The following is a 144179-nucleotide window of genomic DNA, read 5'->3' on the forward strand; positions in this document are numbered from 1 at the left end:
CTTTAGTTCAATGTATATAGCTGGCTGATGTTGGGTCAGTCCCATTCCCCCAGTTTCTGCCCATGCTTGGGGAAACTCTTGCAACCAGTGGTCAGTGTTGGTCATTGGTGCTGGGGGCATTTGGTGAAGATGATATTCATCCTCAAGGTTCAAGACAAGCACCTGGATTGGGTGCCCCTCTTTATCCAGCACCTTTGCCCCTTTAGGGTGGAAACTAATTTTGGCTCCCATCTTGGTGAGTAGGTCTCGGCCTAACAAGGGGTATGGGCATTCAGGGATGACCATGAAGGAGTGGAATACCTGGCCCACTCCGAGATCCACTATTCTTCAGGTAGTCCATGAATATTGTTTAGTGCCCATGGCCCCCTGTACCCATGAGGTCTTATTTGTCAACTTCACTTGAGGTCGTAGCAAAACAGAGTGTTGTGCCCCGGTGTCTACTAGGAATTTAATTGGCTGCCCCTCCACTTTAAGGGTTACCCTGGGCTCGGGGAGGGGTGCCAAACCCCGACTCCACAATCATCAAATCTTCAACCTCCAAGATAGTAGTGGAGGCCTTTGGTTTTCTGTTGGGGCACTCCTTTACCCAGTGGCCTTTTTCCTTGCAATAAGCACACTGGTTTTTATTAGGGCAATCCTTCACCCAGTGGCCTTTTTCCTTGCAAAAAACACGCTGGTTCATATTCAGTTTGGGGTGTCTTCGATGGGGCCATCCTCCTTACCTGCTCCTGAAGTCAACTTCTTGAGATGTCTTTGTTTTTCGTGTGGGTCATCATGGTTGCAGCCAGTAGGATCTTAGCCAGGTTCTGGGTCTGATGGTCACTAATCTTAGCCTGTTGTTCCTCCTGAGTCTCTCTGTTATTGTAGACTCTTTCTGTTACCACTATCAGATCCTGTAGGCTTTTTTCTCCCAGTCTTTCTACCCTCTGCAGTTTTCTTTTAGTGTCTGAAGTGGCTTAACAAAGGTCATAACAATGGCAGCTTGGGTTTCTGGGCCCCTGGATTCATAGGGGTGTATTGTCTGAACGCCTCTATGATCCTTTCTAGAAATGCCACCGGACTCTCATCTTAACCCTGTCTTACATCATATACCTTGGCCAGACTGGTAGGCTTGTATGCTGCAGCCTTGAGATCTGCCATTAGAGTCTGGCGGTAGACCTGGAGCTTCTCCTTACCTTCTGCCGAGTTGTAGTCCCAAGCGGGGTGAGACAAGGGGAAAGCTGCATTTATGAGGTCGGGGTTCTGGGTTGGCTGTCTGTCGTTACCCAGGACGGACTTTCGGGCTCCAACCTGGATTCGCTCTCTTTCCTCAGTGGTAAATAGAACCCGGAAGAGCTGCTGACAGTCATCCCAGGTGGGCTGATGGGTGAAAAGAACAGTATCCAAAAGATTGATAAGATCTTTTGGGTTATTGGAGAACTTTGTGTTTTGGGTTTTCCAGTTGTATAAATCACTGGTAGAAAATGGCCAATATAACATTGGCTGTCCCCCTGTTTCTTTGAGGGAGTCCCATGGCATGGAGGGGAAGGACAGTAGAATCAGCCAGTCCCAGGTTTGGGGCTGGGGTTGCACGATGGGTCCGTCCATGTGTCCCTGCTGCTGGCCCATGCATGGGGACCCCTCCATCTGGTGCACTCCCTCGGCAGCTCCTGATGCTTCTGCTGGGAGGGCAGATGGTGGGGAAAGGGGGACCTACTGGTAGGGTGGTGGAAAAATCAGGTCCTCCGTGGAGGTGTCCTGAAGGACAGGGTAAAGTGGAGTCTTTGGTTAGAACTCCATCATTTTGTCAGACTTCGGAGTTGGGTTCCGCAGGGCTAGAGCCTTGGATGTGGGTCCTGCTTTGGGAGGAAGAAAAGGTTTAAGCCAGGAGGGAGGATTTTCGATCATGTCTTGCCAGACCAGGATGTAAGGTATTTGGTCAGGGTAGCTGTGTGGTTTTTCTCTGAAGATGATGGCCTTAACCTGTAAGATAATAGGTAGTTGAAAAGTTCCCTCCGGGGGCCATCCAACATTAAGGGATGGCCATTCAGACATGCAGAAAGTCTGAAACTTTCCCTTTCATACGTCAGTGCTCAGGTTATGAGCTCTTTCCCTGACCTCCGAGAAGTGGGCAATCATCAGAGACAGAGGGGTCATCTGCGTCTGTCCCATCACTTCCTCAGTCCACAACAAGACAAATACACTTACGACAATTAACAAGAACACACGCACAAAGACAAACGATCCGGTGCAGCCGCGAAGACAAAACTGAAAGGAAGTTAAGGGAGAATCCGGCCGCAATGGCAGCCGGCTCTCTTCACAGATGAGGACCTCATCCTCCGGGCTCGACCGCGACAGCGGCCGACCCTCCAGACAGGAGCAAAGGGACGTCTCCCAAGACCCCGCCCCGCCCCCCTCGTCGACGGCCCGCCACATGTCCACTTGAGCCAATGTTGACTCCAGATACTCAGACTGGAATTCCTACAGGTAAAAAAAATGCAGAGTGGAGCTCCCAAAGTATGTGCACAAATAGATAATATAAAAAAACAAAAAACAAAAAACAAAAACAAAAAGTGAGTGTGCTCACCAGCTGGTGCAAGACCCTCTGGGTTGGGGTCCTGGGAGTCTCCCAGATCTCAGTGGAACCTCCAAATGTTGTTCCCGAGTTTTCACGTCCTAGAGTCTACCAAGGAGCCAACACTAATGCAATCGCACAAGGGTTTATTTGGTAAGCTTAAGCTTGGGCCCAAGTGTACCCGACACAGCGGAGAAGGGACTTGGACCCCAAACCGGATTACAGTCAGAGTTTTTAAAGGCAGAGTGGGGGTGGACTCTGCAGTAGATAATTGGGCCACAACTGCTGGCTCAGCAGTAGGTGAGGATAAAGGGGATGTTCAGAAGGGCTATCAGGGTAAAAAAGACTGTCAGGATGTTGGAGGCCTGGTTATTTTCAAGTCAAGGCCATTTCTCCCTCTGATGAGGCACTAACATGACGACAATTTGGAGTTTCCTGGTGGAATGTCACATTTCTCCTATCAAGCGTTCTTGTTAGTGAGTTTTAGGTTTAACTTTGTTTCCATTTTCTTCCACCTCAGCCTCCTTCAGGTTTATGGAGGGGAAGGTGATGTTAGGGCTAGACTCGAGGTGGGTCCAGCCTTGTTTTTCTTGGCCTCCATGCCAAAACATGCTCTTCTGAAAAGTCAACTTTAAATAAGATTGCAAAATACCATGATAGCCCTATCTAGACTATGATACAAATAACTGAAATTAAAATTGAAGATGTTGACAAAAACATACATCGTATGAAAGCATTAAGTTTACCATAAGAATAAATGAGGGGATGTAATCTATTTGCTGAGTTTCTAAGAATCCTCACCTAGATTAACCCACATTTCTTTAAAAAGAGCTGTAAAAGTGAACAGATACTAATTCATTCACGGTCAGTGAATATATAATATATATTAATATAATATGAATATATAATGTAAGTTATTTTAAATTATAAATAATCCTGTATTAATAAAATTACAGAAAATCTATATGGGAGGATTTTTATCTTTTTTTTTTTTTTAAGGCAAAAAGGGTTTGATGAAAACTTAATGGAAGTATTGCTATCCAACACTGTCATTTAGAAATTACTTTTCAGGGTGCCTGGGTGGCTCAGTGGGTTGAGCCGCTGCCTTCGGCTCAGGTCATGATCCCGGGGTCCTGGGATCGAGTCCTGCATCGGGCTCTCTGCTCAGCAGGGAGCCTGCTTCCCTCTCTCTCTCTCTCTGCCTGCCTCTCTGTCTACTTGTGATCTCTGTCTGTCAAATAAACAAATAAAATCTTTAAAAAAAGAGAAATTACTTTTCAAAGAGAGAAAATTCAATTGTATTGCTACATAAATATCTCCCTTCTAATAATAAAATTCTAATCGTTGGTGACTGTGAAAACTGCAAATTTTCTCTTATACACTTTGCTGGTGAAAAAGAATAAGATAAAAACAAAATAATATTTTTTTCAGATTTTATTTATTTATTTGAGAGCCAGAGCAAGAGAAAGTGAGAGAAAATGCGCATGGTGCAGAGAGGAGCAGAGACAGAGAATCTCAAGCAGACTCTGCACCGAGGGTGGGTGTTGGGGGCTTGATGTCACAACCCTGAGATCATGACCTGAGCTGAAACCAAGAGTTGTCACTTAACTGACCGAGCCACTCAGTCGCCCCAAGATTCTTTTTTTAAATTAGAGGTTTTAATTTATTATTTTTGGCATGGATTTTTCCTCTTCCTCCTCAGTTCCCAATTGCTGGCCCTCAAATCCCAAACCTTACTCACGCCTATCTCAAATATTAGTCCCCATAAGAAGCCTATTTTCGTTTGTTTTTGTTTTTCTGTTTTGATACTACTTCTTATTATCTGTTCCCATCTCACACACTCCGTCTTCTTAACTCATACTGCATTGTGCTGCTTATAGGCTGCTAGGTCCTCTGGGGCAGGGATTGTACCTTCTTCCTTTTTGTATCACCTGTGGGACCAAGCACAGAACTATGAGCAGTGGGCCCTAAATAAACGAATTAAAAATACTAAGTACATACGGTTTTCCTAGTCCCTTAAACAATAATTTGGGTTTGCTGTTGATCCAAACTTCTCTTCACTTACGTAGGGCTGTAAATCCCTTCAGAACAAAGCCCAGCCTGCGGCATGACTCAGCAGTGCTGGGTCTGTGCGTTCCTTGCTCTGGTAGCTTCCACAGAATGAAAGGAAGATTCTTTGAGCCACACCAGAGGGCAGTGTGACACACGTCGGCATGGCCATCCAGGCAGGTAAGAGAGGAAAAACAATGCAGTGATTCTGCAAAGAAAACATTTAGAACATAATTTACTACAAAAGGGATAAATGAACTTAATTTTATGTACTTTAATCAGTCATCCCAAGTCTGCCTGATTTGTATCACAGCTGCTGACAGTGATTTATTATTTGTGCTGTCAACAGGTAGAAATAGGTGTCTATCTGGGCAGACAAGGGTCAATCTTTACATTTATATAAAGAAATAAGTGATCATATTGAAAGTTAATGTTATTTTGTAAATATGAGAACAGCTATAAAAGGCACAATTATTATTTATAATTCAAATGGTCAGAGCATTTTTTTTTTTTTTTTTTTTTTTTTTACAGGGGAAAGTGCGAACGCAGTCCCCCACTACCACAAATTATGCAGTCGAGTTTCCCACATTTGGGGAAATCGCAGGGGTCAGCACATCCGGAGTGCAATGGATAAGCCTCGCCCTGGGAAAACCACCTTCGTGATCATGGTATCTCCCCTGCCAGGTAAGTATTGGTCAGAGCATCTTAACCTATCAACTAAGAGCTTAATCTCCTTCTCAATATGTAGTATTTTTTGAGTTACAAAATGGAGCAAGTGAATGATTTGCGCAAATTTTTCTCCATGCCTACAAATATCATTATTGCCTCCAAGTTGGGATTCTAGCTCTCCAGCTGAAGTCCCACTGAATTTGAGATATGATGAAATAAGGCACAGTTGCATAATTCTGGTTCTGTATTCTTCTATGAAGTGGCATACTGTGTAGTACTTGCCAGGTGTCATCACTTCTATATTCCAGTTGATGAGTATTTATTAAACTGTAAAATAGAGGAAGCAGTCACTAACAGAGGGAAATTTCTCCTTGAGGGCTTATTGTAGACATTTGTTATCGTGGGCATTCCTGATCACCCAGCACCCTTTGAACACTCTCCTAATGTTTGCAAACATCCTGTTTTATGAGGCTGCCTTCCTCAGGTTGAAGCTGAAAGCTGGCTTTCCCAGATTCCCTTGCAGTGAGGGTACAGGCGAGTGGTCTGGATTCCATCAATCAGATGCAATTGCCTGTGACTTTGATTGGAAGGTGAGCAATGGGAGGAAAGAGGCATACAGAATGTGTTATTTGGCAAGGGTGGCAACAAAAGCGGTGGGCTCTTTAGGAGCATTACTGCCAGAGTTTCTGGCATCCACTCCTGTGCATCACGCAGCATGAGCTGGGCCCCATCTGTGCAAGTGATGGTGGTAGGGCTGACCAGTGACAGCAGCTGCGTTTGAGCTGTAGTGGCTCCTGCGGGGTACTGGACATTTTTCCTGGCTGCTCAGCGTCCAAGCCTGGTCACAAGCCCTCTCGGCTTCTGTGAATTACTCACTAGCCTTTAATTAATTCTTTTTCCTCTTAACCTAGCCAATGTAGATTTTGTTGTTCGCCAGTTAATTGATAGAAACAAGGAATGAGAAGACATACATATATATTTTTTAGACATAAATTTTGGGATAACTTATAAAAATTGTATTGTGTTGTGAATCTAGGGAAATTTTCTTATGAAAATAAGAAAGGAGAAATGAAAGAGTACAATATAATACTTGTAACCTGGACCTGATAAAAGATCCCATAAATGAGATAAAGCAACTACAACTCAGTAAAAATAAAGTCATTTTAATATTTATATCTATAAGAAGCATGCTTTCTATAAATAAGGGAGATATCATTTTAATGTTCAGAACTAAGGATTTGAATGTCATATCAGGAAACACTTAAATTTTCATAACAAAGTGTAATTTAGCAAAGTACCAATCTTTTAAAAAAGCCAAATAGGAAACCGTTGTTTTTGTCTGATTAGTACCCCATTTACCTTCAATTTATAGACTCCCACTTTATTTTTGGGAGCCCTTGGGAGGTTAAATACATCGTTGAGAAAGGTAGACCAGCAGGATATAACATGATAAAAAGTTTTACATCTTATCCCCGAAGTGAGCAGACTCTCACCAGTTACTGAACTGACCAACACTTTAATCTTGGATGTCCAGCCTCCAGAACGGTGAGAAATAAATGTTTACTGTTTAAGTACTCTAGTCTATGGTGTTTTTGTTGTAGTATTCCCAACAAATTAAACATTGCTGAGCCCTCACCTCAACAAAACATTGGTCTGATATTTTTTAATTATTGTAGATGACTTTCAACTTAATTTGGAAATTAAAATAAGTGGAATCATAGAGTATGCACCTTGACCCTGGCCACTTTCACCCAGGGGAATATTTGTGAAATTGATCCATGATATATTTTTTTAAAGATTTTTTATTTATTTATCTGACAGAGAGAGAGAGAGATCACAAGTAGGCAGAGAGGCAGACAGAGAGAGGGGGGAAGCTGGCTCCCCGCTGAGCACACAGCTGGATGTGTGCTTAATCCCAGGACCCTGAGATCACAGCCTGAGCCAAAGGCAGAGGCTTAACCCACTGAGCCACCCAGGCGCCCCCATCCATGATATTTTTGTTTTTCAGTATAATTTGTTCCTTTTTCTACTGAGTGCCATTGCATTGTGTAAAGGTACAATGTTTGTTCACCTGTGGGTGGACATTTGGGATCTTTCCAGTTTGGGCTGTTATTATTGTTCATATATATCTTTTTATGGACATGTGTTTTCATTCTCTTGGGTAAATACCTAAGACTATATTTGCTGCTGTGCATTAACTGTTTTTACATACTGTTGGCTTTGATTTGCTAATATTTTATTTAGGGCTTTCCTGTCTATATTCATAGGCCAAGAAGTCACCATGACTATCATTCAAGGAGGGGAACATTTAATCCTTTACTGGGAGGTAGAGGCAATACTAAGCCTTTAGCTCTTGACCTGTGTGAGAGCCATCATAGTAACAGTCCGTTATCCTAAGCAATGGTCAGTGAAACTAGAATACATATAAACGGGAGGGAATCATGCAGTGGAATAATCCATCTGTGGATGGAACCACAGAAAGAAAGGTACAATAAATGGCCATGGTAATGAGGAGTCATGCTGAAATTCAGAGACCACAAGACTCCATCCTCATAACTAAGTCAGCTTGCTCTACATTCCTTCCAATCTCTGCTTTTAGGGGGGTCAATATACATATGTCCTTAGGCAACCAAGCTGTAAATCAATGATCTTCTGATGGAAAGACAGTCAGAAACTCCCTGGAGGAAAACTGTACATTTTTGGAAGGCTACTGATATAATTTAAAATGTCAAAAAATGCCACGTCATCATGAGGCACACTGTTTTCAGTTGTGGTATGACCACTGTACCACTGTATCCAAAGGTGGTTTGAGAGAAAGTGCAGCTGCTCTGAATCCATGGAGTTACCGCTATCAACACTGGATGAAATGTCCTCTTTTCTTTTCTTTTTTTAAAGATTTTATTTATTTGAGAGAGAGAAAATGAGCAGGGGGCAGAGGGAGAAGGAGGTGCAGACTCTGCTGGCCAGGGAGCCTGATGCAGGACTTGATCCTAGGACCCTGGGATCATGACGTGAGCTGAAGGCAGATGCTTAACTGACTGAGTCACCCAGGTGCCCCAGATGTCCTCTTTCTTAAGTGTGAAGTGTTGTGGGAGTGTTACTGCTTTGAAAATTGTTTGATTCCCAAAAAGTAAAATTACTTATTCCATAGTAAATAATTCTCTTTACAAGTTAAGATTTATAACAAATTTAATGCAACTTCTCTTTCCTGTATACTTCTTAAATACTTGACTGAATCTTTGGCATGTCCTGAAGCAATTGGTAGACTTTTAAGAAAGTAATCAATATTCGAAGATGTCTCATCACAAAATTAGGAATTACGTAAAGATAACGGAGGTAAAAGATGAAGAACACATTGTTCTCTTGACTCATTTCACTTCCACCCTGGCAATGAATATTCATGAGCTGCTTGGACTACTAAGGTAAATTGATATTTTAAAGTCTGTGATTATTTGTGTCAGGAATACAATACTTGTAGGCTTTTGTTTTTGTACTTATATTTAATACTGAATATCTATGACCAATTGTAAGTAAAATACCTTCTGTTCTTAAATTGCTCAATTAGTGTCATATTTGCCAAACATCACTTGAATAAATACTTAGTATACATGAAACACAAGTGCTTTATAACTTGCCTTTAAAATACTTAATTAAGAAATGGAGGAGCACAATATAAATAGCTTCTGTGACTTTGTGAGGAAGGATCTATTAGAGTAATTTTTCTGAGCGCCTTCAAGAGCTGCCTTTTTCCTTTTAACCAAGTGAAGGATATTCTTTCAAAATATATTGCTTGATTTCCTGCCATCTTAAGCAGAACAAATAGAATATAATCTACACCTTGTGCAGGTTGATAATTACGCATGTGCAGTTCACCAAGGGATGTTGCCCTTCAGGCTTATTAAAGTGCACAGACCAAAAGAAGAGATCAGAAAATGAAGCAGCACAGCAGTTTGGGACCATATAGTAAGTGATGGGGCCATCTATTAAATGCTTCCTCTCTCCTCCCATTCCCCTCTTTCATACCCATTGACTTCTAATCTATTTGTTTAAACTCAGGAAGATTGAGGGTTGAGACAAGGTGCCAGATAAACTTAGTTTATCTGACTTTATTTTATATTCTTTCACATTGTTTTGGGAGGGCGAGGGTGACTCTAAATGCAGGTATCAAGTGCATAAATTTATAGACCCTTTCCTCTCATTTTTGTGCCATAGGTCTTCTAGTTTAATAGACTTAGCTAAAGAGTGACTGCTGGAGACATGGCACTTTACTGGACTAGGGTCTGTGTTCTTTACAAGCTTTCAGTTTGTAAGGTAAATATGTATGTTCTGGGGATCTAATGTACAGTGTGGTGACTGTAGCTACTAATACTGTTTTATATATTTGAAATTTGCTGCAAGAATAGATATTAAGTGTTCCCAACACACACACACACACACACACACACACACACACACGGTGACTATGAGGTGATGGACATATTAACCACCTTGATTGGTAATCCTTTCACAACTATATATATATATATATAAATATATATATATATATAATTACAATCTATATATATTATAATGCATATTAAATCATCACATTGTATATTTTAAATACAACTCTTATTTGTCAATTATATCTCAGTAAATCTGGCGGGGAGAGTCCTGTGTACTAAAGTGTAAGAAAAGTATGGATGACCCTCTTAAGACATGGCTTTTAAAGTTTTTTGTGTGTGTGTCTTTTCTTAGAAGCAGGTCCTGGGACACAGATTCAGTAAGAGTAATTCATTTGGCTGGGGAAGGACACATGGGTAGTGAAGCATGCGGAGTGCTAACTATGCAGACAGCCACCAGTGCAGGCACCGGCACCTGGAGTGTGGGCGGGCTGTGCGCGGGGCAGACAGTGGAGCGCACGCGCAGTCACCACAATCACCTTCCGGGTCCAAGTGCGGCGTTCGCGTCTCCACGCTCTGCGCGTGCCTGCGTGGGGGGCTTAGGCGGCCACAGAGAGCCCTCAGGTGAGGGAATGCAGTTCCAGGTGGAGTGGAAGTAAGACCTGGTAAGAGATAAACTGACACATGGTAGACAGTTTAAGACTGAGCAGAAATCAACAGGAAACCGGCAGTGCCGAATGAAAAGTAGTCAGGGGCACTTTGCCACAGACAAAAGCTGAGGAGAGACTTTCATAGAGAAAAGGCAGAAGCAAGGTAAGGAATGATTGATCAACTCTAGCTGAAAGCCTAGTTGGCTGTTTGTGATTGGTTGAACTTAGGTTTTAATTTTGTAACCTTCAGGCATTTACAAACTTAGATTTTGGTTTGCTTAGGAAGTCGGCCACAACTTTGAAGCTGCCTATTGCGTGGCTTCCTTGTGTAATTAATTTAACAAGTTTCTTGCCCTGAAGTGGCCATGGGGAGGGGGTAAAGGGGCGCCACCATCCGTGTCCACTCTAGCTGGAGGCCTTGACATGTGAGTGGCCTCTGTGATTTGTAGATTTGAATTTTGAGAACAAATTGGCAACCTAAAGAAAGAGGTAAACTGAGGAAAACTCAAATTACCCGAAATTGAGTTTGTTCTGGAACAGCAGAGGAATTGCAATTTGGGAAGCAGGAATTGTAACCAGCTATAGGTGAATCCCTTGAGGGTTTGCAGGGATTTTTTTATCTATGGGCAAGAAGTGTAAAGAAGGGGGAGTCCAGCCAGTAAGCTCATTGGCTTGAAGATAGGGAGTGTTGGTGGTTGTTGTTGTTGTTGTTTTTAAGATTTTATTTATTTATTTGACACAAAGGGAGAGAAACCTCAAGCAGGGGGAGTGACACAGAGGGAGAGGGAGAAGCAGGCTCCCCACTGAGCACAGAGCGCAATGCGGGGCTCCATTCCAGGCCCCAGAGCCAAAGGCAGGCACTTAACCACTTAACTGACTGAGGCACCCAGGTGCTCTGGGATCGGGAGAGATTCTTGATGGATGTTCAGTGAGATCTATAGATCTCATGGGAGGTACATTTGAGTCTTTTGTAAATCAGGCATTTATGGGGAAATAAGTCTCTCAGTTCTTCAGCTTTTGTTTTCCCAATGGTACATGCATGAGACTCTCCAATTCATATCCTCTAGCTCCATCTGAGTTTGAAATCCTTTCACAAAATCAAGAGATGGTTGTGAGTTTCCTTTAACTATATACCAATGTCTGAAAACATTAGTCTGTAATGTTTCTGGAGGAAAAACTCAATTCCTATTAAGTAGATCTACATTGCCTATCTTTACTGGTTGACTTCCCAACTAAGTTATCCAACAAATTGTCTAACTCAGCTTTCTAATTTTATAATAATTTAATTATTGCCAATTTGAATGTCTTCTGTTTTTTGAATAGTCAGCCTTGGTCAGAGGAGGGAGAGGTGATTGATTTTCTAGTGTCAGTTTACTCCACTGCCTGAGCTCAGACAGTTTTTAAAAATTACAAAGTAATGATTCTGAAAAATATTATGTCAAGCACTGCTAATTTATGAAAACTTTATACTGTCTTTGTAAGATGCTCAGCTGTGGGAGCAGTGAGTACAGATAAACAGCGATTCTGTAGGTTGTAGCAGAGAGCTCTTTTTATTGGCTAGCATCTTTTTTGTATGTGGTTCAGTTTCTCCTCAAATCCATTTCGCCCTCGAGGTATTTCTCTAATGGGGTCTCACACGTCCACATACCATTATGGGGTTGGCATATATATTAGTTTTATGTGTCGTCTTGACTGAGTCAAGGGATGCTGAGATTAAACATTACTTCTAAGTGTGTCTGTGAGGGTATTTCTGGATGAGATTAGCATTTGAAGCAATACATCCAAGTGAAGTAGACTGCCCTCCCCAACATGGGTGGGCTTCATCCAATCCTTTAAGGGCCTGAATGGACCAAAAATCAGAAGAAAGGAGGTTTCATTCTTGTCTTGCATTCTTGCTTGAGCCAGGACATTGGTTTTCTGGCTCCTGGACTGAGATTTACACTATCAACTCCTGTGGTTCTTAGGTCTGTGAAGTTGGACTGAAACAACATATATGAATCTATATAGTATAATACATATAATATATAATATATATTATATATAATATTCTAGTGGTTAAAATATATTATATATATAATATCCTATATATATATTATAATACATAATATATATATATAATATCCTAGTGGTTCTCTTTCTCTGGAGAACCTTGACTGAGGCAGCATGTGACCAGTGCTGGGCCAATCTTAGTACACTATTTGGTTTAGCACACAGAAGTGGAAACATGATCCAGTCATGGTCAACCTGTGTGTGCATGTGTGTGAGTTTGTGTGTGAGAAAGAGAGAGAGAGAGAAAGAAAGAGAGAGAGGTGGGGGAGAGGAAATGGGAGAGAGAGAGGGAGGGAGGGAAGACGAAAGATTGATTATGGATATGGGGAGAATGAAATTCTCTTTCTGCCTCATTTGCTAATCTGATAATAAAAGATGAGGTGTGATGTGGTCACTGTCTTGACTCCCTTAAGTAGAAAGAGATTCTATGCAGAATGCAGCCAAGTAGAGACAAGTCGTGAAGACAGAAAGTCCTGAAGACTCTAGTCCCTAGATATAGCTGTGATTGAGTTTAACATCAAGGGTCTCTTGGGGTGCCTGGGTTGCTCAGTGGATTAAGCCGCTGCCTTTGGCTCGGGTCATGATCTCAGTGTCCTGGGATCAAGCCCCACATCGGGCTCTCTGCTCAGCGGGGAGCCTGCTTCCCCTTCTCTCTCTGCCTGACTCTCTGCCTACTTCTGATCTCTCTCTCTGTCAAATAAATAAATAAAATCTTAAAAAAAAAAAAATCAAGGGCCTCTTTTTCTGTTAGCTAATTCCTCTTCAGTTTAGTTTAACTTAAATTTCTAGATTTCTGGCACCTGCAGTAGAAAAAGTTCCAATTAAAACACTACTCAGAACTGGTAAGAAATTGAAGATAAAAATGAGAAAATGTATCAGGAAACATTTTTGGGAAATTTTCTTGATGGTTAAAAATCTCCTTAAATATAATCATACTGATTTAATATCAACTAACAAGATGTGTTTTTAAACCAGAATATGTGTGAAGTTTTGACAGAAGTTTTCAATGGCTCTTGCATTACAGCATCTCTAAGAAAAAAAGATAGATAATATTTGTTTACTTACAGAAAATTACTCCTGAATATTTTTATCTCCTGGCATCCTGTTCCAATGAGTTTGTGAAAGCTGGTAAGTAAATATATAGATATTTATAAGTCATATTAAAAATTATGTATTTTAGATATATTATATATTATATGTAATATAGTTATATATTTAGTTATATTTAGTTAATATGTATTAATAGATATTAAAAGTTATTTAATTAATATAATTATATTAATATAATAATATTATAATATAATATATTAATTAAATAATGCAATTGGTTAATATATATTTAAAGTTATATATGTTAAAATTATATATATGTATATGTACATATGCATATACATATGTATATATACTTTTATATTTTTTGTTCCTATATGCAGCTTTATTTTCAGGGTTAGGGGATTAGGGTGTGAAGTAACTCCCAAACACAAAAAGCATTTCTCAATGTGCAGTATTTACACTCTCCAGTAAATCAAATAGTACTTGTAATTCCTTTGAGAAAGGAATTCCTTTCCTTGTAATTCCTTTGTCAGAAAGCCTTGAGGTTTCAGTTGATGTCTGGCTTTGGAAACCTTAAAGATTCCTTATAGGATGGTCAATCTTGTGGCAAATCCCTATTCTTTCCTAAGCACCAAGACCTCACACTGCTGCCAAGCAATGTTCTCAGCTGTAGTTGCCTTACCTTAAAAGAAACCCAGTTGTACAGCAAAAATGAATAAGAGGCTGAAGTCTCTTAGTGCCTAAGTTCAGAGTTGTGTGAGTTCTGCCATTAACATATCCATGAAAACACCTAGGTTGTAAAAAAGCAAGGGGGATCACACAATGATTGTGACAAATCATCTGTTCTCAAACTTTGTTTTCAGGATCACTTATACTCTTAAAAATAATGGAAAAACTCAAAAAGCTTTTTTCATTTGTATTCATAGTATTAGAAGTTAGATTTAAAAAAAATGTAAGTATTGGGAGGCTTACAAGCACATGGTACAGGATATGAGTTTCCAGTATCTTAAGTTATATTGAAAGATTGGAGTTTGTAATTGGCAGCACTTACTGTGTTCTTTTCCTTAAAGTAACTAGAATGTGAAGTGAAAATGTCCACCAAGACACAAATCCAAATAACCATAGTTTGCCTCTGTTTTTTCAGGACAACATGGTGTTCTATCAAGAAAATGTCTATGAGGGACGCCTGGGTGGCTCAGTTGGTTAAGCAGCTGCCAGGTTAAGCAGCGGCTCAGGTCATGATCCCAGCGTCCTGGGATCAAGTCCCACATCGGGCTCCTTGCTCGGCAGGGAGCCTGCTTCTCCCTCTGTCTCTGCCTGCCACTCTGTCTGCCTGTGCTCACTCTCGCTCCCTCTCTCTCTCTGACAAATAAATAAAATCTTAAAAAAAAAAAAAAAAAGAAAATGTCTATGAGACATTCAACAATAGAGAACAAACAGGGTAGATGGAGGGAGCTAGTTGGAGGATGGTCTAAATGGGTGATGGGTGGGTAATTGTTAGGATAAGCACAAGGGGTTAGAGGTAAGTGAAGAGACTAAATTCTACTGAAACAAATATTACACTCAATGTTAACTAATTAGAATTTAAATAAAAATCTAAATAAACAACAAAAAAGAAAAAAGTATCTAGGTTAGTTCACAACTTAAATACACAGGTTGTTTTTCTTGAACCAGCCATTGTGCTTTGTTATAGAGCAGATGTGCTTTATGAGAACTTCTCATTTCCTAACAGAATAGTAAAATGGAGCGTACTCAAGGGTTGAGAACTAACAACTTGTGGTGTTTTATCAAGGGCATTCTCACATGAAACTGGCTTTTTTTTCTTAATTGCAAGCACATGGCAATGAAGAATAATACAATGACTACTAGAATAGTTTGTTGCCACTGCTTTAATGGGTGCTAAGATGCCAGCAGTTTTCCCCATTGAGTATGAATGTTTGCTGCAGGTTTTTCATATATGGCCTTTATTATGTTGAAGTGTGTTCCATCTAATCCTAATTTGTTGAGGGCTTTTATCATGAATGGGTGTTGTACTTGGTCAAATGCTTTTTCTGCATGTATGAAATGATCATATGGTTTCTATCTTTATTGATGTGATGTATCACATTGATTGATTTGCAAACATTGAATTACCGTTGCAAGCCAGGAATAAATTCCTCCTGATCACAGTGAATGATTTTTAAAAAATGTATTGTTGGATTTGGCTTACTAGTATTTTGCTGAGGATTTTTACATCTATCCTTAGAGATATTGGCCCGTAGTTCTCTTTTTTGTGTGTGTGTGTTGTCTTTATCCTGTTTTGATATCAGGATGATACTGGCCTCATGCAATGAATTTGGAAGTTTTCCTTTGAAGCAAAGTCTTAAAGGAGTCAGGGAGTTAGCCATGTCATTATCTGGTAGAGGAGCATTTCAAACAAGGGAACAGCTGTGTAAAGGTGGGAGTATGCCTGACATGGTCAAAATAGAACAAGGAAGCCAGTAAAGAGGGAGTGGAGGTGTTGAATGGTAAAGTTTGAGGTATATGGTCAGAGAAGGGAGGGAGGGAGCAGATCATGTCATGTAAAGAAATGACAACTACTGGAGAAGTTGTAGCAGAAGAGGGACATGATTTCTCTTGTGCTTTAAAAAGATCATTTTTCTGGGGCGCCTGGGTGGCTCAGTGGGTTGAGCTGCTGCCTTTGGCTCGGGTCATGATCTCAGGGTCCTGGGATTGAGTCCTGCATTGGGCTCTCTGCTCAGCAGGGAGCCTGCTTCCCTCTCTCTCTCTCTCTGCCTACTTGTGATCTCTCTCTGTCAAATAAATAAAATCTTTAAAAAAAAAAAGATCATTTTTCTTATTGTACTAAGGATAGACTATACAGGACAAGGAAAGAAAATGGAGATTAATTCAGAGACTTGTACCATCAACTGATGAAAGATAACAGTGTTGGGCCAGGTGTGGAATAGGCAAGAAGGGGGAGTCAGTAGAACTTGGTTTTGATATGTAGTATAAGAGAGACATCAAAGGTAACTGCAAAATTTTTGGTTTGAGTAACTGAAAACATAGTATATCTCATATACAAAAATTAACCAAAATTTACCATAGATCCATGTATAAAATTACAAAGCTTTTAGGAAAAAACACAAAAGAAAATCCCTTCATGACCCCTGGATAGGTAAAAATTTCTTAAACGTGACATCAAAAACATGATTCATAAAATAAAAGTTCTATACATTGGACTTCATCAGAATTAAAAATTTTGTTCTATAAAAGGCAACATTCAGAAAATGAAAATAGGGATCCCTGGGTGGCTCAGTTGGTTAAGTGTCTACCTTCAGCTCAAGTCATGATCCCAGGGTTCCGGGATGGAGCCCTGCATCTGGCTCCCTGCTCAGAGGGAAGCCTGCTTCTCCCTCTGCCTGCCACTCCCTGCTCGTGTTCTCTCTCTCTCTTTGTGTGTCAAATAAATAAATAAAATCATTTTTATAAAATGAAAACAAAGTGACAGTATGTGGTAAATTATTTGCTAATTACATATCCCAAAAGGATACATACACACATACACACTCTTTAAACTCAACAGGAAGAAAACAAACAAGTTTGAAAATGCGAAAAAGATTTGAAGAGATACTCCCACAAAAAATGCCCAATAAGCACATGGAAGGATGCTAAACGTCATTAGCCATTAGGGAAATGCAAATTAAAGCTGCTATGAGATGCTACAGTATATTATTAGAAGGCCTAAAATTAAAAATATAGGCAATATCAAGTGCTCATAAGGATATGAAGAACTGAGTCTCATACATCGTTGGCAGGAATGGAAAATGGCATGGCTACTCTGGAAAAAATTTGGCAGTTTCTTTCATTCTTTTTTTTGGTTTTTATTTAAATTCAATTAATAAATATATAGTGTTTTATTAATATCAGAGGTAGAGGTCAGTGATTCATCAGTCATATGTAACACCTAGGGATCACTACATCACATGCCTTCTGTAATGTCCATCACCCAGTTACCCCATTCCCCCAACCCACCTCCCCTCCAGCAATCCTCAGGTTATTTCCTATAATCAAAAGTCTCTTTTGGTTTGTTTCCTTCTCTGATTTTGTGTTACTTTATTTTTCCCCCCTTTCCCTATGATCCTGTTTTGATGTTTAAATCCACATATGAGTGAAATCATATGATAATTGTCTTTCTCTGATTGACTTATTTTGCTTAGCATAATACCCTCTAACTCCATCCATGTCATTGCAAATGGTAAGATTTCATTTGGCAATAGCTGAGTAGTATTCCATTATATGGGTATGTGTGTATATATATACATATATACATACATTCATACCACATCTTCTTAATCCATTCATTTGTTGGTGAACATCTGGGGTCTTTCCATAGTTTGGCTATTGTGGACATTGCCATGCACACACACACACACACACACACACACTGTGCAGGTAACAGTTTGGTAGTTTCTTATAAAGTTAATTATCCACTTACCATATAACCTAGTAATCCCACACCTAGATATTTATCCTAGAGAAGTGAAAATTTATATTTAATGAAAACCTGTATATGAATATCCATAATTTTATTTGTAATAGGCAAAAATTGGAAATAATCCAAGTGTTCTTCAACAAGTGAGTGGATAAACAAGCTATAATATTTCTAAAAAAATGAGTATTGCTCAGCAAAAAGGAAAAAAGAAGAGAACTAAATACAATAACTTGGATGAATGATGTCAAGGATATTATAGTAAGTTAAGTGAAAATAGCCCATCTCAAAAGGTTACATACCATAGGATTCTAGTTATGTAACATTCTTGATATGGTAAAATTATAGCAATGGGGAACAAATCTATGGTTTCTAGGGGTTAGGCCTGGAGTAAGGAGGATATGACTATTAATGGGTAGCAAAAGGGAATTTTTCTGCTGTAATGGAAAAACTCTGTATACATTGTATCTATTGCTGGTTACAAAAATCTAAACATGTGATAACATTTCACAAAACTATATACCAAAGTCAAAAAAGAGCACATGTACAGGCACCTGGGTGGCTCAGTTGGTTAAGTGATCGACTCTTGGTTTTGGTTCAGGTCATGATCTTGGGGTCATGGGATTGAACCGCATTCCAGGCTCTGTGCTCAGAGAAGTCGGCTTGAAATACTCTCTCTCCCTCTGCCCCCCCCACCCCAAATAAATACATGAATAGATCTTTTTTAAAAAGTGCCATGTTAAACCTAATGAAATCCAAGTAAGGTCTGTATTTAGTTAATAGTATTGCACGATCCTAATTCCCTGATTGTTATAATTGTACTATGTTTATGCAAGAGTTTCTTTTGTGGGAAAAGCTGGGAAAGGGTTCTCAGAAACTCTACACTATTTTTGCAAATTCTCTGTGAGCCTAAAATTACTTCAAAATGAAAAGAAAAAAGATAGCATTTCCATTAACTGGAATGAAAGAGGCTGTATTTAGAGCAGAATTTAGAGGAGATGAGTTCAGTTTTGGATATCCTAAATTGAAGATGTCTATTTTATATGCTTATGTACAAGTCTAGAATTTGGGAGAGGAATCTGAATGAAATATACCTTTGGGAAATGATATTTAAGGCTGGGAGATTGGATAAGCTCATCTAGGGCAGGAATATAAATCAAGAAGAAAAGCAGAGTCAGGATGGAGCCTTGGGATACTCCACTATCAGACGACTTGAGAAGATAGAACTCCAAGAAGGTCATAGTTTCAAGTGTAGTATTTCCTCTTTATTGAAAGCTCTTCAGTGTGCATGCTTGTGTGCATGTGTGCGTGTGCTTGTGTGCTTGTGTGTGTGAGTGTGTGTGTTTCTGGCCTGACAGAGTTCTGTTCCAACCAGTAGATAGTTTTACCAATAGATTTGAACCTCTTTCAGTTGTTATGGTCTTGTTTCTCTGTTCCTCTGTAGTTTGTCAATTGCAATAAAATTTTAGAGTATATCAGTAGGAATTCCCTTCTCTTTCTGTCACATGTTGAACTCTGGTCAATGATTTTACAACCTGTTCTCCTAATGCCTGCTACCTCAGGAATAATATATGGTATAATCTCAATGTTTTGGGAGAAACTAGCATTAGTTCCATTAAAAGAGATGGAGCATCTGTTGTAAGACTACTTTCCTTAATGAGGAAATAAACACAAAATCTGATTCACATTTAGGAGAAATTTTCTCATTATCTTCTTATTTTGTTTTCCTGAAATCATGGCTCATTTATGATCAGTCTCTGCTCTTGTCATTTTTGTCTTCGACCAAATGTTTTCTCTCTTTTGCCACTATCTTCTCATTATCATTGCTATTAAAAAATTAATTCACTTAGTTAATTGACTTCAGTTTCATATTTAGGCAGATCATTGTAATTATAAGTTTAGGAATGCAGTCTTGCTTAGACGGAAATTATAATCTCTAATGCTTTGTTAGGAAACAAGGAGGGGTGAAAATCAATGATCTAAATATCCATCTCAGGAAGTTAGAAGAATGGCAAACTATACTTAAAAAAAGAAAAAGGTAAGATAGAATAAAGTTAAAGGCAGAAATTAATGGAATAGAACAAACACATAGTAGAAGGGATCAACATAAGCAAAAGTTAGTTCTGTGCCAGAAAGATTGGCCAAAAAAAGAGAGAAGTTGCAAATTACCAATATCAGGAATTAAAAATGGGACATCACTTTAGATTCTATAGACATTAAAATATGTAAGAAGTGTTATAAAAATTATTCAAGTGAATTAAAAAATAAGTGAAATAATTTAATTCCTAGTAAACACAACTTACCAAACTGACATCTGTTTTTAACATAAGTAGATTAGAAAATCTGAACAATTATTTCGCAAATTGTCTATTTATACTCTGTCCATGTTTCTGTTGAGATTTTTGTCTTTTTAAAAGATCGGTTATTGGGGCATCTTTAAATACAAATACATTAACCATTTGTCATATACAGTGCAGATATTTCCCCCAGTGTTTTTAGTCTCACATTTTATTATAAAATATGGAAATTTGTGTTGTAAGTTAAATTTATTGAATTTTTTCATTGTAATTTCTTTTGCTTTTATGCTCAGTCTATCCCTATATGGTTTCTTCTAGTTTATGATGTTGATGTGTGTGTATTTTTCAATTACTTCTTTAAAACTTGTGGAAATTAGTTTGATGTGTGACATGAAGCAAAGGATCATTTTTTTCTCCTAAACTAGTCAAGTTTCTCAGCATCATTTAAAATTTAATCATTGATTTTTTTCCACTGGTTTGTGATGCTTCCTTGACCAAATATTAAAAATTTGTTTGTATTAGGGTCTGTTTCTTCTGAAAATTTTCTATTAATTCTTCTGTGGCATTACTCTTTGAAATTTTTGTCTTTCCCTTCACACCTTCTTTCAGAAGAAATGTATAATAATTTTATATTAAATATTCCATGCGATTTATGTAGGTACTTTGTTAAAGCTAAATGCTTTAGAGGTGAAACCTAAACATTTTAATAGATATAATGTATCAAAGTGGTTAAAGTACATATTTTATAATCTGACTTACATTATCTGTAAAATGGGGATAGCAATACTTGATAGATTGGTTAGAAAGATGCAATAAAATGAAAATAGGATATAAAACACCTTCAGCAATTCTTGGCAAATAGTAGGTGCTCATTAATTAAAATAACTAAAAATTAATTCCCATTCTATGCCTCTTACTAAATGATGCCTTTTATTATCATTAGTGGTATTTGGTGTTTCCATTGTTATATGTTGAATGTATCTTATGTAAATCTTTTATACTTTTCACCAAAATTCCTATTTTTTCCTATCATTCACACTTTTGTTGGTTAGTTTTATTCTTAGCTATTTTATGGTTTTTATTGTTGTCTTGTACAACTTGTTTTTCTCCAGTTACATCTTTTTAGTATTGATGCTGTATAGACAAGACTTTCAAAGTGTATATTCACTTTATTTAAATTTGATTTTTTAACAAAATTTTTTAAAAAGTTAGGAGCTTTTCAGTTGATTCTCATATAAGCTACAAATAATGGCATTTCTGTGTCCTTATTTCTAGTAGGTAAAGTGTTACTTCTGATTTCAATTTCCTTTGTTTTTGATTGAGTTCAACAGAAGAATGACAGTAGTAGATTTGCTTGTTTTGATCTTTATTTCAAACGAGAATGCCTTACTTTTTCACTGTAAGTTATTTGTTGACTGTTAGTTTAGAATAGGTACTTCCTATGTTGAGAAAGCACCCTCTTCCTAGTGCACCCAAGTATGACTTTCAGGCCACAAACTCACATGTGCAGGAAAAGTAACTGAGCTAAATTTGTATTTTGGGGCTTCATTCTGCCAGATGGCAAGACCTTAATCTCAGTTAACTTATGTCACTCCTTTCCTTTCCTAAAGGGTTTACATTGTGCCAGGGTGGTGAGGGGTGGAACATGGCAGGGATGAGGGCAGTGGGGGCGGCAAGTTACCTCATCCCTATGCCTCTTTCTTTGGTCTCTTCCTCTGTTTCTCTGTCCTCCCACAGTCAGCTTTGAGGCCAGGGTACTAGGGGCTAGGCCATGAGGAGCAGCAAATGTTGCGGATTCTTTCCGTTTTCTATCTCAGACTGTGCTGGAATGTGGTAAAAAGCAAGAGATGTTCAGGGAGGTTTTGCTTGCCTGGAGCTTCCTGGTCTTTCCTTGACAGCTTGTCCTTCTAGTATAACTCCCACAAATGAGTAGCTGTGAAGTCAAAAGTGAGACATGGAGGGATGCCTGGGGGGCTCATTCAGTTAAGTGTCTGCCTTCGGCTGGCTCAGGTCTTGATCCCAGACTCCTGGGATGAAGTTATACATGAGGCTCCTTGCTCTGTGGGAAGCCTGCTTCTCCCTCTGCTGCTGCTCCCCCTCCTTGTGTTCTCTCTTTTTCTCTCTCTGACAAATAAATAAATAAATAAAATCTTTAAAAAAAAAAAAAGTGAGGCATGGAATGTGGAGTGGTAGGAATGAGAAGGCAATGGGGAGCATAGGAACAAAGGGAGAGGGGAGGTTGGAACGAAGAAAAGTTCTAGTAGTAATAGGTCTCGGTCAGCAAAAGTTGGCTGCTCTTACATATAAGCAAATTTGCCAGCTCCTTCTAGTGAAGGACTTCCATATTTCAATTAGAAATAATTAAAAAGAAAGTAGGCATAACCCAAAGAACTTCCATTTTGCAATATTTTGAAGTACAAATAACATGTGTTTTAGATTTTGTATTTATATGTAAAGCTTTCACAAAGGACAGAAAAGTGCAGCAATAAAAAATGAAAATGCAAGAACAAGATTTTGACCTATAGCTCTGATTTTGATACAACATAGCTTGGGAAATCAGAGATTGTGTGTATGTGTGTCTGTGTATTTAAACAAGAGAATGCTTTGATTTCCTTGGGAAGAGAAGTTTACATTCTTTCCCATCTTTGAAGAAGGCAGCAGATAGGACAGCTAGCTCTCAGGTAACTGATCAGTCGTGCAGCCTTTCTCCAGATCACGGGTTGCCAATATTCTGTAAACTGCCATTTTCTGCTGTTATTTTTTACTCTGTTTCTGGTTCATTCTGAGTCACGGGTAGCACGCTCTTACTGCAATGAGGTGCACTGCAGAGAGGGCTGGCCTGCTTGTTCTGCACCATTAAATGCCTGCTTGATTCTTTGTATCAGAAATGGTTGGGAGAGTTCCAGCACAGGGAAAAGAAAATGGGAGTGCTAGGGTTCTGCCTGGGAGGACTTGAATTAAGAGAAATGGGCAGAACAGAGAACGTGCTGGGTTTTTCCTAGGAAAAAAATAATGGACTAATGTGCTTGATGGGCATCTCTATCTATGTGTGTCATGATTCTCAAGCAAGCAAGGTACCATACTGATAATAGCATTTTCTCCTGATGGAATATTCCATCTGAACATGTCTGGTTCCGTTGGAGGCCGAGGTGGGGAGATTACCTCAGTGGCAGAACAGCATTAGCCAGTATCAAGTCTCCTTGGTCATTAGTCTTCCCCAGATATATTTACTTGTAATCTCTCAGTAGAGAATTGAAAGATATCATCCCAGCCACACTGAAGAGATGTGATTTTCTGGGACGTGAGAGGCTTCTGTTTATTAAGAATATGCTGAAGCTGAGCATAGCTTGAAAAATTTAATCTGCACAGAAGTGGCCCTGTACTCAATGAGAACTTCTGCCAAGGAGAAAGGACAAAGGCATTATTCCTTGAGGATATTAAAAGCTATAGTAGAATGCCACCCTGGTACATTTCTCTCCTTTCCTCCTTTCTGCCCTTGATGCAATTATTGTTATGTTACATTTAAAAGATAAAGACAATGAATCAAAACTTCACTCTTTGACCTCTCTTCTGACTCAAAACATGAAAATGCTTTTGATCTCCTGGAGCAGTAATACTTCCATTCACCAGAGACAAGACTATAACACCAGGAAAATGATAGAAAAATGCAATTTGTTGCATTAGTGGCAAGCAATTGGAGCAAAATGTATTAGTAGTTTAAAAAACATTCTGTGCGTGATTATCTGTGTGCTTGGTATTAAGAAGAAATACTCAGAATGGAAGGACATGGGAGATAATCTTTTCATTGGCATGAGAACTTTTACTTGAGAGTCCTATAGTTATGTTCTAAAAAAGCAAATTTGCCTCTGAACCAGCATAGCTTGCAGTGAAATTCATTTTCAGTACTTCTGAATTCAGCTCACATAGCCATCTTGTAGGCTGTAAGGAGGTTCAAGCTGTTCTAAAACAGTCATCACGATCCATTACACTTTGTTCCCTGTAGCTTTTGTTCCCAGTTGCATGTGATGTAGCTCCAAAAGAAAATTTAAAATACATGCTGACTTTACATACAGAAGGATTATAGTTTTGCTTGTTCAAAGCATTCTCACCTATATCATCTAGAATCTAGTATGAACAACTCAGCGTAAAGATAACATTTTGAAAGAGGGTATCGAGTGAATATTCCTTTTATGTTAAAAGAAATATCTTAAGAGAAAAAAATACTTCTCGAGTGTTTGGCTTGGTTTACATATGGGAAACAGAAATTTCAAGCCAGTAATTTAAGCCCCAAAGGTTTACTGCAAATACCTACATCACTGAAGCAAAAGCATTTGCCTTTTGAGAAGTTTTTAAAAATAAAAGTTATCCCTCACTAGAGATTATATTGATTTATTGATTCCATTTCTAATTAATGCTGAAAGTGTCCTATAATATTTTAAATTATGTTTGAATGCAGTTATTCTCTTTTCGGATATTGTAGATGATAGAGAAAGGCCTTTTTTTTTTTTTTTTTTTTTTTTAAGTTTTAGAAAAAAGTTTTTTTTTTTTTTTTTTTTTTTTTAAAGGATTAGAAAGCAATGAAGAGAAAACGCTAACTTTCATGCTACTTTATCCCTTCAAACTTTAGGAAAAACTCAACATTTTCTCCCAAGAACCAACATCCTGTTCAACTCCTGCTCATTATTTCTTTATGTTTTCTAGTCATTCAGTCTTCTTTGAGACCCTTTTCTTTTCTTCTCTGTGTAGTTGCTAAGTCCCACCAACTGTTCTCTTATAAAGCTGCTCTCCATTGCATATCAGAATTTTATGTCTTTGGAGGAGGATCCTGGTGGGGAGGGACAAAGGGAGGGGGCAAACAGGCTCCCCAACACGGAGCTCAATCCTAGGACCGCAGGGTCATGATCTGAGCCACCCAAGTGCCCCTGATACTTGCATTGTTACAGTATGGTCTTAGTAGTTTTGAATTCTCCTGTTTTAGTTTCCCATTTCCATAAGCTATTTTGTGTTCTTTGTATCTTTCCTTTGTGCCACAACCTCCTGTAGCTCTCCATTACCTATAAAATCAAGCCTCAGGGGTGCCTGGGTGGCTCAGTTGGTTAAGGGACTGCCTTTGGCTCAGGTCATGATCCTGGAGTTCCAGGATCAAGTCCCGCATTGGGCTCCCAGCTCCATGGGGAGTCCGCTTCTCCCTCTGACCTTCTCCCTTCTCAGGCTCTTTCACTCTCCCTCTCTCTCTCAAATAAATAAAATCTTTAATTAAAAAAAAAATCAAGTCTCAGTCTTTGTGGGTTCACTTCAGGCTCTTTATAATCTGAGCTTTTGCTTATACTGTTCCCCAGTTCAGAGCCTCTCTGGCACCCTGGTTGGCTTCTTTTCTGATCCCTGAATTACCTCCTCCTCTTTCCTTATCCTCTTTCCTCTACCTGGAATGCTGGTTTTCATCTATGCTGTCCTTCAAGGCAAGATACTTGAAATCTCTTCTGACTATACCAGTTCAGTTTCCCCTTTTGTCTTTTCAAGGACTGTATTCTGTAACACTTTATTTGCCTTTTAAATATAACGTGGGTAAGAATATATATTGTTTCATCCGTAAAAAAGTTAGTTCTCCCAGGACGGAGAGTATAGCTTATTTTGTACATAATACTGGCACCATACTGTGTGACAACCAGCTATATTTTGTGAGTGAATTAAATTGGGCTAGGGTAATCAAAAACTGTGCTCTTGATCCTCAGGAGTCCTCTGCAACATTTTACATGAAGCTGATGGTGGTTACTCCAGTTGACTCTTAACCATTTTCTTTCCCACCGGAAAAAACTGGATTTAAGATTTTCTGTTTGGTCACCTTCTGTAACTGTACCATCAGCTTAATCATCAAACAGTTCTAATTGAATATAAACAAGATGTCAATGATAATTATGTAAATGTTCTATTGCAAATATTTATCTCTGTAAGTTTTCAGTATATGCCTTTAAACTTATGTAGTATAATGAATATAATTCCTTTTCAAATTAGTAAGTGTCACACGAAAGCCATATTTGCTCTTCTCTATAATATGTCTCTCATATCCAGATTACAGACTGAGGCAGAACTTCATGCCTTATCTAACCATATACCTACAACTGGAATGCAGATGGCGGGGTTATTTGAAATGAAAAATGGAGTTAGAATTCTCTTTGATTATTGGTTTGACAGTGAGGGATCATTTTGCTAACTAGGTTATATGGTGTGTTTTCTTCAATATACTTTTGTTAATACCTTTTTTAAAAAGCATGCAAGTTACAGATTTGACTCAACTTATTGAAAGCATATTAATAATACTGAATATCTTAGTTTTCCCAACCTGTTGTGAGTATATTAGGCTAACAAAGATGCCTCTAGATGAAAGAATAAGACATATAATTAATAGTTATTTGATCAATCCTGGCAAAGTCTTTTTGATATATTCCCAGAAATTGAGAAATTGATATCTCTAATGATGGGTAACAAGTCTCTTCACAATTCAGGATGATTTCCATTCCTTTGCTTTCAACAAAATTGAGGAAGATCTAATTGAGTTGTCAGCTGGTGGATCACAAAAATAGTATTTGAAGATATGCCATTGTGTGGTTTTGGCATGTAAAGTGGGAGAAGTTCAAAGAGTTGAATGACATTTTATAGCAAATTTTGCTCTAATACCATCTATTTATATGTATGAAAAAAGATTCTCAGAGCTCCCAATAAGCATATTGGAATGGGTACTGAACCCAGTCTCATTATAACAATTAATAATCATCCACCAAAATATGAAATGAAGACTCCTCATTCATTCCATTATAACAGAAGAATTTCCAATTTTAAACATATGTTTAAAATTTATAATATATCTATATTGCTTTTCATGAAGCACATATTAATTTTAGTAATAACTTAATCCAGAAAGAAAATTTTACCCTGAGGATGAAATGACATCAGTAAGAATTTTCAAGTATAAAAATATTTTACATGAAAATATTCTTTGGGGAAGGTGGAATGGAAAAATTACTTCATGGAGAAAAAAGAATGATATAAGGTTTCTAAGGGTTGAAGATCAGCTTGTTCACGTGTGTGTGTGTGTATTTTTTTTTCAATGAATGGTATTGGGTAGCAATAGCTTTGGTATTTTCTTGGAACAGTATTCCATTATTTTAAGATGTCAATATTTGTAATATACCAGAAATCAAATCCTTTGTATCTGTTTAAATTTAAATTAAAAGAATTTAGATGTGAATTAACAGTGTGTGAATGGGTACATAGTTTCCCAAATTATTTTACAGGCATACATAAGCAGAATCTTGGGAACTCTTTTGGCCAAGAGGTATGTGCTTATAGCAGTATCTGGTGCCTGCACTCTTTTGCTCTCTGCTTCTAACATATGCTGATCCCCATTCAGTTATCTGAATGATCCCAATTGCTTCCTGACTGGGGCCTTTCCCCCCATCCCTGTCTACTCAGTGGCAACAATCTGTCCCTATTACTAGCTCAAGCACCCTTTCCAGATGATGTTCACTTGTTCCTTCTGAACCAAGCTTCAGTGATAGGTCCTAGGGAAGTGTTCTCTAAGATTACCAAAGTTAGGTTCCCTAGAATCTTTCCTAACCCCATAACACCTGGATCTTTTTCTCTGTATCTCTTTCTACAGTTGTGATTTTAAGATCAATGTGAATCCCGTAAGAGCAGGGAATGGCTCTGTCTTACTCACTGCTGTATCCCCAGGAGAATCCAGCATAGAAATGGTGTTAAAGAAAAAATTATTCATAACCCTTGTTAAAGATGACCAGGCAGACTAGATAGGTATAGAGACCGCTTTGACAGAATTTTGCAGTGGGGGAGAGAGATTGGATTCAACTTTGAATACCCCATAAGCAAGTGGGAATTTATAGCTGAGGAGTAGTGTGGGAGTCAGTGGATGGAAAATTATTTAGAGGAAACATCAGGGATTGGGGTATTTTGACTAAACCAATCTACCAATATTCTTACTGAAGACAGGCCAGGGTGATGGGACATGCTCAGGTGTTGAGGGTGGGATGTTCTGGTTAAACTGACTAAGCAGGGTGTTTGCTAAGACTGGATTTTACAAGGAAGCGCTCAGATGGATCTAGGAGAAAGTTCAGGAGCCTGACTCAACATTTGGTTAAGCAAAGAATCTTTGTCATTGGGTTCACAGAAGTGACTCAGTATTTGTTGAATAGATGAATAAACAATACAGTTTTTATGCTTAATAGCTGTGTGTGGCCACAGATAATTTTGTAGATTATTATTTATTAATTTAAAAAGGAAGGATTTCTTTGCTCATGAAAGATCTCAAGGACACCTTACAAAGAGTTCCATGGATCAAATAAGATTATATACAAGAAAGGGCTTTGGAGGAGTTAAAGTTAATACCCAGTGTGGACTATTTCATGTAAACTCTCTGCATCAGGTGGGTTCTCTGGGAAAGTCACCAAGATGCACTGAGACATGCAGGAGATTTGTTGAGGAAAATGCCTGTGAAAGATAAAGGAGAGCGTGACCGGAGGGAGATGAGGAGAGCCGCAGCCTTTGAAATAAGTCTGTTGCCTGTGAAGGAGAGGGGGAAGGAAGGAGGATTTGGCAGGAAGTCTCAGACTGCAGTGCAGTTCTAAGAATGTGTCTCCTGTTCAACAGAGAGTTCTCTGACCCAAGTCAGCTATTTCTGGGTCTCACAGCCATACGATGGACTGCACTAGTACCCTTGCCATGCACGGTCAAGTCTTGGGCCAGTCTAAGGGAAGCATGGCCATGGTGCAGACACAGTGATGGATCCAGAAGGCTGCAGCAGGGGCTGTTGGTCCATTCCACTCCTGCCAGCAGCAGATCTGAGTGGTGCGTTCTCATGACCACTACACGCAGAAATTTGGAGAAATATCATCTGCAGTATCATATTCTAATTTACCTTTCAGGTCATTCTACACAGAGCTGGGGACAGGGCTGACATGCCCTGATTTCCAATTTCTAATTCATGGACGTATTTTCTCTGACTAGTGCTGAACTCACTCAGTGAATGCCACCATGTTTTCTACCTAACAGCTATTTGGCCTCACTTCATTGCATACTGCAGACAGCATGGATCTCACTTCTTTGGGGCCACCAGTCCATTTGCCACCTGGAACTGACAGGCTGGTCCTTGGTTTTTCCAGTATAGGGTTAGGCAACAGTAAAACACTAATGAGGAGTCAAGGCGGGCCTTTAGCAAACAGTCTTTCATTGTTGTAAAAGTTCTCAGTATTAAACACTTCCTGATTTTATAACCACGGGGATTCAAACGAACAGAAATATAGAAACATTTAACTGGAAAAGTGCCTCCAGGAGCTGATAACTGTTACCTGTCATGAATTCCTCTTTGGAGAAGTGTGGAGACAGAGGGCATCATATCTTAGCATGCAGAAAAGGCCGGAGAAGACCAGCACCTGTCTTCTTAGGGATTCATCTGTCCTCAGTTGTTATAACTGAACCATCAGTTCCATTTGTCTTTAGAGGAATTTTGTTAATGGCTCTGCTACAATCTTATCAAATCATCCTTGGAGTAAGTTTCAAGTATGATCACCATGGTGATGGCACATGGGTCAGTTAGCACTCTTGCATGACCCAGACTTCATAGACCTTGATATTAGGCTGAGCCTCTGTAGTCACTTTTGGAGATAGTAATTATAAAGCTTATAAAGCGGTCATATAGAGCACTAATACTAATCCTGTGAAGGCCTAATATTAAAGTACTATTGAGGGCTAAAAAGCTTTCCAATTTGTGCTGTCTCTTTTATCTAACATGCCCTCCTTTAGGGCAGCCTGGTTTTGAGTGGCTACATAATTGCATGTGTTTTTCTGGGTGTTCTTTCTTTCCTCTGTCCCAATTTTTTACATCAAACTATTTGAAGGCCCTTCTGAAGTAGAATATTGGTTAGGAAAAGCAAAACATACATATTTTTCCATATATGGTGACCACCTATTTTCATTATCAAAGGAATAAAAGGTCTCTGATCAGGACAGGGTCAGAGAAATGGGTGAAGGGGTTCAAAAGGAAAAAAATAACAATTCATACACACATGCATATATAAATCCCTATAATGCCTTGTATATGCTATGTGCTTAAAAAAACAACACAAATCAGAAACCTCTCCTGATTCCTCTTCTGTTTTATGGATTGCTGTGGTGATAGGATGGGGAGAGAATTAGGAGAGAACTAGAACTAACAATAATATTTGAAGCTTATAAAAATCCATGTGAATGTTTATTTCACTTGGACATTGACTGATCCCTTTTATGTAAAGGATACCATCTTTCTAAAAATGTCTCCTTCTAGCACCCACCCTGTCCTCCTACGGCATCAGAGATGGTGGTTGATGGAGAATAAGTTTTTGTGTCTGTAACCCTTTTTGGTTTCACCCATACCATATTTGGCGTGAAGAATAAAAACTATAATATCTGGGGCTATCTGAGGGTGTTTAATGGTGTCAGGTAGGAATTGGAGAAGCTCAAGTAGAAGGACCCTTTTCAGCTGCTTATTCAGCATGCAGAAAGAACCTGTGCTCCAAAGAGAGAGAGAGAGAGAGAGAGAGAGAGAGAGAGATGGAGAGGTGGGGGGAGGGAACAAACTCAAATCATCATAGCCGCATTAATACCGCAGAGCTGACCAAAAGAAGCAAAACCTTTCATGCTCATCAGTGGTGATGATTTAATCCTCAATGGTTATGCATCAACAAGTGCATGGACCAAGAGTGAGGGCTGACTGTGACCAGAGACAAGGGGCTTTGAGGAAAGGAGACATCACAGCACAGTGGAGATAGAAGGAAGAGGGACAGAGACAATGGGACTCAGTATCCTAGATAATGCTTCCTAGTCACTGGTGAAGACAGCTTCCTGAACTCTGCTCTACAGAACACCAGTTCTGGCAGGTGTTGAGACAGGACACACCAAAAAGAGGAGTCCGTGGTCAAATAAATTAGGGAATTGCTACCTACTATATTCTCTGAGGTAGAGATGTATAATATACATTAGTTATATGAAGTAAAGAAAACATTCTGATTTTATTTAAATGCAATGTTTCTTAAACCTATTTGAATATAGAACCTTATTTTTGTTTGTTCATTTGGATATTTATTATTAGCATTTGAGGGAAGTGTGTCCTGTTGAATACAGTATGGAAATGTCATGTTAATAGTTATTAATTCAAGTGTGGAACAGTGAGAATTGGATATCAGACCCCAGTAAATGACTTTTCTTTTCTTTTTTTTTTTTTAAGATTTTATTTATTTATTTGTCAGAGAGAGAGCGAGAGCGAGCACAGGCAGACAGAGTGGAAGGCAGAGTCAGAGGGAGAAGCAGGCTCCCTGTGGAGCAAGGAGCCCGATGTGGGACTCAATCCCAGGATGCTGGGATCATGACCTGAGCCGAAGGCAGCTGCTTAACCCACTGAGCCACCCAGGCGTCCCAGTAAATGACTTTTCAAGTTCTTGCATATGTACCTAGGTTATGCATCAGGATTGTCTGGTGGAATTTGGAAAAAAATGCCCATTCTGGATTTCACCCCATATCTAAGAAATCTGAATCCAGGTGACAGGGCTTTAGAGTTTGTATTTTAAAAATGTTTTCTGGGTAATTCTTATGACTTGGCCTAGCAGTGTTCTGTGGATCAGCATTTAGAAACCATTACATTATAGAATTTGGGTTCAGTTGTTCCAATAAAGCTTTTGTTGCCCCTGTCAAATTCAGGCTAAATAATCTATGTATGTAATGTCTTTTAAACCAAATAGAGCCTACCTGTGGTATTAGAGTCAAAATTCGGGGGCCCAAAGTGAGCAAAACGAGGTAATTTTTTACCTTTTAGAATTCTACCTCAACAAAACTAATGTTTGTCTAAATGTGTTGTCATTTATTTTTAACTTGAAAAGAAGTGTTATTGGAAGGAATTGGATGAAGGGCTGATGAAGACAGGATAGCATACAAAATAACCTTCTATATCTTCAATATGGAAGGATTTCATTTAGGAAAATATAGGCCAGCCTGCCCTTTTAGTATTTCAATAGGAACAACTATTGAACTTGGTATGGCATGTAAGTGCAGAGAAATCCTTTATAGGGGAATCTACTCATGCAGTCTGTTCCTCAGCATCCTCTATGAAGCCTGCATTGTTCTTGCAGTTTGGTATGACCATTTACTTGAAGGTAGTGAAGCATGAGTGCTGACGGTTCTAATAGACTCCTTATGGTAAGCTAAGGTACAGTTCCATGGTCAGAAGCAACTGTGTCTAGTTACTGTGATGTTGCCAGTCATCGTTCAGAGCAGTGATAGATATAGTAGAGTAGACAGGATTGGTACTTCAAGAAAAATTCTACCAAATAAAAACTCTAGAATGTTTCTATAGCATGAACTTGTTTTATCATCAAAATAAAGTATTTAAAATATGATAATATATAATTTGTGTCTAATACATTGGAGCATAATGCACATTTACTAGGCTATTCAGAGTAACCTCAAATGTGATGTTTTTTCTTATGGTTTTTTACATATGAGAATTAATTCCAAGATAACAAACCTAGAGGAGAAGACCCTGGATCCTATTAGATGATAATTTTGTTTCTGAAGGAGAAAATGCCAGGCAGAAAAGGAATGTGATACTTGAAAGTAGTGCTTCTGAAAACTTTAATGTATGCATTAGTTACCTGGAGTTTTATTAAAATTTAGATTCTGGCTGAGGACAAGAGATGTGGGCCCCAAGATTCTGCATTTCTAGCAAGCTCCTGGGTGATCTGTTGCTTTATGGAACACAGTGGTTTTCGGAAAGCTTTTCTCTTCAGGGGCATATTTTATGATTTGGCTATTAGATTGGTAATCCTTGGTCTGAATTGGTGATAATGTACTGTTAATCAGTTTATCATGTGTAGAGACAGTGTCAACACAGGAATTATTAAATTTATGTTGAGTTATTATACATTGAATTAATTTTATTGATGGTATAAAGAAAATTAGTCCTATCTCAAACACGTTCCGGTTTTTTTTTTTTTTTTCACAGTTTGCCTTTTTTCTTTGATTTTATTTAATGTCTTTATCTAGATAAATTTTTATTTTATTTTTTTATTGTGTTATATTAGTCACCATACAGTACATCATTAATTTTTGATGTAGTGTTCCAAGATTGATTGTTTACGTATAACACTCAGTGCTCCATGCAATTCGTGCCCTCCTTAATATCTACCACCTGGTTCACCTATCCCCCGACCCCCTTCTCCTCCAAAACCTTAAGTTTATTTCTCAGAGTCTACAATCTCTCATGATTCGCTTACCCCTCCGATTTTCCTCCCTTCACTTTTCCTTTTCTTCTCCTAATATCCTCCATGTTATTCCTTATGTTCCATAAGTAAGTGAAACCATATACTTGACTTTCTCTGCTTGACTTATTTCACTCACCATAATCTCCTCCAGTCCCATCCATGTTGTTGCAAAAGCTGGGTATTCATCCTTTCTGATGGCTGAGTAATATTCCATTGTGTGTATGGATCACATCTTCTTTATCCATTCGTAGATATACGTTTTAAATTTGTATCTAGGTTCTACGTCATGTTTGGAAGGGCTTTCAATCCAAAATTCTAAAAATACTCACCCATATTTTCTTTCAGGATTTCTGTGGTTTTTGGTACTTCTATTTTATTACAATTAAAAATTTAGCAGCTTTATTAATGTATAATGTGTGTACCACCAAGTTCACTCATTGTAGGTGTACAATTCAACAACTTTTAGTGAATTCAGAGTTATGCAGCCATCCTCATGGTCTGATTTGAGAACATTTCCATCACCCCAAAACATTCCTTGTGCCATTTTAGTTACTGCATGATTATTTTTTTATTTATCTGATGTTTATTTGCATAGAGAGAGGGATAGAAATCTAATCATTTTTTTTTTCAAATGGCTTGCCTGTCGCTCCAATATCTCACAGAGTTGCCACCTTTTATCATAAATTATTGCATATACTTGTGTTTAGGTCTATTTTATATCATATAGACCATTAACTGTTGTTTATTAATTTGGAATGATCATATTTTATAAATGAATGAAATATTATGATGTTTTAGTTGTGGACATGCTAATTTCAATTGTTACTCTTTTTTTCACAGATTTTCCTCAAATATCTTGTATGTCTGTTTTTAGTCAAGTTTGTCAAGTTTCCCCATTTTCCCACAAATATAATTTTTTTGGTATTTTTTTTAACTGCCATTACATTGAATTTATAAATTCAGTGAGGGGAATTGACCTCTTTACAAGTATGAATTCCTATCTGTCTTTTTATTTAAACAGTCTTCTTTTTTTTGTCTCTGAGTTGAGTTGAAAAATTCATTCAGGACTTTAGCATAGTTTTTGCTATTACTCCAAGGCATTTATTTTTTATATTCAAACTGGAATTAGTATTTATAAAGCTCTTATGATTATAAAAAATAAATAAAATATTATTTATACCTATCCACCCTATTGATCCTCTGTTTCTAATGCTTTCTTTTTTCAGTTAGTTCTCCTGGGTTTTCAAAATATATAATGATACATTTTTTTTGATTAACATATAATGTATTATTTGCCCTACGGTTATAGGTCTGTGAATCGCAATGATACAATCTTTAAGTAATAATAATGATGGCCCGGGGTGCCTGGGTGGCTCAGTTGGTTGGGCGACTGCCTTTGGCTCAGGTCATGATCTGGAGTTCCAAGATCGTCCCACATCAGGCTCCCAGCTCCATGGGGAGTCTGCTTCTCCCTCTGACCTTTTCCTCTCTCATGTTTTGTCTCACTCTCTCTCTTTCTCAAATAAATAAATAAAATCTTTAAAAAAAATAATAATGATGATGGCTCTCTTGGGCATCTTTATGTTATTCTTGAATTTACTGGGAAGTTTTCTAGTCTTTTACCATTAAGCATGAAGCTGAATGTTGGTGGTTTATATTAATATCTGTTTCACTAAGGATTTGTTTCTTTTTTTTTTTTTTTAATCAGCAAGAAACACTGAGCTTTATGAAAGACTTGCCTTCCTCTTTAACATGAATATCATTCTATTCCTTTTAGGAAAGTCTTCTTTGATCTGTTTGTTAGTATGTTTTGCAGAGTGCTAGTTCCTTAATTTTTTCCTCTGTTTCAATGACATCAAGCTAATTGTTGGTTCATCTTTTTTGTTCCTTATACCTATTGTCCTTACATCACTTTTGTCTGTATTTTGTCTCTTCATTATGTGATTTTTCCCAAGCTTTCTTTCAGATCACTAACTTGATTCTTTCCTATTTTGATGATGTTTCTTTCTGCATTAGCTTATTGCAAGATCCTTAATATTTTTCCCGAGATGTACAATTTTACTTAAAAAGTTAAATTTTACTATCTTTATTTACTTTAATTTAATTTAATTTAATTTTAATCAGGTGTGGAATCTATCTTTAAGGACAGGAAAAATGTGTTGTCTTGGAGCACCTGGGTGGCTCAGTTGGTTAAGCATCTGCCTTCGGCTCAGGGTCCTGGGATTGAGCCCCACATCAGGCTCTCTCTTCAGTGGGAGCCTGCTTCTCCCTCTGACAGCTCTTCCCCCTGCTTGTACTCTCTCTCTCTCTGTCAAATAGATAAATAAAATCTTAAAAAAAAAAAAAAAGATTTGTTGTCCTGAAATTTGTTGAGTCTTGTGGTATGTCTTCTCTCTAAACAGATTATATGTCTACTATTATGCTATATTTAGTGTCATTCTTCCTTCTTTTTTCTTCTTGTTTTATTTACTATTATGAATACTTAATAGTAGGTATTTGTAAGTCATGTAAGGAAAATAAAAATAGAGATCTCAGCCATCCCTTGTATCAGGTAGGAATTTGTGTATTATTTCATCTAAATGAACTGGACTACATTTGGCCTAAACAGATAAGGACTTGACTAAACCTAGCAAGAAGTCTAGGAGTAGGCAGTCTGGGAAGGTAAGTAATGCTTCCTCCAATGCCTTCGTAGCTGCAGGTGGTGCAATTTTTTTTTTTTTTAGACTTCAAGGTTGCCTCCGGATTGTAGGATGACTGCCTCTATTTAAGTACCACTTTGGAATTCCTGGTATAAGTAAGGAGAAGGGCAAAAGATGTTGCTGGCTGAGTGACTCCCTTTGTAGTGTGTTCCTGAGAGCTGTGCACAGTGCCTTATACTTTCTTCTCATTGGCCAGAACTCTGTCACCTAGACACTTCTGGCTTTGAGGAAGACTGGGGAATGTAGTTTAACAGTGTGGTGCACTGCCATCCCATTTAAAATAAGGATTTTGTTGCTAAGAAAGAAGAATGGATATCAACTTCTGCTCACTTTCCTGTTTTTAGATGTCTGCTTACAACGAGGAGACCAGAAGCATCTCCTTCTCATCTTGCTCAGTGTAATATCAATGTACATTCGCAATCTTCAATTCACATCACCATCCATTTTGGTAAGGACCAATTCATACACAAATGTGTGAGCTGAAGCTTAGGACCCTCCCAATAAAAATCAAAGTATCTATTGTCTTTTTGTGTGAACAATATTTGGGGAACATTAAGCTTCTTTTATTCTTTTCATTTTACCCAGTGGCATTCAAAGCATATGTCTGTCGTTCTATTTAATGTGCATGAGTTGGAGATTGTAAATCTGATAGAAATGAGAAAGGAGCAGAGGAAATAGGAATAATAAAAGTTTATCTGGGATGCATACCTTAAGTACCGTAAGCAACACCAGTCAGAACTTTACTATATAATGCTTTGACCATAAGATATGGTTGAAGAATAAAATAAATGTATACATGACGTTAAAGCAGAAATGTTAATAGCTGTGTTGCCAATACTGCACTCATATTTGGGAAAATGCTATGTTATTTTCCTGCATAGCCACCCCCTGGGAACATAGGCTTTTCTCACTGCAAGGATTTCTGTCTTGAAGGACACTCTAGTAGAGAATCACTTTAGACTTTTAGTGTTGTAATAATGCTATTTTTCGCATTTTAAAAAGATATTTTCAAAGGATGACTCTCATAGGTTGGTTTAGGTTTTTATAGGGCCTGAAGATTAATAAAATTCTTAGGCCTTCTTTAAGAAAATAATATAAAACAGGTACAGATATGAAAATTTATGTGAAATGAGAGAAGATAATCCAAATAAATTATAAATTTAAAAAGCTGACAAGTAGGGGCTCCTGGGTGGCCTAGTTGGTTGAGCTTCTGGCTCTTGATTTGCGCTTAGATCATGATCTCATCAAGACCTGTGTCAGGCTCCTGAGCAGAGTCTGCTTGTCTCTCTCTCCCTCTGCTCCTCCTCTAACCCCCACTTTCTCTAGCTCTAAAAAGAAAAAAAGAAAAAGCTGACAAATACATAAGTATCAAAAAAATCCAGAAAAGTAACATAATATTAATTGGAATAATAATTTTCTCTAGTGTACTTTTTAATTCCAACTTTTTTTTTTTCTTCTTTTGGCTCTGTAGTCTTTGATCATACTCTTCATGTGGAATGATTTTGTAATATATGCTATAGAGAGAATAGAAAGATAATTTAATCTTTCCTCTCTCATAATTAATCAACATTTATTTCATCATAGTTTAGAAAAGTTTTAGTTTTACTACTTATTCGTAATGTCATGTAATACTTAGGATTCTTATTGAAATATGGAAAATCTCTGTTAAGATTCTTTGATATATGAGCAATTAAATTTCAGGACATTTTAAGTTTTCTTATGCAGTAGCTATTGTTAAGTCCTTTTTGAAACGATAACACTCATTTACCAGCACATCATGGGTTGTCCTCATTGTCCTGGCACATTATGAGTTTGTTATGTGGCAGGAGAGAAATTCTATTTTGACTAGGCATTTATGAGAGTCAGATTTTTTTACCTTTTATATGTCTGATGTTGAAAGTATTTTCTGTAAACTAGCTTCTGGCTCCTTACATATCACACTGTTCTACCCCTACCCACAAAATTCCAATGCTGAGCACCATAGGATACATTCACATCTCAATATGACATTGACCCTTGCACTATTATGTCCTGACACTGAGTTGATGCAGTGGAGTATTCCTAAACTCTTCCCACAGTAGGATAGCTGTCCATAACTTGCCTATGCAGGAAGTGTCTCTGTGAATCACATAAAAGTAGTCTACCAACTTAGATGAAATATATCCCCCAAGTGTACTTATACTTAACTGGATCTCCAGCTGCCCATAGCCACTCCAGTACCACATGATAAGATCGGAAGTTGTGATGAAAAGAGTTAGTAGCCTTAACCAACTGCAGTGAAAATATCTTACTTTGGCAAATTTTACAGAATTGCTGAAAGAAAGAGTAGCTATAAGATTCCTTCCCTGGAAAGTATACTCTGAGAAGCTGTTTAGCACATACGGTGTTTATTAGCAAGTTCCCTTAGGTTCGGTACCCACGACGAAAATGGAAGAAAGCAGGATTGAGCAGAAAGAGCAGTTGAGTTGCCTCTGCTGACTGTGGACTCTGGAGCTAGAATGGCCTTTCCAAGATGTCCAGTTTTTCATTTTATTATTTTTGAATAGGCAAGGTATTCACATGGAAAAAAATCAAAATATTCAGAAAGAGCAGCCAGAGAAAGTCCAATCTTCTACCCTTGACCCTCAGCCTCCAGGTACTTTCTCCATAATTAACCTATGCTACTAGTTCTGTGTATGTACCTCCAGAGATATTCTAACCATATCAAATCACATTCACATTTCTATTTCTTTTCTCTTCCTTTTATACAAATGGCAGCATACCATACATGATGTTCTTGGTTTTTTTTTAAACTTTTTAATTTTAGATTTAACAGAAGTGTTGCAAAAAATAGTACAGAGAGTTCCCATACACCTTTCACCCAGCTTCCCTTATGTTAACGTTTTATATAACAGAATAATTATTAGAACTTGCTACATTTCTAAGTACACTTGTCACACTTATTAGTATTGAAAAGAAGGAACAGTTGGATCAGTGGGCTCCCGGAGTGCAGGAGGAACAATAGAAATGACCGGAGGCTCTGGAGGCTCCGGGAGTGCAGGAAGAGCAATGGAAATGACCACCACAGGATCTAGCCACCAGACCCCCGCGGGGTCTCGCCGCTGTCTTCCAGCCTACCCCCCCCCCTTAACCCTTGACTCTCCCACCAAAAGGATATATGCCCAGGTCAAGTCTCCATAGGTAACCCAATACCTATGCAGGAAACAGATAAAAGACGCCCGCCAGAAAAACTTTACACAACAAGGCTTAGGGTAGAAAGATATAATTAAGTAAAGCATCTAAGAAAAAGATATCTGATATTCCCAGACATTCCCATTCCATCAAGTCTGTTTTAAAAAATGGAGGCAGAGTTAACCTTACTGATGAAGGTTAGTTTTTATGTGAGCAACTGTACATTTGAATATGACACATATTTTGTCATGATTTTTGCACTGCTACTGTTAAAAAAAACAAAACTACATAAATTTGAAAATCAAAGTGGCTTTATTCAATGATTCATTAATTGGGCAGCATCCCATCTAGCAAATAGAAAAGAGCTCCAAGGATCTGCTCAAAATAGAAGACATTTATAGGCAAGAAGAGGGGTTAAGACAAGAAAAGAGTTCCTTGTTTCAGGTAAGGTTGCTTGCCTTAGGGAAAGGTGTGGGTCTAGATCAAATTATCTCACTAGTGCTAACCAGTGTGATTCCCGGATGCCTACACTTTAACTCTGTGTTTGATATTTATATTCCAAATATTCTCAGTCCTTGTGTCTGGAACGTTCTTAAAAGATATCTCACCTCTGTCCCCTATCATCATCAGAACTTTACCAGCCCATCTCATCTCTTTCACCTTCCTCTCTTTGCAAAGATGGTTATTTGCTCTTTAATGGTCTTGGGTCATTAACTTCCAGTGCTTTTGGTTCTCAGCTGACATATTACTCCCTCACCAAAGACTATTTCATTCAACCAGCATCTAGCATAGTACTCGAAATGTAGTAGACATTTAATTTATTTTATTCCTATTTTTGCTGCTAACTAAATATTTCAGCCAATATCACATATCTCCATCCACATTTTAGCTCATTTCCTCAGGATACATACCTAAACATAACTAACTGGATTTAAAAGGTATGTGTATTAAGACTCTAAATATATATATATATATATATATATATATATATATATATATATATAAAATATATATATACTGCAAAAACAATGTATATATTGCATAATTGCTTCTAGAAATTGGAACAATTTCTATTCATATTTTTGATGTGGTTTTTTTGTATCCTGACAAGGAAGCAATTAAATTTGGGGAGCACTGCTTTCATGTATCCTAAATTCTACACCTTTCTTTTGAATTGACTGAAAATGTATTTTCATCCCTTTTTTATTTTCCTCTGTTGCTGGCTTATTTAAAAAAATCTCATTTCAGTGAGCAGGCATTTTATTGTCAGACAATTATTTATTATCTTACAGTTTTCTTATTCGGTATCACATGATCTCTGTTCTGAAAGGCAATATATTATTTTTTGCCAAAACCACAAAAGATTCCCTAAAGGTTTTTTTAACTCCTCAAATTGAGCTGTCATCTAGTTCACTGATCCAACAAAAGAGTGATAATACATTTTATATAAATAATTTAGAAGGATTCCTTCTGCCAAAACAGAAAGTGCCTTTAAAAATAAACCAATATTAACAGTAATAACTCAGAAAAAATATTACAGCAAATCCACAAATGACATTTCACATTTATTTTAGGCTTTATGTGTGAAAGCCGTACCATATATTGCAAGAAATAAACTTTATTTTAATATCAGGTTCTTAATTCACAATATTATGTAGGAGTTGAGGGGACTGAGTAAGAGAATAAATGTTCTTTCACAGAAAATAAGGCAAAAACCAATCACCAAACAGGTAAATGACGTTTTCCTCAACTGGCTAACATATGAATGATATTGTAGTTTGAATATGCTAATGTCTTATATTAACCCCCACATACTTGAAAGCCTATGTCCGGGGTTGACAAACTTACTCTGTAAAGGGCCATAGCAAATATTGTAAGCTCTGTGGAGCCATTGGGCCTCTGTTGAAACTACTCAACCTTCACATTATAGTGCAAAAGCAACTCTAAGCAATGAGTAAGCAATGGTGTAGCAGTGAACCATGAAAACTTCATCATAACAGGAGGGCAGGAGTGCTGGAATTTGCTGACCTCTGGCCTATGTGCCAGAAGTGACAGGCATAGGAAGTATTACTCCAGGATGTCCCTGAGAGTTCAAAAATGATTGCCAGGAAATATAGGAACATTTATAAGAACGCGTTACAAAAAGCATGAAGAAACCACACATGAAACATGGCAAATAAAAAAACAGACCCCAGGGACGCCTGGGTGGCTCAGTTGGTTAAGCAGCTGCCTTCGGCTCAGGTCATGATCCCAGCGTCCTGGGATCGAGTCCCACATCGGGCTCCTTGCTCCACAGGGAGCCTGCTTCTCCCTCTGACTCTTCCTTCCACTCTGTCTACCTGTGCTCGCTCTCACTCACTCTCTCTCTGACAAATAAATAAATAAAATCTTTAAAAAAAAAAAAACAAAACAGACCCCATACATAGATAAAGTCTGAAATAATGTTGTAAAAATTTTCAAAGCTGATAGAAAGAGATGAGAAAAGACTGAGTAAGATCTAATAGAGCAGCCTCTCTCCCGTTAAGGCAAGAGGGAGAATAATCCAGAGGGTTCAGGTGGTGGGTGGGTCTGAGGGCATTTACGGAAGCTTGGACTGCAGACTGGTCTTAATGTCACAACTCACAGGAGAAAGAACCTTGTTCCCTTAGTTACCTCAGTTGGAATGAACTGCTGAGCTGGACTTAGCTTGGAGTGTAGTGAGTAGTTTCCACTTGGTCTCACCCTGCTCTTAGCATCAGTGCTGATCTTGAGGGTCAGCAAAGAAACTAGATTACCCAAATTATGATGACTCAAGACCCTCTAGCTCTATTTATGCCCCTGAAGTATACTCAGATATGTAGGAGAGGTCCTGAGATGCCTTCTGGGTGGTGAGCCCTATTTCCTCACTCCTTTGCCCTCCATTTTCACTGTCACTCCTTCATAGTGGTGCCTCTCTGGCTGATGGCTCTCTAGCATTGCATGGCACAGCTGCCTCAGGAGAAAAGATATGTTTTTTTCTCCTTGTAGAGGTGGCATTCAGCTCTGACCAAACTGTAGTGGCTTAAATGGATACAGATCTGTTTTTGTCACAAGGCAAATTCAGAGGTATGTAAGCCTTGACTCCTTTTGCACCACTATTTTTACCCTGTGATTTTATCCTCGTGGTTCAAATGGCTTCTTGCACCCCCCGATCATGTCCACATTCTGGGTAGGAACAAGGCAGGTGGGGAAGAGTTGGCATTAGCTAACTATTACTTGTATAATTTTGGCCAGGCTTTGTCAAATGGCCATATTTGGTGGATATTGAATCTGAGGAATTTATATATATTTATGTTATATATGTAAATGATTGTTCAGTTATCCAAACTGTACTCAGTTATCAGCTCTTTACCTGTTTTATTCCATGAGCAGGACTGACCTTTCCTCTAAGTTCCCCCAAAATATGGTAGGCTATGACTTGAAAAATAGCTCTTTAAATGTGCCTTGGTGTCTCAGTTGATTATGCGTCTGACTTCAGCTCAGGTCAGCATCCCAGAGTCCTGGGATGGAGCCCCCCTCCCCCCCTGCATTGGAATCCTTACTCAGCGGGGAGTCTGCTTCTCTTTCTCCTTCTGCTTGCCACTCCCCCTACTTATGCTCCTTCTCTCGGTCTCTCTGTCAAATATGTAAGTAAAATATTAAAGAAAAAGAAAGAAAAACAGCTCTTTATTTCACATAGTTTAAGATTCCAAAGAAGCTGCAAAAAATTGTAATATAGTTACTATATTTTATCCAGCTTCCTGAAATGATAGTATCTTATATAAGCATAACACATCGTGATAACCGGGAATTTGATGTTGGTATAATACCATTATCTCAGGTACAGACCATATTTGAATTTTACCACTTTTATATGCACTTTTTTCTTTTTGCTATATAGTTCTGTGATAGTTTATTGCTTGTCTAGATTTGAATCACCATCACCACAATAGGGATACAGGACTGTTCCATCACCACAAAGAAATTCCATTGTGTCATCTCTGAGGAGTCACTCTTCCCAACCCCTTAACAGCTATTCCCATGTTCTCTATCACTATAAGTTTTTCCCTTAGAGAATGTTTTGTAAATGAAATAATAGAATATGTTGGCCTTTGAGATTGCATTCTTTTTATGTAACATATAGTCCTTGAGAGCCATCCAAATTTTGATTGTAACAAAAGTTGACAAGATGATAAGGAAGAGGCCAAATTCTCACTGTTGAGTGTTGATTCTAATGAGTGATTCTGGATGAAGCCTTTTACCTTTTTGATACCATGGTCTTTTCATCAATAAAACACAAATTTAAAGACTGTCTGTCACAGTATCTTTTTTCATTAAGCCAGCACTGGGTCTCTGAATGCCTCTCAATACGCAGCTCCTGGTGGCTACTGCTAAATGAGAAACATGGCTCAAGGAGTTTTCTGTCCTAGTCCTAAGGGTGTGCTAGGCCTGAGAACATTCTAAGCATACTGTATTTTTCCCACCAGACTGAGGACCCAAGTGACCTGATACGATTTATAAACGTTTCTTTCCTTTTAAAAAATATTCCTTAAGAACCTCTTCTATGAATCATGAATAGCATCCATGGAAAATCATCTCAATTATGAGACAGCTCCAACTGTGAGGACTCATTAGTTGTTCTGAACTCATCAGAGTAAGAGGTGTTATAGGGATAAAAAAAAAAAAGATTTTTTTTAGCTGTTTTCCTTTTAAAGTTAGAAATTCTTTAATATCTGTTCTCTTTGTTGGTTAGTTTTTGCATGTTGGATTTCAAATATTGCATGCTGCTCTGTCTTCAGCACTTCACTCACCCTCAGGTGACATCATTTTCCAGTCTGGTTTTTACTTAAGGTTTCCAGGGTCCTGCTTGGAACTCTGGATGGTCTGGAGCTCGGTTTTGCCTTTTCCATCTGGTTGTGTCACTATTGTCGTTGACTTTTGCGGCAATAGAATATTCATTACCTCTTCTCAGTTCCCAGGAGCCCAGTGAACAAACTCTTTGGGTCTCTGATTGTCCTGAGCCACACCCTCTTCTTGGGATTTGAGTTTGGCAAAAGTAGTATTTGTTCATTAGTGGGAAAGAAAGTTTATGTGCTTGGCCTCCACCATATAGTCCAGCTGAGAGGCCATAGTTTTCATGTCTTGGTAAATTCAAGGGTAACTGAATATCTCATCAGTCTATCCACTTCATAAATTTTTGGGGGGTGGTTCATAAGCCAGTTAAACATAAGTGTCTTTTGTAATGAGCTATGAAAATGAGATGGAAATCTGAAAATATGAGCATGCTTTATAAATTTGGAATTGATTCAGTACAAGTGGTATACTACTAGAGGTCACCAGTGGTGCTCCCTTTCTTGGGCAGTTTTTTCCTGTGTCTACTATTTGTACCCTCATAGTTACTATTCCAGAAAGCTATTTAGAGTAATCCTAAGAACTGTAGTGATCAGATAATGCTCTCTACAGAAAAGAGAAGCTGAAATCCCAGTTATAAAAGGAGGAATTTCTCAACACAGTGACCACTAGTGCTGAGGCCCCTTTATTATTTTCCTTAAAGACCCACATTTTAGGTTGGCAGGAAGAGTGCACACACATAGTTCTGGTGGAAATGCACAACACAGAATGGCCATGAGTAAGTTTGCTGGAAATATCTCTGAATGTTTTGCTCTTGTTTTTGTTTTCGTTTTTTGAGAGAGAGGGAAAGAGAGAGTGTGTGTATGTGTGTGTGTGTGAGAGGGAGAGAGAGAGAGCATGGGGTGTGGTGTGGAAGAGAGAGAGAAAGAAAGAATCTTAAGCAGGCTCTACAACCAGTGTGAACCCCAAAATGGGGCTTGATCTCATGACATCAAGATCATGACCTGAGCCAAAATCTCTGAATTTTTCTGAAGGAATTATCAACTGTTCTGCATATTCATGTATACAAACTATCTATATATCCTGTAAATTGCTAAATGAAAGCAGCTCACTTTTCTCAGTAAGAAAAGAGAATCACAGGATGCTGGGTGGCTCAGTGGGTTAAGCCTCTGCCTTCGGCTCAGGTCATGATCTCAGGGTCCTGGGATCAAATCCTGCATTGGGGTCTCTGCTCAGCAGGGAGCCCCCTACGCCCCCCCCCCCCATCTCTCTGCCTACTTGTGATCTCTCTCTCTCTCTCTGTCAAATAAATAAATAAAATCTTAAAAAGAAAAAAAAGAGAATCACTTAATTCTGATACTTAGTAACACAATTTCCTTTCTATATTGTCTAGTTGTACTCATTTGCCATTAGGTATCATTTTATTTCTGCTCCAGGTTGCTGCCATTCCAAGGCATGGATCCTGTTTCCTGGCATTGTCTTGTGGGCTTTTGGCTATTTGGAAATCAGCACAGTTCTGAAAATCCCACCCTTCTGAAGTTCACTCTTAAATCTCTCTTTGTGTAACTAACTTCCAGTCATGTCTGCTTTGCTGGTAAGGGAACTATTTGTGATAAATTGCCATCTGCATTTAAACTTCCTTCAGATCTCACTTTTTATTCTATTCTATTGATTTCGTCTAGGCTGCGCTGGGGAACTTTAATTAGCTGGAAGTTCTTTCCTCTTCTTTGCTCATCCTTGACCATCCTCCTCCACCATTACTAGCTCTGCTAAGGAGATGACTGATACTGAGGACTACCTTAAACAATTCAGGTGCGTCATCACTTTGGGGAGTGTGAGGACCACTCTTCCCAGAGGGAGGAAGTCATCCTTCAAATGAGGGCCTGAAGGATGTTTTGCTGCATCACACAGACAGCCATGGACTGGGGGCCTTGGAATAAACACTAATGACAGTAGTGGTTTTGATGGTAATGCTCACTCTCTTAGGTCATATTTCTCCAGATGTAAATTTATGTGTAAGAAATTTCTTAGGAAGCACTCTTGGGAATAATTCTTGTAAGGGGATGAGGGAGGCAGGACTGGACAGAGGAAGAAGTTGCAATAAGATGTATCCCAAAAGTTAATTCTGCCGATTCTATCTGGAATTCAGGAGCTGGGATGACCCTTCAGAGATGTCCTGAATTGAGGCAAGGGTGCCAGGTGTTAATAGTCATCATATGCTGGTTGATTCCAATGACACTTTATGAGAAGAGTATTATTATTGTTATTCTCATTTACCATCTGGGAAATCAGGACCTAGTGAAATTAAGAAATTTGCCTAGTGGCACGTGGCTAGTATGTAGCAAAGACAGATTTTTAACTCAGGGCTCAAGGAAAGGGTCCATAATTATAACACTTCTCTGCTTGTTTTGCTTTTAGTTTTCTGGAGATAGTTGCTTAGTCTTTTTAGTTCCTGAACTTGCATATATTTAAAAAGGTGATGTTAATGGTGTACCCCTCCCTCACTGCTAAAATGTCACTATGTATCAAGTAAGTCTGAATTTCTTTGGTTAGTTTTCCCAGTAGCCTTTTACAGTTGGCATTTGGCATGCTGCTATGGCCAGAATTTGTTTGCTGTGTGGAGAAGGAAAAGAGCTATACTTCTCTCTTCCCTCAAATGTAAGTGCTGTCTCCATACAATTATAGTAGTTCATGGTTCACCTCTAATAAGGCACAAACCATGGAAACGGAGAGCTCTTCTATAGCGGTGAGATCCTGTATAATCGAAGTCTTACTTGTTCTTGCTATTAAATAAATTTGTTATTAGAACTCTCATTTATTGCTGGTAAGAATGCAAAATGGGCAGACACTTTGGAAGACAGGTTTGAAGTTTCTTATAGAGCTAAACATAGTTTTACCATATGATCCAGAAATCTCACTCTTAGGTATTTACACAAATGAGTTGAAAACTTAGGGCTACACTAACTAAACCAATGTTTATAACAGCATTATTCATACTCTCTAAAAGCTGTGTGCAACTAAGATGTCTTTCAATAATAGGTGAATGAGTAAGGAAACTGTGGTACATTCATACAATGCAATACAATCCAATAATGAAAAGAAATGAGCTAGTAAGCCATGAAAAGACATGGAGGAAACTTAAAGGCATATTGTCAAGTGAAAGAAGCCAATCTGAAAAGGTTATATATTGTATGATTCCAACCATAGAACATTTTGGGAAGACAAAACTGTACAGATAGTAGCAGAATCAGTGGTTGCCAGAGGTTCGGGGGGAGAGTGAGGGTTGAACAGGGAGATTTTAAGGTGCCAATACTATTTTGTATGATACTGGAATAGTAGATACCTGATATAAGCATTTGTCTAAATCTGTAGAACTTTATAGAACAATGAATGAACCTTAATATATGAGAACTTTAAAAAATTATTTAGGAGGTCAGGGGATTCATCCATGGGACACAGGCTATGACAAGAGAATTCAGATATATTGCAGTTGTTTTAAACAATTTCACTCAAGTGGGTAGGTCAAGTGACTTTGGAGAGGAGGATTCAATAAGACTAAAGGCAAAAGAAACTGTATGTAAGCACTGTATCCCAGTTGATAAAGTTGTGTTTCTTGGGGGTAAAAGATAATCTATCTATCTTTCTTTCTCTCTTTCTTTCAGACAGAGAGATAGACAGGTTGGAGAGAGGCAAAGGGAGAAGGAAAGAGAGAATCTTAAGCAGGCTCCATGCCCGGGACAGAGCCCAGTGTGGGTCTCCCTCTCATAACCCTGAGATCCTTACCTGAGCTGAAATCAAGTGTCAGACGCCTAACTGGCTGAGCCACGTAGATACCCTGGTACAAGTTAACAATTCTGATAATACTGTATGTATATACTGGAATTAAACAATTAAGTATCTTCCATGCAAAAGAATTTCAAATAACTTATATAGGTACTTTGCTTCAAAGGAGGGGGGAACATAACTCCTTACTCCTAAAGTGTGGGCTTTGTGTAGTGACTTCCTTCCTAAAAGTCCAGTATGGAAAGGGGAAGAGAAGAAGAGTAGAGAACGGTAACTTTACAATGGAGAAACCTGACAAACACTGCTTCAGCCATATCATCAGGGTAAACATCAGTGGTCCCAAATCATATTGATGGTATTTAACTGCTTCTTTTAACACTAAGACTTGGCTTCCATGGTGTGCTTCTCATTAGTGTCATCAGATTTACATTTCACAATCAGAATCAGAGGTAGTATATGAATACTTATATTCCTGTCTCAAAGCTCTCATTACAGAGTCTTTTTCTACTTTAATATAATAGAACACAATTACACTGTTATTTTTTTATGTGTAAAACACCATGCACTCATAAAATAGGTTATAGGAGAACTTTCTGAACAGTGTGACCAATCCTTACAGTAACAGCTGTCATCAGAATGATGCCTCAAATCTACTCCAAAAATCTCAGCCTGCCTATTCTTTCCTATGTCTTGATTCTAGCATCTCTTGACCAAGACAATACTGTTGTTCAAAAACTGATTCCTTGTGAAAAATGTGATGACAGTTTTGTCATTAGCTGTGTTCCATGGTTCCCTGATCTGGAATTCAGGGCAGACAATCATTCAGTGGGAAATTGTTGAATTCAAGATATAGAGTTCTTCTTGGTGATAGAAAAATAAGACACTTAAGATGTTATATAAAATGGCAGAGAACACCAACTCTTCATTGGCAAATGTGAAAACATTGGAGGTGAGATGGCAACCTACTCAAGTGTTCTGAAATGGTAACCTGTGATAAAAATGTGGAAGTTCTGTTCCCATAAGAAGTATCTTTACCATTTTACCAAATCTGACATTTATCATGGCCCAAGAAAATTCATGGCCAGTCAGACTGCCATTAACATGTGCAGTGGGATTAATTAAACAAATCCTCTACCTCTACCAGTTCCAAGGGAAATCACATAAATGAGAGATGATTTGGGTATGGCAAAATTTATCATCGGTTAATGTAGGATGCTTTCTCATGTAACAAGCAAAATCAAATATTCCCTTTCTAATAAGGCTTTGATATTATGAGGTGTAAAATAATGTCAAAAATATGCTATGAATTTACCATGTGGCTTGGAGGGTGAAAATTAGTGCTTATGGTGACAAAATGTGTTTAATGCTCAGACCCCCCAAGAAAGAATGTGCTAGGTAGAGCCCAGAGTAGAAGATTCCTTTCATCCATCAGTGTATTCTCTCTCAGCCTAGAGCTAACAGAGCCCAGTGTTCCCCTTAGACGAGCCATGGAAATGGATTCATGCCTTCAGAATTTTTAAATGCCTCCTCCTAATATAACAAAATCTGTCTTATGTACAACCAAGAACACATTAGTTACTGTATCCAGTTTTAAGTTCAGCCTTTCTGGGTGAAATCCATTGCTCCTTCAGTTCCATTGTGATTCTGCCTTGACATTCTGAAGTCTGAAACTTGATTCTTTTAGCTTACTCTATGTGTAGGAGAGTCATATGTATTGACACCTGTGACTCTAAATCATTCCTTTTCATTACTATATGAGTATGCTATGATTTATTCATTTTTTCCATTTTTTTGTTGAAGAACATTTGCATTTTTCCATTTTGAGCAATTTCAAATAATACAGTGATAAACATTCTTTTTTTTTTTTTTAAGATTTTATTTATTTATTTATTTGTCGGGGGTGGGGGGCGACACAAGCAGGCAGAGCGGCAGGCAGAGGCAGAGAGAGAAGCAGACTCCCCAGTGATCAAGGTGCCCAATGTGGGACTCAATCCCAGGACCCGGGTTAACCAATGGCTTAACCAACTGAGCCACTCAGGCGTCCCAGTGGTGAACATTCTTGTGTATGTTTCTCTTTGGTCACATGTATAAGAGTTTTTCTAGGGGATATACCTAGGAGAGAAATAGCTGAGTCAAAGTATATGCATTCCTAACTTTTCCTGTTGTTAAATTGCTTTTCATTTATATTCCTATCAACTGTGCAGGAGAATTTTATTTTCTGACCTCCTCAATACTTATTATTGGAGATAAGGATTTTTGCTTATCTGATGGGTGTGATATGGTACCACATTACATTTCTTATTTTCCTCTGATGTCAACTTTTTTGTAGCAGATACTGTTATTCACCCGATTTTATTTTTTAAAAAAGATTTTATTTATTTATTTGAGAGAGAGGCAGAGATAGGAATAGAGATAGCAAGAGAGATCATGAACAGGGAGGAGAAGGAGAAGCAGGCGAGGGGCTCCATCCCAGGAACCTGGGATCATGACTTGAGCCTCAACCCAGTTTTACTGATGGGGAATGAAAGACTTAGAAACATTAGTCCACAGCATCACAGCTAGTAGGGGATAGGAAGTTAGGAATGATCCTGGAGCAATTGTTTTAGCTTGTGCTTCACTGTTAGGCTACGATGTGTTGTTATAACGCAGAAACCATATAGGGAGTACTACCTTTCTCTTCATTCAGTACTCATTCAGCAGCCTGCCCACTCTCCATTCATCTTGTTAATCCTTTCCCTGTTTCCTTTCTCCCATCTTTTCTTTTCCTTCTCTCTCTCCCTCAATCCCTCTGTCCTTCTTTTCCCTCCCTTCCTCCCTTCTTTCTTCCATCCCTATGTTTTAAAAATGATTTCAGCTGGGTTATGCCACAAAGCTACTCATAAAATTGAGAAAATTAAGTGAATGTGAATAATAAAATCTTGAGAGACTAGTTGGTTTTTCTTTACATTTTATGTGAAGAAATTACAAATCCATACATATCAATGTTGAAAGGCAAAGAAACAGAGCTGAATGCATTTGTGTGTATGTAATTGGGAAATGACTGTTAGCAAAAACTCTGGAGCACCTGCTTCTAATACACACCACTTGCCTCTTATAATTAGAACAAAATATAAGTTTCCTTAGAAACTGAAATTATGTAGCAAATTTATAATTAACAGGAAAATGTTGAATGGAGAATTGCCCCACCTTTCATTCCTGCATTAATTTCTCTGTTAAATTTCTCTGGCAAGTTCTATTTTTAGCTAAAAAAGAATTACCACCTAAGCAGATTTCAAAATAAAATACAACCTAAGGGTTTTCTAAACCTTGCCGTTGGAAGAGCAATGAAGCAAACTGGACTCAGGTACCAAAGCATAAAGTTCAGCAAATTTCTAGGCCTCAGGGTTTGTTAGAAAGAAGATACAAAAAGTTAAATCAGTGTTTTTATACAGAATGTTGAAGTTTTGACTTTACAGTGTTGCTTTTTTCCTTACTAAAAAGCAAGTTTGTCCTCTGTGCCTACATAGGCCCTCTGCATCCTTAGGACATGTTGCCTTCTGTGAAGCTGTTTGGTTTCTGTGGTTGCCACCATCATAGAGAGAAAGATCCATGACAACAGAGCCCATGACTTGCTTGTCTTTGATTCCACACAGACATTAGCACCCTGTCTATCACATAGGAGGTGCACAATACATGATTACTGAATTAAGTTAAACTGAATCAGTGAAGGTAATAGACATCTTGCTTTCTAATTCTTATCATGTCTCTGAAGAACTGGCCCCAAATACATGGTGAACTGCTACAATTGCAATGAATCTCTTCATCTTCACAGCTACAAATTCTGGAAAACAACTATGTTAGTAGAAAAGTTGAAGTGTCCTCGGTGAGATGCTAGGAGTGAGGTTTTAGGATAGGTTAGCAGATCAGTAAGAGTGATTCCATTTCTGGAGGTGCACATGAATACATGAAAATGATGTCTTATCCTTGGATAGGTAGATTCAGTCTTGTACACAACTTATTTTTTTTATTTTTAATTTTTAAAATTTATTTATTTGAGAGTGAGAGCATGAGTAGAGGTTGGGAGAAGGGGCAGAAGGAGAGGCAGGCCCCTGCTGAGCAGGAAGCCCAATGTGGGACTTCATGGATACCAGAGCCCTGGGATCATGACGTGAGCTAAAGGCAGACACTTAACTGACTGAGCCACCCAGGTGCCCCAATTTATTTTCTTTAAATTAAGACTTAAAGGAGTTTTGTGGGTCAGGGATTGAAAAGAATGTTCTAAAATTAATTTGGAAGTAAAATATGAAATGAATTCATCCAAAAAATTCTTAGGGGTAGTAAGGATTGAAGATTTGCCACACAAAGTATTAAGACATATGAACTTGTCATTTTAAAACATAGTGTCACTGGGGCAGGAGTAGTTCAACTTGCTTATCTGTTTACCTATTGACAGACATTTAGATTGTTTCCAATTTTCAGCAAGTATGAATGGAGCTTCTGTGAACATTTGCATACAATTATTTGTGTGGACAAAGAATTGGGTAAATACCTGTGAGTGGAATTGCTGGATTCTATGGTAGGGGTAGGTTTAACCTCATAAGAGTATGTCACAATATATGATTTTGCATTCCCACCAGCACTTGACAGATTTTTAGTTGTTCCAGGTTGTGTCAGTATTTGTTAGATTTGTAATTTGTAATTTGTTGTCAATAGTTTAAATTTAAACTATTCTAGTGGAAGTACTGGGAATTTCAATGTAGTTTTAATTTGTATTTCCATTATGACTAGTGATGTTGAGCATATTTTTTTTCATGAGCGTATTGGCCAATTCTTACTTGGGCTTTTTGGTCTTCTTATAATTGAGTTTAAGAGTTCTTTTTGTATTCTGGATATAAATGCTTTTTCAGCTGTGCATTGTTTTAGTGTTCTCCAGATAAACAGATCCAATAGAATTTATATAAGAGATTTATTACAGAAATTGGCTTACATAGTTTAGAGGCTGAGAAGTCCCCAGATCTCTCATATGCCAAACAGATAAACAGAGAAGCTGGTAGGATAATCCAGATCTGAGGGAGTGAGGATCAGGATTAATGGTTTAAGTCCATATCTGAGTCCAAAAATTTGAGAACCAGGATCACTAATGGATGTCTCAACTCAAGTAGCGAGGAAGCAGATTAATTCTTCCTTTGTCTTTTTGTACTATTTGGGCTCTAAAAGGATTGGATGATGCCCACTTACTTTGAGGTCATCTACTTTACTGAGTTCATTAATTCAAATGGTAATATTTTCTGGAAACACCCTCACAGACACAACCAAAAATAATGTATCAACTATATGGGCATCACTTAGCCCAATTAAGTTGACACATAAAATTAATGATCATCTATATATTGCAAATACTTTCACATAGTCTATGGTTTGTCATTTTGTTTTCTTAATGGTGTCTTTTGATTTTGATGAAAAAAATTTTTTTTCTTTTATGGTTCATACTTTTTCTGTCCTGCTTAAAAATTTCTGCTTATATCAAGGGTGTAAAGATTTGGGGTGCCTGGGTGGCTCAGTCAGTTAAGTGTCTGCCTTTAGCTCAGGTCATGATCTCCAGGTCCTGGGATCAAGCCCCTACTCACAGGGACACTGCCTCTCCCCCTCCTCCCTGCTAATGCTCTCTCTTGCTATCTCTCTTTCTCTCAAATAAATAAATTAAATCTTAAAAAAGAAAAACTGTAAAGATTTTTTTAGAAATTTTATAAGTTTTACTTTTATGTTTAGGTCTTGTTTAATACAAGCACTTTAAGCTATAAATTTTCCTCTAAGCTGTGCATTAGCATTATCCCACAAGTTTTGATATATTGTATTACCATTTGGTTTGAAATATTTCATTTTCATTGTGATTGCTTCTTTGATCTATGTATTATTAAGTATGTTATTTAATTTCCAAATATTTGGAAATCTTCCTTATATTTTTTGTTACTGATTTAATATTAATTATTATTTATTCATTTGATTTAATTACCTGGGGTCAGAGAACATACTCTGTATGATTTCAGTTATTTTATATTTGAGACTTATCTTAGGGCCCAGCAAATGGTCCATTTTGGTGAACTGAGTGTGCTTGAAAAGAATGTTTATTCTTTTTTTTTTAATTAATTTATTTTTTTATAAACATATAATATATTTTTATCTCCAGGGGTACAGGTATGTGAATCACCAGGTTTACACACTTCACAGCACTCAACATAGCACATACCCTCCCCAATGTCCATAACCCCCCCCAAACCCCCTCCCCCCAGCAACCCTCAGTTTGTTTTGTGATATTAAGAGTCACTTATGGGTTGTCTCCCTCCCAATCCCATCTTGTTTCATTTATTATTCTCCTACCCCCTTAGCCCCCCATGCTGCATCTCCACTTCCTCATGTCAGGGAGATCATATGATAGTTGTCTTTCTCCGATTGACTTATTTGGCTGAGCATGATACCCTCTAGTTCCATCCACATTGTTGCAAATGGCAAGATTTCATTTCTTTTGATGGCTGCATAGTATTCCATTGTGTATATATACTACCTCTTCTTTATCCATTCACCTGTTGATGGACATCTAGGTTCTTTCCATAGTTGGCTATTGTAGACATTGCTACTATAAACATTCGGGTGCATGTACCCCTTCGGATTACCACATTTGTATCTTTAGGGTAAATACCCAGTAGTGCAATTGCTGGGTCATAGGGTAGTTCTATTTTCAACATTTTGAGGAACCTCAAAGCTGTTTTCTAGAGTGGTTGCACCAGCTTGCATTCCCACCAACAGTGTAGGAGGGTTCCCTTTTCTTCGCAACCTCGCCAGCATCTGTCATTTCCTGACTTGTTAATTTTAGTCAAGGAATGTTTATTCTTTTTTTGGGTGGTATATTCTATATTTGTCAGTTAGGTCAAGTTAGTTGATTGTGTTTTTCAAGTCTTCATAGGTACTGATTATTTTGTATCCCTGCTTTGTCAATTACTAAAAGAAAACCACTGAATTCTCCACTTATATCTGTTTGTCTATTTTTCCTTAAATCTCTGTTATAGGGTGCAAACACTAAATAAGGTTTCTGGGACCTTATTTCCAGTGTGTGGAGAGGTTGGTTTTTCTTTTCCCTCTACATCTAACAATTCTCTACACTGCACTAACTGGGTGTACTATAATTTGACTCAATTCTGACACTATCTAGAGATAGCATCAGAGTCCACAGATAAAGGGTTTAGTTTCATAAAACCCACAGATAAAGGGTTTAGTTTCAGATGTCCAGACTCTTATCTGTGCTTCTGACTGACCAGCTACAGATTGGAGATGCTAATGACCCCCCTCAACTCAGGATGCCTGTTGCAGGTCTGGGTTGTTACCTATACTTCTGACCAGCTGGCTATTGAAGGGAAGCAGAATTTTCCACCCTGAAACAAGCTTCTTTGGTGTAAGGATTATTTGGGGCTGGTTATTTTTAAGAAACAGCAGACACAGGAAAATATCTGAAAACTAGTAGAAGTTACCTTTTTATAAGAGAAATTTGCATTTATAATGGAAATCTCCATATATAAGGATGTTTCCCTCTCTGTACCAGGAAGAGGGTGACTCATCAATGGAGAAGGCCTTGAGTTAAATCTGCATAACAAACATTCCCTTGATTACTGGGATTTTCCTTATAACCTCCCATTACTGGAATTTCCTCCCCATCCCACCCTCCCAACCTCCAACATCTTTCTTTTGCTTTTAGTTTAAGGTAGTGTATAGGGTGATGGTTTGGAGTGTTCCTGAAGTTGCTTGGTTTTCTGATATCTCCCATGTATACAGAAAACATATACATTACTAAACTTCTGTTTGTTTTTTCCCTGTAAATCTGCCTTTTATTATTGGGAAGGAGAGGTCTCAGGCAAGAACCTAGATGGGTAGAGGGAAATTTCTATTACCTCCCCTACATTTTAAATTGGAGGTTACCCATGACCCCCTCGATGGGTTTGATTAGCTTGCTAGTATGGCTTACAGAACTTAGAAAACCTATTTATGTACTATATTACCAGTTTATTACAAAGTACATTAAAAGGATACAAATCAACAGCCAGGTGAAGAGATATGTAGAGTGAGGTCCCAAACAAAGATGCTTCTGTTCCCATGGAGTTTAGGGTCTAGTAGTATGGCACATAGAAGTGTTCTGGTTCCTGAACTTGGAAGCTCAGTAAACACCCCCCTTTTGGCTTTTTATGGAGCCTTCATTACACAGAGATGATTGATTATATCATTGGCCTTTGGTGACTGGTTCAACCCTCCAACCCTTCTCTCCTCCATGGAAATCAGGGAGTGGGACTGAAAAATTCCAACCTTCTATTCATGATTGGTTCCCCTGGCATCCAACTCCCATTCTTAGGTCCTTTCCAAGAGTTTTCTCATTCGCATAAATCCAGTTGTAGTGGAAAGGGGCTTGTTATGAATAACAAGACACTCATTTTACCTTCATGGCTCTGAAGTGATTTTAGGAACTGAGGACATGAGACCATATATAACAAAAGATCCTTTAATTGTTCTTAACACTCAGGAAATTCGAAGGTTTGGGGAGCTGTGAGCCAGAACCATGGACTAAGACTAAATATTTATGAAAATATATTTTGGTCATCTGCCTGTCCAAATGTTTATTTCTTATAAATGGTAATATTTCATACACATCTAAGATTTTTGTCTTCTTGGTGAATTGATCCCTTTATCAAATTTACTTCCTTATCTCTGATAATATTTCTTGTTCTGAATTCTGTTTTGTCACTCTAGGTTCCTTACAGTTATCATTTGTGTGGTGTATCTTATTCCATACTTTTGCTTTTGATTTATTGGTGGATTCCTTTTAATACACTTTGATAATCTTTGTGTTTTAGTTAGAATATTCAGATTATTTACATTTAGTATGATTATTGGTATGGTTGAATTAAAAACTGCCACTTGGGGGCACCTGGGTGGCTCATTCAGTTGAGAATCTGACCCTTGATTTTGGCTTGGTCATGATTTCAGGGTCTTGAGATTGAGCCCAGTGTTGGGCTCCATGTTCAGCACAAAGTCTGCTTGGGTTTCTCTCCCTCTGTCCCTACCCCCATTTGCTCTCTTGCTCTCTGTCCCTCACTCTCTCAAATGAATAAATAAAAATTAAAAAAAAAAAAAACAAATAAGCTAAAAACTACTATTTTGTCACCTGTTTTTTATTTGTTCCTTCTTTGTTCTCCTTTTCTTCTTTTTTTAGGGGGTCAATTAAATATTTTCTAATATTTCATCTATCTTTACTGTTGACTTAGCTGTATTTAGTTTTGTTTATTTCTAGAAGTTGTGTTCAAGTTTAGAGTGTACATCCTTTGCTTATCACTTTCTGCTGTGGGTGACATGATTTGCTATTCTTCCTCCCCAGTAATTTAAGACTATTGTTCCACAGAAGAGAGGGGTATGGGTGGGCTTCATGCCTTTCCCAGTCTACCCAAATCTTTCTCATAAATACTTTTGGAGGTCTATAAAGAACTGCAAATGCATGTGAGCGCCCCTTGTGTCTGAAGCTCCCAGGGGTTTCTTCAAGCTCTGCAGTAGTCCACATAGGGCCTTTAACCACTTGTTAAAAATTATAGCTGAATTCTTCTTGCCCACTTGTATGATCCTCAGTGTCTCTTTCTTTCATACTCTGTCACAGGTAATCTAGTGCTTTCAGCTTCTTGGTGACTCTGCTCTTTTCTTGGCTTTCTTTCTACTTGGTTGCCCTCTGATCTCAGTTCTCTGATGGGTTACGAAGAGTTATGAATTTGTTATTCATTCATTTTTCTCTTATACTTGGGATGGGACTGATAACTTTCTAGCTATGTGCTATGTATGCTAAGCAGAAACAAGACTCTCTTTGGAGTAGGAGTTAGAGATTGAAAATTTGAGAAACCAAATAGGGAATGTTGAGCAACTCAAAGATTTGAACATGAAGTCTTTGCTGGGAGAGGAGGGGAGGAAATGCTTCTCAGCCTTATATTTATATTACCTAAGCAGAACCTAGAACTGTAGAGGGTTTGTCTGGTGGGAGCTGGAGCCACTGAAGAAACCTAGACATTACTTGAGGTGGCACCTGTAGTGTAGAAGAGAAAAAACTTTTTCTTCCTCTTGCCATTTGGTTTCTTGACAGTGTCATCCATTGGACAAACCAGCTGTCTCCAACAGACATAACAGCTTGGAGAATGCAGCCTGTAGAGACCAGATACCACCCTTATTAAATAGAAAAGAGCAGGTGAGGGATTAAATATGGAGCTTAGAGCAAACACCCTAAGACCAGTATGGGGTTTATTTTTTATTTCTGAATAATGTGTTTAAGCTGCTCTACTGATTTTTCAGTTTTAAACATTGAATATGGTTGATAGTTATAAATAATTAAAATTAATAATCATTGAAAATTTGATTTTCTTGAACTACTTCCATCCTCCCCCCACTCTAAACTTTCTCTATCTTGCAAATATAGTTATATCACAAGTTTTATCTACATAAACAGTGAGTGATGCATTATTATTAATATCTATGTACACATTGTCTACAGATGAGCCACATAATGCATTATGATTACATTTCCATTACATTTTTCAAATTGCAGTTAAATACACATAATATGAAACTTATCATCTTAATTACTTTTAAGTATATAGTTCAGTAGTGTTAAGTATATTTACATTGTTGTGCAACCAATCTGAAGACCTTTTTCACACCTGGAAACTCCCCAATTTCCTCTCTCCCCAGTCCCTAACAACCATCATTCTACTTTCTGTTTTTGTGAGCTTAACTATTATAGATACCTCATGTAAGTAAAATTGTATAGTATTTGTCTCAGCATACTGTCCTTAGGGTTCATCCATGTTGTAGCATGTATCAGAATTTCCTTCCTTTCTTAGGTCAAATAATAATACATTGTATTCATATACCTCTTTTGGATATTTGCCTTTCAATGTTTATTTGGGTGCCACCTTTCGGCTATTCTAAATAACGCCACTGTGAACAAGGGTACACAGATATCTTTTTGAGATCATCCTTTCAATCCTTTTGGATATATATATCTAAAAGTGGGATTGCTGGCTTATATGCTATTTCTATTTTTAGTATTTTGAGGAACCACTGTACTGTTTTCCATAGTGGCTGCATCATTTTACATTCTCACCAATGGATTTAATTTCTCCACATCCTTATCTATACTTATTACTTTCTAAGTTATTATATTTTTTATAATAACCATTTCCCTAGTAATTAATGATATTGTTCATCTTCTTATTGGCCATTTGTGTATCTTCTTTGAAGAAAGACCTTTGCCTATTTTGATACTAAGTTGTTTTCTATTATTGAATTTTGAGGAATTCTTTATATATTCTGGAAATTCATCCTTTATCAAATATATGATTTACAATTATTCTTTCCCATTCCTTTTCATTTTGTTATTTGTGACCTTTGATATGAAGTTTTAATTTTTTTTAAAATAAAGATGTTTTTGCATTGTTGATTTTGCCTTTTTTTATAGACTTGTTACTTTATAGATGTAGTATTTTTTATATTCTGATTGATATTTTAATTACAAGATTTTGCTTTGTTTTGTTTATTTATTTGTTTCTTCTCTCTGTTTTTTCTTTTTTTCCTTACCAGAGTTCCTTTAGTTTGTGGCTCTTTTTATTGGTCTGTGTGTTAGGGTTTTTCTCACATATCTGTCATTAGTGATTGCTCATTCACATTTAAGAATGAGATCCTAAAATACTGAATAGAAATTCTATGTGATGAATGAAAATTCTAGGTGCTTGTTGAATTGGGTATTTCATGTTGTGTGATTTGGTTGGGAATCTAGACCGTCTTCTAAAGGGAACTTTAAATATCAGTATTTCTAAGTTTTTCTTCTTAGGCCAGTTTCTTCAAAGAGGAAATCTCTCCCTTCTTGTCTAGGGTGATATAGAACTAGCAACATTTTCCTGTGAGCTTAGTATGGATTAGGGTTCAGTCTATATAGTTCTGTTTTTCAGTAAATCATTCATCTCTGCACTCTGTTATTACTGGTCTTACCCAGGTGATATAAAGAGACTACTTTATCGATTTTCTGATCTTTTGATTTCTGGTCTTCTATTTATGTTCCTGCCTTGTCTGAATGGACTGGTGAGTGCTTTGTGCAAAGGCAAATCTTATAAAGATTTTCAACCAATTCTTTTGTTTCAGTTCAACCTAAACTGGACTCAGAGATATCTGGTTTATCTAATTCTTGAGAATTCCCAAAGTTCTGTAACTTACCAAGTTTTTGAGATATAATTAGCTTACTTCTTATTGGATTTCCTGTTACAGATGCATCTTTTTATGTTTGTTGTCCATTTATGTATCTTCTTTGGAGAAAGACCTTTGCCTATTTTTATACTAAGTTGTTTTCTATTGTTGAATTTTAAGGTTTCATCTTTCCCTGGACAATAAGGCTACTTCTTCTTCTTCTTTTTTTAAGATTTCATTTGTTTATTTGACAGAGATCACAAGTAGGCAGAGAGGCGGCAGAGAGAGAGGGGGAAGCAGGCTCTCTGCTGAACAGAGGGCCCAATGCGGGGCTCGATCCCAGGGCGCTGGGATCATGGCCTGAGCCGAAGGCAGAGGCTCTAACCCACTGAGCCACCTAGGCACCCCAAGGCTACTTCTTATTTATTGTTTTTCAGTTTCCAGGATTTGTTAACATCTGTCATATGCTATCATTAGCTCCAGGAGTGTGTGTGTGTGTGTGTGTGTGTGTATCAGGATAGTTTTTAATTCCTTTTCATCTCATCTAGTGGGATTTTAGGAGGTAACAGGAAAAAAAACCAATTATTTTCAATCCACTAATTTTACCCATGAATTTATGTGTATTTATTTATTTATTTATTTTTATTTTATTAACATATACTTTATTATTTGCTTCATGGATGCAGGTCTGTGACTCATCACTCTTACACATTTCACAGCACTCACCATAGCACATACCTTCCCAAAGTCCATAACCCAACCACCCTGTCCCTTCCCCCACCCCCAGCAACCCTCAGTTTGATTCCTAAGATTAAGAGTTTCTTTTTTTTTTTTTTAAGATTTTATTTATTTATTTGACCGAGATCACAAGTAGGGAGAGAGGCGGGGTGGGGGGGCGCGGATGCAGGCTCCCCGCTGAGCAGAGAGCTCGATGCGGGGCTCGATCCCACGACCCCGAGATCATGACCAGAGCCAAAGACAGAGGTCCAACCCACTGAGCCATCCAGGCGCCCCAGATTAAGAGTTTCTTATGGTTTGTCTCCCTCCCTGGTCCCATCTTATTTCATTTGTGTATTGCATTTTATATTGAGAGAAAAAACCTTGAAATAAAAAGAAATGGTTAACAGTTATAATTAGGCAAATTCATTTATTAACTAATTCAATTTTAAAATAAAATATTTTGTTAGTAATAGTAAGGTAATGAAGAAAAATAGAAATAGTGCATTGCTTAAGTTATTAGATATTTACTTCGGGGTGCTTAATCATCTGCCTATTGCTCAGATCATGAGCCCAGTGTCCTGGGATCCAGCCCCTCATCAGGCTCCCTGCTCATCTGGAAGCCTTCTTCTCCCTCTCCCACTCTGCCTGCTTGTGTACCTCTCTCACTGTGCCTCTCTCTGTCAAATCAATAAAATTTAAAAAAAAAAAAAAGAAAGAAAAAGATATTTACTTCAGTTTTTCTCTTTATGTGACTATTTTTTGTCATAGAACATAAAAAGGGAACACATGATTTAGGAGATTATCGTATTAACAAAAAATTATAATATAAAAAGGAAAATACAGAATAGAAATTTGTAAATATTTTGTGATCACAAATATGTAAATCTAGAATTTCAGGATTAACAAATGGTTCTTTATTTTGTTTCTACTCTCAAACATAAGTTGTTATTATAAATGTTACTTATTTTTCCATCATTATATTTGGAGTATTTAAAGTTTACCATTGGTCATGTTTACCTGACCAATGTTTACCTGGAAGGGAAAAAATAATATCTGAATGGGAGCAGAGAAAAAGGATAATGGACCAGAAAAAAGGTTACATATCATTAACAACTCTGGACTTTGAGATAGGCAAGCAGCTTTAAAAACAGTTCTTTGACAGTTTTTTCTAGATGCTATAACTGGTCATGACTTTGGATTGCTTTCCTATTAGGTGGTTATCATATTTGTACTTGTAAACATGTCCGTTAGACCATGTTGGAAGTGGCATGTCTAGAACTGAATATGTGGGAAGAAGGATATTTTCTCTCTCTTGTAAATTTTGTAAAAATAGTATTAAACACCAATGAAGAGAACTTCAAGAAATATCCAACAGATGGGATCAAGGGGATGCAGAGTGTAGGGCATAAAGAAGAAGGATCCTGGAAGCTGGGAAGGAGGTGTAGTGCTCTGTGCCAGCCAGTATAGGGAGACTTCCCTACCCCAAGCACTTAACCAAAGAGTGGTGTGGATGCCTCCATGATCCTACCAACCTGGGCATAGCTCATTAGAATAGGAATAAGCTTTGGTCCAGAACTAGACTATGGATGGGTTAAGAGGCAAATTCTTTGAAATTCCTCTTTTTGAAAGAGGTCGAAATATACCCTACTCTTTGCATCTAAGCTGGACTTAGTGACCAGTTAACCAATAGGAGTATGGTGGAAATGATGCTATCTGATTTAGAAAGCTAGGTCTTAGAAGGCAAAATTTTTCTCACCTGGTTCCCTGAAAGAGTCACACTGGAGCCTTGGACTGCCATGAAAGAATTTTATCACCTGAAGACTACCATGCTGCAGTGAGGCCCAAACTAGCCCATGTAGAGAGACCACACAGAGAGCCCTTGGAACCTAAGAACCAATAGAGGAGTCTGGCTAGATGCCTCTTTTTTCAGTCCTGCTGGTCTAACTCCAGCCTTTCTCTGATGGCAATTGCACTGAAGACCTGAGCCACAACCCTCCAGCCAAGTGCTTCTCAAATTCTCAACCCCCAGAAACAGGGGAGAAGAGAAAATAATTGTTGTTTTAGGTCACTAACCTATGTTGTTAACTGACACAACTATAGATAAATGACTTACAGTGCACATCTGTTCCCATCTTCTATTGCTATCTAACAAACTATCCCAAAACTCAGTGGTACAAAGCAAGCATTCTGTTGTGTTCATAGGTAATGTTGATCAAGAATTAGGACTGGGCACAGTAAGGATGGCTTATCACTGTTCCATGATATCTGATGCATCAGCCAGAAATACTCAAAAGCTAGGAGTGTTTGAATGGCTGAGGATTGGTATTATCTGGAGGCAACTTTACTTACATATGCCTGGTGGTTGATGTTGGCTGTTGACTAAGCCTTGGCTGGAGATAGCACCACAATACCTCCATGGCCCCCTGTGTGGCTTGTGACTTCTTTACAGCACCACGGCTGGATTCCAACAGCAAGCTGCTAGTTTCTTAAGGCCAGGTCCTAGACTTGGACGGTATCATTTCTTCTGTGTTCACATAACCCACATCAAAGGGAAGAAAACATAGACCTTCATCTCTGGGTGGGTGAAGTGTCCAAGAATTTTGGATACTCCAAGCCATAGGCTAGATAGTGGTCTGTAACATGATCTGGCTCAAAATTATAAACTGGGTTAATTATTTTACCTTTTTTTCCAAAATTTAGACTAAGTAATACAAAGGAATTATCTATTTAGAAGTGAGAGATGAAAGAATACCATGCTGTGTGTACAAGGCCATGGGTAAACCAAGGTTATGAAGAAATAGAAACTATGAGAAAAGAGAACATCTATTGAGTAGAGACAATGAAGAGGGCAGGGGAAATGGAATAAGAGAAGATTCATGTAGCCCTGGAGAGGGACCATGATAAGGCAGGGGAGCCTCTGGAATGGCCCTGTGCTTGACAGTTCCTGTTCAATTATAGTTCATTCATTGGTTTTGACATTAGTCTTATCTTTCTTATGCAGTTTTCTAGGTCACGTCAATAACAGAGTCCTCTGTGACAGTAAGATGTAGTGAAATGAATGGGGCTGAGAAACAAGTTCTTCTTTTCTCAGAATGTTTACTGATGTGATATTGAGAGCCACCATTAGAGAGAAATAAGTGTGTAAAATGGTTGTTGCTGAGTAGTAAGAAAGAGCCACTCTGCTCATTATTGCCCTCTGAAATTGATCATTATAGGCTAGGAAGAGATGTAGAAGCAGGCATGAGAAGATTTTATTTCTAAAGATGTATTATTTTGTAATGCATTTTGAAATGGAAGTGGAAAACTTAGAGATCTGCTTTTAACCAGCTGCAGGAATTATTTTTGCCAATAGGGAAGTAACAAAACTTCAAAATACATTCACTCAATAGATTTTCCCTAAAATTCTGGAATACTTATTATTATCTGGTATATTGGTCACATGTTTACTAAATTCAGTGGCATACTCTTTTTTATTTTTCTTAATTTTATTTATTTATTTAATAGCACAAATAGGCAGAAAGGCAGGCAGAGAGAGAGGGGAAGCAGGCTCCCACCAAGCAGAGAGCCTGATGTGGGGCTTAATCCCAGGACCCTGGGATCATGACCTGAGCCAAAGGCGGAGGCTTTAACTCAGTGGCATACTCTTTTAAAAGAAATATTTTGTCACCTAGGAAATGAGGTGTTTTTCTCATACTCTTAAGATAGGGGCATTTGGATTTCATCTACTACTGCATACTGATCTTTTCCTGTAAAGGAATAGTTAGGCAGTCCTTAAGGCAGCACCATCAAAACAGCTCTGACTCCCAGAATATCATTAACTTCAGAGGGAATAAAGAATTCTAAGTTGTAAAAAATACTAATATATGTCTCCTTCTTGTAGAGCTGTTCTACCAAAGACTCACTTAAGATTCTGCCAATAAAGTAGAGTGTTTTGAGCTCTTTTTGTTGTGACAGGAAAGTTATGATGTGAAGGCAGGTCAAAGAAGGGTTGTAACTGCTGACAAGGGTCATTCTTTGAAAAACTCCTGGGCTTTTTATACATTTTAAGCATGACACAATAACATTTAATCCTTATTGTAGTTATTTAACCTAATCATTGTGCCAAAGATATAATTGATCTTTCTTCTGTAGGAGGAACATAGAATAACAATGCCCTAATTTTGTATGTCTCTGTTCCATAATGACAGGCTGTCATTTTCTATAATTTACCAGAGATGATGAACAATGTGTGTAGGCTGAATGTAGTTGCTTAGTAACCACCTTTTAAAATTTTCTTAAATGTAATTGCTTCTCTGCTAGGGAACACTTATCCAGCTAATTTGCATTGAACCACTTTCTAAGCAACTCCACATATTAAACACCTCTGTGCCTTTTATTTCAAATTATTTGCCTTTTAAAATTTGTTAAGGTACCCACCTTTGTAATGATCATTATTTGTTTTTTAACAGAGTGAGGCTTTCAAATAGTTATCTGTCCATTGTCATTTCTACCACTGTTTTGTTTTCTTTTGTTATTTTTTGTATCTCTTATTGCTTTTTTAGAATTGAGGATAGATATTTTAAAAGAATCATGAAAATCCCCAGTCTCACTCTGAAAGGTTCTAGATGCTTTCTAACACGACAAATCTGGTTTTCTTGTATTGAGTATCAAAATTTGCACCATATGAGTGTTCTTTTGGCTTCTAGTCCTGATCTACCTCTTGCTGTTAATTGAACATCTGTGTTGCTATTTCAGAAAATATGGAGTCTATGCAGATACCTAGCACGTAGCTTTACTTTTTATAGTTGTGTCTACCCATGTACATTGACTTGAAGGATGAAATAGTTAAAAGCTATACTTCTGTTAAATGGCTGTTGTTAGTAGTACAGAATAATATTTCAAATCCTGAATTACTGCACTATTTCCAGTCCACCCTCTATAGCTGCCCTTCTTTCAAGTAGGCAGAATGCTGCTATTGATATAGAAATAATTCACCGCATTAACAAAGTTGACTTACTCCTTGATTCTAAGTTTGAGTTGGATATGAGTAAGAATAGACTAGAAAGGATTTGAGGAACTGAGAGAACATGTTTATATTTCTTCTTCCAGTCTTCAAACTTAGTAAATGACATCTATGCTAAAGGAGAGGAGTTTGGAGAGAAGACAAAAGAAATAAGAGGCGGTGTGGCAACTTTACTCTTTGGACCCCATCCATGTATGTGTCTCCACCCTCTCAGATCTACCTTAGATCTCAGCAGCCCAGAGAGGAAAATCTCAGGCAAAATCTGGAACAATTGCCAGCCTCCAAGATAGCTAAGAGTGAGGGTTGATAAGCCACTTGGGGAGGAGGTCAACTAGTATTGTTGAGAAAACCTTCACCAGAAAGAGTGCTGCTTATACATTCTGTGAGGGATGAGAAGGAGTGCAAAACTGAACCCAGATGACTGGCAATACCAGAGAACAGAGGAGGAGCTGGTGCTCAAGAGCTTTGAACTCTACTTGCAAGAAGCATTAGACACCTTGAACCAAGAGGCCAGACAATTATATTGCCAGTAAGACACCAGCAGAAACATGACCTCAGACAAGAGATATATAGCTTATCAATGCTGTAATGCTCCTATATACTGCCCTAGCACTTATTTACTACCCCAGAGGCAATGACAGAAGACAGAACATTCTGTTTACTAAGATTTAACCTGGTGGTGATTCGACTACAAGTTGGAATTGATGGAGAGAAAAATCAGTGCTGGACTTAGAAAATCTGGGAGCTGTTTGTTTTAAGATGCATCAGTAGGCAGACTGGAGAAACAGATTTCTAACTGATTTATGCAAATAAAGAAAGTGAACATGTTTGCACCCTCATTTCATTTGTACCTGTGTGGCTCAGTCTGGTTTTGTGTTAAGACAGCAGGGGTTGAGGGGATGAGGGTGGAGGAAGCAGAGGAGTGTATTGAAGTTTCTATTTCATATGGGACAATGTGGATGATGTGGTCAAGAGTAGATGAAATCTGGTTTGAAACCTGGCCTCAACAATGACCAATTTTGTGTTTGGGGGCCAATTATTTGATTCTACTGTATCTGATTTTTCTCACTGGTGGAAGTATAATATTCAACCTCATAGGGTTATTGTGAGGTTTTGAGATACAATATATTACACTCTTGGCACATAGTATCTGGAATGTAATCACAGTGTATCATATTCTTGATCCCCAGTGCTTTCCTTCATCCTCACCCCCTACCACTTCTCTCCTCCACAGTCCCCAACCCCCTCCCCCCAGCAGGAAAGAAGTTTCCATGTGGGCAGAAAATCCACCTTATCTGCTTCTGTATCCATAGTGTCTGGCATACAATAGGTGTCAAATGAATAATTGTTGGCTGAATAAATTGGGGTTGAACTCTAGGGAGGTAGCTGGGATTCTTATAAGATAAGAGATAAAAGATTCTAACCATAGAGTAAGTCCCAAGTGAAAGGAAAATACTTAGACCTCAGTGGGGTGAATGGAAGTGCAGATGATTGTAAATATAAGTTTCAGGAGTGCCAATTTTCATTAGAGTGAGGGAAACAGAACACATTCATACTCACATGCACACTTATATGTACAATAGAAAGGGAACAGAAATCCATGGTTTATATAGACCAAAGAATCCTGAGCTATAAAAGTATAGTTTTATAGACTACTGGTTGTGTTTTCCAACTGTGTATATGTTTCTGAGAAAGTACGCATTATGTCTCTTTCTAGCATGTTTTTCTGAATGTCTGCAAAATACTTGGATTAGATTTTTTGGTCATACCTGATTGTTTTGAATCTATCATCTATCATATGCAAGCTAAATACTTCTGTATGAAAAATGTAAATAGAATTTAACTACATTGCAAGGTCATTACTAATGCCTTAAGGATCTTTAAGAGCTATAAAGATGAAGACATTTTAGAAAGATTTTCATTTGACATTTTAAGACTACTGTAGGTTTTTAGAATACAATTAACCTTTAGACCTGGCTTATTTATAAAATGAGTAACAGAGTTGACCTTGGAATAAGAGCAAAATCTTTATGGATAATTAGATTAGGACATAGTATACTTCATTCTTTTCTTTCTTTCTTTTTTAAAGATTTTATTTATTTATTTGACAGAGATCACAAGTAGGCAGAGAGGCAGAGAGAGAGAGAGAGAGGAGGAAGCAGGCTCCCTGCTGAGCAGAGAGTCCGATGCAGGACTCAATCCCGGGACCCTGAGATCATGACCTGAGGCGGAGGCAGCGGCTTAACCCACTGAGCCACCCAGGCGCCCCTCTTTTCTTTCTTTTTAAAATAAAAAAAAAACCTTTAAAATATCACAGTTGGGGGCACCTGGGTGGCTCGGTGGGTTAAAGACTCTGCCTTTGGCTTAGGTCATGATCCTGGGGTCCTGGGATGGGGCCCTGTGTCCAGCTCTCTACTCACCGGGGAGCCTGCTTCCTCCTCTCTCTCTCTGACTGCCTCTCTGCCTACTTGTGATCTCTGTCTGTCAAATAAATAAATAAAATCTTTAAAATAAAATAAAATAAAATCTCACATTTGTAGTTTTTACTGTTTTTATCATATCTGCTAGGAATGATGGGTAATGGTTTTCTAAAGAAAGAGAATTTTATGTTTCTAATGATTAAACATTTAATGTCCTTGACATAATAATTGATGCTGTTTACTTCTGGTTTTCTTGAAAATTCTTATCATTTGATTTCCATATTCATTGCAGATAAGGAATACCCTAAGTACAAAATGCTTTGCCCTTATATTATGGCATTATCATCAACCATAAGTAAATGTTCTTTTATTTATGAGACTAGGAAAAGGTTAATTCTTGGGTTCTTTTAAAAGTAATTATTTGAGTAGGTCACCATTTAATAATGTAGAATGAATGTTTCATGCTTCCTATAAAGATATTTCTCTGAGACCAACAGTAGCTGAAGGTTGACTAGGAGAAACTAATTTTAGACTCCAGCTGAGCAGGAAGGTATTGGTCCAGTGATTCTCAGACTTTCTTATGCAAAGAATCACCTGAAGAATTTGTTAAACCACAGATCTCTGGGCCCCATACCCAGAGATTTTGATTTAATGTATGATGTAGTTGATTGAAAGATGGCTTCCAAAAAGATATAGTCACACATTCTCTCCCTTGAAATCTGCGAATGAGACCTTAGGTGGAAAAAGGGTCTTTGCAGGTATAACTACGGATCTCCAGACAAGATTTTTCTGGATGATCTGGGTAGCTCCTAAATCCAAAAAAACAAGTGTCCTTATAAGATACACACTGAAGGAAAAAAGACACACAGGGGAGATAGCCATGTAAAGGCAGAAATTGGAGTTTGCAGTGATAGGCTAAGGAATACCTAGAGCTATTAGAAGCGAAAAGGCAAAGAATGATTCTGCTGTAGAGACTTCCAAGAATGTGCAATCCTGCTGACACCTTGATTTTTAACTTCTGGCCCCTGGAACTGTGAGAGAATGGATTCTAGGTTGATTTAGGTCATTTAGTTTATGGTAAATTGTACAACAACCCTAGGAAATTAGCACAGGTGTGGGCAAAGAACTTGAATTTCCTACAAGCAGTTGGGGCTGGGAACCGGACCATGATTTCACTGGCACTGATTTAGTAGATGCCTCAGGTTTAGATAGAAAAGAAATCAAGTGCAGAATGTTCCATAAATCTATCGAGTACAGTAAATTTAGATCATCACACAGCCCAGGATATCCGATAATGAGCAAGGCTGAAACTTAGTTTGTATTACTTTCTCTCCTCTTCAATATTTCCTGTTGTGTGGATGTTCTATGCTCACAAAACCTGTTAACTCCTGGTTATCCTCAAACCTCAGTTTAAACTTTGGTTCCTAGATAGGAACCTCTGGATTAGGTTAGCCTTTGTTGTAACACTCCAGTAGCAGCCTGTACTTTTGTGTAGGTAGCACTGATCACCACTGTAATGATTGTTTCAATGTCTGTCTTTCTGGAACATTGTAAATTTTTAAGGATAAAGGCCATAAAAGCCTTACAGCTCTATCCCCAGTTCCTAACACAGAATTTAACATGCATAGGTGTTCGATAAACATGTCTATGAATACAAGGTGAGCCCTTTCCTAAAGTAGAATTAGAGGTTCAGAGATTACTACTCTTAGTAGAATATTTACTGTTTCTGTATGGCTGCAGATTTAAAAAAAAAAAAAAGATTTTATTTATTTATTTGACAGACAGAGGGCACAAGTAGGCAGAGAGGCAGGCAGAGAGAGAGAGAATGGAGGAAGCAGGCTCTCGGCTGAGCAGAGAGCCCGATTCAGGGCTTGATCCCAGGATCCTGAGATCATGACCTGAGCCAAAGACAGAGGCTTTAACCCACTGAGCCACCCAGATGCCCCTGGCTGCAGATTTTTATTAAGCAGATTTAGTAGACAAAATAAGATGTTAGAAGTGGAACAACAAATAATTATTATTTTTTTCTATGCAAAATGATTTATTGAACTAGATGCTCTAAATAAAAATATCTATTTTATAAATATATTCATGCTCTGTCAACTCCAATTGATTGGTGTGATCCTTCTTTTTACCTCCGAGGCAAGGTTTTTTCCAAAATGTGTTATATACATGCCAAAAAAAAATAGTACTTTTTAGAAAGTACTTATTTTAATAAGACCTCATTTTTACGAGGGTTTAAAGATATGTTTTGAAACTGCAGCTTCATATTTTTTTTTTCTAACCAATGACATGAAGTCAGCTTTTTTAGTAGACCATCACTTTTCATCCCCAAGAACAAAGTGACCAATTCGTAACTAGGACTACCTACGTAAATTCTGTTAAGAATTTAATGATTAACTCCCATGTTAGCATACAGATTGGTCTTTAGTTTTGATGGCATCACTAGCTAGAGTTCTAGCTATGCAAGGTGACCCAGGAAATTTCAGCAGAAATTATTTAACAGTAGTCCATTCTTCTTCTGTGGGAAATATATCTGTATCTTTATCTATAGATATTTAACCTTCCAAATTTAATTTTTTCACCTTTACTGAGATATAATTTACAAATAAAATTGAAATATATTTTAAGTGTACAAGGTAAGTTGATATATATACACATTGTGAAAGAATTCTTGAGTGGGATATCTTAAATGGTTTTTATCAACTAGATAATATATTATATATTAACTATTAGCTGAGCTCCATTTTGCTAGTAAGTGCAATTTTGAATTAAAAAAATTATTTATTTATTTAGTTAAAGGTTTTATTTATTTAGTTATTTGACAGAGAAGTCACAAGTAGGCAGAAAGGCAGATGGGGTGGGGGGGGAAGCAGGCTCCCCACTGATCAGAGAGCCTGATGCAGGGCTCTGAGGACCCCGAGATCATGACCTGAGCCGAAGGCAGTGGCTTAACCCACGGGGCCACCCAGGTGCCCCTGAATTAAAAAAATTTAAATCTGAGTTTTAAATTCATGTCTAAATCCAAGAGACCATGTTTTTCTCATAAGACCACGTTAAAAAATAAAATAACTTGTGTAAGTAGTTCCCTTCAAGCTCAGATGGAAAATGGAATGTTGTGATTTACAGAAAATATGTATTATAAATCATCTAAATGACCACATATCTTTTTTTCATATTATTTGGTTTTAGCCCCATGTTTCCTGGCTCACAGTTCCCAAAACCCTTGGAATTTCCTGAGTGATAAGAGCAATGGGAGCATTTTTTTTGTCATAATACTTGGTGTCCTGTCTTCAGTTTCTGAAATCACTTCAAAGCCATGAAGGGCAAATAGGTTTCTTGTTATTCATAAGAAGCCCCGACCACATGACTGGGTTTATGTTAATGAGGTGACTTTTGGAAAGTACTTAGGGATGGGGGCTGGTTGCCACAAGAGCCAACTATGTGATTAGAAGTTGCCCTATCTTCTGGGAGGGGAGAGGGGCTGAAAGTTGAGTTTAGTCACCAATGGCTAGTGACTTAATCAAACATACCTATTTGAATGAGGCCTCCATAAAAGCCCAAAAGGTTGGCTTTGGGAGAACTTGCAGGTTAGTGAATATAATATGTGTAGATTTGGAAGAATAGTATGGTGGGGGAGGGCATGGACACTTCCTGTCATTTCCTTGTACTCTGCTTTATGAAACTCTTCCTTCTGGCTGTTCCTGAGTTATATCCTTTTATAATAAATGGTAATCAGTTCAGTAAAATGTTTCTCTGGGGTCTGTGAGCCACTCTAGCCAACTAATTGAACCCAAGGAGGGAGTCATTGGAATCTTCTACTTGGCCTCTTGGTCCAGGGAACAGCCTGGACTTGCCTTGGCATTTCAAATGAGGGCAGTCTTGTGGGACGGAGTCTGGGTGCTGTCTCTGAGAACCTAATGTCACAATGGAGTTGAACTGTAGGAAGCCCAGCTGGCTCCTCTTCCTTCCAATTTTAAGAGGAATGCATTTAATCTTTCACCATTACATAAGAAATTAGCATCCATTTGAAAATACAATCTATTTTAGTAATGCAGTCATCTTGCTGTCCATTAACCATACACTAGCAACTTGTGAGCTCCCAAGATCCCTTTAGTCTAGTATACAATTCTATTCTATAGTCAGTAATGTTTCTGAAAATATCAAATGCAATGATTCCTTTTTTCTTTTTTCTTTTCTTTTTTTTTTTTAAGAAAAACTCTATTCTTGTGTGAACTGTCATCAATCTGAAATTGTGTTTGTTTAGTGGGAAATAGTAATTTCTCGACTGAGTACATGTAACTACGGATACATGATTCATTTTTGTTGTGTCACTAAAGTTCTTATTTATTACTTAAATGATATCCAGGTTAAATCATTAGAATCCCGGTATCTGTTGATCTGTGTCTTTTGTCTTTTTACACATGAGGGCACTTACGTTCTAGAAGTCTTTCTAATGTCTTCAGGAGAAAAACGAACACCTCTTTGGCGTACACCTGGAGCATTCATAAATTCTCTTAAGAGTGGGGTCAGAATTATCTTTAATGACTTGCTATTATATATTGTATATACCTTACTTCTGCTACATCATAAATAAATAAATTCCAGCATCATCATTTCCCTGCTCACGGTACCGGAACGAATCTAATGAACATATCTAAAATTAGAGTAAGAATTAACTATTAATTTCAGACTCCTCCCATTGCTTGACAAGGAATTTAGTGCACTTTACATTCCTCTGCCCTCCCTCCTCAGCCCCAACTGTCCCAATACTTTTAAAAAAAAAAAAAGATTTATTTATTTGTTTGTTTGAGAGAAAGTGAATGAGAGAGAGTGTGCACAAATTGGAGGGTAGAGGGAGAGTGAGAGAGAATCTCAAGGAGACTCCATGGTGAGAACAGAGCCCCACCCAGTGTACGATCTCACATCCCCGAGATCATGACTGAAGCCGAAACCATGAGTCAGATGCCCAACCAAGTGAATCACCCAGGCACCACCCCTCCAATACTGTTAACAGCCAATGTTAATTTAACATTAGACTGTGAATTTATCTTGCTGGTGGGAAGAACAGAAGTATGTTTGTAAAATAAAATAGTTTCATTTTGGAAGCAGCCTGGGTTTAGAGAGAAACTATGTGAACAAAATGTTATTTACCTAGGGCCTAGATGGATGGCAAGATAGCTTTGAGATAAACCTAGTTTTTAAGTGTGGGGGCATTTTATTATGACAGAACTAACACGTAAAACACAGATCAGGAGAGAGCTGAACATCCTTTAGTTTAATAAGTTCATGGTTATTGCTTGGCAGGTGTTAAAATAAGTACACAAAATTAGCAATCCTGAATAAAGAAACCAAGATGTTTTCCATGTATGCTAAACTGGCTGGACTTCACAAGAAAAAGGGTTTTACTGTGGCAGATTGTTACCTTTGGGTGTTTTCGGGAAAAACTCACTCCCAGCAATTCCTGCTGGAGGAGACAGACCAGCAGTTGAAGCATCCTGTCCTCATCCTTTCTCTATGCTTTCGTCGACAACTAACATCCCAAGATGAAAGGCATCTGTAGTCATCCCTCTGCTTCCTATGCAGCACAATGATACCACAGTCTTGGAGTAGACACAGAAAGAGAAGACTTACTGATAAGAGGTGCGGGATAGGGAACAGAGCCGATTCTTGTGATCAGAATAAAATTTCCGCTCTTTTTTTTTTTTTTTAAGTTGAGATATAATTGACATAGGACATTGTACTAGTTTCAGGTACACAACATAATGATTTGATATACTTATATATTGTAGAACGATCACCACAATACTTTTAGTTAACATCCATTACCCACATCCATTACCACAGTTGTGATTTTTTGTGTGTGTGATGAGAACTTTTATGATCTGTTCTTACTAACTTTCACATATACAATAATAATTATAGTCATCATGCTGCACATTACATTCCCATAACTTATTTATTTTATAGCTGGCAGTTTGTACCTTTTGACCCCTTTCACCCACTTTGCCCACCCCCATCTCTGGCAATTACCAGTCTGTTCTAAGTTCAACTTTTTAAAAAAATTTTAATTAAGATTCCACATGTATGTGAGATCATACAGTATTTGTCTTTCTCTGTCTGATTTGTTTCACTTAGCATAATGCTCCAAGGTCTATCTATATTGTTGCAAATTGCAGGAGTTCTTTCCTTTTTATGGCTAGATGATATTACAATTGCATTCCAAATGTGAGATATGTGTATCTATCTCACACACACATTTGGCTCATCCATTCATCTGTTGATGGACATTTAGGTTGTTTCCATGTCTTGACCATTGTAAATAATTCTGCAGTGAACATGGGGGAATTCAGATGCCTTTTCAAGATAGTAATTTCATTTCCTTTGGATAAATACCCAGAAGTAGAATTGCTGGATCACAGTTTTTTACTCTTTACGATCATGACACAGTGCAGTGCTTGGCTCTAGGAATCAGGGAAGAGGGAGCACATCGAACACTGCTAGTGTGGACTCAGACCATCTGTCAGCTGGTGTGGATTCCAAAATATTTAGTATTTCAGTCATTGATTGGTCAGGGCGGACTGGGACCTTTCTCAGATATTCAGGGCCAGAAAGAATATTGCCAGAATGTTCTGATTAATGTTTAACAACCAGATCTCTGAACAAAGAAAAAACTCTGATTTATAGTCTTTAGCATTTTCTGTGATACAGATCCTCCCACTGTGGCTGATGTCAAGCTACCAGTATTACATTACTTAACCTTAGGGTTGGGCAGAGATGCGCGGGAGCACATATATAGCATTTCCACCATAGAAACACAACCAATATAATCTCAAGGGCATAGATAACAGAAAATTGGAGTAAAATTAGAAAGCTGTGGAGTTTTGAGTATTTATTGCCTTTGCTTTTGGTGTTGGAAATGAAGAGATGAATCTTATTATTTGCAAATAATCTGATTATGTAGAACATTTGAGAGGTTTGTGGGAGCCATTTTCCTTCACTTGTGGTTTTCTCACTTGTTCTTTTTACTTTTAGCTGCTCTGGTTCAGAAGGGTTTTTATACAGGTCTTGGTTTCACATTTTGAGGTTTGCTCAATTATTTGGTTCTGATTCACTTTATGACATTGATGCCTGACATATTTCTAAAGGCTGACATTCTGAGAGTGAAATGATAGCTCATTAGCAAACAAGACTTTGTATCCAAACATCACTGTGAACATATTAAATATCATTCCTTCCCATTGTTTTCCATAAACCCAAACCGTGTTTTCCTGTTGATTTATTCTGCTATATCAATTTGCTTACTAAAGTATTTTAAAAATATATCAAATTTTTGATTTCCAATAAATGACAAATTTAAATTTGGACATATCCAACTTTCTGCTCATTATATCAAGAAAGCAGTTTATAATTGGTCCCAACCAATGTAACTTTGAATTTCCCTTTTTAATTTAATGTAAAATAATTTTAATGTGATATTCTATACATCCTATTTACAGCTTTTTTTAATAAAAGGCAAGAGAAACAATATAAGAGACATAGTCTGTTTCTTAATCTATGGTCACAATTTATTTACCAGATAACAAGAGAAAATGAAAGCAAAAGAGTCTCTTCTAGGAAAATTGATCCTGAATTCTTATCTGCATTCTCTGCCCTGTTCAGAAATAATACAAAACTAAGGGTTTTTAAAATTTAAGTACAGTTGACACACAATGTTATATTAGTTTCAGGTGCACAACACAGTGATCTGACAACTGCATGTGATGCTGAGCTCACCGCAACAGTAGCTGCCGTCTGTCATACAGTTCCATGGGCTCTCTTCCCAATGCTGTGCCTTTTATCTCCATACCTTACTCCTTCCATAACTGCAGGTTGTGTCTCCCACTCTCCTTCACCCATTTTGTCCAGCTCCTCATCCTCCAGTGGGTCTGCTTCTGGTTTTTAGTGTGTTTGTTTATTCATTTGTTTTGTTTCTTGGATTTTACGTATAAGTGAAATCACATGGTATTTGTCCTTCTCTGTCACTTAGTGTAATATCCTCTAGGTCCAACAACTAAGCCTTTTAATGACTTCTGTGGTTTTCCCAACTACTGCTTTTCAGTGCCATTCATTTAATTTTTATTTACAAATAGCACCTATTATATAGCAGGCTCTACGCTCCTTCAATGAAAGCAGCTCAGCTGAGGGGCAGATACAAGGCTTGATAGTTAGAATCCAGATCCTGAAGGACACGAACATTGCCAGCCAAGGCAGACCTGTTACATCACCTTCCCCTGGCTAGGAAAACCTGGGACCCTGAAACAAGGAATAAGGACTGAGGGTGCATGTCCTGGGGAATCTGGCTCTGTGGTCTCCCCTGAAATCTCAGAGCTTCAGGGGCAGCACATCCCTTCCTTTTGGGAGCTGGTGCTTCCTCATGCAAGGGGATGCTACTGGAGTCCTTTCCAGCATGGCAGCAAGCGTATCCCTTGAGTCTGCTCACTTCTTCTGCTGGCTGCCAGGTTCACAAGTGGATTCAGTCCCAGCAGAACCCAGCTGGGGGCATGCTGGGTCTGTTAGAAAGGAAAGAAATGACACCGTGAAGGAGCAGAGTAGCTAGCATGTATCAGCAGGGCCAGGGAAGTCCCCCTAGGAGTAATGAAGTTGGAGCCAATTCATAAAGCATTTGAATATGGAACATTTTAGAGACTGGATTTCCTGCCTTTCCATTATAAGAGTATTAAAACAAAACCCAAACCAAAACAAACTGAAGAGTAATGTGAACAGAGCTGTTCTCTGAAGTGAGTGCTTTGGCTGCTGTGTGTCTGGGGGGTTGGCGGTGGGAGGAGGACTGGAAGAAAGGAGTCCCTGTGTAAAACAATGCTGGGACCAGACCCAAAACACTTGGCTACTTGCTTTGAGAAATACTTGCTCCTGGAAGAGTAGATAGTGAACTAACTACAATAGTTTGCCCATCAAGACTCATTTAAAAACTTTCTCTTCAGGGTGCCTGGGTGGCTGAGTCAGTTAAGCATCTGCCTTCAGCTCAGGTCCTGATCCCAGGGTCCTGGGATCAAGCCCCACACTGGGCTCTCTGCTCAGCGGGGAGCCTGCTTCTCCCTCTCCCTCTGCTTCTCTCTGCCCCTCCAACTTGAGTTCTCACTCTGCTTTCTCTCTCTCAAATAATTAAACAAAATATCTTTTAAAATATTTTAAAAATAAAAACGAAAACCTTCTCTTCAATGTGCCTTTCCATCCTGAGCTTCTAGAGCGATTATATCATGAGCTGAGAATTGAAAAGGGAATTGGAGGTGATGAAGCAAAGTACAGGCTTTGCTTGAGAGATTCATATCGTAATTGTGAGTTTTTTTTTTTTTTAATTTAACTGGTACAATTTTTTTATTAAAACAGTCAAACCTGAAAAAGAGCAACCAAGAAGGCAAGTAGTTGTTTTCTTGCAAGTTTTAATTAGAAAGAAATGCCAAATCCATTTAGGTATGTGCCTTCTTAATTCTTCTCATTTCTTTGGTAATCTTATACTTGGACTACTTTCATAATTTTTAAGAAATTCAGCCTGAATTCTATCATTGAGTAAAAAAAACCAGAGAACTTGTGTATTTTTAGTACCTGGTGGCAACCTTTTTGTCTCAGCCCGACAGAATAATATTCTACCTGCTAACACTGAAAAAAATGGACTAAATTTCTGTCTCTGACAAGTGAATTAGAAAGGTGTGTGAAGTTCCCACTATACCCCTTTTTTGAGTTTCTCTGCACTATTGCTCTCACTTAAGAAAAGAAAAAGAACAAAAAACAGCGTGTGAAGTTCTCCATGCTTAGAGTGGAAAAATCCCATGGTTAGTTTCCTTAAGTAAAGAAGCTAATCTTCCTTGTGTTCTTAGAGAAAATTGACAGTGGCTTTCTCCCCATCTGCACTGGCATTTCCTAAGTGCAGCCTGGAAGGGAACTGAGGAGTTCCTGGGTAAGAAGCTAATGGAGCCCAGACAAGAAGTCTACCACTTCCCTAGATTTCCACTTGATTGAGTATAAAATAGTCAAAAAGAAATATTAGAAACTGAATGGAGAGTATGAAGGAGTGGCTGCACTTCGCCAGTTTGTCAGTGATAGCACAAGGGGACTCAGATGAATGGACTGATAGGAATCAGGGCTATTCACGTGCAGACTGGGAAGTCAGGGGACATGGTTCTTGGTCGATCTCCCTTCCCAGCCCTCATTTAGGAGGATTGGTGGTATGATGGTCTGGCACAGGCTAGCGAGGTAATGGCATGTCACACTCAGTGGGCCAGGGCTGGTTTTCCCTGGCTTATACTAAAGACAGACAGAGAGTTTCATCTGGCTCCTCAGAAAGACAAGTGTGCCAAACAAAAAATTGAGGCGTTGATGCAGCTAATTCTGGGCTGACCAGCAAACATGAAAGCTCAGCTCCAGCCTGGAGACTGTTCTTCCTGCTGTGTCCACCTCTGGCTTTAGTGACCCAGGCCATTCAGTATTTATACTCCAAATAAAACAAAATTGCATTAGCACCCAAACTTCCATTTCACTTATTATCTGGATCTGAAAGATTTAGACTAGGATCCAAGCAATCTTGGACAGAAACCATCTCAATTCCCAGAAGTGAACAAGCACAAATGCCTCTTTAAGGATAAGCAAACAGGCAGAATCCATTAGACACAGGAAAAGATATTGCTGTTTGAAGGAAGGGGTCTGTGCTGAAAAACCAGAGCTGATGTCTTCTTATGAGCTTTAGTTACTGGAATGCACTAAAAACTTTCAAGTTTTTAATTTGTGATCTTAACACAATAGAGAAGAAGTTGTCAAGTCTAAAAATAATCAAGGTGGGGAGCACCTGGCTGGCTCAGTTGAAAGAGGATGCAACTCTTGGTCTTGGGATCATAAGTTTGAGCTCCATGTCGGGTTCAGAGATTACTGAAAAATTAATAATAATAAATAAACTTTAAAAAAAGAAATAAGGTGGTTGTGAAGAACAATCTGAGTTCAGAAAACTTAACATAGAAGAAGAATTGATTGCCATTTTTTAAAACCTAAATGAAGATCAGATTTGCTATTGCAGGACATTCAGTCAGTGGAGTAAATGATAACTGTTGGAATTAATCCAAGTTTCAGAGGCAAGGATTAAAGAGATGAGAACAATGTGAAAAAATTTTGAAAGATATGTAATGAAGGACTGAGTAAGGAGATTTAATATACCTATAATAAAAATTCTAGGGGTACCTGGGAGGCTCAGTGATTAAGCATCCAACTTGGTTTTGGCTCAGGTCATGATCTCAGGGTTGTGAGAACAAGCTCCTTGTTGGGCTCCATGCTGGGCAAGGAGGCTGCTTAAGATTCTCTCTCTCTCAGGGTAGCTCAGTCAGTTAAGTGGCTGCCTTTGGCTTGGGTTATGATCCCAGTGGGTTCGAGCTCCCTGCTCAGCGGAGAGCCTGAGTTTCCCTCTCCCTCTGTCTGCTGCTATATCTACTTGTGCTCATTCTCTCTCTCTCTGTCAGATAAATAAATAAATTCTTAAAATATATATATTTTTTCTCTCTCCTCTCTAAAATATATATTTTCTCTCTCCTCTCTCTGCCCTTACCCCCCCACAGCTTCAACAACAACAACAAAATGCTAGAGAAAGAGAACAGGTAGATGTAGGAAAAGAAATAATCAGGAAATAAAGAGGTCAAGAAATTTTCTTACAGAGAAAATGAACAACTGGCTACTTAGAAAGAAAAATGAGATTACATTAGATTCCCACTTCATAACTGACCATGAAATAAATTCCAGATAATTTAAATATTTAAATACAGAAACAAAGTCATTAAAGAATTAAGAAGACATATATGAATATATTAAACAGCTCTGAGTAAGGCCTTTTAAAGCCTAGCACCAAAGTTAGAAACCAGAGGAGAGCATTGATAGATTCAGTTACCAAAGAACTAAAAATTTCTATATATCAAAATTATTATGTACAAAATATGAAAGCAAATGAAAACAAAATACATCATAGTCCGTCTAACAAATTATACAACTGGCTTAGAGGGGGTGCCAATAATCAATACTTGTTGATCCCATGAATTAATAAGTGAAAACCAAAAGCATGCTTTTGAAACAGTAAGACATGAATGACCTGGTGCAAATACAGACAAAGAAACACAAATCCTTAACATACATATAAAAATTTCAGATTCATTAGTATAAAATCAGTCTAATTAAAATGTCATCATTCTTAAACTAATTCAATTGGCAAATAAATATAATACTTTAATAAACATAATACTTTAATCCTACAGATTCACATATTCTCATACCCCAGATAACAATGTAAATGGCATGCCCTTTCTCAATATCAGTCTACAAAGATGGAAATATTATTTGCATAATCTTGCATAATCTGGAAATACACAATGAAAGTCTCAACATATTCATATTTGTGTCCTTGGAAACAGCCATTTTACCTGTGGAATTTTATCCCAAGGAAAAAAATTAGAAGACTACAAAATGAAACTAAGTCCATAACACACCTTTACAAACTGCTTTTGAAGAATAGTTAATGAAAGTGAGCAAACAGTCTAAACTTGAGTAGGAAGGCAAGTTAAAATGCTACATACAGCTGAAAATGTAACAGTACCTAACCTGGGGGTATGCTTGCTATATGCCAGGCATCAGACTTAGTATTTTACATGAAACATGTCCTGTGCTTCAGTGGAAGCTTCTAATGTGATAACCCATTTTGCAGATAAGGAAACTATAGCCTAGAGATGTGAGGTTTAGAGGCTTTTGTTGGAGAATCCATGTAACTACTATAATATAAACTGCCTTTAATTTTTTAGTGCATTTTTAATTAAACTGCCTTTAATTTTTTTAGTGCATTAATATGATATAGAAAGAGACTGGCAAAACATTGGTTAAAATGTTACCAATGGAATAACTGGTAATTTTAAATTCCTCCTTGTATGTACTTTTCTATTTCTCCCAATTAGTATGTACTGGTAGTACTATCAGAGGGACAACTGCAACGGTTTTAAAGCCCCCATATTAATTGAGCTCAGGCCCTAAACCACCTCCTCCACTTTCCCAGGACCCACCCTGGACCCAGTTTCTTACATTTACTTATTCATGTGTTCTTCAATGGAAATTCATGTCTCTCATGGTAGTCTTGACAGAACCTATCAGATCATTAAGAAGCTATTGCACATAAACATAAACTCTACTGTGGCCATACATACACCACAAAGGTTAAATGAGTGGGACCAGAGTGCTGGGTTCAGAGCACCACTGGAACTTAGTGTTTATTTCCCTTGGATGAATCATTTATTTATAATTATAATTCAATAATCAATTATAAGTTAATTACTTTCTCAGTAAAGGGAAGAGGAAAAAAGTAGCTTTTTCCTTGTTCGCAATGACGACGAAATGTATTAATTCATATAAAGCACAGTGACTGTCCTGTGGTAAGTACTACATAGTGTTGGCTGTGATTTATATTGGTATACTTATTAAGCCTTGGAAGTAAGTAATATATTTTAAAAAGGCTTTCAAGAAACTGAATTTTTTTAGGTCTCTTGCTGCTTTACCCAGTTAACTGGGGAATGGAATGAACTGGAACTGAACATTTTACCTGGTAGCGTTTTCACAGTGGTGTCATTTCCTTGTCAGCCTGATAATTGAAGAATATGTAAGAAGTTGAAAATTCTCATTAATAAAGAAGTTAATAGAGACTGGGTTTCAACGAAAGTAAATTTGGGTCCCATTAAACTCTAGAAAGATAAACCACAGTCTTGGTGGGTGGGGCGGGGAGGAGCAGTTCTTGAGGAGGGCAAACTGAAAAATAGCACCATGAATTAATGACACTCCCCTGGTGTGAACACAACTTTTGAGAAACACCAAAGGGGACCATGTGAATAGGCTATTTGATTGGCTTCGCGGTAGCACTAATAAATGCTTGACTTTTGCCAGTGGCGTAATTTAGAAATGATAAGTGGAACCTGCCAACAATGCCATTTTACTTGATTGCAGCATAATTGCATTTATGTCATTGATATCAAACTGTGCATAATGAGAGACTATTTTAACTCTAATAACAAATAATATACTTTGTTTTTACATAGCTAGATAATATCCTACAGAAGCAACAATCCTTATGTCATAGAATAATGACTTAATACACCGTTTACAATAAGAGTTGCTTTTTCTGACTGTTGACGTATTGTTCGCAGACAAGGTTGATGTCTTGGTTATTTTTATTTCACAGCATAAAATTGGGTTAAGGTGTTCTTGTTGACTGTTTTACAAACTTAACGGAAGGATGAACTTAAAAGCATTGTGGGTAGAATTCAACAACATATTTCATTCCAGCATGCAGGCAACATTGGATCTTCACAGCATTATGAGTGTTGACAATAAAATGTGTTGACAAAAAAAAAAAGACAAGACACTATGAGTGTTGACAAAACCTTTGTGACATTTTATATGCTAAGTAAGACTTGGAAGTAAAGGCAACAAAAGCAAGTTAATGATAGAGGCGATTTTGAGTATCTGTAATGCATTTGTTACTTAACATCTAAGACACGTGCAAGAAATTTATTGATCAAGTGTAACTTTCTGTAGCAAAACAAATTCTAGAGATTACCGAGGAAATCCTACCATCCCCTCCTGTCTCAGCTCCAGCACCATTGATATTTAGCAGACAGTTCTTTGTTGTGCATGAAGGTGGTCCTGAGCCTTGCAGTTGGTTTAGCAGCATCTCTGGCCCCTTCCCACTAGATGCCTGGAACTGCTGCCGCAACAAGGTGGAACCACCAAAACTGTCTTAGCATCGCTAAACTCCTGAACAGCTGGGAGCCACTGTTCTAGAATGATCCAGCCAACCACACATGCAGGGCTTGCATTCACAAATTCCCAACACAGCATCCCCACCAAGGGTTTCTCTAGATTGTACTTGAAGTTATCCAGTGAACTCAGTAGGTCCTGACAGAGCCCCTTGTTTTTTCTTCCTGTGAGCAGCAGTCTCTCCCATTGTGTCCTCATAGACCGTGCAAAATCCTTTGCTCCTTCCATACAAAAGCCATTTACATGTCTAAAGACAACTCTGGTCATCTTAAAGATTGTGTTCACCTCTAAGGCTCCATGATGATTCTTTGGAATCATCCAATCTCTTTTTCAAGTCGGTGGTAGCTATGTGATATGATTTCCAGTGTCCTGAGCACTGCACTGTCCTCAAAAGACTTCACCCACCTGTTCTCTGATGCCTGAGTTCTACAACTAGAACCAAAGTCCATTGATGAAATGAAGTTGGAACCTTCCTGGGAAAATGAACACACTCAGCCTCATTAGCAGTTTATACCTGTTTGTATAGAGAACAGGAAAATCAGTACCAAAATCAGCGTAACATGTGCACGCATGCACACACCCTGGATGAAATTATCACCAATATTTGGAATTTAATGGATTTTTTTTACCCTGTTTTATTTATCTGACCTCTTCACCCGCCACAACCTTACACTGTTCATATGATGGGGACCCTGAGTCCCTACACATACCACCATTATTACTACCTCCTTCATGACAAGAGGAATTCTTTTCTGGACTCTATGGGATTATTTTGAAGAAGTCCCAGCTCCAAATCCTGCCCCTACAAATCCTTAATTACTTTACTATTTGTGTAAATTTAATTAAACTTTATGCTGAGATGTAACAGTTATGGAAAAGTGTATAGGACCTAAATGTGCAGTGTGATGATATTTATGAAGAGAAAAGAACAGAACATTATGGTACCTGGCATTCTACATCCTGCCTTCTTTTGGTTACCCTCTGAGGGTAACCACTGTTATAACTTCTAACAGCATGGATGGCTTGTGTCTGTTTTTGAACTTTATATGAATGGTATCCCATAGTATGTGCACTGTTCCGGCTGACTTCTTTCAACAACAATTTGCTTATGAGAGTCTTCTGCATTTGTGTGTTAAATGCGTTCATTCTCATTACTGTGTTGTATTCTGTTGCATAAGCAGACCACAGTTTATTTTTTATTCATTCTGCTGTTGATGGACATGTAGGTTGTTTTCAGCTTAGGTCTACTGGGAACATCCCCATGCAGGTCTTCTAGTGAACGCATACGTGCAGTTGGGTTGCCTATATACCTGGAGAGCGAATGCTGGCTCATAGAGTATGCCTGTGTTCAACTCCAGGGAATGCTGCCAAACAGTTTTCCTAAGTGTTGATACACCAATTTATGCTTCCACCAGCAGTGAATATCAGTTTTTAATAAATTTAGCCATACTTGTGGATATGTAGTATAGTATCTCATTGTGGTGTCAATTTGCATTTCCCTTTTGACTAATGATGTTGACTACCTTTGTTTATTGACTGTTTTGAAATCCTCTTTTGTAAAGTGCTGTTTGACTTTTTTGTCCATTTTTAAGTGGATTGTCTGTCTCCTTATTGATGTTTAGGATTTTTAAAAATATAATTTACATTTAAGGCCTTTTCAGGATTTATGTATTGCAAATATTTTCTCCTATTTTGTGCTTTACCTTCTCGCTGTCCTAATGGTATGTTTGGATAAGTAGAAGTCTTAATTTCAGTGTAGTCCAATTTATCATCTTTCCCTTGGGTTAAAGCTTTGTGTGACCTATTTAGGAAATCTTTGTTTATCTTGAAATTATCAAGATATACTTCTAATTTATTCTTTTCATGTTTAAGTCGACAATCCACCTGAAACTGATTTTTGGCGTGGTGTGAGGTAGGAATCAAGGTTATTTTTTTTTTTTATGAAACTATTCAAATGATCCAGAACCATTTATAAACAGGTTATCCTTTTGCTGGTGCACTACAGTAGAACCTTTGCCATAATCAAGCAGTTGTGAACATGTGATGTGAATCTTGAATACTTAATTTCATCACCCAAATTTCAGTCTGGTTTTGTCTTTCTGGTTTTAGTTTCTGTACTGTCTTCACAGCACTTAATTACTTTAACTTTTAGCTTTCTCTAACAGCATCTGACCTATCTTTTTCACCCCCCGCCCCCACCCCATACATCATTGCTTTAGGATGGGTTTATCATGCTGAATGCCAAGCACATAGTAGGTCCTCAGTAAATATGTTACACAAATTGATGTTTTCTCCTCATTCTTATTCTCTTCTTCCTCTCCTTTTTTCCCGTTTTACCTTGATTATAGGTCTGGAGAAACCAACTGAGGGAAGCACAGAAGCTAAATATTCTAGGTAGCAAATGAGCACTCCTTGTTATGTAAGCAAGGAGGAGAAAGTTGTCTATTTTAGTGCTAGGTGCTTTCTTTGAAGCTCTGGGTTTAAGGAAGTGGGTAGGGGAGCTGGGTTAATTTCAAACTGTTGCCAGCAGACTTTCACTCCCCCAACCCACCAGCTGCTCCCTGGTGAGAGCATATGCTGTTTCTGAACGTCAGAGGGATTTAATCACCAATTTAAAGTCAAAATGCATCTAATATTTGAATGAAGGCAAATACCTGTTAGCTATTTTAGGAAAATAAACGTGTACACACACACACACACACACACACACGCTTGTGTGTGTAGCTATAAAACTGAATGTATCTTAAATGCAGACAGCTAGGACTTGCGGTACTCTGCCACCTCAACAGTAGTCATAGTAATTATGAGGACAAAAGAATAACAACAATGGTAAGTGGTGTTTTCGAGAGGATCTTGCCTTTCTGCTAAACTATTTCAAATAACCATGCATTATGTATGTCTCCTTACTACATAAATGCAACTGAGGACTGTCTCACCACCTTTCCTCCCTTTCCAAATAAACTATACCCTCTAAGCCCTCTGATAATCTAGAAATTCTAATATCATAGATACTGGTGATGCTGCTGCTGCTGATATCTAATGAAATTTGATGTATTTTGGAGAAATTACCACGTACTCTAAGTTTTTTACGTATATTACTTCATCTTACCTTTACAACAGTCCTATGAGGCAGTTACTATTATTTCTGGCTTTTTACCCTTTTCTCCCTCTTCCTACTTCCTCTGGAGTCACGGGCTAGCAAATCATGGATCAGGGCTCAAGCAAAGGCCCACCAGACTGCAGGAGGGACTGGCAGGCATAGTCCACTCTAGAACCATCAGTCATGTCCTTGGCACAGAGCCCTGTGGGCATCCGCACGTAGTGAGTGTCCTCTGCTTCATGACCAAAGCGTGGGTGAATGTGCCTGCAGGAGAGCTCAGGGGACAAACAGTGCTGCAACTCCCAATCTTGCTTCTGGTTGCAGCTAGATAGCACACCGTAGGTATTCTGACTCACTGCCTTGGGCTACAGAATTTCTCTTGTTTATTGCAAAGCATTCTCAACAGAGGCTTTTAGACAAGCTGTATTTATAATAATGTCTGCTCAGTGGCAAGGAAAGCTGAATTTCCCATTTGGATAGCTCTGACAATCTGTGACAATTAAGTATTCCATTACTGGACCAAAAAAAGTTAAAACTTAAATGTCACTTGGTTGGTTCCTTTCCTTTCTTTCTCTCTTTCTCTTCCTTCCTTCCCTCCTCCTTTCCTTCCCTCCCTCTGGACCTCCCTCCTTTCTTTCCTTCCTTCCTTCCTTCTGGTCTGGCTGCCATATTTTCTGGAACAAAGCACCAGGTTAAATGACCTTGTAGAGTCCTTTGTGGCCTATGATTCTAGGAGTTAGTGACAACTTTTTCAGAACTTTGCCAAATCAGCCAAGAAAGTGCTACTTCTTTTCTTGTTTGCTACCATTCCCTGCTGTCCCTGTCACCATCCTTCCGGCTCTCTACCTCTTTTTTAAGCAAAAAGTCATCCCAGAAACACCAGTGATCTATTTTCATTTAAATGGCAGCATGTATTGTATCCTTTACCCATCACGCCTCAACCTTCTTTAGGCTATGCTTCTGTGGACCCTCTCTATCCCTGGCCTTCTGCAATGATACCTCTCAAGCCAGAGATTAGATTCTTGGGTTCTATAAGATTTTTTAAACTAGATAACATGAGCTGGGGGCACCGGGGGAGGCAAGAGGAAGAAGCAGACTCTCCGCTGAGCTAGGAGCCTGACACAGGGCTGGATCCTAGGACCCTGGAATTATGACCTGAGCTGAAGGCAGACACTTAACCGAATGAGCCACCCATGCATCCATCCCTAAAAAGGAAATACTTAAAATGAGTAGATCATTGTTTGAAGATGTAGATTATTACTAAAGTCCTTCTGTATAAGGTGGTTACCATTACTGTAGTCATACCATCTGTTTGTGGTAGTGAATCCTTAAAAAAATAGGTTAGATGTGTGGGTCATCTTTTTGTTGTTGTTGTGGTTAGATTTTATTTATTTATTTGTCAGAGAGAGCACATAAGCAGGGGAAGCTGCAAGCAGTGGGAGAAGCAGATTCCCCAGTAAGCAGGGAGCCCGATGCAGGACTCAATCCCAGGACCCTGGGATCATGACCTGAACCAAAGGCTCAACCAACTGAGCAACCCAGACATCCTGTGAATTATCATATCATAGGCTTTGTAAGTTCCATCCATGTTGTTGTAAATGGCAAGATTTCGTCCCTTTTTTGACTGAGTATGCATGAATATATCCATTATATGTATCACATCTTCTTTATTCATCTAGGGATAGACACTTGGGTTGCATCCATATCTTTGCTATTGTAAATAATGCTGCAGTAAACATAGGAATGTGTGTATCTTTTTGAACTAGTGCTTTTGTTTTCTTTGGGTAAATACCCAGTAGTGGAATTACTGGATAATATGGTATTTATATTTTTAATTTTTTGAAGAATGTCCATTTTGTTTTTCACAGTGGCTACACCAATTTACATTCCCACCAACAGTGCAAGAGGGTTCCTTTTCCTCCACTTCCTTGTCAGCATTTGCTATTTCTTGTTATTTTGATTCAAGCCATTCTGACAGGTGTGAGGTGATATTTCTTTCTTTCTTTTTTTTAAAAAATATTTTATTTATTTATTTGATAGAGAAAGACAGTGAGAGAGGGAACACAATCAGGGGGAGTGGGTGAGGAAGAAACAGGCTTCCTGCTGAGCAGAGAGCCTGATGTGGGGCTCTATCCCAGGATTCTGGAATCATGACCTGAGCCAAAGGTAGATGCTTAATGACAGAGCCATCCAGGTGCTCCGTAAGGTGATATTTCTTTGCAGTTATGTTTACATTTCCCTGATGCTAAGTGACGTTGAGCATGTTTTCCTGTGTCTGTTGGCCATCTGTATGTCTTCTTTGAAGAATTGTCTATTCAGGTCCTCTGACCCTTTTTTTTTTTTTTTTTAATTCTCTGACCCTTTTAAAATTGGATTACTTGTCTTTTTGGGTGTTGAGTTGTAGGAGTTTTTATATGTTTTGGATATTAATCCCTTATCAGATATATCATTTGTATATATCTTCTCCTATTCAGTAGGTTGCCATTATGTTTTGTTGATGATTTCCTTTGCTGTACAAAAGGTTTTTATTTTGGTGTTGTTCCAATAGTTTATTTCTGCTTTTGCATTTCTTGCCTGAGGAGACATATCTAGGAAAATGTTGCTAAGACCAAAGTCAAAGAAATTATTGCCTATGTTTTCTTCTAGGAGTTTTATTGTTTCAGGTCTCACATTTAGCTCCTTAATACATTTTGAGCTTATTTTTATGTATGGTATAAGCAGGTGGTCCAGTTTCATTATTTTTTTTTAAAGATTTTATTTATTTATTTGAGAGAAAGACAGTGAGAGAGAGCATGAGCGAGGAGAAGGTCAGAGGGAGAAGCAGACTCCCCATGGAGCTGGGAGCCCGATGCGGGACTCGATCCCGAGACTCCAGGATCATGACCTGAGCTGAAGGCAGTCGTCCAACCAACTGAGCCACCCAGGCGTCCCCAGTTTCATTATTTTACATGTAACTGTCCAGTTTCCCCAGGACCATTTATTGAAGAGACTATCTTTTCCCTATTTTATGTTCTTGCTTCCTTTGTCCTAGATTAATTGACATATAAATGTGGGTTTATTTCTTGGATTTCTGTCCTGTTCTGATGATAAATATGCCTCTCTTTGTGCCAGTACCATACTGTTTGATTACTCTAGCTTTGGGGAATTCCGATTTTTCCTGACTCCCATGCCCATTCTCATTTTATCTTTATTTTTTTATTTTTAAAAATTATATACCTATGTAATAGACAAAAGTAAAAATTCAGTTTAAAAAGACTGTGGTAACTTCCAAATATATAATTGAAAATGAAAAAACCCACTACTCTATGAAAATTAATAGAGACATTTACATGAATGCTGAAATATAACAGCTTCATGGTTATGCGTTGTGTGTGTTTCATAGGATAGGTTTCCCGAGGGCTGGGAGATGACCCTCCATGGTTCTCTCATATTTCTGCCAATCTTCTATCAGTTTTTGTCATGAACTATCTATTCGAGGATGTGTATATGGCAAACAGGCTTACAAATATAGTATCTGCTTCCAGGACAGATGGCAGATTTATTTTCTGACCAGGATAATAAATACAGTGTCTCCCTCTGGGGCAAAGTAGGCAGGTTTGGTAGTGGTCTCATTTTAAAGATTGGGGTTTCCTGTGGAATGGGAATGGGTGAAAGGTGATGGGGGTAAAGAGCACAATTCATTGTGAGCACTGTGTGATAGAGTTGTTGAATCACTATATTGTACACCTGAAACTAATATAACATGATATGTTCACAACACTGGAATTAAAATTTAAAACTTGGGGTGCCTGAGTGGCTCAATAGGTTAAGCATCTGCCTTCAGCTCAAGTCATGATTCCAGAGTCCTAGGATGGAGTCCCACATCAGGTTCCCTGCTTAGCAAGAAACCCTCTGCCTGCTCTGCCTGCTGCTTCCCCTGCTTGTGCTCTCTCTCTGATAAATAAATAAAATCTTTAAAAATAAGTTAACAAAGTAGGGGCACCTGGGTGGCTCAGTGGGTTAAAGCCTCTGCCTTTGGCTCAGGTCATGATCCCAGGGTCCTGGGATCTGCGGGGACCCTGCTTTCTCCTCTTCTCTCTGTCTGCTTCTCAGCCTACTTGCGATCTCTGTCTGTCAAATAAATAAATAAAATCTTTTAAAAAATAAAAGTAAATTAACAAAATAAAATAAAATTTAACTTAATAATAAAAAAATATGGGGATTTCCTAAGCTTAGGGCTGCTTAGTTGTGACTTAAACGTACTGTGTGTTCTATACCTCCTGGTGAGATCTGTGGAGCAAGGAAAATGAATTTGAATGTGAAGTTCATGCTAGCTACTGTGCCAAAAGTAACATTTTTGGTTCTTGACCCAGGGATTTTTGTGTCTTTTTCCAGCTTCTCTGAACCTGTGGCAGGTTAACATGCAAACTTGCAAGTAAGAGAAAAATCTCAGACCCTTCACAGTTTTTGACACTGAGAAGCAGGCTCTGAGTAGGAGATTTACATGCACACAGCCAGTGGGGAAGGCTCTTGAGATGACCACCAGTGTGAGGAGGAGGAAAGTGGGCTGGGCTGAGGGAGAAGTTGAGCTGTTGAACTGCCACAGAAGCCCCAGTCCAGTCACGGGCAGTTTCAAAGCCAGGATGGCCTTTGACAGTTGTTCCCAATTGCAGCGAGGGGCCTGGGACGTTATGCTATTTGCTTGGGCCAGGCTTTGGATTTGAGCTGCTCCCGGGAAGGAGGCTTGACCCGGGGTGAATCAGCCCATTGAGCTGTGGGCAAGTCCAGGAGAATGATTCTGCTGAGAGCTCTCAGCTGCCCTTAGTCCTGGGAGCTAATGGGGTGGGTGTAGGCAGGACAGTTTGGAGTTCCTTTAATTCATCCCTCTACTTCTTGTAAAGATAGCTTCCAAACATCAGATTCTGCCTCTGTTTCCTCCAGAATGTCTCTTACGGGCTTTTTTTCCCCACTTCCCTTCCCCATCTCCACCTCCACACAGATAGTCCTAAGTGAGTGACACGTTGCCATCCAGGCTGAGCCACCAGAGGAGGCTAGAGACCTCTTCAGGTTTTTATTTTATTTTATTTTATTTTTCCCCTGACCCTCCCTGATTCAACTTCTTTCATGTCCATTTGAATAGAAAGATTCTTCTAGAACTTGAGTTTCGTGGAGCTAATTTTTTTAATTTTCAGCCTTCCATCCAAGACGCCTAAAGTTTCTCTTTTGCTTGGTGAATCATGAAGCTATTATGGCTTTAAACAGGTATTTGCAAATACTGTCTGTTCTAGGGATCATGCTAGACACATTAGATATAATAAATGGAAATACCCTTCTGTTTTTTGGGGGGAATAGTTCATTCAATTCAGAGCTCAATTCAGTCAGCACACATTGACAGGCTTCCTACTTTTTGCACGGTTTCCTGAGACTTTGGGACAGTATAAGTTAGAGTGCTTTTAGGTGCAAAAAAATCAGACACTTGACTCAAAGTAAATTTAAAAATGTAAATACCTACAAGGCTGACCAGGACTTTTGAGGTTTAGCACTGGACGTCCTGCACTCAGGAAATCCTTCAGGCCTGGACAAACTGAGATGGCTAGGCAACCTAGACCTACCAGGCCTGGTGCTTTTTTCTCAGTGGTGGGAGTTGTGAGATGTGATAATCTGACCTTCATTTTAGGTGGGATGCCTTGGCATGTCCCACAGCATGGGACCCCTCAAATCTCCACAGATGGAGGCAGGATCCTATATCTTCTTTGAGTTGCCTCCAGTGCCTCCAATATACTTGTCTTGCTCCTCCAGTCAAATTGATGTGATATCATTAATACAGTAGACTAATGTGATACTCAGAACATTGTATGGTGGGACATAGGATAGTCTTTCAGCTCTCCCCAAAAATCCTTAAAGAAAAAACTCTCTCCTTTAATACTCCAGATTCTGATCTTTTTATACACAGAATGTGAGAGAAGAGCTTAGATGTGATCTCAGTTTTTAGACATCTACTTTGAAATATCAGTGTGAGTCTAACTTCACAATATGGTGTCTATTGTCTTTATGCTGCAGCCAAAACAGATAGCAAGATCCTTATTTTCATTATACATAAAAACCAATTCCCTACTTAAGAGCATTCCTTTTTTTTTTTTTAAGTAGGAATAAACTTTTATTCTATCATCATTGAAAAGAAGATCTCGTAAGTTGTGTTTGGCTATAGCAAACTTAAAAAGTAAAATTTCTGTTTATCTCAGTCCCTTGCATAAATTTTAAACTTGCTGCAGGAGGCTTCACTACCACTCAGAAGAACTAGAGGGACACTTTGGAACACTGCAGGCAGGGGATGGGCATGCTTTGGTCACAGACTTGGGATTCCAATAAAAAGGTAATGCTCTAGGCATGGCTTACCTGAGGCTGAGCTCAAAAACTGCTTTGTTCCTTTTAAAAAATAAAATTTAATTCAATTGCTTTTTTTGTACTTGAAATATTCAAGCTCCCTACCATAACTTTCAAGGCACTGTATCCCCCCACGCCCCCACCCCCACCTATCCAACCTCATTTCATATCACATTCCTCATCATGAACTGCATTTGGCTAACTAGGCATTTCATTTCCTCAAGTAAGCACTTTTCCTTCTTACCTCTGGGTGTTTGCATCTGCTGCTTCCTCAGGGGTGGAAGGTTCTTCCTTCAACTACCACATGGCTGCCTCATTGTCATCCTTCAGATCTCAGCTTGATAGTTTAAATGTCACTTCTTCAGGGAGTTCTTTGTTGACTTCACCAAGAGTGAGTAAAGCCCCACCTATCGCATCCCTCTCTATTATAGCAACCATTATGTGAGCTTCATAGGACCTGCCATAGCTTTTAATTGTTTCTCATCTGACCTTCTACTCTACTGTATACTCCATGGGAATGGAGACCTTTTCTGGGTTTTGCCCTGTATTACACCTAGAATTTTGTATCTTACCCTGTTTATTATTTTGCTAGGGCTTCCATAGCAAACTACTAAAGTACACAAAATACTTTCATAAGAAAAACTGGGTAACTGGGTAGCTTAAAGACCATAAATCTATTTTATCACAACTCTGGGGTCTGGAAGTCTGAGGCCAATGTGTTGGTGGGATTGGTTTCTTCTGAGGCTCTCTCTTTGGCTTGTGGATGGCTCTCTTCTCCCTGTGTCTTCCTGTAGTCTTCTTTTTGTGTATCTCAGTCCTCATCTCCTCTTCTTATAAAGACACCAGCCATATTGGATCAAGGCCCAACTTAATGGCCTTATTTTAACTTAGTTATCTGTTTAAATACTGTATTTCCAAATATAGTCACATCCTGAAGTACTAGAGTTTGGGACTTCAACACATGACTTTTAGGGGGCACAATTTGCCTATAAAACAGTGGCACGCAATGGACACTGCACAAGTATACACTAAATGAATAAGTGACTACACAATCATCAAGTAGAAAGATTGTAAAACAGGAAGCTTGAATCTTTTCTGAGTGTTCAGCTGTAGAGACAGTAGATTAAGTGTTTGGATTGCCAGTGGCATTTGTTTTTCTATAAGCTCCAGAGGTGCTTCTCATACAGAGTCTTGAAGATCATGGATCCATTCCAATCCCTCTCATTTTGAAGAGAAAAACAGCTAGAAAACTTAGGGAATTGTCCAAGATCATACAATCAAGGAGTTGCTGATTTAGTGTGTAAACTGAAATGTACCTTTCTGCTGCATTATATTTAAAGAGAGCCACATTTTCCTGGCTAATGCTAAAATTATCCGCAAATTAGACTTTAAGTTGTGTATAAAAATGAAGTCAGCACTCAAGGAGTATGCCACTGATCCTTCATTTGCCTAGGTCAGTGTTTTGCAAAGTAGGTACATTTGTTCATTGGAGGAGCAAGTGTTAGCAAACCTCCCCACATTGTACCAAATCTGTATTTAGTCATTATGTAATCTGCAATAGTCTATAGAATAGTGTGGCAATCATCTTCATTCTCCTCCTGGGATAGGCAGAGTGGAAAAGAAGGCTAGCTAGCCTTTGCTTTTGAAGGTATGTGACAATAGCTGAAAAGCTTTCAAAGCTGACGCTCACTTGCATATAATCTCAAATGCCCGCGATTCTTCTTTCTATAAATCTCCATCCCTCTGGTAGAAGAAAGGAAAAGGGCAGCAAAAGGGGAGGGCAGATAAATACCACCAGGTCATTTCCCTGCATGGGAGAGCCTCTGTGTACTGTCCTCTAAACTGGGGGTCTGCAGAGTTTATACCTCCTCGTTTAGTCTCCCAGTGTGAGACCCTGTGATGTCTCATATGGGGAGTGTAGGAATTGCCCTGTCATTGATGTGGGCAAGATCCTCTGTATCAGTGTCAGTAGAGGTGAATGAGGATGAGCCACTCAGTGACTTATTCCTATCTTGCTAAGAAAGCCTTCCCCTGACATTTTGTTCTTGGCTGGCCATGTGTAAATATTCGAGTCAAGACATTACTTAAATATTCTTTCCTCCTCTGAGCAACATTGCTGTGTTGATGATGAGGGGAGGCTGGTGGGAGATATCTCACGCTATTTGTTTTGTTTTGTTTTTCTTGTTCTAAACCACATTCTATGGTGACCTAAATGTTTTGATTAGTTCTGATTCTGAGGTACTTGTACCAGCCCTAAATTACAGAGTCCTAATTGTTTTCTGATACAGATCAGCAATTAGTATTGATTGTGATTAAAGCTAGGGAGTTTGGGATTTTGTTTATTGATCAGATCTGAACACTCAGTGCACCTGTGCTGTAGTGGAGAAGCACAGAGATGTTTAGATCTCCTATCCTTGCCCACCTGCCATTACCTATCATCTCAGATTTCAAAGGGAATCTGTGGAGTAGAACATTCTGCAAGCAGACACCCATACTTTAGCACTAGTGCTAGGAGATAAGCAAAATTGATAAAATGTTCACTTGTGTTTCTGGGCTTATTTCAGGAAAAGGTTTAATTTACCATCATTGGTCCATCCAAAAAACACTGAAGCATAATCACTAATCTATAAGTAACTTTTAAGTTAAAAAAATAGATTGAGTCTGTACTTTTAAAATTATCTATTTATCATCATTTAAAAATATCTTTATTTACTGTAATATAATTTTGATCTCATTTTTTGCAACATTTCTGGTGAATAAGCCATCTGTTGGAAATTTGAGTTATAACAGATGGCATGAAATAGAAATGTTACCTCTGCAATTTAAAATCCATTTTCTTTCATTCCAGTTTATTTTTGAGGTATCTGCCTTGCAATCTCAGACTATGTAAACGTGTTTGTGACTTGGGAAAGAAATGTGCCACTGACTGGCATAACTGAATTGTAAAATAAATTTCCTTTCTCCTTTTTCATCTTTATTAGGACTATGTCTAGACTGTGGGCTAGCACCACCCATTTGGTGTTGCAGAGATCTATCTAATACCAGGAGGGACCATTAATAAGTCACCCTAGTCCATTAAAAACATATTAGGGCCAGATAAACCCTGACCTCCATAACAAAATGTGATCACCTGTTTCTTACTGCTTTACTTGCTCTCCAGACTCCTAAACTTTGGCCTGCATTCTCAAGTGAGAGCTTTTACTTTCATCTTGTAACATTTGGCTTCTTTGATTCCTCAGACTTGATTTTGGCCTTGCGCTAGAATTCCTGCATCACTTACTTCAAGGGCTAAAGGAATCCATTTCCTCTTCATGTGTTCCTGGTTTGGTCCTTGCTATGTTTTATGTCATGTCAGTCACTACCCTATTAATTGATCTGTTTGATGGGACAATTTATAAAAGAGGCTACTTAGATGGAATTGTGGTGAGCTGCCTTGGGTAACTAACATCTTATAGGGGTGAGTTCTGTAGACACTAATTATTTTCAATCTACCCTGCAATATAGTCCGTCTTCCTTTTATTCCATAAAAAATATATTTGTATTATTCTTCAATGTGCTGATTTCTACGTGGCAGATCACATCGACTTTTATCCTGGGGTATGTGATGGGCTCCTTATTTGATTTAGGTAGAATTAGATGTATAATTATTTTCTTCTCTTCTGAAACAAGTTGGGGGGGGGGGGGAAACCTTGTACTTTCTTTGTGTTGTTGGCAAGATAATTGCCCTCAGGGAGAGAATTATGTTTGGAGACATACCCAGATAAGTATGGGGGGTAGAAGGTGAGGCAGCAAAGGCCTAAGTGTCAGTTGGTGACAGAACTTGAGGAAAGACGGCAGGCCTACATGAATGAGGAGAGGACTGTATTTGTCATTTTCATGAGAGAAGAGGTGAAGAAGAGGAGAAGGATGAAAGGATAGGTACCTGGTTTCTGAGAGGGGGAAGGAACAAAAGATGAACCCTTTAAGGTAAGGTAAGGTGAGCACAAAAATTTTGGAGAGGTGGAATGATTAATACAGGTTTTGGGATGAGTTTCTTACCCCATCTGCAATCTGAATTCCAGATTAAAAAAAATAAATCTAAGAATGTTTTGGGTAAAAATGCATGGGTTTTTAAGCAGATGAACTTATTGCATGTTTAAGTTGATTATGTTGAGGTGTCTGATGAGGGAAAGGCTCTTGAGATGGGGAGAAAACACACCAAGGATTCTCAGATCCAATCTCCTGGGAGGACTATTGGAGTCCTGAAGGCTAGAGAGCTGTATGAGATGAGGCGATTTTACTCAGAAGCTGAAGATTCCAACTGATATTTATATTATACTCGTATGTGACCTGGATATTGGATAAGAGGCTCAAGGTTCTAAGTAATATCCTTTGGACCAAAAAGTCAGGAACCCATTGATCTATGGAAACTTTAATCAAGGATTCATTTCTTCCTAAAGGGGGAAAATTGGGCTCACTGTTTTTGTTTCTCTTCATCCTGTATTCTGTTCATTATGGAACATGTGCTATTCCAGTGATGGGTTGGGGGAGAGGGCACAGTGAGAATGCATCTTGGAATGCACCGGAGAAGAATATGGAGGTTTAACAGAATCAGTCTGCTCTTCAAACTCTAGATTTGGAATTGAAATACTGAGTTATCTGTTTACATGACACAGATGTGCTATCAGGAGGTCTGTAAAATTTTCTAGATCCTGTGGGTTTGACCAGCTTCTAATAGTGAGATTTAATTCAACAAATGTACTTCACACCTGCCATGTGGAAAGCACAGTGGAAAGACTCTGGAAGTAAATAAGATTGAAGAAAAGAGATATTCTTGCTGGAGAGAGCAGAGATGTCAGCAAGAAGAACAAGGGTTTTGGATCTGTGAATGGCAACTAATCTAGTTGAGTGTGTGTTAAGGGAAATTGTGGGAGATAAGCCAGCAAGGGAGGCAGAATTATCAACCTTAGCTTTAGAATTCTGTTTGGAGATGGAAGTTTTTATTTACAATTCGTTTTTCTACTTGGTATTCCTCTTCAAAAAAAAAAGGGGGGGAGGAGAGAAAAGCTGTGAATTAACACAGTGTTATGGAGTAAAATCTTCTGGGGAGAATTGTTGAGGTTTACATGCACACATGTATTTTTTAAATTTATTTTTAATCTTTTAAAAGATTTTATTTATTTATTTGAGAGAGAGCACCAGCAGGGGAAGGATCAGAGGGAGAGGGACAAGCAGACTCCCCACTGAGTGAAGAGATCCATGAGATGTGGGCTTGATCACAGAACCCTGAGATCATCACCTGAGCAGAAATCAAGAGTTGGATGCTTAACTAATTGATCCTTTCAGGCACCCCTGTATTTTTTAAATTTTAAAATAATTTTTAAATGGAGTGTAGTGGACATATAATATTTTATTAGTTTCAAGTGTACCACATAGTAATTTGACAATTACTCACCACAATAAATGTAGTAACCATACAAAATTATTAAGGTATTATTGACTATATTACTTGTGTTTTACCTTTCATCTACATGACTTATTTATTTGATAACTGGAAGTTTGTACCTCTTAATCCCCTTCACCTATTTCATTCATTCCCCCCACCCTCCTATCTGGTTCACCCACCAATTTGTACTCTGTATTTATGAATATGTTTATTTTTGTTGTTATCGTTTGTTTGTATGTTCATTTATTTTGTTTTTTAGATTTCACATGTAAGTTTTCATCTGTCTTTCTCTGTATGACTTCTTTCACTTAGCATAATACCCCCTAGGTCCATTCATATTGTTGGAAATGGCAATATATCTTTCTTTTCTATGGCTGAGTAATATTCCATTGTTTATATGTGCTACATCTTTATCCATTCGTCTATGGATAGACTCTTAGCTTGCTTCCATAACTTGGCTACCATGAATAATGATGCTGTATACTTAGGGGTACATATATCTTTTTGAACTTTTGAATCAGGTAGATATGTAGTCACATTACTGGATCATATGGTATTTATATTTTTAGTTTTTTGTTTAGTTTTTAGTTTTTAGTTTTTTGAACCTTCATACTATTTTCCACAGTGGCTGTGTCAATTTACATTCCCAGCAACAGTGCAAGATGATTCACTTTTCTCTATTTCCTTGCCAACACTAGCTGTTTCTTGTCTTTTTGATTCAAACCATTCTGATAGGTGTGAGGTGATACTTCATTGTGGTTTTGATTTGCATTTCCCTGATGATGAGTCATATTGAGCATCTTTTCCTTGTCTGTTGGCCATCTGTATGTCTTCTTTGGAAAAATGAAAAATGTCTATTCAGGTCCTCTGCCCCTTTTTTAATGGGATTTTTTTTTTCTGTTAAGCTGTATGAGTTCTTTATATATTTTGGATATTAATCTCATATTGGATATATCATTTGCAAATAGCTTCTCCCGTTCAGAAGGTTGACTTTTTGTTTTACTTTTGTTTTATATTTTATTTTATTTTTAAAAGATTTTATTTATTTATTTGACAGAGAGAAAGAGGTCACAAGTAGGCAGAGAGGCAGGCAGAGAGAGAGAAGGGGAAGCAGGCTCCCTGCCGAACAGAGAACCTGATGTGGGCCTTGATCCCAGGACTCTGAGAGCATGACCTGAGCCGAAAGCAGAGGCTTAATCTACTGAGCCACCCAGGCACCCGCCTTTTTGTTTTATTGATGGTTTCCTTTACTGTGCAAGTTAGCAGTTTTATGGTTTAGGTCTTATATTTAGGTCTTCAACCCATTTTGAGTTTATTTTTGTGTATGATGTAAGAAGGTAGCCCAGTTTCATTCTTTTGTATGTAACTGTCCAGTTTTCCCAGCATCATTTATTGAAGAGAAGATCTTTTCCCCATTGTATATTCTTGCCTTCTTTGTCATAGATTAATTGACCATTTAAACATGGGTTTATTTCTGGACTCTCTTTTATTTTCCATTGATCTATATATTTATTTTTATGTCAGTATCATACTGTTTTGATTACACATATGTATGTTTAAAGCATGAATTATGTATTACAGTGCAAGACCGAATCTGTGTTTTAAGGATGGATTTTTGGTAGTTTTGGTTAGTTTGATATGTTTTCAGAAGATTAGAGAGAAATGGGTTTCCCTCCACCCCAATTCAGATGATTAAGTTCCTGCCTATAAAATACTTCTTTTCTCTAGGGTATTTTGTTTGCTCAAAACAGGTCTTCAGAAGGCAATGAGGCCACTAGTTCACTGTTGGGGGTCCCTTGAGATAATTCTGATCTGGATTACTTGGAATCAGGGATCTCAGAGACCACAGTCCTGAAAAAGAGACACTGTGGTTAGGCTTAATGAAATACCCCAGCAACTCTGGGTGGCTTGTGACTTCTCACTGTTTGGGTCCTAATGGATTAGAACTGCCCTTTATCCAGAATGTCAAAAACAGTGTTGTCCTCTATTCATGTGAAGAGTAACATGAAACTTCAAACGCCCAAAAGTGGTCCATCTGTCTGCACAATTTAATGACTTGTCTTTTTGTCTTCCTCCTAAGGTTGAGCCATCAATTCTGGGACTTGGATCCTGGAAGAACATGTTTTCCATCTATCATCCTCCCCTTAGGCAGACATAGTTACAGATAGGGCTAATGGCTATGATGTAAGAACCAATTTTAATAAATCTGTCTCTTAAAGTACTATTAACAGTCTGGCTATGATGAATAACTCTTTGTTACCTAAAGACAGTAGATCTTAGTGAGAATTACCATTCTTATAAATTCTTGAGTTGATTAGATCCTGATTGTAAATACAACATGGAGTTCACTTTTGAAAATGAAATTTTAGTAGGAATGATTGTAGATAATCCCAACACTTCAAGTGATTATCAATAATCGGAGGTAAGTATGACCCTGCTTCAAAACGTATTCATGGAGTGCTGCTTTTAGCTTCAGTTTAGGCTTCAGTCCTTCCATATGATATTATAAACATGAAGGAACATGAATTCTTTTATATTAAAGGAATCTTAAATGTTGCAGAATTATCTAATGTTGTTGAATATTTTTAACCCAAATTTTGGCCATAGAACAAAACAAAGTTGTCTTCCTTTTTTCCTCTGCTTCCACTCAGGAGCTACTGGTAGTAATCATATGAGAACAAAGGCTCTTGATATATAAAAACCCTCAAATGTCTTTTGGCTGCTCCTCCTCTGCTGAAGTCCTTGTCCTTATCCTCTGGGGCAAATCATGTAGTAATCAGCCTGATTAATACATGCATTAAGAAATGAGTCTCTATGTTGCCAAATAAACTGGAAAAAGAAATAAGAGCTCCTTTGGCTGGCTAGGGTGATATATTGCTTTGGATAGAATTTTAAATGAAAATCCAGATGGCTTTTGAAACAACATACAGAACATTTAGATCCTTGATCTGAGGCTACTGATAAAATTTTAGGCAGAAAATGCAGAGTATGGAAGAGTATGGAAAAGAGGTATAGTCTCTGTCTTTAGACAGTCTTCAGATAGCCAATTCAACTTGTCTCCAGTGTCCCAGCTAACATTCTAAGGTGGCTATCTACCTTGCTCAGTAGATAGAGTTTTCCAGAGCATCCTAGAAAAGATAATTGTATGCCTACCTCCTTTATTTTTTCTTTTCTTGAAAGTGCCTTGACAACTGTAAAGCTCTCTAATATAAGATACTGTTTTGTCATCTATAACAGGTTGAATAGAGTCCCACAAATTCATATCCATCTGGGGCCTCAGCATGTGATCTTACTTGGAATTAGAGTCTAACACAGATGTAATTAGTCAAGGTGAGGTCATAATAGATTGGGGGGGGGGGGTCCTAGATCCCGTGACTGATGTTCTTAAAAGAGGAGAGGACACTCATGTACATGGACACACAAGGAAGAAAGCCATATGAGGCAGAGGTTGGAGTGTTGCAGCCTCAGCCCAAGAAATGCCAAGGATTGGTGTCCACCAGCAATACCTAGGAAAGAAGCAGGGAACAGATTCTCCTTGAAGCCTTCAAAAGGAACCAATCCTGAGGACACCTTGATTTCAAACTTCTGACCTGTAGAATTGTGAGAGAATAAATTTCCATCGTTTTAAGCCACACAATTTGTGGTAACTTGTTAAGGCAGCCCTAGGAAGTTAACATACTTTCCTCAACCACTTGTAGAATGATACCACTTTGTGTCCTAGAAAACATAGGAAGAATACAAAAGTTGTACTAGATGTCCCCATGGATGTGCAAAGGGTTTCTGTGTCTGATCTGGGTAATCATATGTCTTTTTGACCAGCTCACCTTCTTTGGTTAGAATCGGCACATGTGGCTCTGGAAGAGATACAGGGGTCATACTTGGCTTCAGAGGAAATAGTCACATATGGACATAGATGTCAGGAATCTGCTTTAGTTGCAGGTAACCTAAAAATCAAATCCAAATGAGATTTAAAAGATGTCATTGTGTCTCTCTCCATCTCTCAACTTTCTTTCTCTTTTTCTGTTGGCTCTGTTCTCTCCTGCAGATGGCTTCTCTGTGGAAGCTTCTTTCCAGAGAGCCCCAGGGAACATGGATGCAAGCAAATCCAGTTTATTATATCCTCACAGACACGTTTTATAGCGATGGTGGTTCTTAACTGGGGTTAATGCTAATGATTTTTTTTTTACAATGTTTGGAGATATTTTTGCTTTTAATAATTAGGACTTATTACTGGGAATGCTAATATACATCCTAGAATGCATAGGATAGTTATCTACACCCAAAAGTTAACAGGGCTGATATTGAAAAATCCTGTCTTAGAGCATCTTTCCTAAAAGTGCTGGTGGAGATGTTTCTAGGTGATTCTAACTGGCCCAGTTTTGGCCACATGTCCACCTTGAACCAAACAGAATAGCCATAATAAGAAGCCCTGGCCATACCATTGACAAGATGCAAAGGCACATGGCCAACCCCGTTTATACTACATAGAAAATGGGTGGTCCTCAAAGGAAGGAATGCTTGGGGGAAAATATATGCACATGACAAATTTGGTTTAAGCAGACAAATGGAGGAGCTCTGACTCTTTGGACTGTTAAATGGTACTTAAAAGGAAGAAGATGGTCTTGATCATAACACATCTCTAAAGCAACACATCAGGGCTTTATTCCTTCAACAAATGCTTACAGAAGGTCCAGTCTCTCTATAGCCTCTGAGCCAGGTGCAAAGTCCAAAGTGGTGAGCCTCAATGTCAAGAGGCTATACTGTGGTGACCCTTCCAGGCTAGTGGAGGAGGTAGATAGAAATAAACACCCCCATGAAACTGAGATAACTGCTAAGAAGGAAAAGAACCTTGACAGAGAGTAATGGGAATGACTTATCTTGTAGATGGGACACTTGTTATTGGGCATTTGAGAGAACAAAGGGCAATAACTATGCATTTGTGCAGAAATGTCAGCTAGTGGTTGCTGGTGTGGACCAGGGTTGACCCTAATCTAGACATATCCTCTTCAAACCTCCATAGGTTTTGAAAGGCAGGGGGTAATTCATTTTTGTTTCTTTAGTCTGCTGCTTGAGTAAGCCAGGAAAGAATATAGATGAAGCAAAATATCTAAATAGTTCTAATTCAGTAGAAGCTTAAAGGAAGATAGAACATTAAAAGTGCCTTAAGGGGCGCCTGGGTGGCTCAGTGGGTTAAGCCGCTGCCTTCAGTTCAGGTCATGATCTCAGAGTCCTGGGATGGAGTCCCGTGTCGGGCTCTCTGCTCAGGGAGGAGTCTGCTTCTCTCTCTCTCTCTCTCTGCCTACCTGTGATCTCTCTCTGTCAAATTAAAAAAAAAAAAAAAAGTGCCTTAAGGAGGCCTAACATAAGAACTCCTAGCATGGGCCTGCAGTAAGATCTCTCAGCCCTGTCCCTGCTTGGACAACCTTGTCCCTGCTCTTTCTCATCTCTTAGTAGGACCGTTGATGGGAAAGGATGGGTTTAACTGTGTGATGTTCTTGGCTTCTGCCAGAGAATGCCAGTGTTAGTTGAAAGTGGTTCAGAAGGGGAGCGTGACTTTTTAAATAATAGCTTTATGAATTTTGTTTGGCATATACCATACAATTCACCAATTTAAAGTATGAGTTCAGTGGTTTTTAGTAGATTCATAGATATATGCAACTATAAATTGACTATATGTTGATTTTAGAGATTTTTCCTCACCTCCAAAAGATCACCCATTAGCACATTTTCCCTCTTCTTCCAGCACTAGGCAATCCCTAATCTACTTTCTGTGCCTTTAGATTTTCCTGTTCTGGACATTTCCATACAGAAGGAATCATATAACATTGTGACCCTTTGTGTCTGGCTTCTTTCACTTAGCATGTTTTCATGGTTTATCCTCACTGTAGCATGTGTCAGTATTCCTTTTCATGGCTGAAATATATTTCACTGTGTAGGTGGTACACATTTTATTTATCAGTTGACAGACATTTAGGTTGTTTCCAGCAGTAATTCTTAAAGATTAGGTAGTTGTATGTGCTGTAGCAACAAGGGAAGTGATGACTTCAAATCTGTTTGTTGGGTTTGTTACCAGTTAGCCACTCTGGCTCTAAGGTTAGGGAGAGAACTCTCACCTGGCTGGTGACTCAGGGCTTGTTAGTGCATTTCAGCTGTTGGCGATTTTCCCTCCTCTCCTTCTCTGGACACCCGGATTTGGTTTTGCCAACCACTAAGCCCTTTCCACAATTCCCCTGGTTTCTGTTTTGTCCTCTCCTCTAACACTGTAGCTTTATCATTGCAGGTGGTTTTGTTTTCACCAGCCACTGATACACTCCTTCAAGTGCCGGATAACCTCTTCAGCAGTGCAGAGATTTTCAGTATCTCATATCATAAACTCCTAGGAAGATGCCTTGTTTTGTACCTAAAAGCTCTTTGATATTCAACACGTCATTCAATGTTAACGATTCCTGTAGGCATCATGCTTTAGGACTTGTAAAAACCCCCTGAGGTATTACCCCATCTGATTTTCATTCCTGTGCTGAGAGATAAGAAGGTGGCCAGTACTATTCTCATTTGGCAAAAAAGCCAGGACTTGGAAGCCCCAGGGAGCAGCAGCATTGGCTCCAGAATTGTTTCCTGACCAGCCCTCTCTTCCTCTTTCCTAAGGTCCCACGGTGACTCCCAGGGCGTTCCTGCTGAGGCAGCAGTAACCACAGCAAGCTGTGGCTGAGTTGGTCTTTCTACGTGTGTGAGTGTCCTGACAGCAATCCCTGCTGCCTTAGCAGGAACTTTAAGAATTACCCTCCTTATTTGGTGGTAGCAATGGCATCTGCATTCCTGCTTGCCTTTTCTCTGGTACCACAGATGTAGTTATTATGTCACTTAGTCTGAACAGGGGAGGTGAGTGGATCAGCATGGTCTTGGGGATGAGCTAATTACAGTGGCTGAGCACACACTCTTATTTCTGTCGGAGCACCGTGGGAGTGTGAGGACTGGGAAATGGTATGTCTGTGGGGGAGACAACAAGTGGGCTAACGGAGCGAGGAGGGAAGGTTTGCTCTTGGTGGTGCTTTGTTTGTTTAACATTATCGTGGGAGGTAAATGGTTCCTAATTTCGGTCTTTTTCCATTACACTGCTGTTGGCATAGTCGGAGAGCATGCATAGCGTGAATACATGTTTGGACCTTAAATTATAGTTTCTTTTTTCCTTAAGCCCAAGCTACTGTTAAGTATGTTCTAGGATTTTTTCAGTGGCTTGTTCATGAATAGTTGTTAATTGTTCTTCTTGTGAAGGGAAGCAGAGTTAGGAACAACCTATGTTCCTATCTTGGCGATATCACTCTCCTAAATAGGTAAACTAATTAATATGTCTCTAATCACTTTCATTTATCCTTTTTAACTTCCCAAAACAATGGGTAAAACTGTACCTATTCCCCCATCTGCCTTGTAAAGGAAAAAATCACAGAGAATCATACCACACACCAACAGACAACCAGAATATTAAGGAGTCTGAATGACCATCCACAAATACAAGAATTGCCTGTTTGATCTAAGTTTGTTCTGCCCAGGAAACCACAATGGTAGAATTATGCCCGGCTGTTTGTTGCTGCATCTCCAGCTGGGGCCTATCTAGCATTGATTCTCACAGACCAGGCCCTCCATAAATATTTGTGAAATGAATGAATCAATGTACACAGTAGGCTCAACAAATGTTTGATTGGTTCCATCTTCTTTTTCTCATGTTTAAGGTAGTTTCATCTTCTTATTGAAATAGAAGAAGAATGTATCCCTTGGCCATGAGAAATGTCAAAAAATGTGAAACCGTTAGAGTAAGTGTAACCAGAATGTGGGGTATGATCAGCTATGACCTCAATTTTGTTTTTTACCTCATGTTGTTTCTTTAGAATTTATTCAGTGGTGTTTGGGGGTCTCTGGATGAAAACTCTGGAAGACCCCAATTTCTTTCTTCTCACTTTAAGTAATAGTGAAGTAGAAGAAAGGAAATAAACTGAAATAGGAATCTGTCTTAAAGTTTTCCACAGAAAATTTCTGTACAATTATTTCAGAATAAAGCCAATATATTGTATTTCATCTAAGCAGGTTTTGAGCTATATTCTGAGATTATATTGCTCAAGAGAAAGATTAAGCTAAGTGGGTTGGATTAAATCTGAATTTGCCAAGTTCTTTTTCATGAGGCTGAAGAGTACATTTCATTTAGGATATAGAAGCCACGAGGGCAAGAATCCAAGAATGGCCTTGATTCATAGTGTAGTCACTCCAAACCAAGTTTTCTGTGAGGCATGCTGGATCGCAGGAATGGGCCATTTGGGGAGAAATAAATCTGGGGCTTGGGCTCGGGCTAGTAATCTGTCCCAGCTTCCCAAATGATAGTGTCCTGGGAAGCAGGGTAAAAGTAGGTTTCATCAGTGTTGTTGAAGTCTCCAGTATCTGATCCAGTGAGTAAGATATAAATCAGATGTCTTCAGAAACTAGCCATACTTGCAATCAGGTAGGTAATGGTATCATGCTTCTGGATAATCCATTGCATTTAGGGGAAAGGATTTAACCCACACCAGATGGTATAAATTAGAGCAAGGTTAAGTCTCAGGGTCCCAGGCAGGTGAGCTCATGAAGGGCTTAAGTCCAGGTGCTGGAAGGTGGGGAGATAACTAGAAAGCCTTGGAAGGATTAGGGTTTAGGAAGATGTGAGAACAGTTTTGGGGTAGAGGGGAGCTATATTTCTGAAGGTTTCCTACCGGCACACTGTATGTAGGATGCCAAGACTGATTCCAGACCCCATCTTCAGATGGGAATGATCTCCCCAAACTTTCTGGAGACTTCCTAGGCTTCAGGATTGCAAGTAGGATGTGCTGAAACATAGTTGGAGGAGACCAGGACTGGTGAACCATCTCTTGGCCCTGTGTTTTAGAAACAGAGCTCTTAGAAACACTAACTCAGAGCTGAACATTTCCAAAAGATTCCTCTCAAAAGCCCAAAGTATTTAAATAGGACTTGTAGCCTGCATACCACTGGAATACAAAACACAGAACCCTTCTTACTGTTGTGATAGACCTATAGAATCTTTTGTTCTGATGAAATGACAGTTGGTGGACTTCTGAATAGCTTCAGGATGGATGGTGATGACCTTAAAGACTTGGAACTCTCAGCCTGACCCCTGGGGAGGTGGGAGGGATAGGAGTATGAATCAACAATGATCACACCTAAGTGATGAAACCCCCTAAACTACAGGGTTCAGAGAACTTCCAGGATGCTAAACTAGGTACCGGGAGGTTGGAGTGCCCAGAGAGGGTATGGAAGCTCCACACCCCTTCTCCATACCTTGCCCTATACATCTTTTCTACCTGGCTGTTCTTGAGTTATAACCCTTGTATTAAGTCATTAATAGTAAGTTAAGTGCTTTCCTAAGTTCTGTGAGCTATTCTAGCAAATTATTGAACCCAGGAGGGGGTCATGGGAAGCTCTAATTTTAGCCGTTGGTCAGAAGTATAGGAGGCCCAGTATTTGAATAAGCATCTGAAGTAGGGAGCAGTTTTGTGGGACTGAGTATTTACTTGTGGAGTCTTTACTAATTCTGTGTAGTTAGTATTGATGAAGTTCTAGAACATAGAGGAGGTTTGGTGGGGTGAGGTCTGGAGCCGATGACCAAGAAAGAATTCTTGAGACATCTTTGGTGCAAAATGGTGGTTTATTAAAGCACGGGGACAGGACCCATGGACAGGAAGAGCTGCTGCCCTGGGGATGTGAGGAGTGGTCTATTATATATTTGTAAGTTGGGGAGAGGATTAGGGATGGTGAAAGTCTCTAAGGAATTTTGGAAGCAAGGTTTCTAGGACCTTGAGGGGCTAGCTATTGTTTGGGAAAAAGGTTATTCATTACCAGTAATAAAGTCTTTTCATGAGACCCTTCAGATGTTTATCAGTGGGCCATATGCTTGGGAATGATTGTCAATACTATCTTGGAGGTTTACAGAAGTTTCCAAAGGAATTGTTAAAGTAGACTTATAGGATCCTGGTTGGGGGTAGGGGGTCGTTCAGGATAGGATTGTCTTTTGCCCTTAGCAAAACCTTAAGGTGGGGGTAGTTGAGTCCCTAGAGGAGAGTCACTCTGCCTGTTTTAAGGGCTTGTCAGTAGGTAAGGAAATTTAACAATTTTTCTTCTGCTTCTGTTTCCCACATCAGTATGAGAATAAATTAAATTATAGGACACTTAATTGATGTTTGCAGAAAATTAGAGACTTGGTTAGTATAGAAAAGCTATACATTCTGTGTCAGAAGTGTTGTGAGTACCACACACAAAAATAGACTCATAATGGATGAAGGACCTCAATGTGAGAAAGAAATCCATCAAAATCCTTGAGGAGAACACAGGCAGCAACCTCTTCGACCTCAGCCGCAGCAACATCTTCCTAGGAACAATGCCAAAGGCAAGGGGAGCAAGGGTAAAAATGAACTATTGGGATTTCATCAAGATCAAAAGCTTTTGCACAGCAAAGGAAACAGTTAACAAAATCAAAAGACAACTGACAGAATGGGAGAAGATATTTGCAAACGACATATCAGATAAAGGACTAGTGTCCAGAATCTATAAAGAACTTAGCAAACTCAACACCCAAAGAATAAATAATCCAATCAAGAAATGGGCAGAGGACATGAACAGACATTTCTGCAAAGAAGACATCCAGATGGCCAACAGACACATGAAAAAGTGCTCCATATCACTCGGCATCAGGGAAATACAAATCAAAACCACAATGAGATATCACCTCACACCAGTCAGAATGGCTAAAATCAACAAGTCAGGAAATGACAGATGCTGGCGAGGATGCGGAGAAAGGGGAACCCTCCTACACTGTTGGTGGGAATGCAAGCTGGTGCAGCCACTCTGGAAAACAGCATGGAGGTTCCTCAAAATGTTGAAAATAGAACTGCCCTATGACCCAGCAATTGCACTATTGGGTATTTACCCTAAAGATACAAACGTAGTGATCCAAAGGGGCACGTGCACCCGAATGTTTATAGCAGCAATGTCCGCAATAGCCAAACTATGGAAAGAACCTAGATGTCTATCAACAGATGAATGGATCAAGAAGATGTGGTATATATACACAATGGAATACTATGCAGCCATCAAAAGAAATGAAATCTTGCCATTTGCGACAACATGGATGGAACTAGAGTGTATCATGCTTAGTGAAATAAGTCAAGCAGAGAAAGACAACTATCATATGATCTCCCTGATATGAGGAAGTGGTGATGCAACATGGGGGCTTAAGCGGGTAGGAGAAGAATCAATGAAACAAAATGGGATTGGGAGGGAGACAAACCATAAGTGACTCTTAATCTCACAAAACAAACTGAGGGTGGCGGGGGGGGAGGGGGTTGGGGAGAAGGGGGTGGGATTATGGACATTGGGGAGGGTATGTGCTTTGGTGAGTGCTGTGAAGTGTGTAAACCTGGTGATTCACAGACCTGTACCCCTGGGGATAAAAATATATGTTTATAAAAAATAAAAAATTAAAAAAAAAAAGAAGTGTTGTGAGTAGAGAACCAAGTTTTTTCTTAACCGTCCAGTGAAACTATTTGCACTTTAATCCTTGTCTCCACATCTACTTAAAATAGATTAAGGTTAAAATAGATTTAAAAAACAAACCAGCAGACTCTTTTTAAAGATATCCCTTACTGTCAACATACACAAAAATAGAGAATTAAAACAAAAATAGAGAAGTTAGCCACTGGAAGGAAGTCTGAGTATCTGATAGGCATGCATGACATTTTTATGTTCTCTGTCTTTATATAACTTCTGAAGTGCTAAGGAGCATACCCAGAATGAAATGTACTTGGAATGCTATGAAGAGAGGAAAGAGAAGAAAAATACATTGAAGGAGTACTTGCTACAGTTAGCACTGAGTCAGGCACTCTCCACATTAAATAATTTCATTGTAACCTCAGAGCCTTGGGAAGTCGAGACTACGGCCTTTTGAACTAAAGGCACTACTATGCAATAAGGCCAAGGAAGGTAGCAATGCTATCTTCCTTGCCCTTATATCTAGTTCTTATTGCAGAGCCTGGGACATAATTAAAACCTAAAAAATATTTCTTTCCTGAATGAACAAGTGATTTTTAAAGTAGCTTGTTTAGGATCCCAAAGCAAGGTCACAAGTTTATATTCTTACTTATAGTTTCCATGAAACAAAACTTTGGAGTTAGTGAGATCCCATCTAGATAGGAGAATTATTTATAGAGAGTGTTATTTGTAATAGTTATTTGTAGAGCTGGGATTGTACCATGTCATTCCGCTCAAGGAATAGTAACCTTCTGTGGGTTGCCCCAAACAGCACTATAAAACTCTGACACATACAGTAAGCTTGAACACATTTCTTCTTGATGTCTCAGGAAATAAAAGCAGGGGCTGTACACTCTTCTCCCTATGTTTAATGTATTTTATAGACAATTGAACAGAATGTTAGTGGCATATTTATTGTCATTTCAATGACAAACAATTTGCTATGACTTTTTAATTAAGCAAATGTTGCATCTTGGTGAAAGATGTAGGCTCTAGGGGAAAAAAAGCTGAGTTGGAGAAATAAGAGGAGAAACTTGCTCATCACAAAGAATTTCTTGTGTATGACACCTCTCATGCCATTTGGTGTATAAGAAGGTCTTAGGCTGCTCATTCTGAGTGGCTCTTCTCTACTCCACCCCTACAACTCATTCTGTTGCAATTAACCCAAATTAAAAGAACTGGATCTTCAATGATGGAATCTGGTTAGTGTAGGAAACTACACTTATCAAACTCTTTGTCAAGAGTTTGGCATGGATGGGAGGAGTGATAGATGCTCCCAGAGGAAGCAAGGTCAGAAAACAGGAGGGAAAATGGGTTCCTCCAGACAGTGAATACTGCAGGAAAAGGACCAGGCACAGTTCCTAAATCCATTGTAATGGACACATTTGTAACTGGAAAGCAAATACACTTCTACTATGAATGTGTACAGTTTACAAGGTAGTGGATGTTATAAGCAAATGTGAGATCTGATAGTCATTGCATAACAAATGAGCTTACTTTGCCTGCATGATTCCAGCAAACTGTCAAACATGCCCCAGAATCCATGATTTCTTCATTTGGTAATTTGTTTCTCTCATATCCAGCTGGGATCTCACTTTGTGGAATGGTACTCTGAATAAGAATGTAAGCTTGTGAGCCTAAGGCTTATCATGGAGTACTCTGTTTCGGATTGGTTCATTCTTTTTGCTCAACATAAGAATACCAGTTAATGTTTGGGCGCATCATGACCCCAGTTGTCTGAGGGCAAAGCAGGCTTGACTGCAGAACGAAAAAAACCATATTTCGGTTGTTCTTCTGGCCCTCCACCATCACTGTGATCCATGTTTTCTGTTTCAATTTTATGTAAGGTTGATTTTCTACGTCTTTCTGTTTCCACTTCCTGTTTTCCCTGTCAAATTCTATATGTTAGACCCCAGCTTACAGAAATATAGGAGTTTGATAAGTTTTGATTAATTGCTGTCATCCCTATTGGATAAAGCTGAAGTATAAGGCCTCTTTATGGACTGATGTTCCGTTCAAGAATTTATTGCCTAGGATCAGATCCCTGCCCTGGTCCAAAACACAGTCAGATGGTAAAATATGTGGTAGAGCACAGGGGCACACAGTGTTTAAGGCATCAACTTTAGGCACTTAAGCGAACGTCTGTGGACGGGAACTCTTTAGAAGAGGACTGAGGGCATAATAGGCCTTCTCAGGATGGACCCTGGTAGAGCTACAAAAGAGAGCATTATCTAGGATTGGAGAACAAGGGGGTGGCACTAAGGTAATCCTTTAAAAACTGGCTCACTTTATCTGTTAACAGCATTTGATCCAACCAGCAAAACCAGAAGGTGCCAAATGTTTTGAGATTCCTCTAGCATTTTATTTCAGTGACTCATGGTATCTACCACACTTGTCCTGAGGATTGATGTGAGGATTCAAGAAAGTAGTATGCAGGAGGTTATTTTTTTAAACCTGTAAGTAAACTAGTGTTGAAGCTGATAGAGACCCCCCAGACCTCAGCCCCTTCCTGTCTGCTGTTCTCCATTGCTCCTGCTGAGGCAGAAGAAAAGACCAAATGGCCGTCCCCCTTTGGTTAAGAAAAGAAAACAAGTTCCTGGGATGATTAGCACTCTCCTGAGACCCTTCTGTATAGATTATACTTCCACATAAAGGGGACCAATCAGCCATGAGAAGCAGTGAATAAAGATCCCAGATTTCCGTGTGCCACTTGAGTTTCCTCCGTTGCTTTGTTAGGTCCCCCAATAATGGGTCCGTGATTAAAGGAGCGAGACTGATACAAAACGAAGGTCAAGCAAAGCTTTATTTTGTGCCAGGCATCAAGAATCAGACTGACTGCGCCTCTTACAGAGAGCGTGACCTTTCTGTTTCATAGACTAACTTTTAAGGACAAAGGCCATGCCGTTGGGCCTGGCCATGCACAGGTAGCCAGAGATTGTAATACACACAGGAAACTCCACATGTTAGATCACACACAAGTGACCAATTGAATTACAGTTTACCCTATAGTAGACATTTGACCTGGCCTATCACCCTCATTAGAACTGGCACCCAAGAGGCTCCCAAAGGGCGGGGCCCATACTCCTTGGTAGCTAGGGAGACAGTATACAACCCCCCACTGATTGGATGTCTCCACCTGGCCTGACCCACTCTTGTATCTGGGCTTTGTTACCTGCAGCTGGTTTCCTGGACTTGTTTTTAAGTCAGTCCCCTGAGGGAAGGGGAGCAGGGACAATTTAAGGGTTAAACAATAAGGTTATTGTTTAACCTTAATGGAAGCCTCTGGCTAAATAGGTCCTTACAGCTTCAGATTTTCCCCAACAGAGTCAGGTACCATTCATTTACTTACCCTTCATTTATGAAATAATCACCTAGTGTTTATGTCAGAAATTGTGGTAGAGTCCAGGCATGCAAAGGCAAATGGGTCTTCTATCCCTTCAGAAAGCTCTCCGTCTCGTGGAAGAAACCGATAGAAAGACAAATCATTGAAAAACTGAATGTATGTCATGATAAAGGAAGGTATGAAGTTTTATAAAAATATAGATAAATAATAGGTGCTTAAAGTATCTGTACTTTTCATGAATTTTATTAAGCCCTATTTTGTCCTGTGAAGTACATATTATTTCTCCCAATCTTAGAGATTAAATAACTGAAGGGCTAGGTAGTGCAGGCAGTAAATGATAGATTTGGCACTCAAAACTAAATATTCTAGGGTGCCTGGGTGGCTCAGTGGGTTAAAGCCTCTCCCTTGGCTCGGATCGTGATCCCAGGGTCCGGGGATCAAGCCCTCATCAGGCTCTCTGCTCAGCCGGGAGCCTGCTTCCTCCTCTCTTGCTCTCTGCCTGTCTCTCTGCCTGCTTGTGATCTCTGTGAAATAAATAAATAAAATCTTAAAAAAAAAAAAAAACTAAATATTCTAACTCAAAGTCTAGTTGTGTGCCCTCCCCCACCCCATGTTAAGCTGCTTCACTTAGGATTGGGGGAGACTTGAGTCAAGACTGGCAATCCAGGAGCTAATTAAAAACAAAAAACGAAAAAAAATCTGTTTTGGAGAATATTTAATGAAACAAGAAACTGTTCATGATGTAGCATTAAATGAAAAAAAAAATGGGAAGAATAGGCTATGAAACACCTCAGAAAATGAAACTCCAGAACCATGAAAAAATTATGACCATTTAATATATTTTTCTAGCCCTTGTCTGCCTATAGACACTAATAAGTTTATACCAATAGTAAAATCCCTTATTTCCCCTGGCCCTGTTCTTTCTGGTATTATATAGAACTTCTGCTCTTTATAAAACATGTTCTGGATTATATCTTGGAGTTCTGGAAGTGCAGGTTCTTATATATACCCATGAGCAAGGATAATCCCAGTGGGCACTGAGGCTAGACCCACCCATCACAGATGGACTCGAGCCATCTCTGGGCCCAGGAAGCCTGTCTGCCATAATCATAAAGGGGTCTCCAGGAAGAGGTGTCTGGGCCCCAGTGTGTCAGAGTATAGTGAAATTGCCTTTACAGCTTTTATTCACAGCATCCCCCGTATATTTTCATAGGTCTCAGAAAGTAATTGAATGGAAAAGTCCGATACCCCATGTATGCTACACATAGAACAATTCCTTGTCCAAGAGCTAAGGGCTTTCTCACCAGATCGGGCTCATCATGGGCACTCCTTCAAGAGAGTTTCCTCCTGAAGTCTTTCCAATATTCATACAAAGAATGAATATTCTGGAGAATATTCATACAAATACAATATTCATACAAAGAAAGAATATTCTGGAGAATAGCCCCTGAGTGACAGAGATAAACCCCAGGTACATTTGAGTCACCCATGGATGTAGGTACTTGAACTCTGCTTATATTTCATTGATTAGCAGCAGATGCCAGTATCATGGGGGTGGAGAGGGAGAGTTCCTCTTTCTTATTTTCTATATTATGTATAATTTAAAATATTAATTTTATAAATAGGAAAAGATTTAAAGAAAAAAAACTCTCAAAGAACATAGAGTAAGCAATTTGAGAAGGTTATAGATTTTTGAAATAGGGTGATTTATCATCCCCTGGGGTAATTTGAAATATAACCCTTCAAATGAACTGGATGACCTCTTCATTTTAAGCTTCTGTGAATCACTTGGGGTTCATTGATTCTTTTCTTTCTTTGACTCATATCTAAGCCAGAGACAGTAGGACTCTGTACGAATTATTGAATATTGAAATCATTGAAACACTGACGTCAGGGCTTCTTTGATTTTCAGATTATAATGGCTTCCATATAGGTCTCATTTAACTGTGGTTGATAGAAAATAGCAGTATTCACTTTAATCAAAGTTGTTTGTAATTTAGGAAAAGAATTATAAGCTAGGGTAGCTCGGCACAGATGTAAATTCTCATTTACATGAGCTTGGCCAAACCCACATTTGCTCCAAAGCTTGGAGCTGTAAAGTAGAAGTTTCTTTCAGTGTTATTTTAGTAAATCTCAATAAAAAATTATCAAATATAACAAAACATTCTTGGAAAGACAGGAGGGATTCATGGCATTTCACTTGACATTAAAAGAACTAATGAGTTTGCTATTGATAGAGAATTTTTGCTTTCTTATTTGCTTCAAAGAATGCTACTCATTTAGTAATTCTTAAACACCTACATCTTTTCCATTTTTGCTTTTCCTGCTTGATGCCAGAGTTTTCTTGGCTAGTAGCGGAATCTGCTGAATAGTTTGGCTCTGCTTTTTATCCACATATTCTATGGATCTTGTGGTTTTGAATCCAAAGCACTTGAATAATGATGGGGACCAAATGTTCCAGAAAATATAAATATTGTATATAACCAGCTATTGCCAACAAATAAAAAAAAGAAAGGCTGATTTGGGCCAGAGCAACCTATACAGGCTTTATTCCTGCCAAGTTGAATGTGTGCACAGCCAAAAAGGGCCAAAATCCTTTGGTGAGCAATAGTCAAGAGATGAGGAATAGGACATAACATTTTAATATATTAACCATTTGAAAAAATCCTATTGGTAATTTCTTGTCATTCCTGTGGCTCTTCTCCCATTTATGCCAAACCACAGACATCAATTTCCTCAGGAAAGGAGTATTATTCAGGGAAAAAATATGAGGAAGCAATTCTTAGGTTTGAGTTTCAAAATGGACTTCTGAGCCTCTTTACAGTTTGAAAGAAAATGTTTTGATTTCAAAAGGCTGAATGTTGAATATCAAAAGTTAAAATCCTGAAGGACTCAGTGCATGAAAGTTTTTGTCATTAACACATCAGATTGGAAGGAATGCATGTGGACGTCAGAGCATTTTTCCTGCTGGAGAGAATCTCTAAGGATCCTACCGTTTTGGGGAGAGGAAAAGAGAACTGGAAGGCAAGATAGTTCAATACCACTGAGTTTCTTTGAGAGAGTTTCTTTGAGAGGGTCCTGTGCTCTGACTCCCAAGTGGAGTTGGGGGACAGTGTTGAAGATCAGAGATGTGCGTGGTTTCAAACCATGTATAGATTTGGGTTTCTGACAACAGGCAGGATGTGTGTCAAGCATCTAAAAATTCTGCAGCGTCCAAAATGGCATGGGAGCAATAGAGTAGGGATGGATGCATGAAGCATCTAGACAGATGATCTGAGGGAGCCCACAGAGCCCCTTTGGGCTATTGTGAATAATGCTGCAATGAGCATGGGTGTGCAAGTATCTCTTCCAGATAGTTATTTCATTTTGTTAAGATATTTACCCAGGAGTAGAATTGCTGGATCATATGGGAGTTCTATTTTTAAATTTTTGAGGAATCTCCATAACGTTTCCCATAATGGCTAGACCAGTTCACATTTCTATCAAGCAGTGTTCAGGGGTCCTTTTTTCTCACATCCTCACCAACACTTGTTATCTCTTGTCTTTTAGATGAAAACCATCCTAATGGATGGGAGATGGTATCTTATTGTGATCTTGATTTGATTTATCTGATGAATAGCAATGTTGAGCACATTTTCATGTACCTGTTGGTAATTTGTACCTTGTCTTTGAAAAATGTTTATTCAGGTCCTTTGCCCATTTTTCAATTCTGTTATTTGTTATTTTGCTCTTCTGTTGTATAAATATTTATATATTTTAGATATTAACCCCTTATTGGATATATGGTTTAAGAATATATTCTGAATATATTCTCCCATTCTGTATGTTACCTTTTCATTTTTTTAAATGCACAAGCTGGGGGGAAGGGGGTGGTGGCAGAGGGAGAGGGAGAAGCAGACTCCCTGCTAAGCAGAGAGCCTGATGCGGGCCTCAATCCCAGGACCATGGAATCATGATCTTTTTTTTTTTTAATAAATTTTTTATTTTTTATAAACATATATTTTTATCCCCAGGGGTACAGGTCTGTGAATCGCCAGGTTTACACACTTCACAGCACTCACCAAAGCACATACCCTCCCTAGGAATCATGGTCTTAACTGAAAGCTTCCAATTGAGCCACCCAGGTGCCCCTTCATTTTATGTATCTGTATCTATAGATATAGATATCTATATATTGGCTCTGAAAAAGCCTTTTACTTTATTGTACACTCACTTTGTTTGTATTGCTTTTTGTTGCTTATGCTTTTGGTGTTATATCCAAAAAGTTGTTTCGGAGACCAATGTCAGGAAACATTTTTCACTGTATTTTCTTTTAGGAGTTTTATGGTTTCAGGTCTTACATTTAAGTCCTTATTCCGTTTGAGTTAGTTTTTCTGTATGGTGTATGATAGAGGCTGTTTCATTGTTTTGCAGGTGAATGTCGAGTTTTCCCAACACCACTTATTGAAGAGTTTATCCTTTCCCCATTGTGTGTTTTTGGTGCTCTTTTCAAAGATTCATTGATGGGTGGGCTTGTTTTTGGGCTCCTGATTCTGTTCTATTGGTTTGTGTCTGTTTACACGCCAGTACAATACTGTCTTGATTTATTAGAGCTTGATAATACAGTTTGAAATCAGGAAGCATGATGCCTCCAACTTGGGGGATGCCTCCCACTGCTTTGGCTATCAAGGTCTTTTGTGCTTCCATGTGAATTTTAGAATTGTTTTTTCTCTTTCTGTGGAAAATTGTCATTGGAATTTTGATAGGGACTGCATTGAATCTGCCCATCATTTTAGCAATAGAATTTTAACAATATTAATAACAATTTTAACAATATTTTGTTAAAAATTTGACAATTTTAACAATATTATTAACCCAATCCAGGAACATGAGATATTTTGCCTTTTTTTTTTTTTTTTTTTGCATTTTCTTCAGTTTCTTGCATCAATGTTTTATAGTTTGCAGTATTAAGATCTTTCACTTCCTTGGTTAAATTTATTTCTAAGTATTTTATTCTTTAATGTATTTGGGAATGGGATTGCTTTCTTAATTTCTATTTCTAGTAGTTTATTGTTAGTGTGTAGAAACACAACTGATTTTTGTATATAGATTTTGTATCCTTCAATTTTACTGAATTCATTTATTCTAAAAGTTTTTGGTGGAGTCTTTAGGGTTTTGGTTTTTTTTTTTCCAGGGTTTTCTATATATAAGATCAGGTCATCTACAGAGATGATTTTACTTCTTTCTTTCTGATTTGGATGTCTTTTCTTTATTTCTTTCTTTATTTTATTTATTGTCTTTTTAATTTCTTTTTTCCCTTTAATTGCTCTGGTTAGGACAGTATTGTGTTGAATATTGGGCATCCACTATCAAGGATGCCGACTCTCGTGACTCTCATTGCCTTTTCATTTTGTTTATGGTTTCCTTTGCTGTTGAAGTGCATCCCATATATACCCAATTTGTTCAGAGTTTTTATTATAAAAAAATATTGAATTTTGACAGATGCTTTTACTGCATCTATTGAGATGATCTTTTAATTTTTTTAAAGATTTTATTTGTTTGACAGAGATCACAAGTAGGCAGAGAAGCAGGCAGAGAGAAGGAGAAGCAGGCTCCCCGCTGAGCAGAGAGCTCAATGCAGGGCTTGATCCCAGGACCCTGAGATCATGACCTGCACCAAAGGCAGAGGCTTAACCCTCTGAGCCACCCAGGCGCCCCTGATCATATAATTTTTTATCCTTCATTCTGCTGATTTAGTTTAGTGTATATTGAACCATCCCTGCATCCCAGAAATAAATCCCATTTGATCATGATGTATGATCCTTATTTTATTTTAATTCCTATAGTTAACATATAGCATTATATCAGTTTCAAGTGTCTAATATAGTGATTCAGTAGTTCTGTATATTACTCAGTGCTCATCAAGATAAGTGTACTCTCAATCCTCTTTACCTCTTTCACCCACTCCCCATCAACCTCCCCTCCAATAACTATCAGTTTATTCTCTAGAGTTAAGAGTCTGTTTTTTGGTCTCTCTTTTTTTTTTTCCCCCTTCTTTCATTTGTTCTGTTTCTTAAATTTCACATATGAGTGAAATCATATGGTATTTGTCTTTCCGTGACTGGCTTATTGTACCTAGCAGTATACTCTCTAGATCCATGTGTGTTGTTGCAAATGGTGAGATTCATTCTTTTTTTTTTTTAATGGCTAAATATTTTATATATATATACATACACACACACACATACACACCACATCTTCTTTATTCATTCATCTGTCAGTGGACACTTGGGCTACTTGCATAGTTTGGATATTATAAATAATGTCGAAATAATCATGGGGTGCATATAGTCTAGTGAATTAGTGTTTCATGTTCTTTGGGCCAAATACCCAGTAGTGTTATAATTGGATCATTTGGTGGTTCTGTTTTTAATTTTTTGAGGAACTTCCATGTTGTTTTCTACGTGATATATGATCCTTTTAATGTGCTTTTGAATTTGGTTTGCAATACCTTTAAGGATTTTTGCATCTATGTTCATCAAGGATATTGGACTATAATTTTATTTTCCTTATTTATTTTCATTATTGGTCTGCTCAGATTTTTTTTTTTCTTCATGATCCAGTCTTGGTACACTTTATGTTTCTAGGGATTTATCCATTTCTTCTAGGTTATCCAATTTGTTAGTATATAATTGAGGTGGATAGAGACACACCCCACCCCCACCCCCACCCCAGCCCTTTCCTGTCTGCTGCTCTCCATTGCTCCTGCTGAGACAGAAGAAAAGACCAAATGGCTGTCCTGTTTGGTTAAGAAAAGAAAAAAAACAAGTTCCCTGGGATGATTTAGCACTCTCCTGAGATGCCTCCATATAGATTATACTTCCACATGAAGGGGGCCAATCCGCCCTGAGAGACCAGGAAAACATCCTGTTACCATCCCCCATCATCTGTAACCATAAAAACTCACCCCGAACCCTGTTGGGTGCTCAGCCTTTGGGAAAGGATCCCGCTGAGCCTGCTGGCGATAATAAAGCTGAGTTCTCCCCGATTTCCGTGTGCTGCTTGAGTTTCCTCAGTGGCTTCAGATTTTCCGCAACATCTGGTTCCCTGACCAGGAAACCCAACTGCACTGGCCCATTGTGCCACCAGTGTGGGACCAGAGACAGGCCGAGGAGGGCAACAGAGTACCTACCTAGGGTTTAAGCACGCCCCACTGATTTCCGCGGACCCAAAGCTGGGTTCTCCCCGACAGCTGTGGCTTGCCTCTGACCTGCCGGACCAACAGCAGTAGACCAGGACAACTGGCAGGATCCACTTGTTGGACCAGGTAAGCCCTGGGGCCACTGTTCTAGTCAGACCCGTCTATTGAAGATGGAAGGGGAGACTGATCATTAGTCAGGGATACCCAGGGTGGAGGGGAGGTGTCCAGCCTGTTTGAATGTGAAGGGTGCCTGACTGTGTGAATCTGTCTGTACATCTCCACCGATTCGGCTCCAGAGTCAATGTGGGCTGTGGGCTGCACCCTGTATTTGGCCGAGAGTCATACGGCGTAACGGTCATCTACTCCACAGAATAGTCTGGTCCAGGTCTTATACGGATAGACCTTAGCTAAGAAGCTCCTAAGTTCCCACGAGGGGTGCGAGCAGGACAGCACCTGAAAGAATCCCCTTTCTTTGTCCGAGACATCATTCACCATGGGAGGGAAACCCAGTAAACCCACTGTCTTAGACTGCATGCATAAAAACTTTAAAAAAGGGCTTCAGCGGTGACGACGAGGTTTATATGATCCCGGGAAAACTCAGGACCCTCTGCGAGCTAGAATGGCCTAGTTTTGATGTTGGATGGCCCTCAGAAAGAATCTTAGATTTGCCCACCATCGGACGTTTTTATTGTGTGGTCATGGGAAACCCAGGGCACTCAGATCAGTTTCCATATATTGACTCCTGGTTAGAAATAGCTAGAACCCTTCCCCCATGGGTATGGTTCTGCGTTTATAGTAAGGGAGAGTGCAGGATCCTCATCGCTCAACCAACCAGAAATACTTGGAATAAAGCCATACATCAGGGGGACCCAGAGGAAGAGCTCCTACCAACATATGTTCCTTTGGCCCCCCCCGACTGCTCCTGAAGTGGGACCGGGTACCCCGCCACCCTCAGTCTCTCCGCTGCCTCCAGCTCCATCCCTGCCTCCCCCATTCCAGCGCTAACTACAACCTCTCCAAAATCTCTGATTCCACCGATGGACACAGTCTCCCACCACAGACCTCCCACCACCTCCCAACTGTCAATGGTCTCACTACCAGCCTCCACACCACCACCAACTACTCGTGATGGGGACTCCTCCCCAGAAGCCAAACCCCAAAACACCATGTGCTGACTCCAAACACGGGAAATCCCCCTTACCAAACGCCCCTCTGTGAGACTTGAGGTCCTGACACGAATGGTGCAGATGGTACCCCCCCAACTGGGTTGGCCCATCATCTATTATCAGCCTTTCACCACTACCGGCCTCCTAAACTGGAAACATCATATTCCCGCTTATTCAGAGAAACCACAGGCGATGATTGACCTCATGGAATCCATCTTCCAAACCCACCAACCAACATGGGAAGATTGTCATCAGCTCCTTTGCACCTTGTTCAACACCGAGGAGAGAAGAAGAATCCTTCAGGAGGTGCGTTAAGTGGCTTGAGGAGGTGGCTCTAGCAGACATTATGAATATCGAGAGATGGGATCAGGAGTCTGCACCAGACAGTCGTCAGTAATAACTACACCAGTGGCACCTCTTACCACTGTAAGAGGTAACTGTCATGGGTGCCACAGGGGATCAAGCCACAAGCCAACCCTTTGTCAGCTCTGAACTTGTAAGCTGGGCAGACACATTGTGTCTTATGAATTTCTATATGTTACAGGCTGCCCACTCCCTTTACTGGGAAGAGATTTGCTTTCAAAATTAGGAGCACAAATATCCTTCGAATCTTCTGGGCAGACCACCACGAGTCTAAACTGTGCTGGACCTCAACTCATCTTGTCCCTCAGCACACCCCGGGACGAAGAATGAAGACTGTTCAAACAAGAACACCCTGAGACAAACCCCGAGGCCTACTGGACTGCAGTCCCCGATGTATGGGCAGAAGATAACCCTCCCAGGCTTGCCATCCGGCGAGCTTCAGTCATTATAGAACTAAAGGTTGGAACATAGCCACAACGGCAAAGGCAGTACCTGATCTCATGGGAAGCCCAAATAGGCATACAGGCCCACCTAGAGTGACTAAAAGAAGCAGGCATTCTAATGAAATGCCAATCTCCCTGGGATACTCCATCTCCCTGGGATACTCCATTTCTCCCAGTCAAAAAGCCCAGCGGTGACTACCGACCTGTCCAGGACTTGCATGCCATAAACCAGGTTGCTCAGACTCTATACTTGGTGGTGCCAAACCCCTGTACCCTCTTACACCAGATCCCACTGGACGCTGTCTGGTTTACCTGTCTCCATCTAAAGGATGCCTTTTTCTGTATTCGCCTAGCCCCAGTAAGCTGACCTCTCTTTGCCTTTGAATGGACTGATGTCAGCTCAGGATGCCAGATGCAACTCACCCAGACCAGACTTCCACAGGGAGTTAAAAACTCACCAAACAATATTTAGTGAAGCCCTGGCCCCCGACTTGGCTGACTTCCCCAGGGAATGAACTGGCTGCACGTTACTCCAGTATGCTGACGACCTTCTCATCACCAGCCCAACTGAGGTAAACGGCCACCAAGCAACACTCGACCTCCTGCATCATTTATCAAAAAGAGGATATTGAGCATCCTGGAAAAAGGCTCAATTACATAGACAAGAGGTCAAATACTTAGGATTCATGATAACTCAAGGAAGACCGGCCCTCAGCACCAAATAAAAGGCGTGACAACTAACCTCCTGTGAGCCACCACCAAACGAGCTTTGTATGAGTTCCTGGGGGCTGCAGGATTCTGTAGAATCTGCATACCAGGGTTCTCAGTTGTAGCCAGGCCCCTGTATGATTCACTAACAACACTGGATAATCTGCCCCTTCAATGGGAAGACAGACAAGAGAAGGCTTTCAAGGAACTCAAGGACTAACTTGGAAGGTCCCCAGCCCTAGGCCTACCTGATACGGGGAAACCCTTCTGCCCGTACGTTCATGAAACAAACAAAATTGTGTTAGGACTTCTAACCCAACCAATAGGCCCTGGGGAAAAGCCCATTGCATATCTGTCAAGGAAATTAGACCCTGTAGCCTCCAGATGGCCCCCTTGCCTACAGGTCTTGGCAGCCACCACACTTCTCATCAAGGAGGCTGACAAGCTCACAGTAGAAGTTCCCCACTCAGTGATCATTCTTTTAAACATTCAGGGTCAGAAATGGATATCAAATGCCAGACTCACTCAATATCAAGGGCTACTTCTAGAAAATCCTTACATAAACCTACAGACTGTGTAGGCCCTCATCCCGGCCACATAACTCCCAACGGCGGAAGGGGAACCAGAACATAACTGTCTAGAAATCAAAACTGAAATCTATGCCACCGGCCAGACCTCCAGGATTCCCCTTTTGACAAACTCTGACCTTACACTATACACTGATGGTAGCACCTTCTTAAGCAATGGCTTAAGAAAAGCAATTTATGACGTTACCCTGGCTACATAAGTCCTAGAAGCTAAAGCACTCCCTCTGGGGTGAATCCCACATCCATCACCATCAAACCCTCTGAAGATGGTTCTAAAGAAGGGCCCTAAACTCTAAAATACATCCACTCCTTTCTCAACCCAGCTGGAGCCTCACGTTATGGCTACTAAGTCTCCTCTGCCTACTAAGTTTCCTCTGCCTCTTCCCACCAGGGACCCCCACTAACTCAACAACATAGCACTGGAAATTAACCCAGACTTTGGAAGACCAGGACAAAGTCCTTCATAACCAGACCACTGGCGAGTGTCCCACTTTCCAGATATCCCTATGTCAACTCCTGGCTCCATACAAGGAACAAGCGTTTGAAGGGAGGCTATGTAAAGAACAGGGCCACCAGATACACCTTTGCCCAGACCTGGGGATAGAGGAATGCGGGGAAACCTTTAGTGACCAATGGGGTTGTAAGACCATGGCCCCATGGGTGACATAAAGCAGTATCTCCCCGGTTTACATGTCCCAGGCCAACCAAACACTCACAATTACCCCCACAGAACTGCGGAGGCTCCTACTGGGACCAGCCATGATGCTGGGGACTGCATTTGTATGTTTCTTGGAGGGACCCTGGAATGACATTCACTCTCCACTGGGAGAGACCCCTCCATAGCCCAGGTTCTGTTCTATAAACCCCACTCCCCCAGGGCCAACCATTCAAAACTGTACTCGTCAGCTCTTGAACACCTCCTATCACTTATGGCTCAATTCGACCCATTCCCCTACTGGTTCCGCCTGCTGGGTCTGTTTCCCCATGGCTCGATCGGCTTTCTTCAGTATCCCCATCCCTCCAAACTGTCTGTTGCCCAATAAAACAAGCCCTATGAGTTTTGGCCCTGTACAAAACAGTCCTCCTGCTTCCAGTTGACAATCTAACCTGCTTTCTTCCCTCGGCTGCACCACCGAGGCCCAGCCTCGGGCTGCCAGAACTTCACAGCTCCTTTACCTTACTGCACGAGCGTGCGCATACACACACACACACACACACACACACACACACACACCTACCCACCACCACCACCACCACCACGCCCCCCTGCCCTGGGCATCTTCCTCTCCTGTGGAAACAATCTCTTTAGGTGCCACAACGAAAAGTAACGCCCCTTCTGTTTGCATACTGGTTTTTTTTTTGTCTCCCCCTCTGCCTCACTATATTCAGACTTCCAGTTCAAGTCCCAGGTCTCTCTTCACCACTGAAGTCAAAGGCAATCTTACCATTCCTCCTGATGGCACACTGGGCCTCAGGACTTCCCTTAACTTTTACTTCAAGCCTTCATAGGAACTCAGTGATGGCATGGAGCGCATCGCAGATTCATTAACATCCATTCAGCCACAACTCTCCAGTCTGGCAACAGTAGCCCTCCAGAATCGGCAAGCCCTAGGTTTCCTCACTGATGAGAAGGGAGGAACCTGTCTCTTCCTACAGGAGGAATGCTGCTACTCTATCAACCAGTCTGGGATTGCACCTCCAAGGTTTGAGAGCTCCTGGAACGCATCCAGCGTCCTCTAGGAGAACTCATATCTTGGGCTTTCAACCCACAATCATGGACATCCTATTACTTCTACCAGGCCCTTTAGTGTCCCTGCTCCTCCTAGTTACCCTCAGTCCTTGCCTCCTCAACAGCCTCGTCTGTTTCCTCAGAAGTACCATCTCTCAACACAGGACAGCCTGTATCCTCGCCCTCCGAGGATACAGTCCCTTAAATCTAGATAATCATGATCTCTAGGGTACCCCTGCTGATCATCAAGAGGGGGGACATGAGACGGATAGTCTCTCCCCCCCCCCCCCGGCCCCAGCCCTTTCCTGTCCGCTGCTCTCCATTGCTCCTGCTGAGGCGGAAGAAAAGACCAAATGGCTGTCCTGTTTGTTAAGAAAAGAAAAAAAACAAGTCCTCCGGGATGATTTAGCATTTCCCTGGGTTGCCTCCATATAGATTATACCTGAAGGGGGCCAATCGGCCCTGAGAGACTTCGAAAAACGTCCTGTTACCATCCCCCATCACCCGTAACCATAAAAACTAACCCCTAACCCTCTTGGGTGCTCAGCCTTTGGGAAAGGATCCTGCTGAGCCCGCTGATGATAAAAGCTGAGTTCTCCCTGATTTCCATGTGCTGCTTGAGTTTCCTTGGTCCCTTCAGATTTTCCGCAACTTAATTGTTCATAGTAGTCTTTTATGATCATTTGTACTTCTGTGATATGTTATAATATCTCCCTATTATTTGATTGTATTTATTTGAGTCTTCTCTGTTTTTTAATTAGTCTAGCTTAAGATTTGTCAGGTTGGTTTTTCTTTTTAAAAAAAAAAACAGGGAGGCTGGGTTATGTGCTATGGTGGAGTGCTGTGAAATGTGTAAGCCTGATGATTCATAGACATGTACCCCCTGGGGCAAATATTATTATATTATATGGTAATTAAAAACAAACAAACAAACAGCTTTGTCCATCCTTTCATTTTCAACCGGCTTGTTCCCTATTTTTAGTATATGTGCTGCTGAAACTGTTGCGGAAGATCTGAGGTGACTGAGGAAACCCAAACGGCACATGGAGAGATGGGAGAACACAGGTTTATTAACGCTGGTGTGCTCAGTGGGATCCTTCCCAAAGACTGAGCGCCCGACAGGGTTAGGAGTGAGATTTTAAGGTTACAGGCAATGGGGGATGGTGGCGGGGTGTTTTCCCAGTCTCTCAAGGCCCAGACACTTGCCCAGTTCCCCAAGGCCTAAAGGCCCTTTCAGCCCTTTCAGGTGGTAGTATAATCTATGTGGAGGCATCTCAGGAGAGTGCTAAATCACTTAGGGGGCTGTTTCTCTTTCTTATTCAAACAGGACCCGGCCCCTAGTCTTTTTTTTCTGTCTCAGCAGGAGCAATGACTTGTTATCTTATCTTAGTCAAAGGGGATGGCTTTCTTGGCCTTAGCAGGAGGAAAGGAGAGCCTGGGATAGAAAGGGGCTGGGGCCAGGGAGTTTCTATCTGCCTCAAAACAAGAGCATTCAATCAGCTTGTTTCCTGATCGCTGAAGTGAGTGTCATAGTTGGGTCTTGTTTTTTAAAAAAAATTATTTATTTATTTATTTGTCAGAGAGAGAGAGAGAGAGAGAGCGCGCACAAGCAGGCAGAGTGGCAGGCCGAGGCAGAGAGAGAAGCAGGCTCCCCGCCGAGCAAGGAGCCTGTTCCGGGACTCAATCCCAGGATCCTGGGATCAAGACCTGAGCCTATGGCAGCAGCTCAATCGACTGAGCCACCCAGGCTTCCTGGGTCTTGTTTTTTTTTTTTTTTTTTTTAACCTATTCTGCCACTCTGTGTCTTTTGATTGGATAATCTAATCTGTCTACATTTAAAGTAAATATTGAAAGGAAAGAAAATATTAATAGGAAAAATTATATATTATTAATTATTTTCTGGCTATTTCATAGTTCCTTTGTTCCTTTCTTGTGTTCTTTGTGAATTGGTGATTTTCTGTAATGGTATGCTTTGACTCCCTTCTCTTTTGTATACCTACTGTAGGTTTTGCTCTGCGGTTTCCATACCTGTATGACACATCTCATAGTTAAAACAGTCCATTTCAATCTGATAAGAACTTAACTTTTATCTCATATAAAAACTACCCTTTTACTCCCCTCTATTTTGTTTCTGAGTCATAATTTACATCTTTTTATATTGCTTATCTATTAATAAATTATTGTGGCTATATTTTTAAAAAATACTTTTCTCCTTTAACCTTTATGCCAGAGTTCAGTGATGAACACATCACCATATTACAGTATTTGAGTATTCTGAATTTAACTATATAATTGCTTTACTGGTATGATTTATATTTTCATGTTTTTATGTTACTAGGTAGTATTTTCTCATTTTAGCTTGAAGAACTGCTTTCAGTAGTTCAGAACTGTAAGGCAGATCTTTCAGTAGTTCAGAACTGTAAGGCAGATTTAGTGGCAGTGAACTCTCAGCTTTTGTTTGTCCACACAAGTATTTATGTTCCCTCCATTTCTGAAGAACAGCTTTGCTAGTCAATGTATTATTGGTTGGAGTTTTTTTCTTTTAGCACTTTGAATATATCATGTCACCCTCTTCTTGCCTGCAGAATTTTTCTTGAGAAATTAAAGGGTTTATTGGCATCCCTGGCCCAGTCCTGACCCAGGTGGATCCCATCCACCCACCCTGACAGTTGACTCTGTTCAGAATCAATCAGGGCCAGGGTTGAATATCACCCTGGTTTCTTCCCAGAGCACTTCAGACTCATGGCTCTGAATCTCCCTGGCCCCACCAGCACCTGCTCTTTCTCTGAGGGAATGCTCTTGGCTTACTCTATATTGTTCACACTCCAGAGTCAGCAGTCTTGAGGACCCTTTCCTCTAGTACTTAGCCCAGGCCTTCTCCAAAGGAGACCCAGGAATGATCACTTAAGGCCAGGTGGGGAAGCAGGAACACCCACTTGTGGGAATCCTATGTGGCCTTTGTGGCTTTTAGAAATAGCATTATTCTGAATGTGGGAAGGGGATTAAACTGCACCTAAGGAATATGTAAACAATGATACATTATACAGATGCAGAGCTCTAAAACAGAAAATGGAAAACGAGGTCTTCCTCTGTAAGGTAATAGTAATCATAAGAGTTTGTGAGAATTTAATACTTATGGCTAATTACCACATGTGTAACATTTATATATATAGCTAATTTTTGTCCAGTGAATTTTGGTTTTTTATTGGGTTGCACCATTACACAAATAATAATGGTAATAATAAGTCTTTATTTGCTGAGGTCCTTCTAAGTACCAAGTACCATTATATAAATTATTTTTTTTTTAGTCTTATGCTCTGTGTTCTTAGTCTTTGTACTCATTGAGTATGGTCACGATTTTTTAAAAAAGATTTTTAAAATTTATTTATTTGACAGAGAGAGATCACAAGTAGGCAGAGGCAGGCAGAGAGAGAGAGGAGGAAGCAGGCTCCCTGCCGAGCAGAGAGCCCAATGCGGGACTCGATCCCAGGACCCTGAGATCATGACCCAAGCTGAAGGCAGCGGCCCAACCCACTGAACCACCCAGGCACCCTTTTTTTTTTTATAATTTTAAGAGAAACAAACTACATTTTGTAAAATATTGTCTGGATCCTAAAGCCCTGAAGGTCCTAACTAATTGTATTTGTAATTGTCATTTATCGGAAATTTGCTGTCAAATTTATATTGGTCATATCAACAAAAATAACTTGTCTTGTAGGAATTTCTCCAAGTTCTTCTTAGCTTCTAGGAGAAAACAATGAAAGGAAAAGTTTAATGAGAGTTGGTTCATAAATCTTTCTCGTCTCTCCTCTCCCATCCTAGTCCTTACCCTCTCTTCTTCTCCTTTTCTCTCTGTCTCCTCTTTCCCTACTAAGTCTGGCTATGGCCATTAAAATGATGGCCGGTATATTGTGGGGACATGTGGGAAGGAGGCCTTCTATAAACACAAGCAAAAAGGTTTTGTGCTTCCTCATGTTATTCTGAGAAAGGACAAATTTACTAATTTTAAGTTTTACGATATTCTAGAAAAGCATATGTTCCTCTGTAGACATCTAGCCATGGTTTTGTGGAAATTTAAGATTGAATTTAGCTCACTGGTTCTGTTAACAAAAGGAATCATACAAAAGATTTGTGTGACATGCTGTTTTCTTCATTGGTCAGGAATTGGTCCCACAGTGTATGTGATAGCTTGAATATCAGACAGAATTCTGTGGATGGTTTGTGATCTAGGCAATTGTGTTTCAGAGTACAATTTTTGTTCACTGAACTTTATGAAAAAGAAAGACGCAGTGCGCATGAATGGCTCAGTCATTAAGTTTCTACCTTTGGCTCAGGTCATGATCCAAAGGGTCCTGGGATTGGGCCCCACACTGGGCTCTCTGTTTGGCAGGAAGCCTGCTTCTCCCTCTTCCATTCCCCCTGCTTGTGTTTCCTCTCTCACTATGTGTTTGTCAAATAAATAAATAAAATCTTGAAAGAAAGAAAGAAAGGAAGAAAGAAAGATGCTGCAAATGGATGGTACGAAAGTTGGAAATTCATGGGCATGAGCACTGTCCTAATGGCACATTTAAATTAAAGCTTGAAAAAAAAAATAAATTGAAGCTTGATGGAGCTTTCAAGAAAATGTAAAAATGTGAACAGAGTTTACATTCAAGAGAAAAACGCATTTGGGAATAAAATGTTAAGTATTTTATGGACCATGTATATTAATTTGATGTCAGTTTCTTTTGGGAAAGAGTCACAATAAGCAAATCCTCTTTATCATGTTCTTAGAGATAGAATCTAATTTTAAGAATAATTGGCTAAGAACTCCACTTTGCAACTTTCCTTCCATCTCTAATCATTTGAAGGGCATTAGGCATTGTGGAAAGATTAAGAGAGACAGATTCTAGTTTATGCTCTGTCACAAATCTGATATGTGGTCATAGGTCATTCACCTGCCCTTAGTCTCAGTCTTCCTGTCTATAAAATGGAATAGTTGAATCATAAGGTTGCTTCTAACTCCAAAATGTTGTGGTGCAGAGTACCCTTATAACCACCTGTAACTTTGTTCTCACCTCTGTAAGCTGTGATTCATGGATTTAGCTGGCAGAGTTTTGTTAAAAGGAGATGCCGGGTTTTTCAAAGATGTGATTTTTAGCACTTCTTTGAGAACCAAGCCACTGCTGACCCATTATGTTGATGTCGCATGGAAAACTGAGGCTGCTTTAAGTAAAATTTGTTGTTAAAAGAAAGCCAGTTCAAAGCTATGTCCCCAAATAGATTATCTTTGTGATATCTTTCAAAAGCCACTTAGATAAATGAAAGTTATGTTTTGAAGAATAACCTTTGCATGACCTTTGATTTTGTACATTTTCTTCCACAATGTGTCAGTGGGTTTTGTATTGACAGAATTTAATTCTTTTTTTAATTTTTAAAAATATTTATTTATTTTTATTATGTTACGTTAGTCACCATACTGTACTTCATTAGTTTTTGATGTAGTGTTCTATGATTCATTATTTGCATATAACACCCAGTGCTCATAATAACACGTGACTTCCTTAATACCTATCACCAGGCTAACCCATCCCCCCACACCCTTCCCCTCTTAAACCCTCAGATTATTTCCGAAAATCCATAGTCTCTCATGGTTCATCTTCCCCTCTGATTTCCCCCCCTTCAGTTTTCCCTTCCTTCCCCTAATATTCTCCATGCTATTCCTTATGCTCCACATATAAGTGAAACCCTATGGTAATTTTCTTTCTCTGCTTGACTTATTTCACTTAGCTTAATCCCCTCCAGTTCCATTCATGTTGATACAAATGGTCGGTATCCATCCTGTCTGATGGCTGAGTAATATTCCATTGTATATATGGACCATATCTTCTTGATGTATTCGTCAGTTGAAGGGCATCTTGGCCCCTTCCACAGTTTGGTTGTTGTGAACATTGCTGCTATGAACATTAGGATGCATGTGCCCCTTCCTTTCATTACATCTGTATCTTTGGGTTAAATACTCAGTGGTACAATTGCTGGGTCATAGGGTAGCTCTATTTTTAACTTTTTGAGGAACCTCCATACTGTTTTCCAAAGTGGCTACACCAGCTTGCATTCCTACCAACAGTGTAGGAGGGTTCTCCTTTCTCCACATCCTCTCCAGCATATGTTGTTTCCTGCCTTGTTAATTTTTGTCATTCTGACTGGTGTAAGGTGGTATCACAATGTGGTTTTGATTTGAATCTCTCTGATGGCTAATGATGATGGACATTTTTTCATGTGTCTGTTAGCCGTTTGTATGTGTTCTTTGGAGAAATGTCAGCTCATGTCTTCTGCTCATTTTTTGACTTGATTATTTGTTTTTTGGGTGTTGAGTTTGAGAAGTTCTTTATAGATCTTAGATATCAGCCCTTTATCTATAATGTCATTTGCAAATATCTTCTCGCATTCGGTGGGTTGCCTCTTTCCTTTGCTGTGCAGAAGCTTTTTATCTTGGTGAAGTCCCAGAAGTTCACTTTTGCTTTTGTTTCCTTTGTCTTTGGAGAGGTATCTTGAAAGAAGTTGCTGTGGTTGATATCGAAGAGGTTACTGCCTATGTTCTCCTCTAGGATTTTGATGAATTCCTGTGTCACATTGAAGTCTTTCATCCCTTTTGAGTTTTCCTTTGTCTATGGTGTAAGAGAAAGACCAAGTTTTTGGGTTTTTTTTAACATGGCTTTTTTTAATTAAATTTTTTATTTTTTTATAAACATATAATGTATTATTAGCCCTAGGGGTACAGGTCTGTGAATCGCCAGGTTTACACGCTTCGCAGCACTCACCATAGCACATACCCTCCCCAATGTCCATAACCTCACCACTCTCTCCCTACAGCCCTCCCGCCGGCCACCCTTAGTTTGTTTTGAGACATTCAGAGTCTCCTTTTGGTTTGTCTCCCTCCCGATCCCATCTTGTTTCATTTATTCTGTTCCTACCCCCCTAACCTCCCCTGGTTGCATCTCCATTTCCTCCTATCAGGGAGATCATATGATAGTTGTCTTTCTCCGATTGATTTATTTTGCTTAGCATAATACCCTCTAGTTGCATCCACGTCGTTACAAATGGCAAGGTTTCATTTCTTTTGATGGCTGCATTATATATATATATATATATATATATACCCCCTCTTCTTTATCCATTCATCTGTTGATGGACATCTAGGTTCTTTCCATAGTTTGGCTATTGTGGACATTGCTGCTATAAACATCTGGGAGCACGTGCCCCTTCAGATCACTACGTTTGTATCTTTAGGGTAAATACCCAGTAGTGCAATCGCTGGGTCATAGGGTAGTTCTATTTTCAACATTTTGAGTAAGCTCCTTGCTGTTTTCCAGAGTGGTTGCACTAGCTTGCATCCCCACCAACAGTGTAGGAGGGTTCCCCTTTCTCCGCATCCTCGCCAGCATCTGTCATTTCCTGACTTGTTAATTTTAGCCATTCTGACTGGTGTGAGGTGGTTTCTCATTGTGGTTTTGATTTGAATTTCCCTGATGCCCAGTGATGTAGAGCACTTTTTCATGAGTCTGTTGGCCATCTGGATGTCTTCTTTGCAGAAATGTCTGTTCATGTCCTCTGTCCATTTCCTGATTGGATTATTTGTTCTTTGGGTGTTGAGTTTGCTAAGCTCTTTATATATTTTGGATACTAGCCCTTTATCTGATATGTCATTTGCAAATATCTTCTCCCATTCAGTCAGTTGTCTTTTGGTTTTGTTAACTGTTTCCCTTGCTGTGCAAAAGCTTTTGATCTTGATGAAGTCCCAATAGTTCATTTTTGCCCTTCCTTCCCTTGACTTTGGCGATGTTCCTAGGAAAACTTTGCTGTGGCTGAGGTCGAAGAGGTTGCTGCCTATATTCTTCTCAAGGATTTTGATGGATTTCTTTCTCACATTGAGGTCCTTCATCCATTTTGAGTCTATTTTCGTGTGTGGGGTAAGGAAATGGTCCAATTTCATTTTTCTGCATGTTGCTGTCCAGTTTTCCCAACACCATTTGTTGAAGAGGCTGTCTTTTTTCCATTGGACATTCTTTCCTGCTTTATCGAAGATTAGTTGACCATAGAGTTGAGGGTCTATTTCAGGGCTCTCTATTCTGTTTCGTTGATCTATGTGTCTGTTTTTGTGCCAGTACCATGCTGTCTTGATGATGACAGCTTTGTAATAGAGCTTGAAGTCCGGAATTGTGATGCCACCAACTTTGGCTTTCTTTTTCAATATTCCTTTGGCTATTAGAGGTCTTTTCTGGTTCCATATAAATTTTAGGATTATTTGTTCCATTTCTTTGAAAAAAATGGATGGGATTTTGACAGGGATTGTGTTAAATGTGTAGATAGCTTTAGGTAGCATAGACATCTTCACAATATTTATTCTTCCAATCCATGAGCATGGAACATTTTTCCATTTCTTTGTGTCTTCCTCAATTTCTTTCATGAGTACTTTATAGTTTTCTGACTATAGATTCTTTGCCTCTTTGGTTAGGTTTATTCTTAGGTATCTTATGGTTTTGGGGGCAATTGTAAATGTGATTGACTCCTTAATTTCTCATTCTTTGGTCTTGTTGTTGGTTTAAAGAAATGCAATGGATTTCTGTGCATTGATTTTATATCCTGACACTTTACTCAATTCCTGTATAAGTTCTAGCAGATTTGGAGTTGAGTCTTTTGCGTTTTCTACATAAAGTATCATATCATCTGCAAAGAGTGATAGTTTGACTTCTTTGCTGATTTGGATGCCTTTAATTTCTTTTTGTTGTCTGATTGCTGAGGCTAGGACTTCTAGTACTATGTTGAATAGCAGTGGTGATAATGGACATCCCTGCCATGTTCCTGACCTTAAAGGAAGAGCTCCCAGTTTTTCTCCATTGAGAATGATATTTGTGGTGGGTTTTTCATATGGCTTTGATGGTATTGAGGTATGTGCCCTCTATCCCTACACTTTGAAGAGTTTTGATCAGGAAGGGATGCTGTACTTTGTCAAATGCTTCTTCAGCATCTATTGAGAGTGTCATATGGTTCTTGTCCTTTCTTTTATTAATGTATTGATTTACATTGATTGATTTGTGGATGTTGAACCAACCTTGCAGCCCTGGAATAAATTCCACTTAGTCATGGTGAATAGTCCTTTTAATGTACTGTTGTATCCTATTGGCTAGTATTTTGGTAAAAATTTTCGCATCTGTGTTCATCAAGGATATTGGTCTGTAATTCTCTTTTTTGATGGGATCCTTGTCTGGTTTTGGGATCAAGGTGATGCTGGCCTCATAAAATGAGTTTGGAAGTTTTCCTTCCATTTCTATTTTTTGGAACAGTTTCAGGAGAATAGGAATTAATTCTTCTTTAAATGTTTGGTAGAATTCCCCTGGGAAGCTGTTTGGCCCTGGGCTTTTGTTTGTTTGGAGATTTTTGATGACTGTTTCAGTATCCTTACTGGTTATGGGTCTGTTCAGGTTTTCTGTTTCTTCCTGGTTCAGTATTGGCAATTTATATGTCTCTAGGAATGCATCCATTTCTTCCAGATTGTCAAATTTGTTGGCGTAGAGTTACTCATAGTATGTTCTTATAATTGTTTTTATTTCTTTGGTGTTGGTTGTGATCTCTCCTCTTTCATTCATGATTTTATTTATTTGGGTCCTTTCTCTTTTCTTTTTGATAAGTCTGGCCAGGGGTTTACCAATCTTATTAATTCTTTCAAAGAAACAGCTCCTAGTTTTGTTAATTTGTTCTGTTGTCCTTTTGGTTTCTATTTCATTGATTTCTGATCTGATCTCTATTATTTCTCTTCTCCTGCTGGGTTTAGGGTTTCTTGTTCTTTCTCCAGCTCCTTTAGGTGTAGGGTTAGGTTGTATATTTGAGATGTTTCTTGTTTCTTGAGAAAGGCTTGTATTGCTATATATTTTCCTCTTAGGACTGCCTTTGCTGTGTCCCACAGATTTTGAACTGTTGTGTTTTCATTATCATTTGTTTCCATGAATTCTTTTCAATTCTTGTTTAATTTCCTGCTTGACTCTTTCATTCCTTAGAAGGATGCTGTTTAGTCTCCATGTATTTGGGTTCTTTCAAAATTTCCTCTTGTGATTGAGTTCTAGCTTCAGAGCATTGTGGTCTGAAAATATGCAGGGAATGATCCCAATCTTTTGATACCGTTTGAGACCCGATTTATGACTCAGCATGTATTCTATTGTGGAGAATGTTCCATGTGCACTAGAGAAAAATGTTTATTCTGTTGCTTTGGGATGGAATGTTCTGAATATATATGTGATGTCCATCTGGTCCAGTGTGTCATTTAAGGCCTTTGTTTCCTTGTTGATCTTTTGCTTGGATGATCTGTCCATTTCAGCGAGGGGGTTGTTAAAGGCCCCTACTATTATTGTGTTATTGTTGATGTGTTTCTTTGATTTTGTTATTAATTGGTTTATATAGTTGGCTGTTCCCATGTTAGGGGCATAGATATTTAAAATTGTAATATCTTCTTTTTGGACAGACCCTTTGAATATGATATAGCGTCCTTCCTCATCTCTTATTATAGTCTTTGGCTTAAAATATAATTGATCTGATAAAAGGATTGCCACCCCAGCTTTCTTCTGGTGTTCATTAGCATGGTAAATTGTTTTCCACCCCCTCACTTTAAATCTGGAGGTGTCTTTGGGTCTAAAATGAGTTTCTTATAGGCAGCATATTGATGGGTTTTGTTTTTTTATCCATTCTGAAACCCTGCGTGTTTTCATCAGGGCATTTAGCCCATTTACATTCAGGATAACTACTGAGAGATGTGAATTTAGTGCCATTGTATTGCCTGTAAGGTGACTGTTACTGTATATTGTCTCTATTCCTTTCTGATCTACTACTTTTAGGGTCTCTCTTGGCTTAAAGGACCATTCTTTTCTTTTCTTTTTAAGATTTTATTTATTTATTTATTTGATAAATAAGTAGGTGAAGAGGCAGGCAGAGAGAGAGGAGGAAGCAGGCTCCCTGCTGAGCAGAGAGTCTGAGGCGGGGCTTAATCCCAGGACCCTGGAATTATGACCTGAGCCGAAGGCAGAGGCTTTAACCCACTGAGCCACCCAGGCACCCCTAAAGGACCCCTGTCAATATTTCCTATAGAGCTCATTTGGTGTTTGCAAATTCTTTCAGTTTTTGTTTGTCCTGGAAGCTTTTTAATCTCTCCTATTTTCAATGATAACCTAGTTGGATATAGTATTCTTGACTGCATGTTTTTTCTCATTTAGTGCTCAGGCCAGTTCTTTCTGGCCTGCCAGGTCTCTGTGGATAAGTCCACTGCCAATCGAATATTTTTACCATTGTATGTTACAGACTTCTTTTCCCGGGCTGCTTTCAGGATTTTTTCTTTGACGCTAAGACTTGTAAATTTTACTATTAGATGATGGAGTGTGGACCTATTCTTACTGATTTTGAGGGGAGTTCTTTGCACCTCCTAGATTTTGATGCTTGTTCCCTTTGCCATATTAGGTAAATTCTCTACAATAATTCTCTCCAATATACCTTCTGCTCCCCTCTCTCTTCTTCTTCTGGAATCCCAATTATTCTAATGTTGTTTCGTCTTACGGTGTCACTTATATCTCGAATTCTCCCCTCGTGGTCCAGTAGTTGTTTGTCTCTCTTTTGCTCAGCTTCTTTATTCTCTGTCATTTGGTCTTCTATATCACTAGTTCCTTCTTCTGCCTCATTTATCCTAGCAGTGAGAGCCTCCATTTTTGATTGCACCTCATTAATAGCTTTTTTTATTTCAACTTGGTTAGATTTTAGTTCTTTTATTTCTCCAGAAAGGGCTTTTATATCTCCAGAGAGGGTTTCTCTAATATCTTCCATGCCTTTTTCAAACCCGGCTAGAACCTTGAGAATCATCATTCTGAGCTCTAGATCTAACATATTACCAATGTCTGTATTGATTAGGTCCCTAGCTTTTGGTACTGCCTCTTGTTCTTTTTTTTTGTGGTGAGTTTTTCCGTCTTGTCATTTTTTCCAGATAAGAATATATGAAGGAGCAAATGAAATACTAAAAGGGTGGCAAAGACCCCAGGAAAATGTGCTTTAACCAAATCAGAAGAGACCCCAAATTGTGGCGGGGAGGATAGGGGTAAAAAGAAGTTCAGAAAAAAAAATTTTAAAATGAAAACAAATAGAGAAAAAATATAAAGAAGAAAAAAAAATATATATATATATTAGACTGGTGACTAGAACCGGGTCACCCACTTAATTTGGGTCTCTTCGAAGAGACTACCTCCCAAAATTTTAAAGAATGAAAAACCTATATGAGGCTAAACACAGTGAAGGGATGAAATATGACTCTAAAGATGAAAAAAAAAATTTTTTTAATTTCTAACAAAGGAGTTGATAAAGTAAGTTGGTTGGGAGAATAAAGAAAAAAAAAAGTGGAGAGAATTTGCTCAGGCTGGAGACTAGATCAAGCCCGGTACTAGATTTAGGGTGTATTTTGATCTATTAGAAGAAGTTGTACCCCAAATTTTTTAGCAGAAAAAACCCTATGTATATACAAAACATAAAGTTAGATACTATGAAGGATAAAATAGGACTATAATAATGAAGGTTCAAAAAAGATTTTTTTTAATGAAAGGTATTAAGATAAACTAGCTAAAAAACGTTAAAAGTGGAAAGGGTAAAAGTTAAAAAAATTAGCAGTAAAAAAAACAATATTTTTAAATTAATTAACTTTACAAGACTAAAGATCCATGGGGGAAAAAAGCCATGAATTCCATGCTTTGCTTTCTCCTTCTCTGGAATTCCTCTGTTCTCCTTGGTAAGTGAACTTGGGCTTGGCTGGATTTCTTGTTGATCTTCTGGGGGAGGGTTTGTAGTGATTCTCAAGTGAGAACTTGCCCCAGGCAGAATTGCACTGCCCTTACCAGGGGCCAGGCTAAGTAATCTGCTTGGGTTCACTTTCCGGAGCTTTTGTTTCCTGAATGCTCTCAAGAGTTCCATAGAGACCTATCGAGGATGGGAATGAAAATGGCGGCCTCCCAATCTCCAGCCTGGAGGAGCTGAGAGCTTGGGGCCACACTCTTCAGTGGGCCCTCAGAGAAAAGCACTCAATCACTCCCGTCTCCCTGGCCTCTGGCTGCTCTCCGAGCTCACCCAGCCTGTGACCAAGCATGTCTGTCTCTGGCACACAGCTCCGCCTAGAGTCTCTGAACCCCACAGATCCCTGAGCTCTTCCACGGATTATGGTTCAAGGTAACCCCAAGCTGAAAGCTCACTCCTCGGCTCTCTGTAGCCGGCTTCCCCGCTTTAATACCTGCGAGCTCTGCAACACTCAGACTCCCCTGATCCTTCTATGACCCTGCCGGACCTGAGGCCACGCTGTCTCCGCATGGTCTTCACCCCAATTTAGCCTCTGGAGCGATGTCCCACAGTGGAGCAGACTTTTAAAAGTTCTGATTTTGTGCTCTGTTGCTCCGTTGCTCCTCTGCTTGCTGGGAGCTGGCCCTTCCCCTTGTGGTCTATCTTCCCGTCACTTTAGATTCACTTCTCTGCCAGTCCTACCTTTCAGAAAGTGGTTGATTTTCTGTTTCTAGAATTGTTGCTCTTCTTCTCTTTGATCTCCTGTTGTATTTGTAGGTGTTCGGAATGGTTTGATAAGCTATCTAGCTGATCTCCTGCTACCTGATGTCGTCTCAGCCTGCTACTTCTCTGCCATCTTGACTCCTCCTCCGAATGGCCAAGTTTTATTCTTCTGTAGGTAGCTGTCCAATTTTCCCAACACTATTTATTAAAGAGACTGTCTTTTTTTTCTTGATTTGTCAAGATTAGTTGTCCATAGAGTTGAGCGTCCATATCTGGCCTCTCTGTTCTGTTCCATTGGTTTATGTCTGTTTTTATGCCAGTACCATGCTGTCTTGGTGATCACAGCTTTGTAATATAGCTTGAAATTGGGCAATGTGATGCCCCCAGTTTTGTTTTTCTTTTTCAACATTTTTTCCTTGGTGATTCGGGTTCTTTTCTGGTTACATACAAATTTTAGCATCATGGAGAAGTTCTGTGAGCCTAGGTTGCCACTTCAGTCAGTTATGTGATGGAGTAAAAAATTGCTCTTGTTTAAACTATTGTTTCTTTGGCCTTTTCTACAGTTGTACCTATGCCTTTATCCTAGCAGATAGGCAGTATACATAAATTCCTGCCACTCACAGTCTATTCCTAGGAACTAAAGCATAATACCATCTAGATTTTCTTCTTTAAAACTCAACTACTCTGGGAGAGGAGACATATTAAAGTGTTTTGGTTAAAATTTTTTTGGCATGATTTAGCTTATCAAATTATTTTTATTCTTGGGGTGCCTGGGTGGCTCAGTTAAGCATCTGCCTTCAGCTCAGGTCATGATCCCAGGGTCCTAGGTTTGGCCTGCATCTGGCTCCCAGTTCACTGAGGAGTCTGCTTCTCCCTCTCCCTCTGTTCTTTCCCTTGCTGTCTCTCTCAAATAAATAAAAATCATTTTTTTAAAAAAATCATTTTTATTTTTTATTTTAGGGTTCTGGATTAAGGGAAGATTCTGTTGTTAATATTGGCATTGTTTATTCAGTTTAAGAAACCTGATTTGGGTTAGAGGATTTGGCTACCTCTGCACAGGGCTGAGTCTGGAAGTGCTGGTTTGCACAGATTGAGAATTCTCTGCAAGAGCAAGACCATATTTTAGTGAGAAAGCTAATAAAGATTGAGGTCCTTCAGGAATAAGGTCTAGCTAAAAGTTCATGAGGCTGTAGATGAAGAGGTCTAGAGTTCATGTTACTGCTTGAGAAATAAAATACTTTAAGTACTTTTAAATTGGCAAGAGGATTTTAAGTGGGTACAACTGTTGATGGACATTATTTTTATGGAATTTTACTCCCAAATGGCAAAAATATTTTGTTTCCAATAGGTTTGGCCATGAAACTTAAAGCAGTCATGTCATGAGGGCAGATTTTTTTCTGCTTTTCTGCATCTCCTCTTCCTCCTCCTTTTTTCAGGATGTAATATGTAATATTCTCTCCTCTTTCCCCTCATGCTTTCTCATATTCCTCTACCCCTATTATTATACATCTTTCATTTTCCCATCCTGTCTGCTCAACATTTCAAGGATTCATAATCTACAAACTTCGAAATCACAAAGAAGTGTTTCTTAAAATGAACCATTCCATCTGTAACTGATAGGCTAAATTCTGAATTGTGAACAACAAGGAGATAGATGGTTGACCTTGAATAAAACACTTCACCTCTCTTAATTTCAGTTTTATTGTTCTGAAATATAGGATGGGTGATCTTTAGTCTTTTCCTTACAGCACATTCAGAGCCTCATATTTTTGTTAAAGACTCATTTGGAGGTGCCAGTACTCATTCTGATATATAATAAATACCACTTCTATCCCCCTCTTTATGGGCACTCTTGCCCTTATTTATTTGCTTTGGCAAGAGAACTTCATATGGCTGCCAAAAGGTGTGTGGACATGGGAGAATTGACTTATTTGAACAGAAGTGTATTAGTGTTTTTACACATAACAAAAAAAAGGTGTAGGACATGAATTGTTGCAAAGTACACACACAAAAAAGAAAATTTGAATGTTGACTAAGAACTTGGGAAAATTGTTTACCTACTTACTCAAATATTTGCCCACACTTAATTTTGTGGCTTTGTGAGTATAGTATAGCTTAACTTACATTGTTTTTTTGGCCTACAGGCAAATACTCTGGGAATTAGTATTCATTTATCAAGTCATTAGTAATTTCTTCATAGATAGATATAGAGAGAGTATATATCATATATATATGTATATATATGATAATTTGAATGTTGACTAAGAACTTGGAACTAAAATTTGAATGTTGATATATATCTGTCTATATATGTCTATCTGTCTATCTATCTTAGCAGAACAACTAAATTGCTTCCTGTTGATTTGATAAAGAAGTGTTTATTACTGAAATTCCTGGCCAAGGTGGAGTCTGTAGACTATGGTCTATCTCTTTACTGATCACAACTAAAACTCTGGGCAGCAGACAAAAGGCAACTGCTTGAGGACTCTGAGAAGTAAGCTATAATATGGAAAAATGGACACTGCAATCAAAAGTTGACTAACGACCTGTAGCAAAGAGGAGTTTCATTTTTTTGTTCTTGTTTTTTCTTCTTTGACTTCGGGATTTGAACTGGGGGAAGGCTAACATGTACAATTTGGCAGCACGTGCTGGCATAAAAAAAATAATAAAATTACTTTTTCAGAAGACCAGGAATAGGGATGCCTGATTTCGAGAGTGGATATAATTTTTTTTCTGTTTTGTTGTCCCCCTTCTGGTTCTGACTCAGGACTAGCCTCAGACATGTCACTCTACTGCCATCACTGTGATAAAGGCACTTTTAATACCAAGAGAAGACTGAGTTCTGGGCTAAAGGAATTGAGAAAAGAACTGCCCAAGGAGTGTGAGGGAATCCCTTTATTTTTCTATGTTGTTTTCCCTTCTTCTTTGTTCTGAAAGCACGAGTTACGTGGAACCCTACAAAGCACAGGAGGCTCCATCTGTGCCCCATATGTCTAGCCAAGGGAACTGGAGAAAATGGGTCACTGTGAACCAGAATGTGGGAGAAATACCGGGGAGGGAAGACTGGCGGTGTTAGGATCCTTTAATTCTCTGTACAAACCAACATTAAATCCAGGCTCACCTCCAAGTTTGGTACATGTAGACCAGACGCAGAGAGACAGCAAAGACTTCAAAAAATAAATTGCCATATAAAAAAGCTGACCAGGTCCCATGTTAACTTCCAAGTCTTCACCAAGTGTACCCATACAGCATAGTAAAGTCTTTAAAAATGAGCGGATTCTGGGAATAATATCCACAAAAGGCAAATAGACTTTGTGGTCCAAAACAGACCGGTTGATTGTCTGCTTTAAAACACACACATTTGGGATGCCTGGGTGGCTCAGTCAGTTAAGTGTCTGCCTTTGACTCAGGTCATGATCTCAGGGTCCTGCAATTGAGCCCCACCTCGGAGTTCTCACTCAGTGGAAAGCCTGCTTCTCCCTCTCCCTCTGCCTGACATTCCCCTTGCTGTGCTCTCTCTCTCTATCAAATAAATAAAATCTTTAAAAAAAGAAATAAAAATAAAACACACCCATTCCCCAGAGGATTTTAATAGGACCCAGTGTCTACAGTGTAATATTCAAATGCTCATTTCAGAATCCAAAATTTGGATTCTATATAAAGAATCAAAACAAATGACCAATATGTAAACTAAAGCAAAACAACCCACAAAAATCCAGGAAACAAAAATCAACAGAATCAACAGAAGGCAACATTAAGATGACCTACATGTTGAAATGATCAGAAAAAGATTTAAAGCATCTATAATAACCATGTTCTATGAAGTGATGATAAACACTCTTGAAATGAATGAAAAGATAGAAATTTTCAGTAGACTACAAGTTATAAAAAAGAAACAAACAAAAATTTTAGAACTAAAAAACATAGTATCTGAAGACCTGAGCAAAACTTTCAATCACCTTAACATAATTGATATTTACTGAAAATCTCAGGCAACAACTGCTATATACACTTTAAGTGCACATGGAATATTCACCAAGATAGATCATATCTTGGACCATAGAACAAACCTTAAAAAATTAAATAATTGAAGTCATACAAAATATGTTCTGTAGCCATAATGAAATTATATAAGAAATCAATAACTGAAAGATATCTAGGAAATCACCAGGTGTTTGGAAATTAAATAACAGATTTCTAAATAATTAATGGATCATAGAAGATGTCGCAGGGGAAATTAGAGTATATTTTGAATAAAGTGAAGAGGAAAAGAGAACATACGAAAATTTATGAGAGGTGAGCAAGGCAGTGCTTAGAGTGAAAAATTATAACATTAAATGCTTATGTTAGAAAAAGGATGGGCCACCTGGGTGGCTCAGTTGGTTAAGCGTCTGCCATCAGGCAGGTCATGATCTTGGGGTCCTGGGATCGAGTCCTTCATCAGGCTCCTTGCTCAGCTGGAGCCTGCTGCTTCTTCTGCCTGCTGTTACTCCTGTTCAAGAGCGCTCTCTCTATCTCTTTCTCACTGTCACTCTCTGACAAATAAATAAATAAATCTTAAAAAAAAAAAAAGAAAGGGAAAAGGAAAGACCTCGGAAAAACCTTAGTAGTGATTTAACCTTCATGTCAACAAGCTAGAAAAAACATCCATACCATACAGAAAAATGGAAAGGAAGAAAAGAAATAAAACTTGCAAATAATAACATTAGTGAAACTAAAACTTGGTTGTTTGTAAAGGTTAAAAACATTAATAAACCTCCACCTAAACTGATGGAGAAAATAGAGGAGACATGTATTACCAAAGTCAGGAATGAAAGAGGAGATGGGCATTATTGTCTCTTCCTATATTTTGCATTTATTAAAAGGGCCCCAAATTGTGTTCTTTATGTTTTCTAAATATTTATCAAAGGTGGGTGATCTTACTCCACCCAATATTAATTACATAGCTTGCACATTTATATAATGGTCAGTTACAGAAGCATATTTTTATAGGAGCACAGTCAGAATTTCCTCTTCAAGCAGCCTTCTCAGAAGCCTGTTAGATTAAATGGCTTTATCCTGTACTTTCACAGCAGCCTTCATATAGATCTGTTTCATCACTTACTATGTTATACCAGATTCTCTGTTTATGTTTACGTTTCATCTCCCACACTAGATTGGCAGTGCATGTATCATATTCACAAGTTTTCAAAGTGTGTTCAATAAACTGCTGCTAGGTATTGTGCGTTAAAAATTGTTTTGTTGATACATATGTTTGGGAATGATAATTAAACAGGTTTATTTACTGCAGGATCTCTCAGAAACATTCATATACTTATTTATTCAACAAATGTTTATTGAGTACCTATTATGCCAGCCACCATCCTAGATCCTGGGAAATTCCACTGGAAGACATAAAAACAAGACACTGTTCTCATAGAGCTTATATCCTGGTAGGGAAACACATAATAAGTAAATAAAGAGAGATATGATGTGCTG

General features: G+C 38.9%; 2 long non-coding RNA genes, 1 other non-coding gene and 1 pseudogene across 3 annotated transcripts; 2 read left to right on the top strand and 2 right to left on the bottom strand.

Moving 5' to 3' along the window:
• The window catches only part of LOC132027585 (uncharacterized), an 8303-nt pseudogene extending 6695 nt beyond the window's left edge, over nt 1–1608 (bottom strand).
• Nucleotides 1609–5131: 3523 nt separating this feature from the next.
• Nucleotides 5132–5295, bottom strand: LOC132028875 (U1 spliceosomal RNA). The gene has a single exon (XR_009407572.1). It is a non-coding gene; the product is annotated as a U1 spliceosomal RNA (small nuclear RNA).
• Nucleotides 5296–10174: 4879 nt separating this feature from the next.
• On the top strand, nt 10175–16844 carry LOC132027952 (uncharacterized). Its single transcript, XR_009407273.1, has 3 exons — nt 10175–10319; nt 13421–13481; nt 14551–16844. It is a non-coding gene; the product is annotated as an uncharacterized LOC132027952 (long non-coding RNA).
• Nucleotides 16845–27467: 10623 nt separating this feature from the next.
• On the top strand, nt 27468–100266 carry LOC132027953 (uncharacterized). Its single transcript, XR_009407274.1, has 3 exons — nt 27468–27507; nt 36519–36622; nt 100147–100266. It is a non-coding gene; the product is annotated as an uncharacterized LOC132027953 (long non-coding RNA).
• Nucleotides 100267–144179: the final 43913 nt, after the last annotated feature.

This window comes from Mustela nigripes, chromosome 12, assembly GCF_022355385.1.
Source record: "Mustela nigripes isolate SB6536 chromosome 12, MUSNIG.SB6536, whole genome shotgun sequence".
In the NCBI taxonomy this organism is placed as follows: domain Eukaryota; kingdom Metazoa; phylum Chordata; class Mammalia; order Carnivora; family Mustelidae; genus Mustela; species Mustela nigripes.